This window comes from Buteo buteo, chromosome 17 (assembly GCF_964188355.1).
Source record: "Buteo buteo chromosome 17, bButBut1.hap1.1, whole genome shotgun sequence".
Classification (NCBI taxonomy): Eukaryota; Metazoa; Chordata; class Aves; order Accipitriformes; family Accipitridae; genus Buteo; species Buteo buteo.
In genome coordinates, this window is record NC_134187.1 from 5,333,936 (window position 1) to 5,441,010 (window position 107,075).

The following is a 107,075-nucleotide window of genomic DNA, read 5'->3' on the forward strand; positions in this document are numbered from 1 at the left end:
GCTATATTAGCTAGGGAAATTGAAGCTAACACATCTTTTCATTGAGGAATATTCCCTAACCACCCTCTTTGACTCTTCATGCATGCATTGCAATTATTGCGGCAAACTTAGCATTATGTCGCTCACTTAAGATTTCTGTACCAATTGTGTACTCTGCAAGATTTAGTGGAGAGAGAAGTACTTAACCTTCTCAATAGGAGGGCACGGCGAAGTGGAAGAGATGGGAACAGACCCTTTTGCTGAAACAGAAAGCGTGCCAATTTTCCTGTAGTCATCACTCCGGTGATGTGGCCTTTCCTTACAGCAAATGGAGCAGACAGGACCTTTGCAGGAATAGCACAGTATTGTACTGAGCAAGATTGTAACTGTAAAATACCGTCAGAGGCAAAAACCCCAAAGATTTATTAAGCTGAAAAGGGTTTATCTAGTTTTCAGCAAACAGGTAAATGGAAATCACACCCAATATTTACAGGTAATGGAATAGACACCTTAAAACTCAGAAACACAGAAAACTGGTAAAAAAACTTGCTATGAGGAACAAAAGTACCTAGGCGACAAGCCAGGGATTGTAAATCAACTTGTCACAGACAAGGCAAAGAGATGAATACACTTACCGTTGCAGTTACATCCCCTAATGTCATAGCTTAGAGCCTAGAGTCACTATTTCTCAAAAGCACTTTTTTTGGCCATTATTTCTCACACCGAAACAGATCCCCACCCATGTGCAAACTGAGGCACCTAAGCTGATAATTTAAATTATTAAAGTGGTACATGTGATCCGTGCATAAGCTCAGAAAAATATCTTGTATTTGTCTAGAAAACAGTTTCTACAATGTGCCATTTGGAAGCAAGGGGTGGGGGGGAAAGTCACTACATAAATGAAACTGTTAGGGAAGAAAACAATTGGTAGAGAAAATTCATATTACTTGCTAAGAAGGGTGAAACTAGTAAGGGAAATCAGCATGTTACAAAATCTCTGCAGTTTCACAGATGATCAGGACTTTTACCCAGAGCTGTATGTCCACTTAAGTTTTATTTCAACTGATAGAGGAACACAGAAAGGTTTGCTAGAAACTGTTTTGAAGACTCATTTGTGCATAACGTGATCATCAGGTAAAAGGTAATTCAGAAGAATACATAACTTCCTCGACACTGGAAAACAACCCTCCAAATTCCATGCTGCCAGTAAGTCTATAGCTAGCACAGCTAAGAAACCCTGTAAACAACATTGAAAAATAATTATTTTTAGGTGCATCTTTCCAGTTTTCTTTTTTAACAGCATCCCCACTACCGAGCTTCTACCAAAGCCTTTGCTTGGATAGAATAAAGCTTTCTGTTTCTATTTAAATCTTGTCCTCTGTTTTGGGAAATTTTTGTTTTGATTCATATGAATGTTAAGAAGAACACATCGAAGGCAACAGATCTAAATCAAGTGATATTCTAGGGTGTCTGCAACCCAAGAGAAACTCGGAGATCGCTCAGATTGATGTGCACTTGCATTTGCTTGTGCCAGTAAGGAAAGCTGTATCATGAAAGGTCAGTGAGAAACAAAAGACTTCTCCTCAATTTCCCTGGCAAGTGCCCTTTCCTAGTGCTCTTCTGGCAAGGTGCAGAGAGTAGAGTGAACACAAATACAGGTGCGTTCACAGCTCCAGACTGGATTTTGAAACCTAGAGACAGTCCTCAGTAAGGAAGGACAGCTGAGATGATACATTGCCATGTCTGAAGTCATCTCCTTGTGCTTTTTTGGAAGCTTAATACCTGCTTGCCTTTAGAGTGAGACTTAAGGAAGGGACTTCACACTGGCAGGAACAGCATCTCTGTGAGAGCCACCTCAAGTACCCAGACACAATTAAGCACAGAGGACTGATGTGGAGCAAGAGAAACACTTAACACAAGAAAGGACAATAGACATACCTGATTTATCGCTAACACCTTTTGCAAGTAGCACTCGAGACTTAAAGCATTCATCTCATTTATACTATTTCTTACTGCTTGCTCAGGATTATAGGTAGAGCTTTAAGGTGTATGTAAAGCAGCCATCTTCCCTGCGGTAGTTCCTTTTTTATCACAAAAGCTGTACAAACTGGCCCTTGTGTAAGGGAGAATGAACCCCGTTATCTCTTGTAAACAGCTTTCCTGCAACTTTGGGATACACCTCAACCAAAAGCTTCTGCTTCTGCATTTTATTCCTTCTTTGCAACGCTCATGCAATAAAAGCAGAACATGAAAGAGTGAAGTTTTTAAGCTCACCATGCTCCTCTTCAACAAGGTACACTTTAGCCAAACACAGCTTAACTGGATGTAATTCTCTGGTCTATTTTATTTAGAGGGGAGAACAAAACCACTAATTCCTTCTAGTCTCAACCTCTATCAGTTCTTTGTGTACTGGAGAGAGGAAAAGCGTTGTCTAGTAATCAAACAAGGTCTTCCAGAGAGAATAAAGTCTGTGTGATTTAAAATGGAAAAGTAAAACACAGTTACTTCAGCAAGAGACCCTGTAATAATGAGGTAAACTAACGCATCATCTATCTATTAAGCTGTGACTGCTATTTGTCCGTTGTGTTTCCTCTCTCTTCTGAGAGAGGACATCTTAGTGTTCCCTGTAATAAATTTTTGAGTGGTGCATTAGTGACCTTATTTTCCCCGCATTTGTAAGAAATCAGGCAAGAGGCTGGTGGGGGTGATACGGATCCAGTCAAGACAATCTTATTGTTGCTATCCAGAGAGTCAGAAAACACACTTACTGCTACTTCCCTCTTCAAGGTAAAGGAGGCTAAGGACAGCATGGACAAACCACATTTATTTGGCTGAGCTTTCAACTTGAGGTGAGGTAGGTGTCTGCTGACTTAAGGCATTAAAGTTAATGTTTAATGAAAAAACTCCTCTACCATGACACCACAGAAATGGGATAAATGTCAATGTTCTCAAAAAAACTTATTCGGCTCAAAGTTCAGGAGAATCTAAGAAATATTTCTGTCGCAGCGTGCAGGCAAGCTGCACCTTATCCTACATTTCTGGTCTCTGTAGCTGTGTCCCCAGTAAGAGCACAGACCAAGAAGTAGCTTAAAGATTGGCATGTACACAAGTCATGCTCCATAAATCCACATCACTGGCTAAGGGATACTCATAGCTCAGACTTCAATGAACTGAATTCAGAGTTTTAAGTAACATCAGTCTCTTCATCAGACCACATTGGTTCCCTTCTGGGAGGCATCCTGAAGTTGATTTGAGCCTGTGTCAGCCAAGCAGCATGAGCAAAAGGGCATTGTGTGTCAGGTCCTTGTATTCACCTGGCCTGTTTATTTTAGGTATCTTCCTTTCAGATGAAAACAAGTGCTCTTGGAAGTTTCTGTTTCTCTCTTCTGACTTAAAAGGCAAGTGTTACTGGTTAGATCAGATGCAGAGATGTATAGCATATGTCTGGTCAGGTGAATGCCATTCCTAATGATGCTTGAGGGTATTCTGTAAAAAGATTATTAAAAGCAGCTTCTTTCTCATCTTTAGGTAAGGATACTGCTCAAACTACCCCTTTATCTCTTTTTTTTTTTAATCTGGAAGCTTGAAAGTCTACCATAACTTTTCAAATTTATTTACATAAAGGCTGTGATAACTCACCAAGATCATATTTTTCCATCAGATGGAAAGGTAGAAGGAAAAACCCAATGGCCATTCAAAAGACAAATACCCAAAGTTAGTTAGTAGATTCAGGTGTGCACCAATATTTTCAAAGAACACTCTCATTTCTTCCATTGTATTTATAGTCATCATGGTTGTGCTGAAGCTAAGGAGGAGACACAATAGAATTTCCTAGACACTAAAGACAGGCAGCTCAAGATGTGTGTGTTTTTGATTGCCCTATGCAGCAGTTGGATGGACATGTAAAGACTGCTGGCCTTTGAAATGAGATGTTGCAGGTGGCTGTTCCCCATCATCTGGCAAGCTCGTGTCAGAAACGAGACAACCAGGAAAAAAAATGGAAATGACAGACAGCCATTGACATTTCCTGAAGCAGTCCTCAGCCCCAAACACAATACAAGCCAAAACCCATCTCAATGGGCACAAAGTGAGGCAGGCCAAACTGGGTTTTCCCAAAAAGTCCAGTGAGCAAAGTAGCCCACCTCCACCCTCTGGATAAAGCATCTTCTTCTTGGCAGTCAGTGTTGTCAGTCATTTTTGCTTCAAGTTGGTAATACCTGAAGTTAAATGTTGACAGATTAAACCTCGTTAATGGTGAGAGAGAAGTATTCCATTTATTTAGAAGAGCAAATATTGAAGTACATGAATATTGGAATATAATTTCTTCAGAGTCCCTATTTGCATGTAAATCACCTGTACATGTATAAAGGGCATTAATCTGTGGCTGCTGGACGTTAGGTCACCTCACTGGGAAAACAGCTAAGTTGCTCTTTCTGGCAAAAAAAAAAAAAAAAAAAAAAAAAGATAAAAGAAAAAGTGTGGACAGGAGGAGGGAAAGCTAGGCATTGGGCAGTCTGCTAAGAAGGCAATGTGAGGTTTGCTAAATGTAATACTTAAGGACTGTGTATTCCAGTTACACTGGTACGTCAGCTTTCTAGCCCATATGTGCTGGAGCACAGCTTTTGTTTGTACTCTCAGGTAACAGATCCCCATCTCACGCACTGCACAGGCCAGATGACTTACAGCAGAGCAAATGACCACATTTGGCAAGTCCTTGAAAATCTCAGGTGAAAAGCCCAGGTCTGGTCCTGAGTCAAGTTTCTAGGGTTTTGATGCTTAAATCTGAACTACTCACCAAAGGTTTGCAATATAATCAATGAAGGGAAATGAGAATCTCTAAAACATTACGCACTTTTTCCTAAGACAACTGTTTAAGAGAGTTAAGACTAATAATTTTCTTGAGATGCACATAATTTTGTATTAACTACAAAGGCAGTACAACATGACCGACAAAGACATGCAAGAATACTATTTCAATATAGATTGTGTGTCTGTGTCTGTATGTGTTTATGTACCTGCATGCAATTTAAATAATAAAGTAATAATCTCAGAGAAAGTCCTAACTGAACGAACTTGACTTGACCCATTTAAAATTTAAACATTTATTGAAAGGCACTTTCCCGAATCAGATTTTAACAAGGAGCCTTTTCCACACCCCTGAAGGGACTTACTATAAGGATTGCACATATGTCATGAGATATTCACTAGGGAAAACATTCTGTAATGAATAACACAAGTTATTCACGGTTGAGCTATGGGTAAAAAACAATGAACTTTACTTGTGATTTTGTTCTTTTTTAATCACTTCCTGTGCAAATGAAAGAGCTCCAGGTCCTTACAATAAAACACTGCCGCCTGTCTTATCCTGTGGTACAGCAAAGATGAGCAATAGCATTTTAACAAAGCTCTGCTTCCTCTCTTTGAGCTGTCCAGATGAAATACAGTCGCTACAAAGAAAAAATACGGATGTGCTTATTTTAACTTTACCACTTGCAAGTTTGACTCTGCGACAGACTGGTATGTTCTTCTTGCTCAATAATTTGGTTTCCATTCCAAATCTACAGGCCCATTTTCAATGAGAAAAAGCTGAGGTCATTTTAAACTTAGTTTGGACAATGGTTTAATTGTAATCTTTATACTAGAAAGCTGAACAGTGCCTGGGCTTTTATCCTCCTTAAGATTACAACAGCAGCATCAAGCAGATTTAATGCAGGAGTTACTGTGAGCAGGGGACATTTCTAAAAAGTGTCGTGTCAGCCACCCTGCTTGGCAAGCTAAAGATTGACAGATCTGTAAATTGGCCTCAGGACTGGAGAAAAGGCCATGGCACTGCCTGGTACACCAGTATAGATGGACCCAAAAAAACCCCCGAGTTCTTTAAATCCCATAGCGTGTGAGCAGTTTTCCAACACTAGTCTCACCAGGGCAGCAGCCCAATGTAGCATCACCTCCCAGCATCTATAGTTTATACCGATTTTTATACCCATGGACTGACAGCATTTTATTGCTGTATCCTAGCACTACTACTTCACAACCAATTAGTCTACTACTGCAATATCATCCTTTTTTTTTTTCATAGATACAATTTTTCGTGAAATAAAGGCTCCTACGATACAATTTTGGCCTATCTTCTGAATACTGGATTAACAGAGGCCAAGTTACTCAGTACCACATCAATAAAATATTTTATCCACAAAACTTTTAAGAGCCAAGACAAATTTTGATAAGCAGTGTGAATCTCAAGAACAAGTGATCGTCCAACAGTAATCTAAATGGAATTTAATTTGCTCCTTCATAAGAAAGTTTACAAACTGAGCTTTTTAAAGACCATTTAAGAAATTTGGTCTCTGACCTATTTCCATTGTCTGAGCTAAGGGAAATGCAAAAAGCAATAATTAAAATTGAAAAATTGAGCTGTTTTTTCAAACTCCTCTTTTTAATAATCCACAGCTTTATTGTTTAACAGCAAGGAATATCCTTTTTTCTTATGAAGAACTATAATTATTTTCTTTTTAAGTGAGTTCACAATGAGAACTTGTGCTCTGGGTGCTTCAATCACTGTGAAATAAGAACAAGTACTTCTTCAGACTGCTGAAAGAGCTTCTCTTTGCTTATCATATCCTATATGAAGAGATAGGAAATTATCCATGTTTCATATAAGATGAAAAATTATTTACCTTTTAAAACAAAAGCTATAACTTCAAGAAATTATTGACTACAGGAAACACAACTGACTGTCACTGTGTTCCTTACTATGTGCAGCAAACCAGGCTCTGCGAGATTTTCTTTTAGCCTACTTCCTTTCTAAAATATGTATAAGACAGCGAGAAGGATATCTGTGGCTAAATGAGCTGATTTGCATTACAAATTGAAAAAAAAAATAAGCCAGCATTTCATGCACAGAAATAGCATGGGAAATAGAAATTGCTATATAGACCCACACTATTTCCCATTTCCCTCCCATAGTGGGTGTGACGGTGTGTTTGCCTGTCTCTCTGTTTCTTTTTTTTCTTTTTTTTTTGCTATATCACCCAGATCCACTGAATTAGGCAGCTCCACTGAAGGCAAGCGTACTTTATCAAGCTCTCACAGCCGCCTGCTCTCCTGCAATACCTTCAGCCCTTGACACCAACATGAGGTTCAAGTTCTCGATCCTGGCTCTTCTTCTGGAAGTGTCCATCATTGTTTTGTTTGGGATATTTGTGGAATATAACGAGCATAGTGCCTCTGAAACTTTATACCCAGGTAAGTGTTGCTATCTAAGATTCATAGAAGTTAGAATTTCTTTAAACTAATCCTAAGCAAAATTTCTGAATAACTTGTGAGACCTACCAATATAGCTAGAAAAGAAAGGCATGGTTTGGGGCAGACAAACTTTTTCTGAGGTGTAAAAGCAGCAGGCTTCAAAGCTTCAAATTCAAGTTGAGCACATATAAAATTCTGAAAGTAGCTAACTGCTGACAAGTTAGGTGTTCTGGGAGAGAAGAGTTCTGAAAATAGTTCTAGTGCTTGGATAGCAGGTTAAAACTTGGAGAAATATGAATTGTTTTGAACAATTCTAGCATTTTTCAGAGGTGGATGGTAGTGCTTCTTGACGGACCTTCTATCCTGATTACTGCATCAAATAATGAAAATGAACAGAACATTTCATTATTATTATCCACGATTCAAAAAGTTATCTTATGAGAACATGGAAATCGGGCAGCATATTCATCATCATTACAAAATATGTTTGCAGAAACTGGACTCCATAAAGGGCAATAGTTTTTGTCACAAGGTGAATAACCCCCTTCCTATTTTTCAAAGCAGTGACTCAGCTGTAGACAGCAATGGTTCAGCTGGTAAACGTTTCCGTTGATCTGTTGTTCTGCAAATGCTTGATCAAGTTTAGAGAGGAAGATTTTAGCCTGAGAAGTAGTTGCTTACTTCTCCCACCCTCCTTCTCCTCCTTATGCAAAGATCAGACTGTTGTAAATAAATAGAAAAATAAGTCTGCAGAGGAACAGCCTGTGTCTTGATGGCCGTATTGAAGGTTTGTTGTTCATTTTCTTGGCTCTGATGTCTTAACAACTTGTAACCCTGATTGCAAACCTCTTAATGATGATCATAACAGTACAGAACTCCTTGCCTGTTATGTAGTACCCATGTAATTTTGAACGTAACCCTCTTTTTGTCTCATTCCGACTGGTCTTTCAGTGACTGTTACAGGGGAATGTGATCTCAGGGTCTCTTCACTCCCTAGTAGTCTTGTGTTGTGTATTCTCACACAGAGCATTGGCCAGTTGAGAGAACAGTGAATGCACGGCATTATTCAGCTCCAGATGCAAGTCAGGTGATGAACATCAGGGGCTAATTATTCAAAATTGGGTTAACTCCACTGAGAAGGGGCAGTATCCCTAGGAGATAGTAACTTAGGCTATGCCAGAGCCCATTCTCTTTCTGAGACACAACTTGGCCATGTCCATGATATTTAACTATCCCAGTTCCGAAATTAGGTGGCCTTATAGAGACACTATATTGGGAATGACCGTTGGTCCGCTATCACCCATGAAGTAATAGTTGGCCTAGGTAAAAACTATGCCAGAAACCACACGAATAATTTGACAGCACAAATAATTCTGCTCTGGCACTGTTATTTTATTAACATAGCTATGGCCTAAAACCCCTGTCCACCTACCTCTTCTCTGACTCTACCCCAAAACAACACAACAACAACAGATACAGCCACAGAACAATAGTGTTTTGGGCATCGTTGTACAATTTGGTAAGCCAGAAGGATGTTGTCTAGGACATGGGTCCTTCAGACTCAGATTAAGGTCTTTTTGCCCTGCAAAACCAGAGAAAATTACCTTCTCCAGTCTGAATATCGTACCTGCTGGCTCTGGTACTAAACTGGCCTGCATTTTCTTGGAGTTGCCCTTACCAAGGAAAATGAAGAAAGGTGCATGGGATCCTCGTGCTTATGCCAGTAATTTAATAGTCTTCAGTGGCCTCTTACAGTACTGTGGTGCATTTCTTAGTAAACCTTGAGTTTTCTGGATGGAGATTGCCTGTGCCACACACATCACCATGGGTACTGTGCTCCCTGGTTAGCTCCTGGGGTAGACTGTTCTTGCACTTAACAAAACCCTCTCCCAGCCCTTGCGTGGAGCCCTGTTTTCTAATTTAATATCTCCATTTTAAAAAGGTGTCAGAGAGAGGGCAGGAACCTCATCAACATCATAAAGAAAAGAATTCTTCTCACCAGATGCTAACACTACAAGATAGGCCTTTAAATGTAATCTATCCAGTTAGGGATCACCTATAGTTATTTCTTCCCTAATTCCTGTGTCTAAAGTATGTGGGAGAAATTGCCTGCTGTCTCCCATGCCTTCGTGCACAGACAGTGTATGACTACGTGATACCTGCACCCCATCCACACTACTGAACTGCTAGCAAGCTTCTGGCGTGGTTTTTGCTCATGCAAGCCAGCACCTTGATGTCCTCCTCCATATGGCTTTAGGCATAGCGTAGATAAGGGACTACTCTCAATTAGTACAGGTGTGAACAGTGTTTGGGAGCGAAGAGCATGTAACTGTACAGATGCGTCAGCCTGTGCCATTCGCCTTTTGGTTAGGCTGTTCAGTTTACCAGTAGAGACATAAACTAAGCAAATGCCGCAGATGTAATGTTGGACTTTTAGATGCTGACCTACGAGTTGATGGATCTCATTCACAATAACAAAGTGGAATAAAAACAGGGTTTCCTAATACCTGTATTTTCACTTTTGGGCCCTCTTCCTCTCAAACTTCCCTGTCTACAAAGTACACACAAGAGCACAGTTTGCCTGAAGACCTGGCAGAAAGTTAATGCTATGGTTGTTTAGATGTTTTAGGACATATCCTGAGCAAGGACTTCCCCTGAGTTCACAAAAAGATGGGTTCAAACAGCTTCCCATGCTGTCTCCAGGGATGCTAACCCACCTCATAGATTTAGTTGTTTCATGCAGGGGACAATTCATATTCTCAGAACTGCAGTGCAGGGCCTGCTTTTATATGCCTTAAATACCTCAGCACAATGAATCCAAGCTGTTTCAGTATTTTTGGATGGAAGAAAGATGAAAATAATAATTGAGGATTACCATAGTTTTGTACTCAGGTAAGGGGGGGGCTGAGCTGAGATCATTCCCAAAGCATAGCTTTGCATTACATCTATTTCTGGTGGATGCAAGTACAGGCATGGTGAATTGGCTGGACAACTTCACGTGTGCCGTGCCACTAGAAAGGGAGGACAAAGGCGTGTGATGGTTTTGCAAGCACTCCTGGAGGATTTCTTTAGTACTGGTATCCTGTATGTAATATCCTGTGATTGATCCATGACTCATGGCTTAGGAAAACTTACGTGCCCCTTTTGTTCAGGGTTCTACGGTTTACTCCTTTAGGCAGAGCAAAATCACAGTTTTAGTAATAAACCCAGATGCCACAATCAACTTTGTGTTGAGACTGACCACCATGCGGAAACCTTGCAGTGGAACTAATCTGTTGGTCTCAGGCAGCCTTGCAGAATCACATACAGTGGTTTTGTTCAGGATCTGCTGGAGCATTTTTTCCAATCTTTATTTTCCTGTCTCACAGACAGAGGTACTACGTTTTGTTAAACACAACTAGTTACTGAAACAGTTTATTTCAAATCATGCTGTTTTCTCCATCGTTTTAAATCATTCCAGACCTACTCTTCTTTAAAAGGATGTGTAAGAGGTAGTTAAAGCACAAGGTATAGGCTAGACTAGTTGAGATTTGTCCTCAACATCCATGAATTCACCTAGTTTTAACCAGGACTCTTAATCTTTTTTTGTAAATAAGTCCAGACAGCTTTAAAACATTTATATGAATCCTGGCTAGCCCTCGGGAGGACCCAGGATTACATGCCAACCAGCTGCTTGTTTCAAACAGAATTGCTTTTAATCTTCAGGGCTGGGGTAAGATTTCTAAAAGCACTTTTCAAAAGAGACCTGAGCATGCAGAAGCCCTATTGATGGGCACTGAGAATTAAATTCCTAAGTCATCAACGTGTTTTTCAAACCTGTTCTGTTGCTTACACATAGAGTCAGGTTACTTAAGCAGTAAAGGATCTTTTACTAACCTAGACATGACTTACTGGGATGTTGTATACATCAAAGGGATTGTTCTGATGAGAACAATTTACTTGCTTTGTCTGCAATGATTTAACCAGGAGATTGCAAACAAGAGCAGGTAATATGCTGAATGCTAACAAACCATAATCTCCTCTGGGAGACTGGAAAAATTTTGTTACCTGGAGCTGACTAGCCTGAATGGGCAAAACTAAAACTTTATTGGAAAGTTCAGGGCATAGACTGATTAAATAATAAAAAGAGCAGAAGTAGGTCATTTTCAAACGTACCCCTCATTTTGTGCATGAAACTCAAGTATAATATAAACTGAAAGCTGTTGAAGTCGTATATCATTTTGACTTGTCATGCTAAGCTTTTATTAAATACATTTCCATTTTCTTCTGCTAAAGTCAAACAAAAAGGCTACTTTTGTAGATGTTGCTGTGCAGCTTTTATGGATTTGCCCTCGAGTTCTGTATTTTTTTGGTAACATTAACAAGTTTTTAATAAAGTGGTTACATAAGAGTCAGACACATAGCCTTGGCCACTTCTCAAATGCAAAGGTGCTGATCCCACAGGCTACTGGGTGAATGGTCACTCACAGAAAATTATTTTTTAAAGGGGAGAAAAAGGCTTGTTCAGCATCCAGTTTCCATTTATTCTCAAAAAAAGAAGGAAAGAGATCTTGCATTACTCCTTCCCTTATTTGAGAACAGCTGTCTGATATTTTTATTCCACTTTAAAAAAAAAGGTGGGTGATCACCTGTATCTGAGATCATCAGGATGGTGTTAGAGGAATGCTGGGAAGGCCATCCGTTCTCATTCCTACCGGTCCTAACCACTGCTACGTGTTTTCCAAGACATTTGAAGGAGACTTGCTCTAGATGTGCAATCCACCACCCCAGCCAAGCCAGGTATGAAGGCACAGCTCTGTGTTCCTGCGGCACAGGCTGCTGCAAGCTGGGAGGGTGCACAGACAGATGTACCTGTCAAATGATCTTGGATTTTAATATCCTTTTCCTAAACACCCCCCACTGACCCCGGAATTTGGGCCAATTAAGCTGTGGTTTGGGTTCTGCATCTACTAAAACACTAAAGACTTTGCTGCTGGTAGAATCAGGAGGGTTGTATTAGCATGGTTTGGGTTGTCCCCAGCCATATCTTTTTCATGTCTTGCCAGGTCCTCTGAAGCAAGGGAATATGTTGAGCTCTAAGCAAGACAGTTATTTTCACACACTACTGCAATACAGTTATTTTCACACAGCACTGCAATACAAAATATGCATGTATATCAAAGGCAGAAGCCCAAATGGGGAAGTTAAGTTGATTATGTATCTTTTAAAATAAGTAGTAAGCACAACACAAGAGTTTGGATAATAGCTCTAGAAACTGAGTAACATGGAGGAAAACGGGTAGCTTCCAAAGGACTGCGGGGGCCTCAGAAATCCCATCACTGGCCATTACCGAAGTCGGGAAATAAACGTGAAAAAGTCCAGCCTAAAGAGGAAGCAGAAGAGTTGGGGATGTCTGCGAGCCACCTGCATTTCTATGCTGTTTCTTAGATGCATGTAGCCCAACGTAAAGGATCTTACTACATGTGTGTATGTATTTCAGTGCTAGGTCAGGGCTGGAATGTGGCAGTACAAATATAATAGACTTTATTAGGAATCTCCAGCAGCTTATACTTTTGGGCCCTCTCTTGGCTAAACATGGTAATGCATAAAGCAAAAGTAGGAATGCTGAAAGTGTGTCTCTGGGAAATGTAACTTCAAGCCAAATATTAACTTAACCAGGTCAATGTCTCAAGCTTTTCCCATGTATTTGCATGTAGGGTGCAATGAAGTAGAAATGAAAATAAATAGTTTATCTATACTGAGGTTCTTACTAACAATAAAAATCAGAGAAAAAGCTTTAATTACGGGACTCAAACCTGTTTGGTGTAGAGTCAATTAAACCACATTAAACACTTCAGAGTAACAAAATATTTTAAAATATAAAATATCCATGTTATGATGATAAACTCAGCTTGTATTAAAAAGCCTAAAAAAGGAAATTAAAAGAACTTCCAAAAAAAAAGTAGAAAAAGAACTAACCATATTTTAATAAAATTCATGTTTGAAAAAAAAAAAAGCATGTTTAAAGGATGGCTAAGTATATGCTGATTAGCAATGTTAATTTACTAGTTTAGACATTACCTTAAATATCTTTTTCTTTTACACAGGTAAAGAAATCAATCTCTTGTACAGTAATTTTTAGGGATCACAAGTATCCCTTTCACTGGGCCAACTAGCATTCTATCAAAAAAATCCCATGTACAATTTTGGAGTGAGCTAGAACATGCTGGATGTGACAACCTTTGTTTGAGGGGGAAGAGAACTTTCCTGTAAGGACATGAAGCTGTGTTGTTCCAGGTAGCTTCACATGCAAAGAACCATTCCAGACCCATTAAATTTCCTAGTATAGAGACCTGGAGTTATTTCCATAATTATATAGCAAGGAATAAAATCAATAATTGGGTCTTGCATTTTCCAGAGACTCAATCTTCAACTAGTAGGCTGGTCAAAGTGGGGAAGGATGGTTCACATTGATGATATGAGTTTGGAACTCTTCTGTTAAATCCTCATTTGTCCCTAACTTTCCTCCCTTCATAGTCACTACACAGACATGTTTTCCCTTCAGTCTTTCAGGATGTCCATGTGATGATATTTGTTGGATTTGGTTTCCTGATGACCTTTCTGAAGAAATATGGATTCAGCAGTGTTGGTATCAACATGCTCATTGCTGCCCTCGGTCTCCAGTGGGGAACCCTGATTCAAGGATTTTTGCACAGAAAAGGAGAGAAAATTCATGTTGATATCAAAAGGTACCTGTGATTTTACCAAAATTGACATTTCTATCCCTTAAGATCTCAGGAGGAGCCGTAAACTACCACACCTGTGGGATCAGACTTGTAAGTTCTCTGAAATTTGATTGAGCCTTACTGTCCACCTCCAACATTCCTCTGCCTTTCACCTCTAAATGGGCAACGTCTTGTGCCCTGAGCCAAGGGAACCAAAGGGTGGGATGAAACTGAGGTGCTATGTTACACGTGCACCATAGGTGATGGAGAGACTCTGCTTTGGATCTCTGGAGCTGTGGAAGCTGGAAGACCTCCAGCAGTAGCACAGCACCTCCTGCATCCAGCAGGCATGAAAGGATCTGTCCTTCCATGACACATGGGGTCACAGAAGAAAGGCTGGAACAGTGTGTTTGTCCTTTCATGAGGTTTTCTCCTGCTCCTCAAGGAATGATCTACATGAGCACCATACTGCAGTAGGTTTTGGACCCCAATCATAGAATAAGAGTCCTCAAGAGCAATGTCTCTAGATACTTTTAATCCCCCTCCCATTCATCTGTCCTGCTTCTACCAAGGTCTCAGAATGTTTTCCACATCTATAGTTCCATTTTCTGAGAAAACTTGTAGACAATTTTGAAAGGAACAGCATCCAAATGTTACTGAGGGACAAGCAGAAATAATATAAGTAGTTCCTTAATGCTTACAGACAGGCATTTGCAGAGGGACCCATAAGTTAGTGCCCCTCTGCGCTGCAAGTTTTTGACCAATTTGTGGTTTTATTTATCTTTGCCATTCCCCATAACCTGTTAACACTGGTCCTTCCTGACAGCTAGTGCAAACATGATGCACAGGGATAGAAAGGCATGCAAGGCTTTTGGAATGAGATAAACCATGTGACCAAAGCTAAGAGCTCCCTGTCATCTTTGGAGGTCAAAGGACAGTCAGAGCTGGAAATATCCCTGCATATCCACACTACACATCTCATCTGACTTTTCACTACAATTTCAACCAGCTAAGCATATATATGGTATAAGAAGGAGGTAACCTTCCCACACTTTTCCCTCAGTAGCTGGTAAGATCCCTACAAAACCCATCTGGAAAGGTTTGATTTAATTTTCAACCACAAAGATGATCTTGATAATTCTGCATCTGAAGAGTTAAAGCTCTATCATTTTAATAAGGCAGGTTTGATATTATAGCCTCATTTCAGGTCTCTTTAAACGGATTTTCTTTTTTCCTGTGGTGGTTTGTTTTGGTTTTTTTTTGCTTTATTTTGTTTTTATTCGTTTTCTTAACTTCAGCATGATAAATGCAGACTTCAGTACAGCAGCTGCCTTGATTTCATTTGGAGCAGTCCTGGGGAAAACAAGTCCTCTTCAGATGCTGATCTTGACAGTTGTGGAGGTCACAGTCTTTGCAAGCAATGAATATCTAGTTACAGAAATACTTCAGGTACAACTATTTAGTAAAAACTGTTTTCTGTTTATAACAAATGCTTTCACTTTGTAATACTTCAGTCTACATATACTAGGTTCTAGTTTCTACCATAGAAAATAAACCATTAAAATCATCCAAACTTCTCTTTCATCAAATCCTCATCTTCATGCTGTATAAAATCTGTGGCATTATTCTGGGTCCTTATTACAGGCCACAGATGTTGGAGCCTCAATGACTATCCATGCTTTTGGAGCTTATTTTGGTTTGGCTGTGACCCTAGTCCTGTATCGTCCTGGTTTGAAAAATAAACATGAAAATGAAGAATCTACCTATCATTCTGACATATTTGCCATGATTGGTAAGTGAAGTAATAGTGAGTGCTAATCTGTTGTTCATCCTTCTTTCATCCTTATGTTTTCATGATTGCTTATTATTATGCTGCATCCATTTTCTTAAGTACACTCCTAGAGGCATATTCTTTTTTGTCTGATGCATTCACAAAGTTTTCAGTGACACACATATTTTTACAGTTTTTCCTTGGTTAAAAAAAAAGGAGAGATCAAATTAAAGATGCATTTTCACTTTGCTTTAGTGGTGACTCTCTTTTTGTTAAATCTTCTCTTATAAGCAGCATTTGCATAGAAATTGGCCATCATTAGAAGTATTGATCTGTTCCTGTCCCACTAATGAATGTTAGCAACCATACATCTGTTTGTCCTCCAGATCTACTCATAGATCAATTCACCAGCTAAAACTATCAGTTATATCAATAGATGATAAAGGATTTGCATGTGAACTGTCTTGCTAATGCATCCTATTATGGTATGGTTTTCACAGTGGTGGTGAGCTCTGGCAGCGAGTGGGGCATGACAAGGGGTTCTTACTCATCATCTTCCTCATTTCTTGTAGCTAGTTCTGTTGTGTTGGATCTTTCACGTTGAAATACCCCTTGTGACTGAATAGTCTTTGTTTCGTTTCGGCTTATATTCATCCAGGTACCCTGTTCCTTTGGCTTTTTTGGCCCAGTTTTAACTCTGCCATTGCATCTGAACCAATTTACCAGCTTAAAGCAATTGTCAACACTTACTATTCCTTGGCTGCGTGTACTGTCGTAACATTTGCCCTCTCCAGCCTGGTGGATCAAAGAGGCAAATTCAGTATGGTAAGAATCACATCGCAACCCCTGTTAAATTGAGTCACCCATCTATAACAAGGATGATTAGGCAGATTCCCAATGTCCGTGAGCTATCTGGAGCCTTTGGTCATAGTGTGGGCAAAATTAGAGCTATTATGCTTCTAAAAGCTATAATGTAAGATTGAGCCCTGAGGCAACCCACCCTGCTTTAGTGATGTGGTGATTCCTCAGTGAGACCACTCCATCTGCAGAGTGATGGTCCTGCTCCCTTGTTCTCTTTTGTCCGTGGAACCTGCTGGACCATAGACGCATCAGTCCAACGTTCAGGTGGACTTTTGGGTCTTGCTCCAAAGAAGATCCTATGTGAATCAACAGTGTTGCAATAGCCAAAATAGGTTTCTCAAGGCAACAACCTGTTCCCTGGCAATCTCACAGTGCACAACAGGCAAAGCCAAACTAGGCTGGGGCTGTCAACTTTCATCTCCTACCTAAAATCCAGCCCTGTGTTTCCACCCACTTTTTTCCAGTAGTTGCAGTGTTTACCTAAGCCCAGCGTGAGCAGGCACAGTTCAATGAGCTTGCAGAATTTGTTGTTGTTGTAGAGGGCAGTTCTCACTGGCTCAGCCTGGCTTCTCGAGAGGTCAGATGAGTTCTAGTGACTTTGCAAAAGTTGAATGTCATTAACCTGGCCCGAGTTAAACTGGCTTAGAGCAGCTTTGAACCAACACTTTGAACATGTGACAGGGAACCCTGTTTTAAATTCCTGTTCAATCTTCATTGGAAAAATCCCGCCTGAAGAAAAGGTAAACTTCTGTATGGAAAAAAGCCTTCAAAGCCACTCAGCCCTGAAACAAGCCTCTGTTCCCCATATCTCATCTCCACCTCTGTATACTCTTTGCAGGTTCTCATTCAAAATGCCACCCTGGCAGGAGGAGTGGCAGTGGGTACCTGTGCTGACATGCCCATCCACCCTTTTGTTGCCATGTGCATTGGGAGCATGGCTGGAATCATCTCTGTCCTTGGGTTCCACTTCCTGACTGTAAGTATTGAGGACCCACCTCTTGCTTCACTGGCTTTGCTGGAGCTCCCTTTGTTTGCTAGAAAGGGAGTTTTAGGCTGATACAGTATAGAGAGTAAGCTCTAGCTAAAGTTATTTTTAAATCACTGTGATTTAAATATATGCTTGTGAGCTAACTTCAGTCCCTCAACTAGCTAGAAAGAGAGAAGGATCATGAACATATTAAAATTCATTGACATTGGGATTTCTGTTCAAGAGGCTGACAGAATTTTGCTCCAAACCCATGTTTCAGTGAAATAGGACTAATTACATTTCACTCTTTTGAAATTTCTAAATAGATCTGTAATCAAAAAATACTTTCAAAGTATAAAATGGAATTGTTTCATGTGCAAATTGTAGAGACAAAATATTCTGAGTAAAACTGTTTAAACTGTAATTTCCTGATGGAGAAAATACCTGACTAGCAGACTCAGAACAGGTGTGTATGTGCTAGTTAGCCACCTCTTTCAACCTTTGCTGCAGCGACAGAAAAGATTAGAAATATCAATGGACTGTCATATCTTTTGTACCATTATATTTATGGTGGTAGCTTGGACATTTGTACCATTATACATACATACTTGGTCTTCTCTGCATAGAAACAATTTCACAGTGAAGGGAAAGATAGCAGGTTTTATAGCTAAACTTTGTGTACATAAAATAAGTTATTGTTTCTTGTACTTCTGCACTACTTTCTTTTGCATATCATTCTCTAGATAATGGAAGACAATAAACCCACTATAAACTTCATATTTCCCCTCATTTCAGCCTTTCTTGGCATCCAAGCTGAACATTCAAGACACTTGTGGAGTTCATAATTTACATGGTTTACCTGGAATACTGGGAGGTATCGCTGGCATCGTAGTAACTGCGATAAAAGATGAAGCTAGGTGAGTTATAGAGAGAAGAGAGAAAGGATCTTCTTGATTTTTGAAGATCTATCCTAATTTTCCACCTTCCTTGGATCTAATTATGATATTTTTTTTTTTTTTTTTTTTTTTCAAAAAATGCATCTTTGGTTTGATGTCAGACATCATGTTTTGGTTTAAATAGGACTCTTCTTGATATCCTGCCTTTAACATACTCTTTATATGCCAACCTTGTTCCAAATTAAAAGCTCAAGTAAAAATAAATAAATTAAAAACATCGTACAAAACAGCATACAGAACCATTCGAATGTAGAAGAATCTTTATTACAATTCTACAATTACACTGCTCGTAACAGTAAGATTTCCAAGAAAATTGGCAAGATGTGCTATTTCTCTATCTGAAATGACTGTAAGAAGATGAAATGCTGGTCTTTTTGACAAAGGGGAGCATTCTCTAAAGGCTTACAAGATACTAATAGTCCTTTCAAAGAACTTTTCATCTGTAGTCCAAAAAAACCCCAGAATAAAATAATGATTTCTGTCTTGTACACAGCAATGGCAGGATGTTTTCCTGTGAGCCATCTTGTCCAGCAGACAGCAAATACAATGTTGTAAGACCACTTATCAGTCTTAAAGTGTAACATTTTTTTAATTGCGAATGGTTTGGTTTTCTGCCCTTTTCAGGCAAGGTGACCGCTTTAGTCCTGGCATGCAGGCTGCTGCCCTGGGCAGCACACTTGGAATTGCACTGGTTGGCGGAGCCTTGACAGGTCAGTATGATGCATAGAGCAACCGAAATATATGTGAATTTAGAGGTTTGCCCATGGAGAACCTCAGCGTATCAACAATTTCATGTGAATAATACAAAATAAAAAAATAGAAATAATGTGTGATGGCAGAAACTTAAATATAAAAAAAGCAGTTTTCCAACAATTTTGTCTTCAAATTCAGTCTCAATACCTTATTGAATACATGCTTCAAAGATACGGGGTTGTATATATAGGAATAGTAAGATGTTGTTCTGAATGGAATTCTTCTCCAGATTCAGACACTTAAAACTCTGAACAGAAACTAGTTTGAGATTAAGACATATTCATTTAGGTGTCACATGTTTCCACATGATTATGGATACTTTCCAAACAAAAATTCAGGCTGAAATAGAAAATTCCAGTCTGAAACCTGGGAAAGGTTTGAGCAATTAAAAACAAGCTTTTATTCATGTCAACATGAAGAAACCTGCATCTCTCACAATGAGAGACCTGATGTCCCAAGATGGTTGGGTATTTCCGTAGACTGGGAAATGAGTCAGAAAACTTAGATGACTCCCCAGGGCACATCTGAGGAACATTTATTTGGGCATTTTGTCCATTTTCTAACCTCTGATGCTGTTTTTCCTGCAGGTGGTATTCTAAAGCTGCCCTTCCTGGGACAAGCATCTGACCAGAACTGCTTTGATGACTCTGTTTATTGGGAGGTAAGATACAACCTCCCTTTATTTTCATTATGTTCAAAGATGTACAGCACATTGCAGTCCTGTTCTCCTGGGTCTGTGGTTTGCACACATAAGTCAGCTTTCAAAAATATTGCTCTGCCTCAGGCTGTGAATTTATCAAGGCCACCTTCAGGATCTTTTTTGGACTTGCTAGCTAGTATGCCATTTACATTGGACTAACCTTGAACAAAAAGCAGGAATAGAGCCAATAAATTGAGACCTCGGTGGAGCTCTTTATGTCTCGCTGTGTCAGGTATCCTCTTCCTTCTTGTAGTTTAGACACATGATATTTGCATTTTTGGCTAAATGTTGCTACTTTTCTAGTGTCATCTAGAATTTCATACTGAATGAAATTTAGACCACTTCAGTATTTGTAGGGTGAGTCTCCCTTAGGCTGAGCAGAAGCTCTTCTGCATCCTGGTTGAATGATCTGACCACTGAGGTTATCAGAAGAAGATGGGCCTCATGGCATTAATGTTTTATGCATGAAGACACAAAAAATGGGGCAGAGAAATGAGTACATCTGAAATAGCCCTGCCAAGCTCCCTTTGCGCTCAATGAAGAACTGGCTCTAGATTGCAGTTCTTTTGAATCCTTTCAGATCTATGTTAGGTTACATGAATTAAAACCTTGAAAGTCTCTATATTCCCCACTGATAACGAAAGACCTTTCATTGCTTATGTCAAACATAGAGCTCTGTACTGTAGAGACCTAGATTTGATCAGCTTAGTCCCACACACATCTCTGAGTTGGATGCCTTCGGTCAAGTGCAGAGCAGAAACTCAGACATACTTTTCCTCTTCGCTAACTTGAGAAGCTCCCTGTACTGTTTGTAGACTTTCTGCATCTCCCTTCATTAGAGACTGATGACAGATTCTTAATTTAGGCAATCAGAATTTTATCCTTTATGCCAGGACAAACTAAAGAAGGCAAGACAAGAAGAAATACATGATATACATTCCTTGTAAATAAAATGTTGTGAACCCAAAAGGAGATTTTATTAGTTTTTTAATGAATTAAATGCCAGTATGAACCATACAATTTAGCTTTTGGTGAGAGAAAGTTTGCAGTCAAAGGGGCACTTTTGAGCCAAAAGATCAGCTGTAGCAATAACAATCATAAAAAACCACTTTTAATGACAGCTCTGCAAGTCATTCACTGTTTGACCTCGGGAAAGTCAAAGCACCGGTTTTTGGCAAGACCTGAAATAGGCTGTCATACGTAAATGATAAAAAATGTCAGGAAAATAAAAATTTTAAAGTGTGGCAGAAGAATTCACAGCCTGTGTTGACTAGTGATAACAATACAACCCTGCTCAATTGAAAGTCCTGTAGAATCAGAAGAACGGCTCAGAAATATTCTGAGTGAGCTTTATCAGGTAATGGGAAGGGACATTGATATTTGGTATACAACATCATTTACATTTCATTAGAGATGGTCACCTTGTTTCTTTAGAGCTCTTTGAAAATCTCAGATATTAATTTTTCACTTTTGTAGCTAACATCAGTGTTAAGATATTCTACTATTAAGAAAACCCTGAATTCATCCCTTAGAATTCACAACTGGTGCTTCATGTCAGGCTGGGTCAACGTTAATAAAAAGACACATAATATCTACAAACAGAATTACATTCTCAGTGCACTTTAGTCTCCTTTTGTGGAAAAAGGAAGTCTATATCTCATCAACTGAACTCTTCTCTGATTTTCATGGCAGGTTCCAGAAGAGGAGAAACTACAGGAAATTCACGCTAACAACTATGACGGGCCCAGCAGATTTGAAGCCACAATGTAGAAAAATAATTCATCTGTAATATTTGTCCTGCTGATGTTCTTTTCAGTCTCTAATGCTAAAAAAAAACCATCCGAGTATTGTCCTAATCACATTAGGTTTTCAAGAAGGGGTGGTAGATAACTACATTTTTGTAATATAAAACAAGCTTGATTTTAGAATACATAGTCACTATGCTGAGCTCAAGTGAATTAATTAGATCCTTCCAATATATTTGCTCATCAGAAAACCCATCCCAAACTGCTCTACAAAATTATCTGTATTTTACCTTTTGTCATCACTGAGTCAATATAGCCATTGAGCAACCTTTGTGTTTCAAGCCTATTAGAGGATACCATATTTAACTGCAAGATTTCTGAGTTAGAATCACACCCTTCAATTGCGTAAGGGTAATCAAGAAGAAATTGATTGATATTGTTTGTTTGGATTCTAACAAGCTTTCCAGCAGAGCATCTCAGATTAACTTTTTAAGAAAGTGTGTTGTCCTATTTTTGGATGGGGAAGACAATGTGCTGCATTTTGAAGACTGGTTATGACAGGAAACAAAATGTTGAAATAATTTTCATGGCAAAGCACAGAATATAGTGATTGATAAGGTATACTAAGTGGCAAGATGAGTGGCAAGATTCTTTGTTAATATGTTTATTGAAAGGGAGAAGAAAGTGAAATGGTAAAAAATATCATTATTGGCATAGATTTATTTAGACTGTTTCAAGGACACAATAAGGGAATTGAGTAGGAGTTATGAAACCAGGTAATTACATAATATGTCTTATTAGGTCCAACAGTAATAAGTGGATAGTAGCACCATTAATGTCAATAGATATAAAACGAACTAAATGCTAGCTCCAAGAAAAAATGTCAGTTATTAGGAACTGATCGGAAAGCAACTATGTTCAACCTACAGAAGACTCAGTGGAGAACTTCTGCGTGGTGAGTCGCTACCTTTGAAGTCACTGCCTCCTAAAACAAGATAAAGCAGAAAGAAGAAATTTGAGGCTAAATTAAGATAAATTAACTCCACCTGAGAAGTGATGATAATGGCTGCTCATTTAAGAGATACAAAAATTGAGGCATCTGAAGGAACTCTGTGAGATGGCAGTAGCTGGAAGCAGAGTCACACATTTGTTCCTACCTACATGGGATAATCCATTGGGAGGCAATGGATGGGAGATGAAAATCTAACAGAAGGATCACAGTGCCTCTAGGCATTATTCAGACACAGAAACTACTACTGATGTCTCAGAAGGACAAGCTACCATGGATGAACATTCAAGACTTTTTTATATTAGCATCTCATTTCAAGTCTTACTTATCAGATTTAAGGGGAAAACTCTTCTTGTATGAAATAGCACAGATATTTTCGGTTCTGCTGATGTATTTTTCCTTGAAAAACTTTAGAAATATACTAGGCAGGGCTGTCCCATATGTTATATCAGCTGTATACTGCTATATATGTCAGATTTCTATCTATGAATGAAAATACATTTGTTGTAACACACTTTAGTCCAGATATGCTCTTTTGCAGATGTGCAACGACTGACTCTTTTCTACCTCATTGGCTAGAAGACATCTTTTGTCCTTTCAAAGCTTTCACACAATCATTTTTGTAAAAACTGAGAAGGCATTTAACAATGTAAATATTGCATATGTAACCATTTTAGAAGTATCTTGTGCATAATTTACAAGCACGAAGTATTGAAGTACTTGAAAAAGATTCCATATGTAGACAGACTGTAAAAATCTTATCCTCAATACATAAAGCTCAGCCCTGAAAATCCTACTGGGGGATTCAAAGGGTCTTTCATTCACCTACAGCTGTAAGGTAATTATTTCACTGATTGTGAGTGTTGACCACAAAGAAATACCTGAGGGAAGAAGTACCACTCACTGTGAGTAAATCTTTCAGAATGATGTCCTCAATACCTACCTTTAGTTCTGGATGAACAGACAGTGAGGTGGATTGAAAACTTGCTGAAAAGCCAAGCCCAGAGGCTGGTGATCAGCGGTGTGAAGGGCAGTAACTAGTGGGGTACCCCAGGGGTCAGTACAGGGTCCAGTCCCGTTTAATGGCTTCATTAATGATCTAGATGATGGGGCAGAGCGTACCCTCAGCACGTTTGCTGATGACACCAAACTGGGAGGGATGGCTGATACACCAGAAGGTTGCGCCACCACCTAGAGGCACCTGGATAGGCTGGAGAAATGGACTGACAGGAACCTCATGAAGTTCAACTGGGAGAAGTGCAAAGTCCTGCTCCTGGGAGGAACCACCTCAGGCACCAGGACATGCTGGGGGCCACCCGCGTGGAAAGCAGCTTGACAGAAAAAGACCTGGGGGTCCTGGTGGGCACCGAGTTGAACATGAGGCAACAAGGTGCCATTGCCGCAAAGAAGACTATTGGTAATCCTGGACTGCATTAGGAGGAGTGTTGCCAGCAGGTCAAGGGAGGTTATCCTTCCCCTCGACTCAGCACTGGGGAGGCCACACCTGGAGTGCTGGGATCCCCAGTACAAAAGAGATATAGACATACTGGAGAGAGTCCAGCAAAGGGTCACAAAGATGCTGAAGGAACCGGAGCATCTCTTATATGGGGAAACACTGACACAGCTGGGTCTGTTTAGAGGAGAGAAGGCCCAGGGGGATCTTATCAGTGTGTATAAACACCTGGAGGAAGGGTACAAAGAAGACAGAGCCAGGCTCTTTTCAGTGGCATCCAGTGACAGGACAAGAGGGAAAGGCCACAAACTGAAACAGGTTCCCTCTGAACATCAGGAAACACTTTCTTACTGTGAGAGTGACCAAGCACCAGCACAGGTTGCCCAGGGAGGTTGTGGAGTCTCCATCCTTGGAGATACCCAAAAGCTGTCTAGACATAGTCTAGGACAACTGGCTCTCGGTGGCCCTGCTTGAGCAGGGGGGTTGGACCAGACGACTTCCACAGTTCCCTTCTGACCTCAGGCATTCTGTGATTCTGTGATTTGAAATTCCCAATGAATTCAATGGAAGCAAAGTTACACCAACTCCTAAGCACTTTAAAAAAAAAAAATCTCTGTGTACTAATCTCTTGGGCATTGGCATTCTGATTTCAGTTCTCAGGGTATCAAGGCTATGCCTGTACAAATGACGAAAATATAACTAATCAGTAACCTGAAGAAAATGCAGAGTTTATAACTTTTATACAAAACACAAGGTTGATGACCGGTGGTTCTCCATGTTCTTGGAATTTCATGCTTGGACAGTGAGCTACACGCTCACCCGGGCACGCACACTTGGCTAGCAAACATTTATCTGCCTCTGTACTCTACTGAGGATTCATTAGCAAGCACTGGGGAAGAGAACAAAACCAGTCACCAGCTGAAAGAAAAACATACCCTTCACTGGGAAAGAGGTTTATGGACTAGTACAAGCGTCTCTGACAAGAAATTTTTGCAGAAGGACAGAGATCCAGAGTCCACATTTTCTCTTTTCGCTTCTGTAGCAAATACTTGGCTAAATAGAGATGGAGTGGAGCAGCTGCACTTCCATTGGTTTGGTGTTCATCCTGACTTTTCTATCCATTTTGAAAATGAGAGCTTTCTGGAATAACCACCGGGGAAAGAATTTTCCCCCAGGACCAAGAGCATTACCTATCATTGGAAATCTGCACCTCTTTGATTTGAAAAGACCCTACAGGACTTATCTACAGGTAGTCATTATCTTTTCTATTCGCCCCATAATTGCACATATAACCAAGCCCCATAGTCCAAGGTGTCAGAGAGTTTCTCCTATTGCACTCAACCTGTTGCATCCACAGATGATCCTTAGCAAGGAACAGGAGACTGTTATTTGAGCAGAAAACTTTGAATGTAGCAAGATTTGTTCTTTACTGTAATACTTTCTCTGTGCAACTTCATGCATTAGGTTTCAGCCTTCAACAGCTCTTAAACTAATAATAAGGGCTCTCCTAATTTCTGTGGTAATTTTGAGGAAAAGGTAACTGAATAAGGAGTGATTTTGCTATGTGATCTAACTCCCTCCACCTTCCACTGATTGATGTGACTGCAGCTTCCTGCCTTCACTGATTTAGCAACGCTTCTCATCTCCCTTTCCTCCTTTCTTCCCCAAAAGCTGAAGATAACTATATACTTTTAATATTCAGGGCCAACAGTTGCCAGAATATACAGCAAAGATCTAAGCAAATCAAAGTAATAAATCTTCCGGTTTTCCTCTAGTGCTTTCTTTACCTAGTTTATTGTAGGACTTTCCTGATTTTGAGTCGAAGACTTCTATGAGCCTGCTCCTTAGAGTTTTTTCTACTTAGGCATTGAAATTGCACATCCTCATTGCTGATGATTTTTAAAAGGGGTATTTGCACCTACATATCTGTAAGTATGTTACATCCACAAATCAAAAGACTGCTCAGATGGAATGTCTGGAAAATCACCTTAGCTATCCAATTCAGCCTAATTGTGTTGCCAAAAGCAAGCTCCATCTCTTTTCAGGCCAACAGAAGCAACGTGTCTCTGCTGTAATTCAGTGATTCCGTTCTAATGGAGGAGGTTGGTTCTCTGGCTCGAGCTTAGTTCAATAGTCACACATACTTAGTGTGTAAATGCAACTGGAGACCATTTGCTCATCCTGAGCATCACAATTGCAAGCACTGGAGAGTCCTGACTGGAGAACACCCTTTGAAAGATCATATTCTGCCACAGCTACAGCAGCCTGGGATAACAGCATCACCATCAAAGCAGCTACTCTTAATTCAGATGCATGTCGCTGCTGTGTTATTTCATATAGTTGGCTGGACTTGCTTACCAGTTGCTGAACATTTTGCATAATGATGCTAAATAGTTGCCTTCTGTTTCTTTGTGCAAACACACTAGAAAATAAGTGCAGTCAGGAAAACCCCTTCCTACTGTCAGAAGAATCAAGAACACTGAGATATATGAAAATAAGTCTGCCTGTACAAGCTAAAAAGGTACCAGCTCAGGCCAAAGATTGTCTCTGAGAGAGACTCATGTTGGATGTAGTCATACATAAAAACTGAGAATTTACCTAATGCTAGATCCAGACCCAGAAACTCACTTGGTGTTTTATACAATAACGGTAGCAAAGGTTTAAACAGATTTAGCCTGTAGACAAAAGAAACACAATAACATAGAGATCAGTGTGAAAACATGAGTCAAAAATAGAATTTACAGGGATTCCTGAGGGAAGGCAGAGCTGTCAGCACAATCCTTGACTGACTTGGGGTTTCAGCTGTTAACACTTCTGCTCGGTTTAACGCAACGGGACTCCACTCCTGACTGTGCCATTTAGTCATTAGCCATCATAATGTCTGGCAGGTTCATGTTATTTAAATCAATTCTCTTTCTCTATACTTAGGAAAACATTTAACATTTTAGTAACTTAGAGGCAGGACAGGAAAATAAGCAGCACTGAAAGGGTGGTGAATTTCTTTGTAAGCTATAAAAGCTGTGAACCACTGTTATCTTCTTCTGACAGCTGTCAAAATTATATGGTCCAGTCTTCAGTGTTCAGATGGGGCTAAGGAAAATCGTAGTGCTTTCTGGGTATGAGACAGTGAAGGAAGCTCTCGTAAACCAGGCGGATGCGTTTGCAGAAAGACCTAAGATCCCAATCTTTCAAGATTTGACTAGAGGATATGGTAAGTTTGTTTTATTTCTCCTTATCAGCTATTCAGAAAGCTTTTTCCTACAGGCAGAGCAGAAGCTGGCACATCATTTGGAATCAGAGACCTGTCATGGCTTAACCCCAGCCAGCAACTAAGCACCACGCAGCCGCTCACTCACCATCACCCACTGGGATGGGGGAGAAAATCGGAAAAAAGTAGAACTCTTGGGTTGAGATAAGAACAGTTTAATAGAACAGAAAGGAAGAAACTAATAATGATAGTAATAGCAATAATACCATGACAGTAATACATTATTGTCATATACAATTGGAATTACAAAACAAGTGATGCACAATGCAATTGCTCACCACTTGCTCATCGATGCCCAGTTAGTTCCTGAGCAGTGATCCCTCCCAGCTCCACTCCCCCCAGTTTATATACTGGGCATGACGTCCCATGGTCTGGAATACCCCTTTGGCCAGTCTGGGTCAGCTGCCCTGGCTGTGTCCGCTCCCAACCTCTTGTGCCCCTCCAGCCTTCTTGCTGGCTGGGCATCAGTAGCTGAAAAATCCTTGACTTAGTATAAATACTACTTAGCAACAACTGAAAACATCAGTGTGTTATCAACATTCTTCTCATACTGAATCCAAAACATAACACTATACCAGCTACTAGGAAGAAAATTAACTCTGTCCCAGCTGAAACCAGGACAGACCATACAAGGCATTGGAAATAGGAAGCAATTTCATTGATTTCAGTGCATTTATTCAAATTTGAAAGTACTGACAGTGACAACAAAACAACCGTAACTCTAACAATAACAACAGCAACAGATAACAGATAGTGTCACATTTTCAGGCTCTAGAACAGGGCCATGTATGCCAGGGAAGGCATTTCTAGCTCCTGTGGTATGGTTCTGGACTTCTGGTGTTTTGAGCTTATCACAGAACCTCCTTTTCCTGAAATGACTATTATACCCATGCTTCTCATTTCAAGTGGTGAATACTGCTTTTAAAATCTGAATGTGACAATGGAATGGAACACATACAGAATTGGGCATTTATTTTAATAAGGGAAATACTGTATACTGAGCTGGGTTCCAAATGAGAGTTTCACACCCAAACTTCATTCATGAAACTCATGAAAGTTTCATATTTACATCTCCAAAGACCCTTGGACAAATTCAGCAATAATTCTGTGAACATTTTAACAGTTGCATCTTTTGATCACATTATTGCCTGTAAACTTTCTTTACGTCTTATTTTTTCTCCTTGAAAAGAATATAACTGAAGTCTTTAGTTACATGGTGTAACAATTTCAGTGAAAAACCGATTGAGGAGGTTTTAAGATGCTACCTAAATTTTAAGGATATTTGTGCCCAGTCAGGTTTCTCCTGCAATCATCAGAGACTTGAGATCTCAGTTCAATTCCACTTCCAAAGTACGATGATCAGCGGTTTGAATTTCCAATGCCCTTTCTTTCAGTGACAAGTGTCTCTCAGAGACATATATTCTTCTTAAGATTTGATTAAATACCTCTTAAATAGTTTACACTCCTTTTTTTTGTGTGTGCAATAAACCTATTGGTGAGGCATGAAAATACTTAAGGGAAAGTCATTTTTTTTCCCCAGCCAGATGTAATTTAGCTTGTTTTAAAAGTGACTGCTACTAAATATTTACATTATTTGCCTACAAATTAGTTACTTAAAATCTTCTGCCACCTTGAAATGCTCTCTGTGTGTCAGGGATTGTTTTTGCTCATGGTGAAAACTGGAAGGTGATGCGAAGATTTACTCTCACAACCTTACGAGACTTTGGAATGGGAAAAAGGGACATTGAGGACCGCATTGTGGAGGAGTACGGGTATCTGGCAGACAGCATCGTGGCACAAGAAGGTGGGTGGATGATTCATTCTTCAAACCTCTAAGGATTTGTTCAAGTACCCAGACGCTTGCCAGTAACCTTCTCACGTTCAGATCTTTTCAAGAAATGTACTTCAGGCTGAATCGATTTGATCAATTTGGCTCCTCTGGCATTTTTGTGTCTTGGCATGGTATTTAACATTGAATAATAATCAATAATAGCAATCAATCATAACAAATAAATAGCAATAATTAGTATTAAATTTACATTTCCAAATTACATCTTTTGCCACAATGTAATATATTTTTTTTGTTCCTTGTATAGGAAAGCCCTTTGATGGTAGTAAAATGATTAATGCAGCAGTTGCTAACATAATTGTGACAATAATACTTGGAAAACGATTTGATTGCAAAGACTCAAGATTTATGAGACTTATAGATTTGATCAAAGAAAATGTGAGGCTTGCTGGGAAACCTTTGGTTACGGTAATGATAAACATTTTTATGTTGCTGTTCTACTGCATGCTATAGGAACATAGTAATACTGGTAGTCAATTGTTTCTATTAAAGAGAAAAATCTGAGACTCTGAGATCTAATAGGTTTACAAGCACTTTCTGGGACAAAACAAAGCTTGAGAGGCAGTCTGGGAATCTTGAAGCTAACAATCAAACTCCCAGTCTTTCAAAAACATACTTAAGCTATAGCTTGAAGAGTGCTAAATCTGGACTGGAAAAAAATCAGATCATGTAGTGCTCAGCATTCCCCCCCAAAATGGTTCACACACATAAAGTGACCTGGCATAACAGAACACTCTCAGAACACAGGGCAGGGAGAAGCTATAGAGTATATGGTCTACCTGTACAAGGAGCTCTAATACGAAATCTATTTTCCCACACTTCTAGTACACTGAAATATCCCAATGAGTAATAAATACTCTCTGATCCTTGCATGCAATGCTGCGGCACAGCAGATTCACTTCTGTTCCTTTAGGCTTTGAAACAGAAAAAAAACCCCCAAAACTTAGTGGAAGAGCTGGCTGAAACAATAAAAGAAGTTGCTGGCCAACATTTCCATCTCCCTGGTGGCAAGTTGCAGGTGTTTCAGTCTGACATCTACACTACTCCTGCAAAATAGTAACTTGGGGCTGAGAGTTTTCCATGTATTCAGTGGTCTTTGATGGATTTTCTACCATGAATTCATCCAGTCACTTTTTCATATTCTAAAGAAAAAAATATTAATGTCAAGTCTTTGCCTTTACGTCTGCAAAATGGGCACAATATTATTAATTTGTTTCTGTAGTGTTTTCAGACCTCTGGCTAGTAAATTCTCTCTAATCCACTCTTGTAGATATACAACATCTTCCCACAACTTGGATCCCTCCTAAGGGCTAACAAGATTCTTCTCCAACACAGAGATGAATTCCAAGCGTATCTAGAAGCTACTTTTGTAGAATGTCTCAAAACCCTGGACAAAAATGATCAAAGAAATTTTATTGATGCTTTCCTGGTTAAACAGCAGGAGGTAACTGAATCATTTCTTATTTATTCCAACTTTTATGGTTATGTGAAGAAATTTACAATCTGCTTTCAGTCCATATAATTATAGCTATATTTCTTTAGGGAATCTATCTTTGACAAAACACAAATAACGAACTGGTAGAGTTGAACAGATATTTCACTCTGTTGCAGTTCCAACCCCTTTTAATTGGCAAACATTTATCCTTATTTATGCTTTTCTTCAGACTGTATCAATATATTATTAACAGAGGCTGCATCTTTTTATCTGCTCGCTCTGTTGTCCTAGCCCTTCTGGCTCTTTCAAAACCATAATGCATTACAGAACAAAAGCGCTACCTGGGCTTTACTGGGATCCTTATTCGGGGTCTCTGAAATATCTGAGTTACCTTCTTCACAGAGAAAACAGCTCTCTTTGCAGCTGGCCCCAGTAAACGCAGAGATCATGCAAAACATAAAACCTATGCCAACACTGTTCTCCAGGTACAAGCCCAAAGCTGCTCTTTGTCTCTCACACTTTTGTAAAATATAGGATTTATTGCTTAGTAAATGTTTAGCTACGTAAATTGCATTTTCACATGGAAAGCTTTATGTTTTCATCCTCTTTTCTCAACCACTTCTTTCAGGAGAAATCCACTACCAATGGCTATTTCCATAATGACAACTTGCTAAGCTTGATAAGCAATTTGTTTACTGCTGGTATTGAGACAATTTCCACCACACTAAACTGGGGCTTTCTGCTGATGCTAAAGTACCCTGAAATTCAGAGTAAGTGGTTTTATGACAGATGCTGTTACACTCTGTGCATTAGGAACTGAACAGGAGCCTGGAGGGTCAACATATCTGTTAATACACTAAGTTACAAAAAGCCAAGATTTCCAACTAATTGTTGTCTAGGTATCGCTGTGCCCTGTGGTTCAGGCCCAATGAGGGGTACACTAGTCAGCCTACCAGTAGATTATAAAGAGAGTTCATAGGGGCCAGGCCCTTTGCTCAGTAAAATCTCATTAATTAGAGAGAGCTGTCCTGCGTTGGCCGATGAAAATGTTCCAGGTTTCCCTCAGAAACAGGCTGTTGATAAACCAAAGGCCTGTGCAGATGGTAAATGGACTGTACTGAGGCTTTAAATACCTGAGAAGATTCAGGGAATTGCTCTTTGTCTGACATCTCCATTCCAATTTATGGCACAGCGTTGTTAGGAGTCAAGTGGGGTTTTTGAGAAACCTTTTGGTCAGAGCGAGAAACTTTAGGCAGAAGAGAGGGCAGAAAAATATAAGTCTTTAGGTTTCTTGTTGGTAAAGAAATAAACAGTGTAGTTCTGTCCACCTCCTATTATTTCTGAAAGGAAAAAGAGATTTTGGGAGAATTTATGGTTTTCACTCAAGGTCTTTTATACTTTACATCAGTAAAGGACAGTATGTCTCAGGGATGAGTGAGTCCTTGTCCCTTTCTTATAGTTGATTCTTTCCTCAGGAAAGGTCCAAGAAGAGATAGAGCGAGTGATAGGGTCAAACCCCCCACGGATCAAGCACCGAACTCAGATGCCATATACGGATGCTGTCATCCATGAAATTCAGAGGTTCGCTAATATCCTGCCATTGAATTTGCCTCATGAGACTGTTGCAGATGTCACTCTCAAAGGCTATTTCATTCCCAAGGTGAGATGCCTACAGGATTGTTTCTTTTAACATTTCTTTTTTCTCAGACCTGGTTAATGTGATAAACGTGAACTCCCTAATGAAGTCCCATAACCGCAGTCAGAATAATCTCTTCCTCCAGGCTGACAATCTTGAAGTCTTATTGCCATTACTGCCACCACAATATTTGTCCATGGATTAATTCTAGTCTTACTTTGCAGGGAACCTACATCATCCCTTTATTGGCCTCTGTCCTGCAAGACAAATCGCAATGGGAGAAACCAGACATGTTCTATCCTGAGCACTTCCTTGACGCCAACGGAAAATTTGTGAAGAAAGATGCTTTCATGCCATTTTCAGCAGGTGCCTTCCCTTTTCCATGTACTGCTGTTGCAAGTACAGATCTTAGACAAGAACTACTTGTACCAGTGGTTTTTTGTTACAGAAGCCTGCCTTCCACTCTGTCTTTTTCATGAGACCATTTCACAATCCATAGTTCACAGATTTCTCATCACCTCTGATAAGAGAGAGTACTCACAAATGTCTGCTAATTCTTCCAGCCTCTGGATGTTATTGGTTTCTCAGCATTCAATGATGATAAACAAGAATTTGCAGTGCCTTCTTAAATATGAGGGAGGTTTTCAGCAAATTCCGTGACAACACATTTCTGCATTACAATCTGTAGCCCACAACTGTTCTATGGCCTGGGCTGCTTTGTCTGTGACTCTTGCCATACCCAGCTGCGTTGACTATGACCACACACAAAGCACACAGGAAAGGGCTTCTGTGTCTTTCCTGGGGAACTACGCTTCATTTTTGCATGTCCCTTCTAAAAAGTCACAAATAATGTTGGTTGGGATCAAGACTTCATCTACTGTGCCAACAAAGAGGAGTCACCTTATATAAAAACCCAAATTCTGTGTAAAATCCAAGGACAGAAAGGGGTTCCCTTTTAAGTCTTCCACAGAGCGTGATTTTCACCTAAGCTTACACACCTGGACTGTTTGCCATTGCTCAATTAAGTTCCTATACATCAGTCTCTGGCTAACTTGTCTACCATATCCATAACACCACATTTTTTATAGACCTTATTTGTGTATTTTTAATTCTGCATGATATTTGACACTCACCATCCGACATATGGAAAGCCATTCTTTTTTCATAGAAGGACTTACGATACTTCCAATTCACAGGCCTTCTTTTTCAGATTTAAGTCTAGATGTCCTAGCTGAAAGCATATCCAGGGGGTGTCAGGTCTGGGCATTCCCTGGAGGGCTTATTTCATAGCACAGACATGCAATAGCTCTTCATTTCCCACTTCTGTCATACAAGGGAGTGAAAATCAAATCTTAGTTGAGGTTTTTGTTAGTTCTGGCCTTGAATCATCATGCTCTGATTAAGGCAGATTATAAGATGCTGGATTTGACCAGGACTGAGAAAAAATTATATTCACAGCACTTTTGAAGAAAGGCTTATATTAGGGGCTCCACAGAATATATCCACCACCTTCCTCCTCAGTCCCACTCTACCCAGCATTTGTGAGTCTCCAAGGTCTTTTCTGACAAATTTTAATATAAAAAATTGCATGCGACTAGACTAATAGAGCCAAAGTCTAGACTAAATCAGCCAAAGTTTGTCTGGGACCCAAAAATTGAACCAAGTAGAGGAAAAATCTGAAGAAAAATACTAATTTTATTGACAACTGAAATTCAGAAATTCAGATTGCATTTCCATACATTTCTCCCCAAATGCATGCATTTAGACAAAGGAAAAGAAAAAAATTACCAGGTGGCTTTGTTATCATACCTCTGAAGACCAAGTATGCTCTTTCTCAGATGATTCTTGTACTCAATAGACTTTTAAGAGCTACTGTATTCTTTATTTATAGCTAGGATGTGACATTTCAAATGTTCTGGATTCCCACTGATCTTCCTCAGAATAAGAGCTGCTCAGAGATTTTTATTTCTTCCAACTATTGAAGAAGCAGCTCCCACTGACTCTTTATGGCATTTCTGCATTTTGTTTCAGGGCGGAGGATCTGCGCTGGTGAGACTCTTGCGAAAATGGAGCTCTTCCTCTTCTTCACCCGTCTCCTGCAGAAGTTCACCTTCCACCCTCCCCCTGGAGTTTCTACCTCAGACCTGGACCTCAGCCCTGCTATTTCATTTAACATCAGCCCCAAACCCTATAAAATGTGTGCTGTAACACGTTCTTAGGGCTCTAATCAGCACCAGTTTGTTTTAAAAAAAAAATGTTTAAATTCCTTTTTCATGATATCTGCCACCTTAATTCATTGTCCAAAATGATTCACAACTTCACATCTTAATGAAGGTTTCCAGTACTTCTAAACCAAAATGGTGTTCTTTTTTTATTTATTTATTGGGAGAGGGCAGAAGTGGACCAGAAGTGTGGACTAATTGATGATTCATGGATCAATCTGGGCTAAAGAATACAGACCCTCATCTTTCATATTTTTACTTCAGTTTTCAAAAGCATATCCCCCAGAAATGCTCTCGGGTCCAGGTTTCTCCAAAGAGACAAAGCTGTGCTTAGCTTGTAGTATCCTGCTTAAAGATAAGCCCTGCAGAGCCTCTGTAGGGATGTTCAGAGCTTCAGGTCTTCGGAACAGAAGGGCTGTTTGGTCTTGGCAGGCAGATGGGTTCGAAGTTGGGTTGGATATACCAATGTTCCCCCATACCTCACTGAGGTTTCTCCCCTTGGCTCTTCTCCCTAATTCTTCTGCTCTTGAGGAGCATTCAGTCCCTGCCTCTGCCTGGGCAGTAATCAGTACTGACCGCCTGTGGTGTGCCTTAAAGCTCAGCTTTTCTTAGGTTGGCTATTTTACTTGGCACTGGAAGGACAATATTCCCTGCTCTGCCATTTCTCCTGAGAGTAGGGCTTGAAGCAAGACACTCATTCCTTCTCCTTGAAGGAGACACTCCTCTGAACATTCCCTTTCATTTGACCTCATTCCCTTGGTTTGGGGGGGTTTCATATCAACACTTCTCCATGTGCTTTTGTCTCCTTACCCAAACAAGATTCTGATCATTAGGCTGTGAACAATTCAATAATTATGAAAAGATTCAATCCACTTTAAAGTTGATATACCGAGCACAGTTCTATTGCTTTATCCCCAAGTCTCTAGAACCATTTTAGATCCCCTCAGATCTTTTGCTTGGCCTTCAGCTGCCAGCCTGGGGGGCAGATCCTGTGCCATATAAGCCCTGTGTGCATGTTTCAGGTAATGCAGATACTTCAAACATCTATGAGTGTTCAAATGTAGACTACGAGATAGAGACAAATGATTAAAGACTCAAAAGTGAAAATATATGAGAATCCAAAAACTGCAGGAGTGGTTGCATCATTTTTATTTTCAGGAGAACATTTGGCCTCTTCTTTAATTCTTCTAATGTGATAATTTCTTTTTAATTTTAAGGAAAATTTTTACAAAGAAGTAGTAAACTTCTCATTTAGATCTGTTTATTTTAGTTTCTGGATTCACAAAGGCTGAGGGTTTTATTTGTTTCCAAATTTCAGGAAGCAAAACAAATTTTTAAACTCGTGTCTCTCCTACTTTCCAATCCAGGTTGCAGAGCAGGTGCAGGTGAAAACCTTGCCAATGTGGAGCTCTTCCTGTTCTTTACAAGATTCCTGCAAAAAGTTCATGGTTTTTTTCCTGCCCCTGGAGTATCCATTTCAGGTCTGACCACAGTAAGGTGCACTAGCCTTTGAGTAGACATTTTAGGATCTGGACTATGATTTGATAGTCTTTTTTTGCTAATACATAAATCCACAGACTCCTGTGACCACAGGATTATACAGGTGTGATGGCAGCAGGAGTCTATTTTTTCTCCACTTTTTGTGAGCGTTTACAGATGTCTCCAAAGCCATCCTTCAGCCTGGCCATTTTAAACAACACACAGTTGTCTCCACTCTGGTAGAGGACAGACCAGAAAAGCAATGCAGAAGAATGGTCAAACTTACTAGATACAATAAGAGAATACTCCTTCATATCTCATGGTGCTTATTGAGCTGTATATCCTCATATTGTTCTCCTCTCTGAAGCGCCAACTGTGCTAACCGTACATCCTCATTATTGGGTACCATTTTGCATCTCAAGGGGAACATCTTTAGAAAATCAGAGCTGCTGCACTGGAAGTTGTAGTCCTCCAGATCCTCACAGCCTCTGTTGTTATTTAGTCCAGGGTTCCTGTGAGAAAAACTAATGTAACTTACAGGACATTTCCATTGCAATCTTATGTGTGTCTGTCTTCTGAGCTATGTTTGCACTTGGAGAAGGTGATGTTTTTCATCAGTTAGCTGATATCTGTGAAAAATTACAATTTAATTGGCTTTACCAGGAATAAAAATATTTTTTCCATTCTCTGCCCCTGAATTTTAAATGTTATAAACACTTAGGAAAATATGGGGGAGTTCCACTGAAGACAAGGTTTGAATAAGGGAATCACTGTAGAAAAGGTATTGGAAGCTGGTGATCACACTTCATTTTCTGAAGCTGTTCTTTCTCATATCATCAAAGTACTCAAAACAAATCAGATGTTTGCATTTCTTGCTCCTATTAACCTTTAATCAAATCGCATTTATCCCAGTAATGTCAGAAATCTAATGTAACACGAAGTCTTGCATTTGTCTTACAAAAAAAGACTCTGAAGCCATAGAAAGAACGTGATAACTGAAAGCATGATCACAGTGCAGGATTGCACTGTGTTTTCCTGAGAGAGTTTCTGTTTGTATGAAACAGCTAATCTTATCTAACCACCTTTGTACATATTGATTTATGTGACCTCCATTAACCTACTATCTGCGGCTTTTTCAAGTATTTATCTTCAAAGATAGAACCAGATTAAAATGGATTTTTTAGTCTCTTTCCAGTTCTAACATTTCAGGAAAAAAACACTCAATTTAAACACTGCTTTTCACTTGAAGGTTTGGAGACAGAATTATGGGAAGAAATTATTTTTTCATGAGCAAAATAGGCCCCTGTTATTTTCACTACTTCTTGCCAGCAGTTGCCACCAGCCCTGGAGAGGCTAAACCTCCGTTTCTAGGTCTTTACTAATTCAGAAGAGGGTGGACGTCATCTGCAAGAGAGCAATGCCAGATTGTGCATGAGTTATAGCACCGTTGCTCGATGTTTGCAAGAGCACCAGGATGAAAATCATCACGGAGGCTGTAACTCCTCCAGGTGAGACCCACACACTTCAGAAGGCAGAACCCACTTGTACTAGAAACAGGACATTCATTCACATCTAATATTCGCCAAAAAGGCCCGCAGTTATAATCACAAGAGTACTTTGTTGGTCTGCCCAGTTGCCTTGGACAGTTTGGGTACACTGCTGTCAGACACGCCAGCTGACTGACTGCAGGTCACCCTGAGAAGAAACAGAAACTCTCCCTCCACCACATGACACTTGCATCTTTAGAGTGGCAATTTCTTCTTTAATTGTTATTTCTCTCTCATTTCCCTGCTATTTTCTGTTGACCTTCTTCCAGTGATGGAATGCTACAAGTCAAACAGCCCTGAAAATTTATTTCACAAATATGGATGTATCTGCCACAGCCTATCATATGCAAAGAAATAGCACTTGTGTACTTGTTACAGCAGATCTCTTCTCAGAAAAACCTGAAGCCAAGTCGACCTGAGTCCAGAGGGTCATTAGGATTTTTCCTGAATATTCCATAACTGGATACCCTCAGTAAACAAAGCATGCACTCTGTAGGCTCGGTTCTCTAAGGTCCTTGCCCTGAAGCTCGTGGCTCATTTTCTCAAGTAGAGAGACTGACCTAACCTTGTTTCTCCAACAGGCTAGCCCCTCAAATCTTCTTTCCCTTCTCCCCATGGCTTGCCTCTCTCTTTCTCTCTTTTGCTCTGTTGCTCAGACAAATTTAGGAATGACATGGAAAGAGACACCTGGTTTAAGTGGTGAACATGAAAATGAAAAAAACCCTGTACATTTGATAAATTATTCAATTTCCTGCCATGAAGGTTTTTTATTAAAAAATGATATGAAAGTTGGAACAGGGGATTTGCAACTGAGCATTAGATAATCATGTTTTTACTACATGTTTCAGGTTTAAACAGGATTTAACTCCAAAACAGAAGTTAGTCTGCTAAGAGATACTACCTTCAGCGATTTACAGATGTGATATACAAGTGCAAATATAATGGACTAGGTTGCTTTAGTCCATCAAAATGCCCAAATAAACTCAGGATCCATTTCCCTCTCTTCTCCTAAGAGAGTGTATATCATCATTAGAAGTCATCACAGGTCCAAAACCCACCTCACAAAAAACTTTGCTTGATCACTTAAATCACTGAAGTCTCAGAAAGCACCTACAGACTTATATACCAATATACATAGAAAATGTTTTAACAGAAATTCAGCAGTCACGACAGTAAAGCCATTAGGAGGAAAACACTGTTTCCATGATTGGCATTCTGCTGCTCTACATTAACACAGAGTGCTGGCCTAGGTTATCTTCTGCAAAGGAGACTCCATATATTTCGGTTTCTCAAAGGAAGTCCACCTTCTCATAGGTCTTTTCAATGAGGGTTAACATGTTCTTCAAGGCAGCTGACTGCTGAATAGTGTTCATATCCTTTAAAAGACCTTTCTGATTTTTAATCTTCAAAATTTCTTCCTAAAGAAAAAAAGAATAATAGACAACAAATAAAAATCAGCTTTCATTAAGTCCAACAGAATTTTCACTTTCATGCAGCCTAGCTGTACCTAAATACAGCTCAAACAAAAAAAGATTTAAAGACACAGAATGAGACAGTCTTCCTTCCATCAGTTAGAGAGAGATATATTTCAGGAATTATTACAGGTTCCCTAGGACCATAAGGTTCCTAGGAAAAGACATGTGATCCTTTAAATAGCAGTTTTTCTGGGGTTTTGTTCTGCTTTTAAAACATATGCATATAGTTCTCAAGAAGAAAAAAAAAAAAAAAAGAGAGAAAACTTTCAGTTATTTCAGAATTGCCCCCTCTGGCAGAGGTTAAGTGATAAAAGCACATTCTGTTGCTTTCCTTCTCATAGCCAAGGTGTCTCTAAAAATATATTCTCTGCTCACCTGCAAAGTAGGTGCCTGTAAACTGCGCCTGGGGAGCTCTGGAAGGCAGAGTGCTCCACTGCCATTTTCCTGGAATACCTAGAAAGGGAAAAAGAGAAATTAAAAATAATCCAAAAACAAACATCAGGCACACATGTAGGAAAATAAACTGGTTGTCATTATCCAACTTCTGAAAACTAAACTTCCTGATTTTGCAACTGAAGTTGGAAAGATTGAAAAGATATATTCCTGAAGGCAAATAAGTCCTTCCTTACATGACACTCTCTGCAGAAACAGCTTGTATTGTATAGTTCCGGAAGCTAGCCGATTCCTCTAGGTTAGAGGAGTGCAGCAACATCTATTGGAAATACCTTCCTGGCCTTTTTTTCATCTTCCTCTAACTGGTTCTTGAGCACCTGGATTTTGTTCTGCAGCTGCTGTATAGTTTCTTCAATGCGTTCTGCTGATTGCTCAGCTTCATTTATTTCTTCCTAAGACAAAACAGACACAAAACTAGAACAAAATTTACTTTAGAGATGGTGGGCCTTTTGTGTATAAGATACTGCTAATCAGCATCAGCTGAGTCACTGAAAAACCATCCAAAAAGATACATTGCTTTGTAGCGAAAGTGGATGATAAACATGAACAGTGGACAACTCGTCCACAACAGCACAGGCATAGCCAGCAGCCCATCTACTAAAAAGTTACCTGTCTGCTGCTGCTCAGTGTGTTGTAAGATATTTTCTTCCCTTCCTTGCCTTGCATACCTGCAATTGTACCAAAGACTCTTCATTTGTCTCAAGCATTTGTTTCTCTGCCATTTGAAGGCTCGGGATATTCTTCAGGTTGCCCAGCTTCCCCGGAGGCACTTTTAAAGTCTTGAAAAATCTCAGCACCCTTTATTACAGAAAAAGGAAAGCATGACTTGTTTGGAGTTCTTTGCAAAACAAAAAGAAAACTGACTAATGACTTCTTTGGGAAAAACTAAACTCAGTTTAGCCCAATTGCTGCCAGTGAAGTAAAACGATCCAGACAGGAAGAAAAGCTGTCTTGAATTGTTTTCCAAAATCATGTGGAACAGCTGTCTAAAGAAGGAACCAGGAACAAGAAATCCCACCATTCTAACCTTTGCTATTACACTGACACTGTGTGGTTTTTATCCCACTGACCTCTACACTCCATGACTGTAAACTGATGTGAACTAATATTTTCCCAGTTCTGACCTTTCTGTTTTTCAAAGTAAAAGTAAGTTCTAAATGCAGCATTTTTAACTGCTTCCAAACAAAGGTCATTTTAGTAAAATCTGTAAATGCTTTTGTGAAACATGATATATAGTTTTATGCCAGAGGAAGAGTTTTAGCTTGGTCTCAAAAGTCCTTCTGATTCTGAGGAAGACTTGAATTCTTCTAAGTTGTATCTGTCCGTTAGATACACCAAACCACCACAATTTCCACGCATCTCAGATGAGATTACAGAAGTTTGGTAACTCAGAAATTAAAATTGTCACAAACTAAACATTAAAAAAAAAAACAAACAAACAAACCCAAACATTTATGAAAAACCTGCTCCTCATATTTGAATCTTGAAGTACTGTAAGAATGAAGAAGCAACACATAGGCTCAAGCTCTATGCTGATAAGAGCTTGGTATACCGACACACACACACACACAAAAATTCGCAGACACTCAAGCATACATAATTATTCCCACAATGACATAAAAAGGCTACAAGTTACACCTCAACACAAAATTTCAATTCTCTTCGAAGTAACTTCAGCAGTCAGAAAATGAATTAGCATTTAAGAAAATTTAGCTATAACTGCTCCTGCCACTATCATAAAATGATAGCAAAATAAATAGCTGCCCACAAATTTAAACCCCATATAAAAATACAAAGCTGATTCAAGGACCTCTGAAGAATACCTCCTAGGTTCTGTTACTCATATAGAAATAGTTGAAGTGAGTCTTTCAACAGCTCTTGCTTGTCCATTTCAAGCAACATATCGTTGAGGTACTTCCCTCCTTGATTTTGCATCAACTCTCCCTTCCAAGATTTCCTAAATGAGATTGCTCGCAGAAGCAGTTCTGTAAGCATGGTACAAAACAACTGGGTAAACTAAATCCCTTCTCTCCCTCTTTTTTTTTTTTTTTTAATTATAATTTCTTACCTTTCTTTCAGTAAATTGAGGTGCCTCTGAACATCATCTTTTCTTTCAATTCGTTGGCACAAAACAGATCTGGAAAGAAAATAAAGGCAGAATTTTCATCACGAACCCTGCAAGCACAGAGAACACATCAAGTGAAGTGAACATAGTCAGAACTTCTCTAGCTAAAAATTTCCAACTTCAGATAGAAAGTTTACATTATACTGGACAAAATTAACACAGCCAGCCATGCTGCCCAAAAAAGCTCCAAAGCTTTTCCAGTTCAAGCAATGTTATGATTTTTACTTTATTCCTTGTGGAAACCAAGAACCACCACCAGGATATTTGGCACTTACAGTATTGTTGAATCCATAACAGTTTCCAGAAACTGCCTACTGCTCTCTGAGAGAGTCTGCCAAGATCCTGTTTTAGCACTGGTTAGCTTCACCTTTTTTGAAGAACCTTTTTCTCCTGTTTACACAAAGGAAAAAAAGGAAAAAATATGATTTGTCAAACCTGGATAGAAAGCTTCATGACTTAATTCAGTCAGATCGTAGTCAAAGGTGTAGCAGTTAAGATTTTTCCATGTCACAAAACTATCAGGTCAAATCTATCCACACTAGGTGGTACTTCTTATTTGTAAGTCACAAGTTGTTCAAAAAGCACAAAATAGAAAAGGTTCTTTCTTACAGCAATTTCATTCTAAACAGATACTTTCCTAAAAATCATTGGCAATACAAGTGAGAAAACCCAGAATGAAATAAACAAAAGAGCGGGAATATACATAAGAAGAAACTCAGTTCAGCAGGGGCCTCATCTCATCTGTATGTTCAACACAACACATGCCAGTCTTAAGACCAAAGGTTAACAGAGAAGACATTGACCTGACCTGTGAAGAGAAAGTTAAAATGTTCTGGGTGCTTGTGGTGGAATTTTACAAGAGAATAACACTACTTGCAAACAAAAGCATATGATTAATACATGCATATATAACACATATAATATTAACATACACCGGCTAAGACTGTACTGTGAATACTCAGTTACTGTTCAGAGAGAAAACTTTGAAACTTATTTCAGTGACATTTCAGACAGCTATGATTTCAACATAGCAGTTACTACTTTTACTTTCAGTGTTTTTTCAAAACACTGAATTTGCACGAGACAAACATAAGGAAAGAATACAATCCTACCTGCAGGGGAATAGTCCCGTTGTTCCTTAGCTTTCCTTTTGACTGTCTGAGTGACCTGAAAGGAAAGCAATTCACTCTTCTTAATTCCTCCCATTCCAAGAATGAGGTCATGAAATAAGAAACACACAAGAAGTTTGGCTATCCAGCCACATCTTGAGATCATGCCATTCCTAAGTTCAGTGTTTAAGTGAGCCATTTCCAACAGAAAGCTGTCTAGGCCAATCCTGAGACATGCAGAGAATATTTTCCAGAACTGAATAAACATCACCTGAGCTGAATGAACTCTATCACTCTGGTCAAACAGATGCCATGCAGCTCTTCAAAACTGCACACCCAGCTTGCCTTTCTATTAATGATCAGGCAATGCTTCCCTCTACTTGTCACAGGCACAGTAGCACGCAACTAGAAATTCTGGAAACTTGGGAGCAGCTAAGTCAGTGGGTCTCAAAAGAGCTGTTCACACTGGACATTTTCTCAAGAGGACTACAATTAGTTAATGAAATATTCTGCATAAATTCCAGTAAAAAAATGGACAAAAAAGCCCCTTTTTTTTCCCCTTTGGTTACTTTTGATCCAAAATAATTATTACCTTTCTTTTTTGACCTTGTTTTCCTCCTTCTGCATCTGTTCCCTTTTTTTTGCTGGAAGGCCCTTGCTGATTTTCTGATTGAAATGGTTTTCTTGCTGATCCTCCACCAGCGGTCTTCCCCATTTTACTGGAAGATGTGTGGTGGCGTTTCATTACCTGTAAACCAAATGAAACAAGAGGAAACAAAACCAAAATTAAAATCCAGCACTTATAATCTATACAGTACAAACCACACATTAACAAGCAAAATGACAGAAATATCCAGTGCTACACACAAATTTTGGCATATTGGCTACAAAGCCTAAATCTTCCACATTTATTTATCTAAGTGCAGGACTACTAAAAAAGCATCCCCATTTGCCTTTTAGACAAGTGTTATGGTTTAACCCCAGCCAGCAACTAAGCACCACGCAGCCGCTCACTCACTTCCCCCCCACCCAGCGGGATGGGGGAGAGAATGAGGGAAAAAAGAAAAAAAGGTAAAACTCATGGGCTGAAATAAGAACAGTCTAACAGAACAGAAATTAAGAAAATAATGATAACAATAATAAAGTGACAACTATAATAATAAAAAAATTCAAATATACAAAACAAGTGATACACAATGTAATTGCGCACCACTTGCCGACCGATGCCCAGTTAGTTCCCGAGCAGTAATCCCTCCCCCAGCCCCACTCCCCCCAGTTTTTATACTGGACATGACGTCCCATGGTCTGGAATACCCCTTTGGCCAGTTTGGGTCAGCTGCCCTGGCTGTGTCCCCTCCCAACTTCTTGTGCCCCTCCAGCCTTCTTGCTGGCTGGGCATGAGAAGCTGAAAAATCCTTGACTTTAGACTAAACACTACTGAGCAACAACTGAAAACACCAGTGTGTTATCAACATTCTTCTCATACTGAACCCAAACCACCATACCAGCTACTAGGAAGAAAATTAACTCTATCCCAGCCAAACCCAGGACAACAAGTCTTTGCGTATTCCACATCTCTAAGCTTAAAAGCCAGCATGCCTGTATGCCAAAGAGCAGCAACAGCAATGCACTGGTAACTGCACTAAGAACAGCCTGGTTTGTCCTTAAAGGCCTCCAACAATAGACATGCTTTATCTTTCTAAAGCAGTTCAGCGCAGTGATCCTACTACCAGAACTTTTTACCCTGGTACCTAACCGTGACGTTCCTTGCTACAGTCTGCGGTTTCTTCTCTTACTCACTCTAGAGATGGAGGAAGAAGAAGTCACACAGAAGGGAGTAACCGTTAGACCCCACCAGCCCGCTCTTTACTGAGCACAACGACTCAGGTGTATTCAGATGCTCTTTAATCCCCTCAGGCCACTTCTTCCCTCACGCACAGGCCCCATCCCGGCTCGCCAGGCGACAGTCGCGACAGACACCAGGCAAGCCAGCCCTGCCTCTCCCCCGCCTCCCGGAACGGCGAATTTTGTGGGACAGCAGTTGCAGCGTCCCTCAGGCTGCTCGGCGCGGACTACAACTCCCGGCATGCAACGCTGCCCGCCGCCGCCGCGCCACAGGCCCACCGAGCGAAAGGCATGCTGGGAGTTGTAGTCTTCACCACTCACACCCCCCCGTACCCCCCCAAACTCCTGCTCCCCGTTTGCTACCGGATAACACCGCGGGAACCTCCACAAAACCTCGCACCGGCTCATCCCGCCCCGAGAACTCACCGCCTCACCTCCTACTCCTCCTCCTCAACTCTCCCGCCGGTTCCGCCGAGCCCTTCGCAAACCGTTTTCCCTCCCTCTCCGCTCACCCCACGGCGCATGCGCGCTGCTCGTTCCCGCCGGCTGCGACAGGAAGGCGGGGCGCTGGGGGCGGCACTCTGCGCATGCGCTCTGCCGCTCCGGGCGCATGCGCACTGCTGCGAGGGTGTTAAGTAGCGGCGGGCGGGGGGCGACCGGGCCGCGGGTTCGGGTCCGTCCTCAGCTCGATTCGTGTCCCCGGGCCACTCGGGCGGGTAGGGCCGCGACCCACCGGGGTAGCCCCCATACCGGTCCCCGGTGCCTGTTGGCTACCGAGGGGGCCGTGTTGGGGCCGGGCTGTGGCGGTTGGGGCGGTTGGGGGGTGCTGGGCCCTGGGCGCTGCGTCCAGGCGGGCCTGTCAGGGCGGTGTGGGGCGGTGAACGGTGGGTTTTTTGGTCTCTGCCCCGCTCGGGATGTGGGTGCTGTGGAGGGGGGGGGGGGGGTGTGGAGGAGGGTGGCAGGGCAGATTTGTGGTTCTTTTGGGGTACGGGGCTGGGGGGGTCGCGTTGGGACCCGTGCAGCAGCGGGGGCAGAGGTTGCCGTCCACCCTGGTTGCAGGGTCACGTCTCTGCGGGGAACCCAGTGCTCCTCTGGAGCTCCCTTGTGCTCACCAGATTATCTGGATACCACATATAGCATCTATATTGTTAAAGCACTTGTGTGGAGCATGTTGCAGCAGCACCATAAGAGTGATAGAGGCACTTTCCAGTTTTACACAGACTTTCTCATAAAGGTGTCAGGGAAGTGTGTTTCCAGGCGGTTGTGAAGGAGATGAGGCGTAGAGGAGGCGACTGGCCCTTGGAGCCAAACTGTAAAGGTTTTGGCTTGGGGAGGAAGTGCAGGGGTAGGGTACGGAGAGGAGAAGCAGAGGAGCTTACAGCTTTCAGGAATTACTGAACTTATCCACCATCTTAGTCTCACGCATGGTGAGACAAGCTCTGCAACTTGTATTATCCCTGTGTTCTTGCATACTGCATTTTTTTGCTCCTTTCTTAGTATAGCTTGGATTTTCATCCAGCCCAAGCCACCTATTCCAAAGTGTACGACATGTTAGCAGTTTTCTGACAGTCTGCTTCCTTCGGAGTGTCTCTTTGATGGTGAAGGTGCCTCTTTGACATAAAGGAATTCATAGATGAGAAAGAGATGGGAAGGTGAGAAGGTAGCTAGGCATGCCATCTTCATATGTAACACTGATTTTTCAGTGACGGATAAATGGTGGTGCTGCTTAGGGACTGAAAAAAAGTTATACATTTTATATGTGGATGTAGATGAGTTGTAGGAATGTTTTCCTAAGCTAGAGAAAAATGTAGGATTTTTCCTGAACTATGTTTTATGCATTGTCTGGTTGAAAAGCAAGGGGAGGGCGTGTTTATTAAATGAGTAAGTACACTTAGTTTTTTCCTGACTAATTGTTCTGGCTTTAGCAAACTGCTTGACGTCTCCACACTCGCTTCTCCCATGTCAGATTTATATGATAATGCAAATTAGGTGTTTTTATTTTCTTCAGCTTACACCATACTCGCCAACCCGTGGTACAGACATGCTGAGAGCCAAGGATGCTCTCCTGCGCCTGTGGCCCCACCACTGCACGTGTCTGGCACAACTTCCAGCCTGCCGGTTCGCATGGCGTTCGCTGCACAGGCAGCCGCTGCACCCTGAGTGGGCTGCCCTTGCCGAAAAGCAGCTGAAAGGCAAGAATCCAAAGGATTTAATTTGGCACACCCCGGAGGGGATCGACATCAAGCCTTTATACTCCAAAAGGGACACGAAAGACCTCCCTGAGGAGCTGCCAGGGGTAAAACCTTTCACTCGAGGACCCTACCCAACCATGTACACATACAGGCCGTGGACTATCCGCCAATATGCTGGCTTCAGTACAGTGGAAGAGAGCAATAAGTTCTACAAGGACAACATTAAAGGTAAGACCGCTGATTTGGGAAACAACGTTGCCTTGCAAAGCAATGGGGAACATTCATATGGTGAATTACATGGCAAATGTGATTATTCCACCTTGTGAGTTTTGTTTTCTGATAGGATCTTCCCAGTGGCACTGTATTTCTTTATTATTGGGAAATTGGATCATTTCTGAAACTGCCTTTGCTTCATTTTGCTATGGAGATGGAAAAATGAATGTGTTAAATGCTACTTTTAGTTATTTTGCCTTAACACTTTTAGAGGCATAATTTGGCTGCATGCCAGGGTCCAACCAGCAGAGATCATGAGCACTTTAGGCTTGTTTTGTGACCATGAGAGAAGATTTTAGTGGAAAAAAAATGTTGAACTTTTTCACTTAGCTAAACTTCTGGTGTTAGTGCATTCTGGCATTTTAGGTTTCCATCTTATATTATACATTTTAAATGAACTCATAAATTCATATGAATAGTGTAATTCGTGGTGTATTAGTAAAGCCAGCTTCCTAAAAGTATGGGTATTTTCCTTATTTGAGAGCAGTTGTCCCAATATTTGTGCAGATTATTGTGCTTTGCAGCAATTTGTTTAGCTCATAGACGGAGCGTCATCATGATACACTATTGAGCTAGGCATTGTAAAACCACTACTAAAAAGTTGCTTTTGATAGACTGAAGCATTAGTTCTACACCAGCCATGCATCTCAGCAATTATTTGAAACTAGTTATAACCTTAACAGTCAAAACAACACACCACTGAAAGTTATCTTCTGAGTAATACATCTGTGACACTTTTATTTCCCACTTTACAGTCCCTCCTACTCAAAACATAACTGTTTAGGCTAGGGGGGAGGAGTTGTTTGGGGATTTTTACCTGTGCAATATCATGGTTAGCTAATATGAAGCAGTATCAGCTGCTGCAGTTTCCTTGCAAGTATTCTTGATTCTTTCCATTTATAAAATTCTCAGTAAGTTAAGAAATTATAAATACAGGTTATTAGAGGTTTGCAAATAAACATTTCAATAGAAAGATTGTTCTCAATATACTCTGTCTTACTGCTGAACGTTGCTGTGGAAGCAAGAGTGCTAACACTTGGGTTACCTGGTGGCACAGCTCAGTTACTCAAGAATGTTTGCTGCCAGGAATTTTTCATCTTTATTCAAGTTTTGACATTGTGATGCTGTAATTTTATCTTGTTGTGTTAATGGTTGTATTAATATTGAATTATTTAGCATAGTTCCTGAATCTGACCTAGTTATTTGTAAAGCATTTTTAATAATTCAATTAAAATCTCTCTGTAATTAGAAAAATGTTGGAAAAAAAAATTATTAGTTTTCTTGAAATTTCTATTGCTTGAAACTAGGCAGAAATTTAAATTTTTGTCATTGTGCTTCAGAGCTAATACCTAGCTTTTCAGATCAAAGATGATAGCTGGTATCTGACAAGTGCTACTGTTGTTGAGAAGTGTATTTGCAAATGCAGTAGATAGAGTTACTTCAGGAATAGCAGTGCTGGTCAGAGGGTGAATGCCTGGAGGTAGCAGGGTTTCAGGTACTGCTTTCAGGTTGCAGCAACAAATCTACAAAGAGTTCTAACTGTCCTGTTCCTTGCTTTATATGAATGATTTTCTCCTACTGTAGATTTAGTAACAGATCACTTTGCTTTATGAAGAAACAACGTGTGTCACTAGAGCCAGGGTAACAACCTGTGTGCTTGTGTTTAATTTGTGATAAAGTAATGTGACATAGTTTATCACACTTTCGTTTCCAGCTAAGCTAAGTAGAATTTCTGTATATAAGCCCTGATACCCTCTAGCTATGCACATTTATAACTTGTGGCTAAACTGTTATTCAGTAATTTGTTAAGCACAGTAAGCTGGTTTTGTGGCTGAGCTAGAAGGACTGCATTTTTTTTTTCCTCAATTAAAAGCTTTTTTCATTTAAAGTCCAAGACTAGAAGACCTTGGACAAGTTTGGGTAGGGGACAGTGTTTAACATCAAAAATCGGTTTGTCGTCCAAGCCTGGATCATGTAAAATAAAATTAATAAATTTAGATACAGTTCTAATGCAAGTCTGTTCAACACTTCTGAATCTCTCTCTATTGTTTTTTGTTGAGTTTTTGTTGTTTTTTTTTTTTCTTTTTTCTTTAGCTGGCCAGCAGGGGTTATCTGTTGCTTTTGATTTAGCCACTCACCGTGGTTATGATTCAGACAATCCACGAGTTCGAGGAGATGTTGGAATGGCTGGAGTTGCCATTGATACAGTGGAAGACACCAAAATCCTTTTTGATGGAATTCCTTTAGAGAAAATGTCAGTTTCTATGACAATGAACGGGGCAGTCATTCCTGTGTTGGCAACATTCATTGTAACTGGAGAAGAACAGGGAGTGCCTCAGGCCAAGCTGACAGGGACAATCCAAAATGACATCTTGAAGGAGTTCATGGTCCGAAATACGTACATTTTCCCCCCGGAACCATCGATGCGGATTATTGCTGACATCTTCCAGTACACCTCAAAGGTATTCATTGTTTAAATGTACTTACTTCTGTTATTACATCTAGTAAACTATTTATGAGGCACTTTGGAGACCAAAACAGAAGATGGGAAGACCTGTCATAGTGAAGAATGATGTGGTTGTGGAAAGGGCCAGGAGGAGAAGTTAAGATTCCAAATCGCTTACAGCATAAATGTTAAGATTTTTAAGTCAGTCCAAATCAAAGTCAGATTAAGATGAGCCTAAGCCTGAAAGAATGGCAGGAACCTTGGAGACGAGGAACAGACAGGCTGTTCTTTACATAGAAAATAAGAAGCGCCACAGTTAGAAGCATTATACAGCTGTAAGTAGGAGCGAAGAGGTGGGAAATCTTGAAGGACTTCTGCTGCAAAATTAAGCACGAGAAAGAGGTAATGAAAGGAGTGAAGTCCTGAACTGAAGACTGGTAGTTAAGTAGTATCAGTCGTTTTCTTAGTTGCATTTTCATTGGAGAGGTAGCACACAGCCTGTAATTGAGAACATGTTGGGTGATAGTTTAAGCACAATAAATAGTGCAAAAAGGTAAAAGCGTGTGAAGTAAGCATCTGCAAACATCACTTAATAGAGATGGGTTGTATTCACAGTCTACAAAGAATAGATTATTTGTGAACATTGATAGAACAATTATCAGATCCCTTCTTCTGCTGTTGTACCCTGTTGTCTTTTATTTTTACAGTATATGCCAAAATTTAATTCCATTTCAATCAGTGGGTACCATATGCAAGAGGCAGGCGCTGATGCCATTCTGGAATTAGCTTATACTATAGCAGATGGCTTGGAGTACTGCAGAACTGGACTTAAAGCTGGCCTTACCATTGATGAATTTGCACCAAGGTGAGCTAAAGAAATTTGCAAGTATAAAAACTCACTTTTGGTAAAACCTCTATAGAGTTTAATATCAAATTCAGTATTTTTACACATACAAGCATTATTGGCAATGCTCACATTGCAGATAGGTTTTATTTTCATTTTGTTACACAGTTTCAGAGGTAGGAAAATAGATCTGGTCCAACAGACACTTAGACTACATCTACGCTAATAAACTGAATAAAATGCATGCACAAGCCCAAGCATTGTCAAGGTCTGTTGTGACAGTTGGTCTTTTGGTCAGAAAGAGGATCTCTAAGCTGTTATATCTAATACAGTTGTAGGTTTGGGACTGCAGAACACAGCAAGAGCTCTTGCAGTTCTTTTATGCTGTAGTGTTAATGAATTTTTTTCATTAGTATTATTTTGAAATATTTGGGAAAAATGCCTAACAAGGGGAAGTTCAGGTAGTTCAACTTACAGTTGCAGATTTCCTACAAATAAAATTTAATGTTAAGCAAAATATTGTATTTTTGTATAGTTAACTGCCAAACTAAGCAGAATCACAGTTTCAGTGGTCTAGTTGATTTACAGATTCTCTAACTATACAGTGAGTCTAAAAAACAAAAGGCATGGTTCATGTAGCCTGTTGCACATTCAAACTATAGGAGTCAGCTGAAGTAACCTGTTTCTGAGATCTGTGGCAAAATCAAAGTGGATTATGTAGAAAAAGATACAGCCTTATTTTCCGATTTTCTAGTGATGGAGAATCTGTAAGAGCTTTTGGCAAATTGTTTCAGTAGCTAATTCACTGGTAAAATGTGCATCTTCAGTATGATGAGTTTTATTGGCTTTAACTATGCATGTTTACATTTAGGAAGCATAGAAGCTGTAAGTAGGAAAAAGTAGATCAATTAGTCTGTTCCTTGATATGCTATCCAGTATGATGTTCAACATTAAACATCAACATCAAGCTGATCTTTGATTTGGATTTTGATTCAAATCATCAGGAAAAGGATGAAAGCATGCTTACAATATGTAATGTATTCTCATTATAAGTAGTTTGTGAACGTAACTACGCTAGTAGATTGTGTCCAGCATCACTCCCTGTCACTAGAGTGTCACTGTCTGTATTAGTGACTTGCTGGAACACCTTGACCTAGGGCTCCCCCAAAACAGTCCCCGGGTATAGTTCAGTTCCAGGGACCATCGTTGCTGGGAGTTTGACTGCAGTCACCTTGTTTGGAGGCTAAGTCAGTTTACTGGCATAAATGTGTATCATTCTGTAGCAAGTGGCATCAGTGTCCAGGAAAATTCCCATCATCTTATGTCTGGGGTATATCTGTAAAAGTAAATTAATCGGAGGCCTTGCTGTAGTACTGCTCCTTTACTGAAACAGAGTTACTAGAATGGTTTAATGTTTCATCCTGTTCATATGCTCTTATTACAGGCTCTCCTTCTTTTGGGGAATTGGCATGAATTTCTATATGGAAATAGCTAAGCTGAGAGCTGGAAGGCGGCTGTGGGCTCACTTGGTAGAGAAAATGTTTAAGCCCAAGGATCCCAAATCTCTTCTGCTGAGAGCGCATTGTCAAACTTCGGGCTGGTCACTCACTGAGCAGGTTAGAAATTGGACTTTCATCAACTTCCTCATTATATCTTCTCATGATGTATATCTTAAAGGAGGCTGCAGGTTTTACCCATAAAGGTGCAGCTTTCAGAAGGAGACAATCTGTCTTACTCTGTCTGACAAATGCACATACTAGCATTGGATACATCTTTTTGCTTATGTAGCACAAAAAGTCTTGTTGAGTGCCAGCAGCGTTTCTTCCCAAAATGCTGGTTTATGAAACACCTCAGTATTCTGGACTGCCCTGTAGTGCTCAGGTAAAAGGGCAGAAACTAAAGACTTGTGACTGTATTTACAAAAGGGGTTCCAGTATGGTGATAGGTAGAGTCTCAGTGCCGAACTTTTCATTCCCTGGCTTCCATTTTCATTCTGGAGTCATTGTCTTAAGCATGTGTGCTCCCTGTCTAGTGGATACTGAACTGAGTGCAGAGAGGTGCTTATGTTAGTTCAGGACTAGGAGGATGAAGCTCTCTCTTGGATTTGTCCTGTAAGTTGCCTTTCAAAACATAGCTGAATGAGGAAGTAGAGGCACCTTTTTCTCAGGATCACTGGCTTGAGAATCCATTTGAGCAGCAAAGTCAGTCATTCATGTCCCCGATTCTCACTGCTGAAGAGTAAAGTAATGGTTACATCTGGTCTTTTCTTTGGGTGCACTGTCGGCTCTTCCTGTTGAGTTACATCACAACAAGAAAATAAATCATTGGAACTAAACTAAACCCAAGGGAGGTCAGAGCTGGGTTCTAGCTCTTATTCCAAGGCCTGCTTCTCTATCAAAGTCACGCAATATGAGTTATTTTTAGGTTGTGATAGCAGCCATTGTTATTTGACTTCTGTGCCTTGGTTTTATTCTTTTTTTTCAAAGCAAATATAAAGTTTACTTACGTTACAGGAACACAGTAAACTAAAACAATGGAATTTTCTGAACAGTAGTCTTTGCAGGTCCACCAATTAAAGTTTGTATTAAAAGCATGGTATTATTAATATGACCAAAAATATGTTCAACGGTCTTCCCGTGTCCAGTGTAAATATATTTCTGGCTGGATCATAAGCCTTTTTTCCTCTCTAAACGTTGTTTATCTTAATATACCTCTTCAGTGCCCAGTGTTTACTCCTTACAGGTTTCAGAGGGCAAATATATTTTCCTTTGGCCTGCCTTTAGATAGGTATCCACTCATAGATTAGGTTTTACATTCTTGCTCACCCAAATCACATTTTTCTGTACTTGAACCAGAAATCTACTCTAGTGTAGGTAGAATTACTGCGTCCCTGTAAAATAGTGATTTTAATTCCATTTCTTTAGGGAAAATAATGTAATTCACAGATCTCATGATTCACTTTGCCTTCTTCAAGGTCCTATTATATTGGTAGCTCTTAATTATTTTGGATACATTTCATCCCAACTAAGCATGTCAAGAATTAGGTATGCAATCTGAGCTACTGTTGAATTTTCTCAATAATCACAGTGTGTGATTCTTCACTCCATCTCAGAAGATAAGTCACCCCCTGGAGATCATGATAACTCCTCTTTGACTGTAAAGGCACATATATACAACTAAAATGTCTAGGTGTCTGAAAAGAGCAGGTAAAAATTTTGACCTAAAGGCTGAGATTATATTCTGTGATACTGACTCTATTTCTGTATCTTGTACTTCAGATTATCCATTTGTTTTGGATAATATCCCAGTTCTCTCATAGATATCTTCCAATTTTATAGCACCAGCAAATGTCATTAATGAAAATACTAAGCACATTTAGTTCCAAAACAGATCTTGACTCGTAACTTGACAGATGTGCTATTCACTGCTCTGAGAATTCTGGAATCTGAGAATGGAGGACATCAGGTCTACCTGTTGCATCCTCTCCAACTTGGATTCATTAAATTCTTTGAAACACCACTAAATATAAGTTAGGCTTTGCTTTGTTATCATGACCAGTGTACTCATACACTGATAATTTTGGCTTTCTTTATGGATTAATCTCTTTGTCCGAGATATTGATAAGTGATGCATCAGTTTGGTTGGATGTTTATTATTGACTGTTTTCTTTTTCAGCTTTTGTTATGATTACAGTGTTTCAATGGGGAATCTTGCATTCCTTTCGTTGTGGTAATATATGTGTGACTAATCTGCCTCAGCCCCGTGGCAGAACTGTTGAGCTTCAGAGCTCTCGTTTTCCTTCCAGGATCCCTTTAACAATGTTATCCGTACTACAATTGAAGCTATGGCTGCGGTGTTTGGAGGTACACAGTCTTTGCATACGAATTCATTTGATGAAGCCTTGGGTTTGCCTACAGTGAAGAGTGCTCGCATTGCTCGGAACACGCAGATCATAATTCAGGAGGAGTCAGGTATTCCTAAAGTGGCGGACCCCTGGGGTGGATCTTACCTCATGGAGTGTCTCACCAACGATGTCTATGAAGCTGCTTTAAAGGTCAGTTTACACAACCTTTTATGTTTTGTGGGAAAATTTTGGGTATAGGAGTTTTGAGAGATGTCCTTTAAGGGACTATTTGATAAGTTGGTAAATTCTAAAGAGGGAATTATTTTACACTTATGCTTCAGTGATTTCTTTGTAAATTAACTTTATGAATATACAGTGTATATTTAGAGAAAGAGAGACTTCAGCCTTCTAGTAGACTACATTCAAAAGGGAAATATCCCAGAATGGAACAAGTAACCAAGCCCTGCAAAGTCCCTTGGACACTGAAGACTCCCAATTTGCTGGGTTCTCATGTTTTATGTGTAAGAAAAAAAAGCATTCAACAGAAGAAAGAGTCAGACCAACCTACTTAGTTACATGCCTACTCATGCTTGTGGTGATCTGCTTGAGACTTTAAAACTAGGGACTACTGAAAGCAAAGTTTTATAGCCAGTCATGTAGGCAGACAATTGTCTGGCCACACTTGAGTATTATGCAGAATTTAAGAGAAATTTTTCTGTTGGATCACCATATTTTTTTGTAATAATGTTTTTAACTGCCAGTTATTACTTGCACGTGAAAAGTACTATGCAGGAGTAGTCTTACTGGTGGCAATCCTGCATAAAGATATAGGCCTACATGTCTAGCCTACAGCTAAACCCAGTGGTTCTCCTCTTGAGCGAATTACTGCTCTTATGTAAAGTCCCAAATCAGTAAGCTAATGCAGCCCAAACACTAGCCTGGGACTGTACAGACACTGTTAGCACATTGTCTGACGTGTGGTTTAGGTCTTTGTCAACTAGGATACTTCTAGACAGTACCAGGCAAGGTCTGATGGCCATTTTCAGTAGGAAGTTTGAATGTGGTCAGCATGTTTTGGAGCTGAATAGGCTTCTGCTGTGTAAGAGCTGAACCGTGCCATGCCACTTGTCTTCAGGATCAGAGAACTGACCCTGGGTTTTTTCAATTTATTTGTGTTTGTATACATGTAACCATAAGAGCTGCTTGGCAGGCAGAAGTCAGTGCAGAGTCAAGGTCTCAAATTTTAAGCCTTTTCGTCCATGGGTGTTGCTGATTGAACAATATGCCGTTCACTGTTATTGAATTAATGGAGTTTTGGTAATAAAAATGCTCTTTTGTTTGAGATGTCTCTTAATTTATACCAAGACCTGTAGTCAGAGACATGGGGATAGGAAACACACTTTTAGAGCACAGGATTGTATATATAGATATAATAAAAATTTGGATGGCAGTACAAGGGCAAAGCTCATGTTGTGAACCTTGCTACTACTCATTTTCTCAATCCTTTTCATTTTGCAGCTTATTGAGGAGATTGAAGAAATGGGTGGCATGGCCAAAGCTGTTGCTGAGGGGATTCCCAAACTTCGTATAGAAGAGTGTGCAGCCCGAAGACAAGCCAGGATTGACTCTGGTAGGGAGCAGGGAGATGAAAGAAGGGAAAACTTCCAGTAGAATACCTTTGTATAAAGGTTTTTTACACACATTTTCATCGTTGTTTTTTTTTCTTCTTAGTTTAGGAGTAGCAGATTGTGAGTGATAAAATGGTAATATTTTAGTTTTATGTCAGTGAAAGCTTCTGGAAAGAGGTAACAGTATGTATGAAATACAGTACCAGTGTGAAAACAGTCTTGCTTGACATATTTAAGACTAGATTAGACAAAGCACTAAAAAGACTCTTTTACAGGAGTATGTTGGGTCTTCAACAGTTAATCGCTTAAATTCCGTGAGTCTTAAATCATGACTGCCAGCAGATGGCAATATTGAATGTATCTGGCCAAATTCCTCGTTTTGCTTGGGAGCTGCACATTTTTCCTGAAGACCAGAAAAAATGCAGTCATCTCAGATTAGAGGACAATGCAGCTCTTTGTGAGATACATATATGTATATGCATATGTACGCATATAGTAAGTATATGTGGAGATGTGTATATGTGTGCTTATAGCTCTATTCTGCTTTTTATATTCTGCATTCCAGTAGCAGTCCAGTAAGAGAAACTAGGGATAACTCAAACATAAAAGAAGTTATATGAACTTTATTGTTTGGAGGATAAATTTGAAGCAGGTCTTTAATTAAGACCAATAAAGAGTAAGCAATAAAGTTCTGTGTTCTCTCTCCCAAGGTAAATTACTTAATGTTGCTTTGAAGAGTGTAGTAATGTTATCAGGCACTGCAAATAAAAATGGTTGTCAAGTCCATACTGAAAGCTAAAATACAGTTTTCCAACATGAAAAATTAATTTTTATTCATGTGGAGTAGTTTTAGGTAGGAACTTCACTTTCTTATTTATCTGGTGAATCAGAAATGTAAATGCAGAGCAGTGCAGGAGACCAGCACTTCTGCTTAATTCTGTAAGATTCAGTTATGTAAACTTAAAGAGAAAAATAGCTAATGTATATTAGTGAGTCATTAAATCAGTTTGTAAGATAAATATTGTTCTATTTCAAATCTTTTTTCTGGCCCAGTATTCACTGAGTTGAATGTTCATGCATCTAATCATGTCTCATCATAAAATATGGAAAATACAGACTTAAGCCCTTCCTATAAGAACAAATTTTAAGTATTTGAAATATATATAGTTATAAAGAAAAGTGCTGCATTATATTGCTCAAAATTTTCTTGTCCTATTAATATTGTGTCTTTTCACAGTAGTTTGCAAATGTATTCTGAGTTTCTGGTGTTTTCACTGGAAATAGGGTCTGAAGTAATTGTTGGAGTAAACAAGCATCAGCTGGAAAAAGAGGAGACAGTGGAAGTTCTGGCTATTGATAATACCTCAGTCCGTAGCAAGCAGATCGAGAAGATCAATAAGGTGGGAACTACCTTCTTAAAAATGAAAGTTCTTGTAATTGCAAATAGAACTTGAGTAATACTAAGGAAAGGTGGCTTTCCAGAAACTTGACCCTCAAATTTCTGAGAATCTGCTCTAGTCTTTAAGCAGCTGGATTTCTGTTCTACTTCAGTGCAAGCTGGTGGAAAATCTCAAGAAACACAGTATTAGAATCCAAACAAAAATGTTTTTGTTACATTCATTTGGTTTTAGTCATTGTATTTTGGATAGTCTTGTGAATACGTCTAACCTTTCAAAACTGAGAACTTTACATATTCTGAAAATAAGATAGAAAATAGCTGTGCGATGTTTTGCTCTAAAAGCATGTAGCATTACTTAATCATTCAGACTCTGGTGCAGCTTGTCAAGTGCTATTAAGGGACAGGGTTATGGAACCAGCAGTCAACATCCACTTTCATAATTAGTAGAAATGTAGATAGAATGGTTTAAGAGTTATTTAATGGATTTGTACACGTTTTAAGGTCTGAAGCACCTTTTCTAATCTTTTTGACAATTCCATGCCTCCAGAAGTAATATTTGAAATCAGAAAGTCTTACACACTCGACTTCCCAGTTTACCTTGTAGTTTGTTTGAATTTAGTATTTTTCTCCTCCACTTTAGGTGAAGGCTAGTAGAGATCAAGCAGCAGCCCAGCAATGTCTTGCTGCTCTAACGCAGTGTGCTGCTACTGGGGAAGGCAACTTACTTGCACTTGCAGTGGAAGCAGCACGTTCAAGGTATGGGGGTGGGGGTGAATATCCAACTGCTGTCTAAAAATGAATGGTTCATTTTTATCTTTCAACTGATCTTGGGTTTGGCATCAGTGAGGTTGGTGTCTTGAGATGTTTTGGGTCTTTTTTTCCAAGGTGGAAGTAAAAGATGGCTGTAGTTTGGCATTGTAAGATAGGCTATTACATTTTACAGTCTCTTAAGGCTGTGCTTTAATTTCTCACAAAGAATATGGATACAAAGAATCTCGTATGAAATTATGTTGTTCATACACGTTGTGTTGTTTACAACTCAGACTTACCAGTTTCAGGACGTAACTAGGTTTCTCTGTCACCCTGCTTATTCATAGGTCAGGGAGCTTAAGAAGTGTCTGAGATGTGAAAATGGATATTCACAGTCTTCTTATGGTCTGTTGCTTCATCCTTCCTTGCACCACAGATTGGTGTGAAAACATTTTTTGATTGAAAGAGAAACAAGTTTACTTACCCAGGCAAAGAATAAAAGACGCCCTTCAGTAGAGCAGTGAGGCATCCTTTAGAGTCCAGTGGAACATTTACTTTTTTCACCTAGGGTGCTTTTAAGACTGTTTTATTCCTGCTTCAAAGTAAGTGTCAGTCTCTAGAATAAATCACATCTGTCTGTTCCTTAATTAACTAGATGCCCCAGAAATGATCAAACCAAATTCACCCCTTATTGGGGCACTGTCCTATTTTTACTGTGATATCTTAAATTCCTTCTTTCCCTTTCCTTGGACACTTAACAGCCAAATTTTGGGCACATCTTCTCCCGCAGAGAGCTTGTCACAGTTCTGCTAGCAGCATGTCTTTGAACTGTAAAGGTCACAGGAGGGTAGACCTTTAGGTTAGATTTAGAGGGATTAGAGTTAGATTTTAGGTTAGGTTAGAGGGTTAGATTTACCAGGGATTCATATCTTCTGTACCAAAATTGACCAGTTAACTGCTAGTTTCTCTCCTTGGTGACCTTGTTTTTATTATTTGTAAAATAATAAAATGGACTGCAGATCCATTTTGAAATTTGCAAACACAAAACTTAACTCTGCCCCAAAACTATATATGGGATGTGGCCACAGAAAGAAGTTGTTATGGCACCTGATAAAGAGTGTTTGAAGGAGGATTGTGAGCTCTGTGACTGTTTCTGGGGAGCCCTTCTGTTAGGGGCAACATGGGAAAAGATTTTTCAAGTAAGCACATTCATCCTTCACAAATAGTAGACAAGTAGGCCAGTATGACCAGCATATTAGTGACAGATGCCTGTCTCCTACTGAATGGAAAATGATGGGGTTCGATCCTGAAGACAAGTAATGTAATTCAATTGAAATAAAAGGAGTGGCACAGAATTTTCAGCGTTGAACTATGGAAAAGACTCCATGGACTAATACGGAGATTTCAGTGCTGACAAGCAGAAGTAGATAAGTGATTTTATTATTGTAACCAAAGTAATAAGGCAGGCCAAAGGTGGTAGGGAATAGGGGGCAGTACTGCCTCCCTTCTGTGCCTCATTTCTCATGAGAAGCCACATCACAGGAAAATGGGTGTAGTTAGGTAGAGCTATGAGACAGATCATGCTGAGTTCTTTCTCATCTCTTTCATCTGCGGTGCTGTTTTTCTGTCCCTCTCCAGACTTGCATTTGCTGCAGAGCCAGCCATCAGTGGTGGAAGAGGAAGTCATGAAGTGTAATGTAGCATGTAGTGCTGCTTTTTTGTCTGCCTGGTCTGTGTCTTCATGGTACTTTGTCACCTGATGACACAGTGCTACCTCTCATTACTGGTGAAATGCAGTGAGGCAGTGGCAGTGGTGTGAGACTGAACAGACAGAAGGTGACAGTCCTACAAGGCACATTATGGTCATTGACTTTCTTCAGATTTGTATTTGTGCAGCATAGCCTCTAGAGCTGGTTGTGAACCAGTGGGAGAGAGTCACAGCACATATTGCTAAAGGAGATAGATCCTGTGCCTGACAGAACACACTGAATTGAACAATATCCTCTGTGGCCATCACAGTTGTGGTTGTATTTCATCCCATTGACCTTGTTCAGTTGGCCAAAATCTTAGCGAAGAGCCAAGCTCCTCTTATTTGGAAACACCCTGCTTTTGAGGAAGCTCAGGGAATCTCGGAACAGTTGAGGGCTCTGCTATAGCACAGTTGGTCAACAGTAATTCTGAGCAGTGCAGAAGTTCATAGGATGCAGGCTACAGTTTATGTACAAACATGCTGTCCTTGCCACAAGACACATCGTAAGGACTATAGGCTAATAAAATGCAAAACGGAGAATATAGCTATCTTTTGGTCTCCACTTCAAAATTTTAACATGCAGTTCCGCACAAGGCAAATGTGAATGACAGTCATATGAAGGAAACCCAAATGTATACAATGAAGGCAAAGTGACTTCTGTTCCATCAATTTTGCCTAATTGTCTAGTAGGTTTTTATCAGCATGCATTGAAAAAACTGTAAATTAATAATAATAATTGTTGCTTATGCTACTTAAGTTTTATAATAGTGAGATGAAAACAGTTGTCTCCAGGACAAAACTTTGCTGTAAAGATAAACAGAAATGGGAGGGATTTTATACATCCAGATTATAAAGAACCCGTCCAGTGTAACGGCTAGCTGATTAAAGGAAAGCGTAATTGTCATTAAAAGTATGCTTTTCCTCTCCTGTTAAGGAAAGAGGCTGTATTCCTGGCTCCAGACAGAGCTATTCCACTGTGGATGCATAGATGGCAGCCACTGATGCAGCAGGACTAAAAACTAAGCAGAGATTTGAAAAAATTGTTTATTGGTAAATAGTAGGAAAGCATTCATGAGTAGTTTAAAAGCAAAACTCCTATTATTACTTAGATTTAAAGCACTGCAGAGACTTGGGGCAGGATTTTCAAAATATTCTAAAGGGATTTCAGAAGCAGTATTTACAGAAGAAAGAAATGTATTTCATTTTTGTGCAGTACACAAAACCCCTTCATCCCAGCCACCAGATTATACTTCAATAAAATTGATAGTCCAAGACATTTATTTTTCACTTGTTACATGAAACTTCCATTCACACTTTTACATAGGAAGAACAGAAAAGCACAGCACAACTATATATGTGCTGTGCTTTAATTTAATACTGACATTATACTCAGATGCTGCTTCTGCAAAAGAGAAGGAAGAGAAAGATTTATCTAAGCTTACAGTTTTCTCTAGAAGAAAAGACACGTGTTATGTCACTGTAAGCCTTCACTAAACTGCCAGTGTTTACACAGGAGTAAGTCGTCAGTGTTTATGCATGGGGTGTATCTATATCAAGCTGCAATCTGTGATGTCTGGCACTCTGAGAGGGAGTCCGTATTTCTAGATAATATTTTTAAGTCTGCTGCAAACTTGCTTTTTAACCTCGAGGAAGTCACTTAATCTAGCACTTACGCAGTTTACTTTTCAATTTTTTGTTATTAATATCAGAGAGCAGTAATATTAATAAGATTATTTAGATGTCCTGAAAAACAAAAACTGATGATATAAGTGAGTAAGGTCTGAGAACTATTGTAACTCAGGTAGTGCTTGCTAAGCTTTCTGAGATGCTACAGATGCTGTAAAAATGAAGCGTATTACATGTTGTTGTCAGTGGGTTCTGATGCAATCGTGAACAGGTTGCTTTATAACTAATGCTTTTTAAATCATTACTAATAAATAAATTCAAAGACTAAGTTGTATTCACACATAGCCATAAATTTGGTATTAGTTTGCATTAGCTGCTTTTCTAGACTATGATCCTCCTGATTCCAAATATGAAGTCCTTAATGCGTTGAGGAAGAAAACGGATAAAAGCAAAGGACTTTACAAATATAATTCCAGAAAGCCAGGGGGAGGGGAGATGGCAAAAAGTGGTCAAGACTGTGTCAATAACATGAGTTAAAAATGTGTGTTCCAGCATGATACTGTCCTCTAGACAAAGCAGGCCAACCGTGAACAGTGATACCTAGAGATAAGAGGCCAGCTTCAGGCATATGCATTATACAGATCTTGCCTATGTGTTCAAGATGGAACTTCTGCCATTTTACATGAGCGTAGTTACAGTTTATAACTATGGTTAAGTTTGCTGAGTATAAAAAACATGAGTAGCAAAAGCTAGGGGGGTCACAGGATGTAAAATGTCTTTCAAATTTACGGAAGGATTTAGTTAATACAGCAGAAGTCCATCTTCTGTTACACTGGATGCATGGCAGATTGCACAAGGTAGGAATCGGATAATAGCTACTGAAACTGCAAACAGCAGAAGGAAAACTGAGTACAATTAATTTGGCTATCCCCTTCCAAAAGTATGTAGACAAGTAGTTGCATCTTGTCCAAACATCCTTCGAGCATTTTATATGAAAGCTTTAGAGGATGCTTAACCTAATATTGCCTCAGAGTAGGTTATAATTAAATGCAGTATGACAGGAGAAAATGTGGATTGCAGGGGTTTGTAACATGCTTAGCAGTAGCTGAATGGACGGGGTTTGGTCTCTATATTTGTAAGCATACTTTTAAAGTGTTTTGTAACAGTAGTATTTTTTCTTTCTTTCCTTTGATGAAGTTTGCAGCAAGTCGTATTCATTCCTTAATATACACAGATTGTTAGTCTTTTTCTGTTCAAGTATAAGCTAAAATATATTCATCAAAATATTTTTGATGAAAGATTTCATTAAGAGCTCAGTAGCGTACCTTCAAAATCATTACACAGTACTGACTCCCAGGTAATTTCATACCAGAAGTAAGAAGCTTGCTGTGATGGAGCTACTAGCTGAACTGCTCTTGTCTTTTTTGGTACAGTCTGCATTACAGATTTTACACAAAAAGGTAGAATCCATTAAGCATGAGATTTTTAAATGTTTTGGGACAGAGGCTGTTATTTCTGATGTTTGTACAAGACAACAGCACAGCGTACTTGGCTTCTAGCACTTGTGCTACAGCAGTAAAATGTGTATTATTTCTAACATGCACAGTGTCTCTAGTAGCAAACAATGCTTGTAACTTGCATGTAGATGGATTTCCCAGATTATTCTGCATCTCAGTGGATAAAGGAGCTATGTGAGGAGTAGAGAAGAAGAAATACTAAAATATAAACATCAAGGGAAAGGCAAACAAATTCCAGTTAAAAAGTTAGGCTTCAGTCTTTTCTGTGTGTTCTTCCTTTTTTTTTTCTCTTGATTTATATTTTGAATATTTTGAATGCAAGATCCTGCAGTCTGAGCCCAAAAAAATTCCCAGTTGAGAAAATTTGATTTAATTTCCTGAAATATTTTGTCATGCAATGGTCCCTATTGCCTTGTCACTTGTAAAATTGCTTCTCACATCAGCAAAACAGTATTTTCTTAAAAACACTTTTGCACGTTTTATTAGTGGATGACAGTGGGGTGAGTCAGATGTTCAGAGTTGTAGCACCAAAGGGGAAACAAGTGTAATTGAATTTGTCCTGCAGCGAGGCAGATAGTTGGGCCTCTGCCAGTGATTTCTGTATTCTGTTTTCATATAAGCCTCCTGATAGCATTAATACTTTGTTTCTGTATCTTAGATGCACCGTTGGAGAAATAACAGATGCAATGAAGAAGGTGTTTGGGGAGCATAAAGCCAGTGACCGAATGGTGAGCGGAGCTTATCGCCAGGAGTTTGGAGAGAGTGATGAAATTCTTCATGCCATCAATAGGTGAGAATAGCTTCCCAGGAAGCCAAACACAGCCTCACATTTAATCCATTAAATATATGTGCTGCTTGCTGTGCCCTAAAAAAGCATTCCCCAAACCTGAATGTCATTTCCAGAACAAAACAAAGACCTGCACAGTCATTCTCATGCCTGTAAGCAGAATGAGAAGAAATAGGTGCAATAAGAGAATGGTTGAAACTTAATAGAACTTGTATTTGCTTGCAGACAAAACCCACTGAGGTGATGTTATGATTTGAGGATTTTGTTCAAATGGACTAGGCAGCCATAGGATTAAGAAGCTGAGAAACATTGCCTGAAGTCCCTACACATTGGATTGCTTCTTTTGGAGACTCTGTAATAGTAATCTCTACAAATATTTCTAGCAATTCATATTTGCAAAACCTGGTCTTGGTCTGCCCATAAGGTGTCCCTGCAACTTCATTCTTACTGTTCCTAAAATTGTAAGGCTAAAATCTGTCTGAATTTCCACACACAACTTCCAGTCTACAGGTGTTACTTACTTGTATCACAAGGGAGAAAACATCAGAAGATGGTAGTATGTGTGAAAACAGTGCCCATTTGTGCCTTTTGTCAGCTTCTGCCTTTGCTGCTGTCCTCCTGGGTAAAGAGACTGAACTGCTGTAGTGGGTGGTGATGTAATATTAATTGATGCTCATAAGTCCCTGCTGTGTTGGACCTTACACATTAAAGAGTGGCAGAATCTCTTAAAAGGGAATTACTTGTTGGCTTCACAATAGTGATGTTTAGCCTGACTTGAAAGTAGTTGTGCTGGGGGATGTCACCATCATTTTTTACTTTAAATATTTATTTTAAGTTTAAGTATTTGTAATTATGCATTTACATGAAAAGGAACTGATGCCTTGAGAATCAAGATGTAGCTCCCTTTCTTACATACCTGCCTTTATGTCCAAGGTCATATGTACCAGTTAGTAAACATGGTAACAAAACTGGATTTACTACGTGTCACCTTTGCATAGGCCCTCCAAAGTGTGATTTCTCACTTGCCCCACACTTAAACCAAGCCCTGGGTTGCAGTGACTCAGGTGGTTTTAGCCTGGCAGGCTTGGAGCACCTAGAGCTGTTCTTGTTAGGAGGGAGCCTGTGGGTGGGGAACTAAGAAAACAAAAATTTGGAAACAGAAAACAATACAGAGAAAATGATTTAAAGATATCACAAATCAATTCTGGTACTTAGTTCATGGATATTCTCAGCAGTCCTTAGGAATAGAGAAGGCAGGCCCAACTCCTATACATCCTCAAGCAGAAGCTTTGTCAGTCTGCTTCTTCAGGCTGTCTTGACATAATTCCTTTTTAAGCTGTCAGAGTTCTTATTTTTTCCCCTCTTACATAATGCATATTCCTGTCCTGGAATCATCTCCTGAGGCTGTTCAATTCTGTGCTGATAAATGCTTTATCTAGAGCATTCTTTTCCCCAAACTAAGCCACTGGAGTCATAGCGTGATCATCCCAGCCAGGTCAGCATATGGTTTCAAGGTGCACCAAATCCATACGACTCCATCATTGGCAGAATGCTCAGAACAGTACAATATTAAAAAAAAACCACCCCACCCCCCCCAAAAAAAACCTCAAATCCCCAAACTTTTATTTCTGAGAAGTGGTAATCTTAGTGTCCCAGTCAAAGACAGATACTGGCAGTACGTGGAAAATGAGCAGTAAGATGAAAGATTAATATCTGAGACTGTGGTTACACAGTCACTTTAATACAACAGAAATATGAAGTGCCACTAACCAGAAAAAGAGAGGCACTGGAATGAGTGCACAGAATGGGGGATACAGTAATCATTTTCTGGACAGACTTGTTCCCAGTTGAATGATGATGATGCACAGTATGATGTCTAGGACCCATCTCTATAGCCTGTGTGCCATGCAAGTACTTTTGAAATAATTGGTCATATTATTCTTAAAATCTAAAAATTGTGTTTAATTAGTTGTAATTCAGCTCATTAAGCCCTCAGAGAATTCAGTATTTTGTCCGTTAGAAAGCAGAAAAGTATTGGAGTGGTTATCTGTAAAAAAGAATATTTTATTGTTGAGGCTAGTAAATACAAGAAATCAGTTAGTAATCATATAACGTGGATATTAACATAGTATGCGGACTATACAGTCAAACTATGACTTAGAAGATCTTTTTATTTGATGTACAGAAATGATGATACAGTTGCATCCAGTGCTTTTTTTTTATTTGTGGAAATACTTCTAATGATTCTCAGTGACTTACAATGATACAATATGTGTTTTCAATCAGAGTTAACAAGTTCATGGATCGTGAGGGGCGCAGGCCTCGTATACTTGTTGCAAAGATGGGTCAAGATGGTCATGACAGAGGAGCTAAAGTTATTGCTACGGGATTCGCAGACATTGGCTTTGACGTGGACATAGGTCCCCTCTTCCAGGTATGACTGATTGAGCAATATCCAATGTATTTCAAATGCACCGATTTTCCCTCTAATGCTTGTTCAGCAGCCTGGCTGGGGCTATAACTTCTCACATAATCCTCTTTCTATATAGACCCCTCGAGAAGTGGCCCAGCAGGCGGTTGATGCAGATGTGCACTGTGTTGGTGTGAGCACACTTGCAGCAGGTCATAAAACTCTTGTGCCTGAACTCATCAAAGAACTCAACGCCCTTGGCCGGCCAGACATTCTCGTCATATGTGGAGGTGTCATCCCACCTCAGGTATGGGTCAACATCATTTCCATCAAGACTAGGAGACTGCTTTATTTCTGTCTGTGCTGTTTTTAGCTATTTCCTACATTCTGTTAATGTCAGAGGTGATTTACAGCGCTGAAGGCTACTGCGTACAATCACCAGGGTCAACACAGATCTGTAAGGTGGTTGCAGAGTGCTGTCAGGTCTCATTGATCTGGTTTTCTGTACACCATGTCCTGGTTTAACTTACACTGTTTGTTGGATGGAATATTAAGTTGTGTTATGAAAAGATTAGCCTCAGGGAGATGTTCCTTATGCTCTGTTATTTCCGATTACCATTACCTTGTGTATTACTGATAAAGGCTAGCTCCTGTCTTAAGAGACTTTATGACTTCCAGTAACAATTCAGAAGAGGGACAGCAAATGACTAAGACACCTGGCAGGTCCTAACAACTATAGGCTACACATCTCATTCACTGTTTAGCCTCTCCTCATGTTCCCCTTCATCAGGCCTCAGTGTTGCCTCTCATTCCCTCTGCTTTCTCCTGAACTGTTGAACAGTTTGTTGGATTCCCTTGCAGTCAGATCTGTGCTTTTGTTTTAAAATTTTCCTTATCCACGGTTTTCCCTGCTGTATCACCTTTAGGGTCGTCTTCTGTCTAGAGAGATTCAAATTGATTTTGCATATAAATCTCCTGTTGCTCCCTTTTCCCAGACTTCTTCCTTTTCTAGCCAATTAGGTAAGTGTTCAGGAATGACAGGCTTTCAAATCAAATAAACAAAACTCAGTAGTATTTTTCTAGGAGGCAAACTATGTTCTGTTCAGTCTCTCAATGGGATGCTACTAGCTTGTGGATGGAAAAGGTATAATATATCCTATACAGAAGTAAGAGAGACTACAAAACTGCTTCCCAGGTCTTTCTGAAATTTCAGGATAATCATAAAATTAGAGTAACTTCGATTGCAAGAGACCACTGGCAGTTACCTGGTCCAAGCCCTAGTTTAAAGCAGTATTTGCAAAATTAGAAGTTAGTTCAAAATTAGATTAGGTTAGTCAGGGTCACATCCAGTTGACTTTTGAATATTTTCCAAGGATCTGACATTAGTCTGATTCTAAACAAATAAAACCTTTCCTGTGGATTTTTTAAAATATTTCTTTTTTACCTTCGAACCACCATATTTCTCCCATTTCCTTTGATGCTGTGCTGCCTCTCCCTGAGAATTGTTGCATATGCTTTCTCAGGCCCAGCATACAGGATAGAGCATATACCAATTATAAATCAATTATCAATTTTCTGTTGCACTGTTAATTATGGATCTTAAATTTCTTTCTGAACAGGATTACAACTTCCTGTATGAAGCCGGCATTACCAGTGTGTTTGGTCCAGGGACTCGTATTCCAAAAGCAGCAGTCCAGGTGTTGGATGATATTGAGAAGTGTCTGGAGAAGAGGCAGCAGTCTATGTAATGCTGAAATGTCACACAACGCAACCAGCCTTATACTAATCGCTTACAGAATGTAATCATCAGCAAGGGATGGCCAGCCACATACCTTTGGTTCCACTGCCCCGCGGCCTGGTGTTTTGTGCTTTCTAAGAAAGTTGTAAATTCTCTGCTTGTTCTATTTGAGGATTATTTATATCTGTACCCACAAGAAAATTTTATCTCTAGAACTATGACTTCAGGGAAAGAAGGGAATTGAGTAGGTGGGTTTGGTTTTTTTTCCAGATATACTGATAAATAAAATATCCATTCCAGCTCTTTGGTTGATCTCTTTTGCATGCAGGGAATTTCTTTTGAATTTTTTGGCAGGCATTGTAGACCTAGAAGTCTTCAGGCAAAATCACTAAAGTTCAGCAGAGATGTGATTGAATCCAGCAGCACTTTGATGTTAATCTGACTTAACTCTCTTTAGAAACATATAAGTAGATAAACTGTAATTTTTCAGAGTTCATGGTTTGTTTAATAAGATACAAATCCAGTAGTTGGCAGTAACCCGTATAGGAGCAGCTGTGCACTTCCACTCTGTCTGCATCACTGCCCTTCCCCAGTACTTCATTATTTCTCAAATGAAGTTCATTTCAGTGCTCATTCTCCCTTACTTAGTTCTGTATTTTTGTCCCATATTGTTCTTGCTATCCCTGTCTATTTAGCAGTTGGACTTTCTTGAGGTAAATTGATCCTAAATTCTTACCATTTTTGTCTCCCCTCCAGAAGGAATTTGCTTTATACGTGTGAGAATTCCTTTGTGGAATCCATACAAGGCAAATGGGGTGTGAGAGTCTTTTGAGGGGCAGTCCCTGGCATTATGGCCCTGTCCCGCTTCACTTCATTTTGCCTTGTTGCTCATTCCATCCTGTCATAAAATGAGACTGCAGCCTCCCTGGGATAATGCTTGTATCTGCCTTATGGTGGAAGAGGCTGTAGCACACTGCTACGATGCTCAGCACCATCATACCTTATTCAAAATGAGATTGATGCAGTTGGCTAGAAATTGCAGATCCAATTAATAGCATGGTATCCTCACTTCAAAGATTGCAGTTGAACAGATCTTTACTTAAAGTAAGCTTGTTTAATGGGGCACTCGCCAGTAGTCTCACTGCTCAGAAACAAGAAGGTTGAGTGCCTGGCTGTTTTCTTCTCTCTGTCTTTCTAATTAAGGTTTAAATTACTGGCCAAAATTACAAACCAGACCTTTGCCTTGAGAACTCTTTGGGCGTTTATCCTCAACTATTTATAAGTATCTAATTCCCTCCAAGAAATACTGGTGTGGTTCAAACTAGGATATATGGAAAGTGACAACAATTAAAATACTCCTTTCTGTCTTTTCACAAGCCGTCTTGCTTGATGACTGGAAAAATACATAGTCAAAGTGTCAGTGACCTCTAAACTTTGTAATGACAATCATTTCATTCATTTCTTTCTGTCTGTGGTTTCTCTGCTCTTTGATAATAATATATCATCTACCTGTGTTGCCTTACAGATTCTGCTTTTTTTTTAACTCTAATGATCTTTAAAATCTGCATCTTGTTCCCTTGAATTCAATAAAAAAATCCCCACCAACTTCAGTTGGAATCACTCCAGGCCTTCAGTGCTTACAGGAGGGCCCTTTAAAGCTCTAGGCTGGGACTGACTAATGTACATTCATTCTCTCTTGTACCAAGGCTGGAAAATAAAATGGTGAGTCTAGGGTAAGAATAGTTTTCCCACCTGGCACACAGTGTTTGTATTAGGCCCTTTAAGGAAAAAAAAATATTCAAGTGAACAGACTTTTCCTTCAAGCGAGTCATCGGTTCACTGCCTAAGTAGAGATTCCTTATGGGATGACAAGCTAAGATGGAACATGCTTTCCCCATATGTTCTGTGCTGCCGGAGCAGCATAGCAATGAACGTAGTGCGTACTGACAAGTTGATGTCAGATTGTCAGCCCTCATTGATAATGGTGAATGGTTACCAGTTAAAATCTTGAATGCTGCACACACTTCTCATTAATGTGGCTGCTTGAAATCTGCACTGCTGTATGGGCTAGTGAGAATTTGGGTTACTGCAAAAACAACTAGATACTCTGCAAATATACTGAAACCTTTTGTTTCCATGTGTGTACTTTTGGGATATTGCAGGACAAAATGATAACTATAAACTGTGGGACTAGGCACTCAGATCTTTCCAATAGGAATGAGCATGGTAGCAGCAGGTTACTGCAGGCTAAGTAATTTCCCTTAGGAAGTTCCAAAATAGTAGATTTTTTTTTTTATCTGTAAGGCAGTTCCTGTTTTGCAAAGATGTAAGAAATATAGGTAGGACGAAGGGCTGGAGATGTGGAGATCCTAAGTTACACACAGGAATTGACTTACTGCAATGCATTCTCTGTCATGAAAGAAGCTTTGATAAAGCAGGAACTTGAGCATGGCACCAAGTCCCAGGCCAGTGCCTTAGCTGTGAAACAAACCTTCCACTTGATTTTCAATCGTGAAGTAACCTCCTGAGCATGGTAGATGGATCCTACAGAGGACAGATTTTGGTAAGGGAGTGGCAATCCATTTTTCATTCTTAGTGTTTCACAGCCTTCAGGATTGGTGCTTTTGCACTTGTATTAGGCTGTTCATCAAACAGTCGGTGCTTTACAATGATGAGCAGCAAGACCGTGTCTACTGTGTGGCTAAAAGAACGCAAGACAAAGTTTAAGTGATTTCCCCAAAGTTGCACAGTGTTACTGGCAAAGTAATGGGGAGGAACCCAAGACTCCGCAGTGTTAGCCTCATGCTTTAACTGCTAGAACAATGACCTCCCTCAAATAATTGATCTTTGTTCTGAAGTGAGTCGCATTTAATTTTGCGGATGGGAAAATCAACCCTTAACAGAAGTGATCTAGTTCTTTAAGTTATTCCTATGCCTAGATAGAGACTGCCCAGAAGGGTTTTTCAGAGTAAGGCACTGAATTCCAATTTATTTTAATGCAAATCAGAGTGTTAGTTGTGTTATTTAAGTTTATATGTCATCATCTGAGTAGGGAGCTCCATTTATCCTCAATAAAAAGAAAGGAGATGAAGGCAGCTTGCTCAGATGTGGATGTCTGCGCTGTGAACTTCCACAGTTTAGTGAGATAACTCCTAGTATGTGAGTTATGAGTTAGATGCTGTTGGAGTTTTTACCTTAAATATTTGTTTGTATTGGGATGACTGCACTGGTGACTGCAAACATAAGATGCCCAGATTTGCTCCTGAGGTGAGTGCTTGCATTCTGCTTCAATGCCTTAGAAGATCACTTAGTTGACAGCACAGTCTAGGGCTGGGCAGGGAACACCAGGAAATTAGAGTTATTATTTGACCATAAATCAACTTCATGAAACTTAAGAAAAAACAACTAGTCCCCTATATAGTATGCTATACTTCCTTTCTCTGGTCAAAGGCAGCCCTGCTTTTTAAGTTTTCTGTATGTAACATAAAACCATCTAAAATTCAGAGTCTCTGCTGGGGAAGTTTTGATTTGCTTCTCACTGAGTATGAAAAATGAAAAAGAGATTTGAGCCATATTTGATACACAAACGCCTGGACTTCGATTTTTAAAAATGAAGTACATAAACAGGTAATAAATCAGGCTATTAAAGCATTATGCTCAAACATTAACAATATACGGATCTTCCGGTTTTACAGAGATTTTGTCTGTATTGTAGAGTGGCATATTTTTCATATTACATACATTTTAAAAGCTTTTACAAGTGGATATGGACCTGTTCTGCTCCTAAATTTTTCACAGAGGAAGCTCATTTTACATTACATTATTGATGTGCATGTCATTGGTCCATTCACAAATCTGCAATTAGCAGATGGGAATATATATTTTGCTGTTTATTTCAAACATGAAGCAACTGAGCAAGTAAAAGCAAAAACTCTGAGGTGGTTATTAAAATACAGTTTCATTTTCCTTTCAGGTTATTTTTTAAAGCTGAAAAAGTGCTGATAATTGACATTTACCAAAACAAATCCCTTTCCACCATGTTAACTATTGTCCGTTTTGCATTTCCCTCTGCCATCTCCTCGCCCTCCCCACAAACACACTTGCCTAACGCTCTCCTGCCTCTTCCCAAATATTTTCCTTCAGCTTTCACATGCTCCCCTCTCAGTAACAGGTGTTTTCTCCTGCTCCCCCCATTTCTCTTCCCTTTTCCCATTTCCCTGTGCCATGGGCTGTCGGAGGTGACTGTTTCCCAGAGGATGCTTCACCTCATCGTATTTGGGAGAGAAGACTGAACCCTGTCTCATTCCTTAGGGAGCGTCTGTGAGTGACAACCCAGGACAAGATAATGTCACCCTGGAGGCCAACTTAAATTAGGAATTTTTTACAAATAAACCTACTTTAATCTAGTGGAATATTTATTGAGAGTTGGCAACACTGCCAGTGGCAGGAGTTCAGCGGAAGACAAGCTCCTTAATATTTCCTAACACCTGACTTAGTAATTAATTTGTGCCTTAGTATATGTTACAGCTTGTGTCTAATTCTGTTTGTTCTTTTGTAATCCATACTCCACAGTAACAGAAATTCTGATAGCCATGGAAGTGTTTAAGCCTATCTTTTAACCCTGTCTTGGCCTTAGCCATAGTTTATAAAATGAAACTAATTGTTAGGGTTTGAGTGTGGTAGAAGTTTTCAAGAACTCAAAGGCCATTCACTGTTGTTTTAGATTGTTGCTTAAAATCTGTGCCAAATCTGCCCGTGATTTAACTCTTCTTGTCTTCACCGAACCTAATGGAAAGATAGATGTGGTCAGCTGAACAAGCAAGGGAAGCGAGAACTGCTGCAGCTATCAAGCCATACTTTGTACATTTCAAACCCTAAAGATGTGTTTATGTCCTTTAAAATCACAAACTGTAAGTCAGAGAGAGATTTAAACTGTAGGAGCTCATTTCCACCTCAGAATCTTTTTTGTCAAAACTGGCTAGCAGGATGATGTCATGGCTGTACGTAATGCTTTAAACTGAATCAGCAGACTCTGCTCTCAGGGGCAGTTGTGTCAGTGCCCCAGCCAGGGGGGGGCAATTCTGTATTTGAGGAGCTCCCAGTGAAGCAATGAGAGCCAGGACTGCATCTGCAGGATTACTTACTGCCGGGCAGGTTATCCCGGGGATGTCTTTTGGCGTACTATACAGAGTGCTCCTCCAGAAAACAAATGCTCCAACAGCTTTCATGGCAAAAGAGCTGTTACACCTCAGCAAGCAGCAGCGTTAAGTGCACAGTTCCTTTTGCTAAGAGATTCCTTCACTGCTCATTGTGCTATCTGTGGTTCACAGAAGGCATCCTTCGCTGACTGCCACATTCCCACCCAACCTCTTCAGACTAAGGCTGCTCTACTCCTTTTCAAGCTCATGTTTTCAGGATTTGGAACTATACCTCTGACAGATCAAGGAACTGTAGATCTCTATAAGACATTTTGCTAGCAGCCACTTGATCATCTTTTCCTGGCAGTGAACATTTCTTGCTACCCATATGGTCTTCTGTCTGTCTTCTAGCTGGAAAGCTACACTCTCAGCTGTATTTATTTGCTAACACTTTGTGTTCAACCTACGGTTTTCTCTGATGGCTGGTTTACTGATAGAGCCAAGAGTCTGCAGATAGATTGCATTGAAAAGTCAAAAGTGTAAGAAAAAAAACCAGAAATAATACATCCTCTTTTAATTATAGCTGTTTCCCTGAAAATAAGTTTAGTTTACATGGTTTTATGTTTAGTATATAAATCTATCTATTTCCTCTAAAGTGGAAATTCTTGAAAAAAATAGCGGGTTTTTTTGCTGTGTACCTTAAAGACAATATTTGAGAGTTGCTTAAAAATATATACTTAAACCTCTGTATTTGACATAAGATATGCAGGGGCAACCCTGCGTGCTGCATTCCTACTCATTTGGACCCATGAGTGAGCCCAAGTCTCAACCTACGTTGTGAAACCGTCGCTGCATTTCAGCGAGTTGCAGCTCCCTGGTTCTCCACCTTTGCAGCTGAAGAGAGACGTACGTTGTCTCTCCCACTCCACATCATCGACACAGGATTTTCAGCAGAGTTGTCGGTGCTGAAGAAGTGAACTCGCCAGCCACAGCAACACTGCAACTGTTTAATTTCACGACGGAAAGTTTTGCTGAAGATGTAATAAACAAAAGGGTTATACGCTGTTGAAGATTTGGCAAACAGACAGGGCAGCAGCGTCGCAATAGGCTGTAGGGAATCGCTGGAGTTAAATATGGACCAGAAGCTGGCTGCTGCATACGGTGTCCAGGAGCTCAGGAACCCGACCGAGATGAGCACAGCCATCTGAAAGGGAAACAGGGCTTCAGTCCTCAGCTTGCACTGACAGCGTCTGATACTCGGGCACGTGGTGTGTGGACGAAACCACACCTGAACCAGCTGAAATACCTGAAACTGTACGCTTGCTATGTTGTGACATGAGCACAGGTAACACTGGACAGGGCATATATGCTGTTATTGCCCCCTAGCAGATCTATGCTGTGGGTTTCTTATAAGGCAGTTGTTTTCATCTCCTTCCCTGACTCTGGCTGCGATATGTCATGGGAGACACAGCCCAGCCAGACAGCATAGCCTATCAGTACACTGGCTTCTAGAAAGCTTGGGTCAATTCTGCTTTTCCACAAGAAATGAGCAACTGAAGTGCTTATTTGAAAAAAGGTTAAATTAAAAAATCCTGTTTCCATACAGAATTTCTGTGTAGCTCTCACTCAGACTAGCCACTCAGTCAATTAAAAATATTTAGGATGACAGAACAAGACCTCCACCCCAGCTACAACATGAAAGGATTCAACAGCTATGCCAGCATGACTGGAAATCTATATGTCCATGAAAATCTGGGATGCAACTGCCTAAAGATTTAACAAGCTGCATTGTACCTACGATATATTATCCAGATCAAGCTACTGAAATGACAAATATTCCAGGAGCCCCCTGCTCCTCTGAGGAGGGCAGAGCATAGGTGAGACTCAAACCACAACTCCATCTTTGGTCAATATTAGACAAAAGCAATGAAGGGTCATCATGAGCCATGCATGAGCAGAGCCAGTTCTCTGCAAGCTCCTGATTACTGCAGACTCTTCTCATCGCTAGGATAACTCACCAATGTCAGCTTCTTCTCCAGTTTAGCTGCGTTAGGGATCCTGTCAATATTCTGGATCTCTTGGTACGCTTTATGAACCTTCCAGGCGATTCCCAAGTAACAGGCAACGATGGTCAGTGCAGGCAGGACCGTGCACAGAAGGAACATGCTCAGGATGAACGAAAAGCCATTGGAGGAGTTGTGGAACTTGCTCCAGGCTATCGTACAAGAGATGCCAAATGGCTCAGGGCCGTAGTAACCCCAGCCTACCAAGGGCAGAATGGCCCAGAGCAAGGAGTAGAGCCAGATGAAAGTAATCAAGATGCGAACAGTGTTCTTGGGGATTTTGTTACCTGCAAGAAAGAGGAAGAGCAAGCATATATGGATCTCATCTCAGCCACATGGTTTTTACCATAACTTCTTCTCTAACAGAAGGATGGTGGCTACAAACATGCCTGGGCTGCTGATGCAGTTTGCTAACCTTTAGTCTCCTTGAAAAACATAACAGAGAGTGTCCGTGGATTGGGTGAGACCTGAATGGAGCCCTCAGTGCTGATCTAAATTTTAGGAAGTCAGGGAGCTTTAGAAGGTCAAGCTGACCCCAAATGTACCATGCTTCCAGTCCGGGAATGCCAGGAGAATACTCCTTCCTCTCAAATTCCAGTGTGTCTGCTTGCACATAAATAGGAAGAAAAGACAGTCTGGTCCAGCAAAACAGCTCTCCACTCTCAGGTATTTTCACTTGGTATTACTGAGAAGTGAGAAACCTCATTGTTTAATAAGGAATTTAATCAGATCCTTCTAGGAACATTAGGGTTTGATATTGGACTAAAAGCTGAGTCTTATTCCTACAGTTACTGAACTGATACTCCACGCCCTATTCAGCAAAGTACCTCTCTGAACATAATAGCCCAAATGCACCACTATAAGGTTACCAGAAATGTAATTACTTACTGTTAGACTTGGATGAATTGGTAACAAGGAATCGAATCACAGCCATGGCACACAGGGTCATCATGCTGCAGACACCAAAAAGGAAACCCATCAGGGCATAATATATGCAGGATGCATCTCCTCCCAGCCAAGCGTGGTTCCAGGCAGATGCAATGGCCAGCGGATACATGCTGAGTGCCATTCCAATGTCTGCTACTGCCAAGTTGACTGTAAGCAGCTCCGGTGACTTCAGGAGGGAAAAGCGTTTCACAGCTGTAGCAAGGACGGCTGAATTTCCAAGGATTGTCAGGATGGCTGAAAGAGAAGAATCAGCACAGACGTTAATATCCCCTGGTCAGCACACCTGTGAAATGCTTATCTATACAAAGGATGTGAAAAATGCTGGTCGTTAGCCTGGGACTAAAGTCTAGAAGACAGGACAGACTGGGAGACGTGCCAGTGTTCAGCACCTCCCAGGCCAACACAGTGCTGGGCTGATGCTTTGAAAACACGCGGGCATGTATCTGCCACGCTCTGCTGCGAAACCTTGTTCTTCAGCTCGTGGCGAGGAAATGTGTTCTCTTAGATAGCAGATAGGAAATGCCACCTGGATGGCATTTCTGAGAGCTGCTACACAGCTCAGCATCCTCACCACAGCATCCACTCTTTTGCTTCAGCCAGCTTTTGGGTTTCAATTCCTGCCTCCCTGCTAGACAGGGATTTCCCAGTCAGGCTGTGTTTCCACTATGGACCCGCTAGAGCAAAGAGCACGTCAGTTTTCTGTTCACAGCCTCCTGTAGTGCTGGCCTGCCTTACCGACTGGGGGAAATGTTGTCATATGAATAGTAGACCATATCTTGCCCCTTCATATCACCACACTATAGCTCTTCATTTCCATGTCACACCCCCCCTCTCCATGCACTATATCCCACCTATTCCCTTGTGGCTCGTATCTCATGTGAACAGCTCCACTCTTTTACGGTATCTTGCACAACACACTATCAAATAAAATGGACCTATCCACCTTCATTTTTCCCTGGTAATATCCCTGCATACTTCTCCTTCCTGCTGAAGAACTCCAGCTGTCCTGTCTGCTTGTCCCCTCCTCCCATCTGATGCCCCCCACATCCCAAAACTGTCCCTCTTTGCAACGTATCTTCCACTGGAGCCCCAGCAAAAGCCTCCTGGACTCTGAGCTGCCTTGACAGTCAACATGTGCTGGCTGGGCAGCTCAGGGTCCTTGCTGGTCAAGCAGCTGAGAATGACTATGTGCCGCAGTTCAGACACCCACACTGTTCTGGTGGTCTCTGAGCACAGTGAGACAGACCATAGAAATTGTTTAGCCAGAGGCATGCAACAGACCAGAGATTACTTTGCAAAAAAACCTGTCAGATATACATTATTCAGATATGCCATAGGGCTTCAAAGCGATCATGACAACGGTGTCAAAAGTACATGTGGCAAACAACTCGTTTTCTTTTTTCTTTCAAGTGAACATTGTGCTGGAGCTACATTCTGATCAAAGGTTTTCCTGAGAAGGTGTCCTCTAAAGTCAGAAGTGAAATAAGGAAACAGAAAAAGACTCTGTCATGTTCCCTTGTTGCTGTGAATGCAGGAAGGCTGCATTTGCTCGCAGATACCCTGTAATAAAGTGCCCACAGAGGAATTAATAAAGGCACATGCAACAAATTGACATAAAAACAGTAGCATAAATCCAAGAATAGGCAGAGGTGTCAGGAGAAAGCCTTAAATGAAACAGAGGTACAAATCTGAGACCCCACATCCCTCATTCATTGACTTTTTAACCACATGCATTCACTTGGCACCTCTGGATACGTCTGAAGAGTTCCCTGAGCTCTCAAGCGTTGTGTGTCTGCACACAGAGATGCCCACGGTGGCTTGGCACAGGACCGCTTGCTGACAGAGAGCAACCTGTGGCTTGGTGGGAAGAACACTCTCCTGCCAAATGACAGACACAGGCTGGGACGTCCTCGGGCTTCAGGAGGAAAATGAACCCGGTTCACTTTCTTGGTTCACTTTCTTCTGAGGGAGCCCTAAGCACTACACAAGAGGTAGGGAAGTTTAGTCTTACCATCAGCAGTGGACATCCAGGCTCACCCTCTCTTTTCCTTGGAGAGATGCTATTCCCCTCCATCCCACCGCCTGTGGCCGGCACGGGACAAAACTGTGCAAGAGTGGGCTAGTAGTCAGCTAGCAGAGAGGTTTGTGGTGAGTGGTGCAGCCCGTGCCCTGGCCTTGTTTTTTCCTAATGAAAACATAATTTCAGGGGACAAATAGGCCTTGCCACAGCCCCCAGTGGGGTGGCAAAGCTACGGATAAATACAACAAGGTTTCCAGTTAAGCTCACTGCTTCATATATGGGATGTTTCTGAGACTCCCTACCCGAAGTAGTGAGCCTGGCTGACACAGGAGGCTCTTGATCCAGTGCTGGAAGCTATGCCTGAAGCTTAGGTTCCTAAAAGCCCTTTAGGAGAGGTGTGAGACTGTAGCATGGTGGCACAAGAGCAGTATCAGCAAGGGTAGCTCCAGCCTCCAGCCCTTTGTTGCTGCCCCGTCCCATTACCTGAACTGTATCTACGTATTTACATTTGTACGAGAGAGGAGCTGGCATCCTGACTTGGATTAAAAGAAAAACCCTTCGTTGTTTTGCAGATAGTGATTTTTCTCACCCTGAGTTGTACTCTCTGCTGTCAGCACAGCTGAGGGGACAGCACAGTGCAGCGCAGGGAAAAGTGTGAAGGAGCAGGGGTGAGATGTGAAATGCTAAAGCCCAGCATTGCTGCCCAAAGCTTCTCTATTAAAGCACATAAAAATATATGCTTGTCTTTCTTAAATGCATCTCAGCCAGGGTTTTCGAATGAGCTGAAGGGAAGAAGGTACTTGCATCGCAGCAAAATTCAGTTGGACTGCACGCCTAAACCAGTTCAGCTCCTCTCCAAATCTGATAGTAAACAAATAGTAAACACTGATAGTAAACAAATCACCTGGGTACATGCAACAAACAGACAAGGAAGAAAACGCTTAGCTAAAGCTGAGCTGGAGCAGACTTGTATTTCATTGTAAATCTGCCTTCAGCAAGGCAAACAGGCCATTATAAAACCCAAAAGTGCTATTCGGAAACCCTTTGCTGTTTCATACCAGTTTATCCTACCAAGACACAGCTGCTTTTCATGCATAATGAACATCCCCCACGCAAGGAGCAGCCCAAAGTTGCTCTCCCCGATCAGTCTCATGAAACGGGCTGCCTCATCTCTCAAAATTCACAGGGCTGAGATGCCAGGATAAGCGGTGGACAACTCATTTTGGATACTTGTGATGCCGCAGAGGCAAACTTATGCTGGCAAATCTTCAGCATCGATATGAAAGATTGCAAATCTGAGAGCAGAGATTAATCCTGGCATCCAACCAAATCGAAGGCAATAAGCAGGAACCTGTGCGGAAACAGATTTTCTACAATTTCCCTCCAGCTTCCACTGGAGCTGCCGGTGCCGACCACAGCACAGAGAGGGAAGCCCCAGTGCGTCCGCTCCTGGGCTTGAAGCAAACAAGCAGGCTGTGAAGGCAGGACTCACCTATGATCAGAAGAAAGACTCCAGCTCCATAATCCACTACCGGGTGGAGTTTGGAAATGTATTGCTCCTCCATTGTCCCTTCTGGAAGCGGGTGAAAGTTTTAAAGCAAAGGCGAAGTGACTGTAGGGGCAAAGAGACTCTTCCTCATGGTTTGCCTGCTGCGGATGCGAGCTGGACAGTTGGGTGCTGCCGGCGTGAAGGGACCCTTCTGCTTTCTCCTCTCGCCGTCCCTCTCGTGTGGCGGGGGAGAAGCCTGGAGTGAGAGAAAGGCTCCCTCCCTGGGGATTCAGAGTGAAAGCTCGGCAGAGCCACTGCCGGAGCGATCCCGCCTGCCTGGCTGGCAGAGCATCTCTCCACCCACCCCCTCCTCTCACACCGCTCCGCTCCTTTGGCTTGTCAAGGAACTTCACAATGCAAATCCCCTCAGACTGCCATCGCTGAGCACAAACTATTGTCATTCAACCATCAGCAGCCTTGGGAAATAAATCCAGGCTGAGGGATCAGGCACGGGAAGGAAGGTCGGGAGTTTCGTTTTCCAGCTTTATGGCTGTGTATGGGAAATACGAGGTTGGGGTAGGGGGATCTCTATGTTGAAGTATGAGAGGAAAGCTGTTTGCTGGAGGGGTTCAGAAGGGTCAAAGTCACACCACTGAAGGCAGGACTTTCAGAGCTGCTCCAGGGCAGAACTGGAGGATGCTCAGTCCGGTGTGCACAGCTGCAGAGCACCACAGCAGGACCAAGCTCTCAGTTCACCCTACTGACACTCCAGTGTTTTTATTTGGCAAGCAACCAGAGCAATGCCTCACATCCAAGTTTACCTTCTCCTTGTAATATCTGAGCCTAAAATCATCATCATGCTCTCCAAGTCTTTATAAACAATGCTAAGTTTTGCTCTAGTCTCCAAATATGTGTTACATCTAGCGATTTACATAGGCTCATCTAGCGATTTACATACACAGGTCTTGATTTTGGTGCATGCAATTTACAACTCTGTAGTTGCAATTAGCCCAGGCAGCACCCAGCCAGCACACTGAAGAGCTGATCTATCCTAAATTATTTAATTCTGGTACCTGGATATGCTAAGTTGCATTAGCATCATTCTCTGCTTGGCCTATTTTACTCTGTTCAGACATCGGGAATTTTAAGATCCTCAAGAGCACATAGGCATCTCATGTCCAATCTAGGTGGAATTTAGGTGCTTAAGTATAGCAGTAACAGCCTAAATTCTGAAATCCTTAGGAATCTGAGAGACTTTAAAAGCTTTGAGTTTCACCAGAAAGCAAAACTGGCCATGCACAGAGATGCTGCCACCTCAGCTTTGCTGCATGTCTCTGTGCTTGTTCCTGCTGAAGCTGTCTGGAATTTATACACCAGGGATCCCTGCACTGGAGTCTTTGAGGGGTTTAATTCAGCAACAAAGTACATGCAACACACCACATATAGCACAGGGCTCAGGAGCACTCACAGCCCTCTCAGGGCACATTTTTCCTAAAAGCTTAGCCATCCTCCCTAAAATGGAGAAACCAGTTCCCTCCTCTGGTTTCAGAGACTTGAATACATGTTTTTCCCGCAAGAGTGTTTTATTCTGCAGTTTATGGATGCCTTGGGGTGAGGAAAATGCCATAACAGAAAGGTGCTTTCCTCTCCACTTGAAGCTTGATTGCTCCACAGCTAAGTCACAAGATTGGAGGGAGAGAAAACAAATGGTATCTGACTCTCTATGATGCTGAAATGAGCCCTTGCTCCACAAGTTGTTAATATATTTTACAATGAACAGCTATGACATAAATAAACATGCAGGGGTAATAATGGTAGTTCAGTACTGGCCACTAGCTGTAGCTTCAAAGTGAAACAATCTCACAGAGGTGCTGGGCAGGGTATCGTTGTCACTTCAGAGAAACAAAATCCCTGTATCTGGGACCATGGCCCCACGTCAGGATTCCCCACTGCCAGCACGCTGGGTGTTAGGAGTTTTGTTCTTACTAAATCTGCCTCCAGCACTGAATAGAGAACAAAATTCAGCACTTATTCTGCTGTCAGAGACACAAATCTTATTTTCAGAGGAGACTGAGCACTACTAAGAGTTAGGTAGTTTCATTAGCCCACAGCAGTGCTCTAGTTCCCAAGTCCTGCTGCCAGGAACTAAATGTAGGCAAGATATCGCAGAGAGAGCAGAGAAGGAATGTTGATTTTTCCACCAGAGAACAGACACTGTAGCTCATAGTATTATCAGAATGGAGATTTCAAGAGATGCTACAACCTAATGATCCCCATCCTCAGAAAGCCCTTCCTTGTGCTAAGCCACTTCTTGACTGAGGCTGGCTTATGTGTAGTCAGCTCAAGTGTTTCTGAAAAATTCCCCCAACCCATTCCATGTTGCTCCAAAATCAGTAGAAGCACAACGGAGTCTGCACGTACTCATGGCATAGATAAGTACTAGGAGATGGAACAGTCCACAGCTCTTCTCCAGTCAGATACGTGCAAACGCACGTAGTATGGGGAATAAAGAAGAGGAGTTAGAGATGTGCGCACGCCTGCAGGGCTATGATCTTATTGGCATCACGGAGACGTGGTGGGATGGGTCCTATGACTGGCATGTTGGAATGGAAGGATACAGGCTCTTTAGGAAGGACAGGCAGGGGAGACAAGGAGAGGGTGTCGCCCTCTATGTCAATGACCAGGCAGAGCACATGGAGCTTTGCCTGGGGATGGATGAGGAGCTGACGGAGAGGTTATGGGTCAGGATTCAAGGGAGGGCAGGGACAGGTGACTTTATAGTGGGGGGCTACTACAGGCCACCCAACCAGGAAGACCGAGTGGGTGAGACCCTCTATAGACAGAGAGGAGCAGCTCACGTTCACAAGCCCTGGTCCTCATGGGGGACTTCAGTCACCCCAATATCTGTTGGAGGGACAACATGGCAGGGCATAAGCAATCCAGGAGGTTCCTGGAATGTGTTGATGATAAATTCCTTCTCCAAGTGATGGACGAGCCAAGGAGAGGTGCTATGCTGGACCTTGTTCTCACCAATAAGGAGGGGCTGGTGGGGAATGTGAAGCTCAAGGGCAGCCTTGGCTACAGTGACCATGAAACAGTGGAGTTCAAGATCCTTAGGGTAGCAAGGAGGGTGCACAGCAAGCTCGCTACCCTGGACTTCAGGAGAGCAGACTTTGGCCTCTTCAGGGATCTGCTTGGTAGAGTACCATGGGATAAAGCCCTGGACCAAAGAGGGGCCCAAGAAAGCTGGTTAATATTCAAGGAATATTGCCCAAACTTAGGAGCAATGCATCCCAACACTAGAGGAAGCCAAAACGCCAGGAGGCCTGCGTGGATGAACAAGGAGCTCCTGGACAAACTCAAACACAAAAAGGAAGCTCACAGAGGGTGGAAGCAAGGTCAGGTAACCTGGGAGGAATACAGAGAAATTGTCCGAGCAGCCAGGGATCAGGTGAGGAAAGCTAAAGCCCTGATAGAATTAAATCTGGCCAGGGACATCAAAGGCAACAAGAAAAGCTTCTATAGATATGTCAGTGATAAAAGGAAGACTAGGGAAAATGTGGGCCCTCTCTGGAAGGAAACAGGAGACCTGGTTACCCAGGATATGGAGAAGGTTGAGGTACTCAACAACTTTTTGCCTCACTCTTCACCAGCAAGTGCTCCAGCCACACCACCCAAGTCACAGAAGGCAAAGGCAGGGACTGGGAGAATGAAGAACTGCCCACTGTAGGAGAAGATCAGGTTCAAGTCCATCTAAGGAACCTGAAGGTGCACAAGTCCATGGGACCTGATGAGATGCATCTGCAGGTCCTGAGGGAACTGGCAGATAAAGTGGGTAAGCCACTATCCATCATATTTGAGAAGTCAGTCATGGCAGTCCAGGGAAGTTTCCACTGACTGGAAAAGAGAAAACATAACCCTCATTTTTAAAAAGGGGAAAAAATACCTGGGGAACTACAGGGCAGTCAGTCTCACCTCTGTGCCTGGCTAGATCATGGAGCGGATACTCCTGGAAACTATGCTAGGGCACATGGAAAATAAAGAAGTAATTGGTGACAGCCAACATGGCTTTAAGTGCAAATGGTGCCTGACAAATTTGGTGGCCTTCTACAATGGGGTTACAGCATTGGTGGATAAGGAAAGAGCAACAGACGTCATCTACCTGGACTTGTGCAAAGCATTGGACGCTGTCCCGCACAACATCCTTGTCTCTAAATTGGAGAGACATGGATTTGATGGATAGACCACTTGGTAGACAAGGAATTGTCTGGATGGTTGCACTGAAAGAGTTATGGTCGACAGCTCAATGTCTGAGTGGTGACCAGTGACAAGTGGTGTTTCTGAGGGGTCAGTATTGGGACTGGCGCTGTTTAACATCTTTGTTGGCAACACGGGCAGTGGCATTGAGTGCATCCTCAGCAAGTTTGCTGATGACACCAAGCTGTGTGGTGCAGTCGACACACTGGAGGGAAGGGATGCCGTCCAGAGCGACCTTGACAGGCTTGAGATGTGGGCCTGTGAGAACCTCATGAAGTTCAACAAGGCCAAGTGCAAGGTCCAGCACATGGGTCTGGGCAATCCCAAGCACAAATAAAGGCTGGGTGATGAAGAGATTGAGAGCAGCCCTGAGGAAAAGGACTTGGGGCTGTCAGTTGACAAGAAGCAAAACATGACCTGGCAATGTGCCTTTGGAGACCAGAAAGCCAACCGTGTCCTGGACATCAAAAGAAGCATGACCAGCAGGTCAAGGGAGGGGATTCTCCCCCTCTACTCCACTCGTGTGAGACCCCACCTGGAGTTCTGTGTTCAGCTCTGGGGCCTTCCAGCATAAGAAGGACATGGACCTGTTGGAGCAAGTCCAGGGGAGGTCCATGAAGATGATCAGAGGACTGGAACACCTCTCCTATAAGGACAGGCTGAGAGAGTTGCAGTTGTTCAGTCTGGAGAAGAGAAGGCTCCAGAAAGACTTTATAGCAGCCTTCCAGTACCTAAAGGGGGCCTACAAGAAAGCTGGAAAGGGACTTTTTACAAGGGCCTGTAGTGATAGGACAAGGGGTATTGGCTTTAAACTGAAAGAGGGTAAATTTAGATTAGATATAAGGAAGAAGCTCTTCACTGTGAGGGTGGTGAGGCAGTGGAACAGGTTGCCCAGAGAGGTTGTGGCTGCCCCATCCCTGGCAGTGTTCAAGGCCAGGTTGGATGGGGCTTTGAGCAACCTGGTCTAGTAGAAGGTGTCCCTGCCCATGGCAGGGGGGTTGGAATTAGATGACCTTTAAAGGTCCCTTCCAATCCAAACCATTCTATGATTCTATGATTCCAGAGCTTATAACTCTAATTCAATGACAGAAATTGCTGGCCTGAAAAATCTGAGCAGATAAGACAAAAAGGAAGTTCTTCTATCAGAAAAGGCTAAAAAAGGACAGATACGATGTCTCAAAAACATGCCTAGTAATGAGAGTCTTAAATAGCTTGATCAAATCAGTCTGGTCTGGTCAAGAAAGAGAGGTTACCATTTGATCCCAATTTGGGGCAGAAACATGTGCTAGAGTCAGCAAAAGACACAGTAAATCTTGTGACAGAAAGTAGAAGATTGCTGCATTCTGACAATCCAGTATAGTGCACACAAAACCATAATATTGGTAAATTAAACAATGCCAGATAACCACAAAGATCCTGCAATTCAACTGTTCACCTTGTTAAATTCCCAGAACAGTTGCCAGCACTGCTTTGGTCTGGGCCAACTACCACTGTCGTAGGTCATTCCCAGGCACAGGTCAGCTAGCATGGGCTCAGGACCATTCCCAGTAGGCAATAAGGTCATCAGTTTTGAAGACAAAGTGACACTGTTCAGTTCCCTGGCATAGACGTTACCCATGGATTTTGCTCTCACCCTGGGTGCAAACATTTAGCCGAGAAATAGATTCTCCAGGTGCAGTCATTAGATGAGAAGTGACTGTTTTAAAGGCTTGTTAGTGCTCAAATAGAGCTCATAATTCTGACTAAGGAAAATTCTTTGTAAAGTTTCCTGGCCTATGCTACGTAGTCAGCTCACCAAATGTTTCTTTTTGGCCTTTCTTTGTGAAAACATGACAGAGGGCTCAGTTCAAGGTGCCTGATGTCACCCAATCCAAGCCAGATCTCCTGCTTTCCCACTTGTTGCATGGTCCATCCTCTCACTACTGAAATAAGATACTAAATTTCTTCAGGCAAGCAAAGAGAAACCAGAGGCAAGATTAAAACATTTTGCTGAGAATTTAATTATTCCCTGGAGACCCCATTGACTACATCAGGAGCCTACTCCTCTTCCAACTTTTGTGGGCACCTTAGATTACACTGTGTGGATATTTCATGCTGGTTTAGATGGCATTTCATTTATTGTGAAACCCTGAACTTAGCATTCACATGGGGTAGGATTACATCAACAGTTCAGTTGTGAAACAGAAGAAAAGAAAATAAATGATTGAAACCAGAAGAGTTGACTGATCCCATATCCAGTGCATTATTCATGTGTCGTTTAACAATAGCAAGTTGTACCCAGCATTATCTTTCTGCACGTCAGATCAATCTAGATTATCTGTTTACAACCAAAACACAAATTTTATATATCTTAACAGACTCAATTTTGGGGGATCATATTTCAGAATTGTTTTGTGAAATTTCCCTTCTATTTAAGAAAGCTCTCTTTAAATTAGGCAGATGGAAGAATAAAGTTGCTACCTACTCACTTCTGAAATGTTAAGTGAAACTTCGAACAAAAAATGAACTCACCATGAAACCATATATACATATTTGATGTAAATATATATACATACATATAAAACAAGTTCCTATTGTTGACATAAACCAGGATATGGGTTTAGTAATTACTTGATGCTACCAAGTTAGAATGCCCTACAACTTTATTCTTCCTTTCCACAAAAAAAAAAACCAACAAAAAAAACCCCAAACAAACACCACCCAGAGTATGCTGATTCTGCAGGAACAAGAGAATTGTCTGAATTATGAATTTGCCAGTATGTGGTAGTTCACTTTGCATAGATAAACTGCCTCAATGTTTGGAGCTGTTTGGGCCAAGAATATTGGGTTTGGTTTGGTACTATATATCAATATCATTGATATCTCCTGATATCTGGAGAGGGCTATGTCCATATCTGCACAGAATTCATGTCTATCAAAAATAGTCATGTATCATTTAGAAAGAGGAGCATGGCTTTGCTATTCCTGTTTATCTCTCGCTGCTCTGTCCAGATCCTCTCTTCTGCGAAGTCTCCGAGATTTCAAGCTGAGCAAAGTACTGCAAACAGTCTATTTGGACAGTCCCTTTTGGGTGCCTTCTCCTTGCTTCAAAATAAGTCTGCTGTGATGCACACTCAAGCTTTCTCATTAACAAATGCCACCTTTTTCAAACTCCTTGGAGGAGATGACTTCATATTCTCCAGGAATTCCTACAACTTCCATTTAACTATTAGGCTACTCTGCTGTCTTACTTTTAAAAGTTCATCTTTGAGCTGAGACCTCTAGCTGAGCTTCTAGCTTTCACCTCCATTTATGAAAACCAGAATCAGCATTTAAGTTGAATTCTCAGAGTCTGCTCATGAAGTTGTATGTTTTCAACAACTGAATCTTGTTTAAGCTGGTATTTGCAACCTCAAGCATACTAATTTGTAAATTGTTTTCTTCTGGATGTCTGCACTGACTTGCATGTTATTGCCTGAGGGGTTATTTACAAAGTCTAAATTTGGTCTAGGGACACTAACCTCCTTAGCTTCCCTCTACAGTAACTGAAGGTAGCTGCCGCCTTGAAGAATCCAGTTTGGATCAATAAATTTTGCTCTTTCACTAAAACCATTTTTACATATAATATTTGGCTGTTGTTTAACCCAGTCAAAGTGAGCACAGCTCTCCACCATAGCAGTTAGAGACTCACCAGGAGGACCTGAGTTGGAGCTGTCATTCCAGTGAGTGTTTCACCCCAGAGCAGAAAATGGACTCCAAACCCCAGACCATCTTGTACACACAGGACTGAAAGATGATTTTAAGAATTTTGCATCGCTTTTATTCTTCACTTTTAAGAGTTGTTCAAACTGGCAGTTTGAGGTGAGAGTAAATAGCAGTTTAAGACTAACTGAATGACCCATGACTGAGATATGAGGAAACAAAAACTTCCACACTAGGACTAGTAAGTATATCATGGAACTAAAGCCAGAAGCTCACATTTATTAAACAACAATGTCGTCATTTGTTTGTAGCTGGTAGCCATTGATACTCTTTCTGCATTTCTGAAAAGGAGAGGACAAGATGTGAGGAAAGGCACACATGGAGTAAAGATGTGTCGCGTCCCTGACATGACAAACCAGCTCTTTTCAACTGGGCAATAGGCTGCCCTCTCAGGGACAGGTTTTTTTTAAATTTTTTTTCATAGTTCCCAAATATGAAATGAAAGGCACTAATTTGAGAAGTAATATGAAAACAAGACAAAGCAGAAACATAGCATGAGGTGGGAAGGGAAAGATGGTAATGAGATATGAAAAGGTTAATTCAACATGCAAATATGAAGCATATTATAACTATTTCTTTCAAAGGTGTGAGAAGACAGACACTAATACACTGTGAGTGGAAAGGAAATGGCACCAAAGGTGCTAACATAAAATGAAAACTACTATTATGCCAGGAAAAGAGAAGAATAAAATATATTGTCCATGGTGTGGAACTCGATAATGCAAACCTGCTCATATTTAATACAGTGACAGTGTTCCCAGACCTCAGTTTAATAATAGTATGAACAGCACCAATCCTCTCACTTTCAAGGTTTCAAAGACAAATTAATGTCCTGTTATGCTGGATATTGCGCAAATGATCATGAGGGGTCACTTGCTTGCAGCTTAAGAAATTTTTCAACCATTTATTGACAGTACGTTTTAGTAGCAAGCTCCACTGAATTTTCCTTTTCATTTTGGTCCTGTTCTCCATTTATTCACATTTCCTCTGTGTCATTCCCACCATGGGAAAAAGTCATACAATCTGTAGAATGGACCACTCAGAATTCTACCACCACAAGAATATTCCTGTGCAGTAGCTCTGTACCATCATCCTCTGCACATCTCTAGGCAAACTGCATGCAGGAGCATGGCTAAAGAGAAGGATGAACTGGGCAGCAATGCATTGCAGCCACTGTACACACCAAAAGCTGGTGAACAGACTGAATCACTTAAGACTCTCTAGTTCTGTGTAACTGTAGCATGGTGGCAACAAAGATTTGACTGCCTGTGATCCGAAGCTCAGAAGTGTCCTGGAAGCAGGAAAATAGGAATCATGCCACTGGGAGTCAGACATCAGAAAGGGATCACAGTGTGTAGGGTTGGGACCATACCTGTCCAGATCCCTCTAGCAGCACTCGGAGCAGGAAGGCCAGCTCTTCAGGAGTCTCCCCAGCTTTAAGACTAGTCCCAGCTCTTCTCCTTCTTTGTCTCTTTTTCATATGACCTAGTGCTGTTTTGGACTCACTCCTTCCTCTTTTGAATGACAAAACTCAATTCTCTCCACTTTGTTGGGAAATCCGGAACCATGCTGAGAGGTAGCATCACCCCAACAGCACAGGTGAAAACTGGTCCTTCTCTTTGTTTCTTAACTTTGGTAGCAGGACTAGGATCTGGCAGAATTCAGACAGGATAAAACAGGCTGTGGCGGTGATAGCCGCAAATGGGGTTGTTTGGCATGCACGGTCATATGGAATGGCAAACATTAAAGGGCCCTTTTGAACATAGGCATGAGGACAATAAAACCCACCTAGTGCTGCCTCTGGTCAATTCCATTGATTGCTTTCTTGCTTGTGTTGCTGTTGCATGCTTCACTGAAGGAGGGAAAGGGGGATTTGTTTTGAAGGGAGCTTGTTAAGATTTATTTAAGGGTAGTCAGAGGAAAGGTTACCAGAGTGGGAGACAAGAGATCAAGGTATTTTTACTATCTTTGAGGACAGAGCTGAAGTATATACTGATATTCTTTACCCAAATGGTGCAAGCTAGTTGTGTTGACAGCATGGAGTCTCTAGACACTGTTTGGGTTTACAAACACTATCTGCAGGACTGAAGCTCCAAGGTGCACCCGCCCTTATTCCCTCTTCCAGTTTCTCCGCAAAGGCAGGAATACAGCAGACCAGGGGTGCGATACCAAAGCAAGCATGGCTTGTGTAGACAGACAGTGGAGTAGGGTTCAAGGGTGCAATCCTATGGCACTACAGATGAACCCTATGGTACTGCTCTGGCCCTGCTGTTGCCTACTGCGTGACAGTCATCAAGTCACTTACTTCCTCTTTCTGCCTCTGATTTATCCACTGAGATTGTACATTTTTCAAGGTCCGACTGATCTACTATTTCTTCTCGGTGTCTGGTAACAATGCAGTGCCATTATTGGCTTGTGCCTCTCAGCACCATTGTGATACAACAACAATAGTTTTAAGAAGGAGGCCAATTTTCTTTCATATTAGGATTTGGCTAATTTTACTCTTACTAATTTCTAAATGGACCCACGCTGAGAATTCAGAAATGCCAGGATTACAACTTATTATTTAGAGAGACTTGGAAGAGAAAAATAGATGAGAGACTGAATCTTGTAAAAATATAGTGGAAAATATGAGTGGAAGTTCATGAAGATGCTTCTCTTGGATAGAAAAGAAGAGGTTTCCTTGTTCAATCTGGAACACAATGTGTAATGGAGAAAGAAGACAGAAAGATTGGGGAACAAAGGTGCAACATAGACTTGATGGTAACAAATCTGTTATTAGGTAGAACTTGGAAGACAAAACTTCTGCTCTACAATAAGCTGTGGTGGCACCAACAGTACTTTTAAAATGACCCTGTTAAGGACAGCATTCAGCATAGCTGCCTGCCCGGCAACTACTAATGCAACAACCCACTGCTAAGGCAACTTCCCTGGATCTTAACTTCATGTGAAAGGTATTGCTTGGCTGAGTGAGTTTAAGGGTCCTGAGCAGCAGGCATGGCACCAGAAGCCTCACTTCAAGATCCTCTGTCACTTTCAAGGTCTTTATCAAATTTGTGAAATCATGTTCAGGTCTCCTTTTCAGCCTTCAGATTACATTTATGTGAGTGAGAGAAGTCACAGCTATTCTGCCTTGACTTCCTTTCCACAGCCTTTTGACCCTTTAAGCCAAGTAGTGTTTAATCCCCGCTATACAAAACTGCCAAGCTTCAAACTGGCTGTAAATATGGCACAGAATAGGATTGTGAGGCAAAGAAACTACTGTACTACTTTCTTGATATTATTAGATATTAGGCACTAGCTTTTTAATTGCTTGAGTTTTCCAAGTTAACTGAGCTGCAGCTACATGTTGCTTTCAGAAAGCATATCCCACACCTCTGTGTTGGAAAGTGCTTTAGGGTTTACTTGCTGGCACTTCACTCCCACTTTGCAGTGGTGTGAAATGCCCTTTGCAGGGATGTAAGAGATCATCTAAGTTGAGAAAAATAATTCCCACAAGTGTTATTGACTTGCAGTCAGGTGCTCTGCCTATTGCTCTTGATACTTGACAGGAAAAAAGTGGGATCAGGAGGGAAGTTAAATATTTAGTGGATATTCCCTGTATTTGCACAGAAAAACCTTCAGCGATTTCCTCCATGTTTAAACAGTGCTTAGCTATGCTTTGCTAATATTGAGTTATCCCTCTGATTACCTTCCAAGGGCCACTTTACAGTGAAAATCTAGTAAGAACACAAAAGGCCTCAGAAAACCTATGCATCACTGCAGCCTTCTCCATCTCTAGGTAGGTATGACACAAATTCCTCTGCTGCTTCGGTAATCTTCTGTATGTTGGAAAAATATTGTCTCTCTTTTAAGACACTGGTTCAGATTAATCTGTAATAGACCATGTTTAAAAACAGCAACAGCAACTGCGAATACTTTCTGCACTCAATTACACTGAAAAAACAGAGATGAACCTAGCCTTGAAAAAAAAAACCACCAGTCTTGTGGCAAGGGCCCTGGGGAGTGCTGGGTTCAGTTCCTTGCCTTGCAACAGTCTTTCTGTCTGCTTTTCGGCAAGTGATTAAATCTTTCTGTGCCTTAATGCCCAAAAAATGAAACTATGGATGTCAACAAAGCTTTCTTCTCCTTTATATTCTTTAAACCACCAGCACACTTCGTGGCAGTGCAAACTGGCATTCTCCCAGGCAATGTCTGGACACGATTCAAAGGGTACCAGTGTGCCAGGGACCATTCCTGCTGGGCAGTTTCCCTCCTGTGTTGGGAGGGAAGAAGGTTCAGGCAGGTAGATCCGAGCTGTGCTATGCCACCTGCCCGACTGCTCAGAGCACAGCTGATGGCTTGTTTTCCTCACATAAGCACAGAGCTTGGGGGCAAAAGGGGCTTGTTGTTGGGGGCTTGTTGAACTCACATCAGCACATGGGGGCAAAGGTTCCCATGGCACACTTTGTCTTATCTGGAAGTAGAGATGCTTGTCACTTGGTGAATCCTTCCGCAAGAGCATTTTCTATTGAGTCTGTGTTGCAAACATGTTTGTTTGTTTGTTTGTAGACTCCATTTCCTCATTAGGAGAGAATCTCTGTATTCATTCAGAAGGGAAAATTCTAGGCCATCTTTATCCATTACGGTTATTTAGAAAACTCTGACAGCATGAAATCAACAGGCACAAAAACCATGAGGTAAATAAAGAACCATAATTACGATGCTTTTTTCACTCATCGTTTCTGTGATACTGACTTGTGACCACTTTAATGCGTGGAGTTGACAGGACAATATTAATCTATTTTTGCCTGTAACTGAATATATTAAAATATTTGTCTGTCACATGTACTTAAATGGATTTTATGACCCTAGCATTAGAAGCAAAACTTATTTATTGGCTTGTAACTGAATATATTAAAATCTGTCTGTCACGTGTACTCAAATGGATTTTATAACCCTAACATTGGAACAGAATTCATTTCAGCTAAATTAAACCATTTAAAAGTTTGAGATCTAGTTTAAACTGGTCATCCAGACTTCTAGAGTCAATGGTGAAAGACAGGCACTCTTGGTGGAGAAATACGCACCTTAACTGAATGAGATCAGTTGCCATTTGGAATTGCCTGTTGACATTACAGGGGGCCCAGAGAGTTGTCTTAAACAAGCCACCTGGTTTGAGGTGGCTAGATTTGGTTGAGCTGAATCCTGTCCTGACAGACTTATTCTAGGCAACACAAGAAACCTATAGGAAAGGATAAACTGGAACCTAGGTGTCTTGAATCTTGAGTTAAGGCTTTAAACTTTGTGTCTATTCTCCTTGTTTCTTTTACTACTAAAATCTGAAATTCTGCAGACCATGCAACAGCCATGAATCCTGCCTGCTATTTAAAATTAAAAAGTCTGTTAGCCATCCAACTTTAGTATTATTTTCTCAAAGGTTTTACATTACCAGTTTCTTCCTGTAGAAACACAATTAGGACAACGATGTTGTTAGTATTTGAATGATCCCAGTTTGACTGTGAAAGTCATATCACACTGACCTGGACAACAGGTGGAACATGGGTCTGCCACTTTGTTGTTGCAGAAAATTCTTGGTACCTGTAAGGCTCTGCTAGTAAGACAATAGCATGTTCTCTGAGGCATTCTCCAGGCACAAAAGAGTAATCTTTCCCAGAAACTGAAACGGAAGATTGGAGCAGTGGCATGAGTAAAAGTATAACTATTGCAAAAGCACCCACAATGCCACAAAAGTAAGACAAATGTTTAAACCCTCATATTTTGTCTCCAAAGTATTCACTTGCCCCAAAAGCTACAACATCCTTTCATGTTACTTATTGTTAATGAATGAAGTTTCCAGCTTCAGTAATACAGTTCAATAACGTATTATCATTTCTCCCTCATACAAGCAACATCTCTGCCTGTTTGGCAGAGAGGAAGAACATGCAGTTTTATCCCAAAAGTTTTGTCTACCATGAATTCTTATCAAAGGTACTTTCAGTCCCCTCATCACCAGAGGTAGTTTGTTTAATCCACCAGTTACTACTGAGATGTAGGCTTCAGGATGGTCAAATGATGAAAGGATAAAGATTGTATGTCAGGGAAACAGTTATTGATGGATTCATATTCTGTTTACAGCTCTGTAAATGTTAGTGCCCACAGGCACCCCTTAGAGCACAGTCAGAGACAGGGACGCTCCATATGAAACATCACCCCACCTCCCTTCAGCTGGAGGTGACCTGCCCTTCACAGATCCTAACAAGAACCTATGTAATCAGTTTAAAATAGACTCCCTAACTTACTCCTGTCTCTGGTGAGCCAGCTCACCAGACTGCTGGGGCTTTTTGAGGAAGATGGTTAACACTCAGATTGGATGGGGAAATAATTGTTCTTCGTAAACCACAAACCAGTGGCAACCTTGGATTAGATGGACAAAGGGATTAAGTATTGATTGCTGTGATAATGAAGGCTGTGGACTGTATCGACCAAATCAGAGGAGACTCAGGTTCTAAGGGAAGGGATTGTTGTGGTAATGTATACTAACAGGGTAGCAAATACACAGCCTTGACGACCGAGTGAGCCCCCATATTAGTCTATGACTCACTTTGTTCTTCCAGCTCTGCTGCAAGAGCAGTGACCTTTGGCAAAACATTAATAATAAAAAACAGAAGAATGATTTTATCTTAAATTGTGGCACCCAGCTGCTAAATTAATGTATGCTGAAACCCCAGGGTTTGCAAAGCCCACTTAAGCCAGTGGAAAGATTCCCGTTGACCTCAGTGGGCTGTGAATCATTCTCGAATAGAAGTTGAGCTCCAATTCCAGTGGCTGTTCTCATCCACACACAGATTAATCTTGGGACAGATCCCATATCAGCCATGGTGTTTGTTGGGTGATAAAGCTATTTGCTGCTGATAAGGCGAAGCATGCCCTCATTGTACTCTGAAGTGGGGATGGGATGAATTCATCTAATCCTATTAGACATCTACATCTAAGCTAATCACCCTCTGCTTCTCTGGTACTCAATGGAGAGAAGTCAGCATTTCATCTGCAACTCATCACTCCAAAATGGACATCTAAAATAGGTCAATGACTCACACTCTAAATGCCTGTTTCTTCCCATTGACAATAGAGGGAGCCTGAGGTAATTTTCTCAGATTCAGACATTGACATGTGGTCAGAAGAATTTCACTCCAAGCATCTTCATTAGACAAGCTTCAAAAATGTTGTGTTTTTATATCTGATTGCTAAATCAAACAGCTAAGTCAATACAAGATCCTAGTGGAAACAGGTTCAGTAAACCCAGTCAGCTTTGAGTTGTCTTGCATGAATTATAGAGCTTTGCCTCAGTAGGATTTTATATTAACAGCTTAAAAACACACCAAGGTTTTTAAGTGACAAGCTAGCCTTTGATGTACCCTGCTCTGGTTACATGTTCTGGATGACAGGTCCAAAATGGTCTCAGGTATATTCCAAAGACAATAATATTAAAATTATTCAAATTATTGCCATTACTTTGTTCTCAGAGAGCTCTCATGCCACTGGTGAACAGTATAGGGTGAAATTCAGCACCAAATGCAAATCTGAATGTACATGTCTACAACAGAGTCTAGGCTCCCGTTATACTTACTGGAGAACTAGTCAATACAGGCAATAGAGACTGGAAAGCAATTCACCTACCTAAATGTAGGTATCTACTGTAGACTGACTTGGACTACACTCAAGGTTCTGTTGACTGTAGAAAATCCCTCTCCAAACTGGGAATTTGCCCACCAGTTCCAATGTAGTCACTACACAAAGAAGATACCTAAAATTAGGTAATTGTAGTTGAATCCCATCCACTGGAAACTGCCCACTTGGTTGCCCAGTAATAACGTCCTTACCTGGACCATATCCTGACAGGATACAGTGTGAAGAGGTGTGCCATATCCTGGACCACTAGAACTGTTATGTCAGGAGATAATGAACTAATACAGAGATAAAAAGAGCCCAAAATAAGCTTTGAAGTAACAATTTCATTTAAAAGTAAAGTTGTCTGTGTATATATATATATGGGGTTTTAAAGCAACATTTTTCTAAATGGGCAGGAAAGTTTTTATACTTGTGGTTTTGTTCATACTGAGAATGAAAATATACTGTGAAACTTTGACATTTGCCATGAAATGGAAATGCTGAGTTTCAGACAGCTCAAGCAAGTTCGGTAAAGCCCTGCAAAGATGAAGTATACAACATCTTTAGCACAACCAAAACCATAAACTGGCTCCACAAGGGGACATGTAAGTATGACTGCCAGTCTTTGTTGTGTCAGTCTGATCCCCTTCCACCAGATGTTTCTCAGATGATAATCCAGACACACGAACATAAAGCTTCTCACAAAATTACCCAAAACATAATAGAGTCCTTGCGTGTTTGAAAAGCTCTATTCAGAAACACAGCTTCTAACTTGGCACTTTTCCTTAAAATATTCATGATTGTCAGCAGCTATTAAAAACAAGAATAACAATGGCTATTTCCATAATAGCTGTATTTTGAAATCTCAGAGCACTTTGTGAACTTAACAGACTTATCTGAGATGTACGGACTCATATCATCTATTAGGGAATGCAGCTCCCTCTGGGGCAAGAACCGGACTGTTCTCAAAAATTCTGTAAAGAAATACAGATAAGGCATGAATACAGATTTCTGAAAATTGAGACCTATTTGGATTTTCAGGTAGGCTGAATATGAGTTTTGCTATCAGAAGGTGCATAGAAACTATACTTAACCTTTGAAAGAATGGAATGATTTCTTTTTTAATGGGTGGCAGTAAGTAGGATTTCTCTCTTTTGCACTAGAGAGATGGCATAAGGTTTCAAAGTACTGCAATATCAGGCAGGGGAACCAGTGCAAGGAGATAGCATGGGCTGCAGAATTGTCAGTGCAATAAACAATATTAATTGCTGTTTGTTCTCCCATTGATACAGCACTGAGCTGGCACCTGGGACTGTGTTCCGGTTTTCTGTTTAGGCAAGAGAGTCCGTGTTTTCTTTTCTCCATCTCTAAAATGAGCTCTCTCCTTTGTAATATCTTTGGTGAAAAGCCTGTCTAATAGAAATACAGTTTGGTTTGTTTCTGAGGGAACCACAGCTACTCCAAGTAACTTCAGCTAGGGAGAAGTCTGTCAGTGTGAACTTTGCTGCTTCTGGAATATGTGCTAAATGCAGGCGCAGCAAGTGACCCCCAGGAAAAAACCCAAGTGCTGGTTTTGTCTGCCAGGGAAAGAATGAAGTGTCTTCCTATAGCATGTCACAGGTTGGTCTTTGGGGAAGCACGACAAGCTAGTGGCTTGGGACAGTTCAGACAAATCACGTGTGCCAGATAACTTTCTTCCTAGTCCCTTTCCTTGGAAAGCTCCTTCAATTCAGCATTATGTGAACTGTATTTTTCAGAGCAATGCTTGCTTGTGGATCTCATCTGTGCTTAATTACCACATAGCCATTGCAAATATAATGCCTTTTGACTGATAAGTCACCCTAGTAATCATCCTACTCTAATGAGAAGTCCATACCGCTCGGCGAAAGCCTCAATCACTTCTAACATGCTGTGTAACTGTCACTTATGCAAGACAAAATGATGGAAAATAAGAGTATTTTGTACTTGCATTAATAGAATTTGCTTGAAGCCAGACTTGGTACTCTGCAATATGCAGGGGAAAATCAATTCTGGAGAGAATTTTTCTATTACATAAAATGCCCCTCATGTGTTTTTCCATTATTAAAAGTATAACCTAAACTCTTTTAGGATGGAATAATCTAAGCTGGAAGGAAAATATAAAAATAGGCTAGGAGGGACCTGACATGTTTAGCTAGGGAAAAGGTTGCAAACACGAAAAGCTCTGGCTTCTCCTTTTCCATAATCTTCCATCATTTTCAATCTTGTCAGCATCAATAATATAGTTGATTTTTGCTATGATTATGAAGCAGCTGCAGAATACATAACAAAGTTGAAAAACAGTTGAAAAACCATTTATCTATTTTGTTTTCAATTGAGACACTCCTCCCAACTGCAGAAAAGTAACCAAACTGACTAGAATTCCATAAGCCACATCTGATCAGGATATAGTTCATGTTTTGGAGGGATTTTTTAAGAAATGTTTTGAAACAAAGCAAAACAAAAAGTTACTTATATGTTATAGTCAGGCAAAATATCTTTATATGTAGTCAAACAAAATACCCTTTTAGCAGCCCAGAACAGAAGTCCTAACTAAGATTTCTTGTGCTGCATGTACCCATTTAGTCTCTCTTGCTGAAGACTTTAGGCATTAGTGGAGTAAGTTTGCAGATAGAAGCATCTCAGGAAATTACAGAGGTACATTTGGATGGGAGTCATCTAAGCTCGTCTAGATTCGCTTTACATACTAAAACAGGTACTTCCAGGTGAAAGACTCCTTTTAATATAGACATCCAAAGGTCAGATGGATCGCATGCTAGAGGTGCCTATTTCTCTTTTATCCATAAGCAGGGCCTTAGGTGTCTAGTTTAAAGGAAGTCTTACAGAAGGGTAGATAGGTGAGGTAATACATTATTCTAAGAACTGGCAAAAGAGGAGAAAAGAAGGTGGATTCAGTTCTGATAGGCCCAGTTTTATTTTATTTTGTAGCAACTGTGTTTCTAGATGAGTTCACTGGTGCTAGGGGTTTTCACCTGATTTAGTAAAGAAATTAATTTTCTCTGGTCACTCTTTCTGTTTGTTTCTCTGTCTTGCTCTCTGTCCTGGGAAATCGTCTCTGGCCCATGCTAACTCCTAAACTGCACCTGGAAAGTGCTTAGGAGAGTTTTAGTTTGCCTGGACCCAAGCCAGGCCAGTACTTTGTCAACACTACAGATGGATTGAGTTCTACTGCCTTGTGCAGGTGTCTGTCACTGTTTAATTTGTTGGTGTAGCCTGGCAGGGACAGAGAGGTGGATGGATAATTTCCAAATGGCAACTGGAATCTAGTCACTCAGTGTTGGAGGGTAAGAGAAATTCACAATAGGACATGAGGAGATTACACCAAAAGGCCTCCAACCAGCAAAAAAGCCCTGCCACATGCAAAAACCATGTCAAGAACCAGCTAAACAATCAAATAATATCCAGTCAAAAGCAAGCAGAACATCCTCCATTTTGAGTGAGGCGCGTTAGTCATTAAGTTCTTTTTATCATGTTTTCAAGTTGGTCTTCAGTCCTTGTACCTGTGAAGAAACTTTTCCATAAATAAATCATGTGTAGTTTATTTTATCTGGTGTGGATGCTTTATTTTAAATTAAGTCCATTAGGGATACATCAAAACTAAATAAAGGAACTTTTTGTTGTTATTCATGTTCAACCAATTTAATTGAGCCTGAAGCCAATGTTATCAATGGAGTCTAGAGAGGGATTAGCTGACCAAATGTAGCAGGTAGACTGCATTGCCTAAATAAAAGTGTTGAGCCGTTTGAGATGCCCTGATTTATCTTGCCTGGTCCACAGATGCTTTTCCAGAAGGGCTCATTTTGACATTGTATCTGTCATATCTGCCAGTCCACACAGATGTCTCACGTGCCCTATGGCACTTCAGTGGTACTAGACACCCACGTTTAGGCAACTGAACAATGTCTGGAGTGGCTGATGAGCTTAATTACTCCCTAGGGTCTACCCTCTCTAAGGGGAGCTTAGACATCTGCTGCACCTGTAGGCACATGTGGTGCAGGTCTGTTAATCTGCAGCTCAATCTCATTTTAAGGACTTGAGTCAGTTCATAGATGGACTTCCAGCACCACTTTAAATCTTCTGTGATATGGGAGACGCTCACAGGGCTGGCCAATATGACACAATTAGGATACCTGCTCCTTCTAGACCAGCAGCAGCAAGAACCAGTAGGGTAGCCTAGGGCTTCTCAACCAGCCCAAGGCATCTACCTATGTGCAAGGTAACTGGACTGAGCCTCATGTCTTCATTATAACCTGAACTCCACCAGCAAAGCTGGTTGCTTCCTGTCTGTAAAACACATATTTTAGTCTTACACGCTCCACTGAAGAAAACTTCACACAGATGGTAAATCATTAAATTCCTTCCCTTAAGCAAATATACTTTGCTTCAGCTGTGGGTTACCCGGCAACAGAAATTTGGCAGCAATACACTTATTTTTATGATTAACCTTGTCAATCCACAGGCACTTGCTTTCCCAAACAGCTGACCTTTTCCTACAATATTATTTTTGACAAGTGATGGCTCATTACTCTCTGTTAAACTGTCAGTATTTTAATGTTCAGTTTTCAAATTATTATCGAAGGCAAAGGCACCAATTTCCTATATTAAGATTTCTTCATGCTTTCCACAATGAAGTCTTCCTATACTGGAACTTTCAAGCAGAAATTTCCTTTGTCACATTTGTTTCACACTGACATTTTTTCAGAAAGGTTCAACAAAAAAAATAAGTCATTACCAAGACCAATGTTAAGAAATACTTTGTGTATGTAAAATAACAAAAAAATACAATCAGTTGTACGCTATTGCTGAAAAGCTCTAGCATTTCTGTGCTTTGAAGCAGGAACTTGAAATCGAGCCACACATGTAACCCTGGGGACAGTGTTGTGTCTTCGGCTGTGTTATGTTCTCCCAAACATGACACAGCTCTGAACCCCTGGAAAAATCAGTTTATACATGCTCAGGAGAGACTTAAAAGTTTGACAGCTATATTGTCCAGTGTGCTGGCACTGAGCTTCTCCCAGCACAGCTCCTTTTCCCACCATCCCTTGGATCATTAGGCACATCCACCCTGGGATCACTGGGGCTGAGCAAGGCCTTCCCTGTAAAGATTTCTCCAAGAAGCTGCAGGTCACCAAAGTGCTGGTCAGTGATACAGAGAGCAGAAGGAATTGCTGGAGCCCCTACCATGCAAAGAAAGGGGTGAACTGAGTAAAATGAAGATTTCTGAAAAATTAGGATAAGACTGGGAGTTAAAATGTTTAGGAGAGAAAGAACAGGGAAAGAGAGCAGAAGGAGAGATGAGAATCTGGGGAATGAAGAAAGAAAACTGGCAGGTAGGAAAAAGGGACAGAAAACTGTAAAAGAATAGAAATAAGAACAGAGGGAAGAGCAGATTCTGCAATGTTTCTTGCAGATCATGGGCAAGAGATGAAGAGAAGTGCACGGCTTATGCATTTTATCATGTATTTAAGACACAGGACCCTCTCCCTTCTAGGGAAACAGCTGCGACCAGGACTGCATGACAGAAATATCTGGTATCATCTCTTGCTCCTCTCTCAAACTGCAACAAACCCCACAATCCAGAATTTTTGGCTAATTGTTCAGATCAAAACAGAAAACAACATTTAGTTTTTAGTATGTTACTAGTTCTTTCTGCATACCTGCAAGAATGGCAACTTTGGTATCTAAGTGGGGCATTAGAAAACGCAATCCTTTGATTCAGAAGTTCTCAGATTGGTGTACTTGCTGGCAGAGATTCTCTGTCTTTCACATCGGAAAGGCACAAGAGAACTGCAGGGAGAGAGAAAGAGCAAATTCAGTAGAATGGACCATGGTCAATTTACCAGAGAAAGGGCTGTGTATTTCCAGGTTTTCCTGAGTTCTACCTTGGATATATTTGTCTCCTGATTTAGAGAAATGCTGTGAATGGCAATAAATCAAACTCTGTTTCCAATTACCAAGAGCTGCAAACACTTACATAACAGCACTGCACTGTTCGCTTAAATCAGTGTGAAGAACTTGAAACGCTTTGCAAACAATAGTGCTCTATGCAAACCTGCACAAAAATCAGGAGTGGAAATCAAACATCTGGGCTCCTATGCCCTAACCATAACACTGAATTTCTTCCCCAGTCTTACAGTTTCAACATTCAAGGTGAACTTAATGACAAGGAAATCAGATTGGGGCAGGAAGTATTGAAAAGAGGAGTGCGCTGGGGACTTTGTGTGACTCTCTCAATCCCCAGCTGCACCTCTCCGTGGGCGTTAGGTGTTAGAAGGCTCTGTCCCTAAGTGTTGCTCAGCTCTTTGTCAATGACTAGCTCTTCACTGATGTGTTTTCTTCTCTTCCCTCTGGAACAGCCTTTAGCGAAGCTGTTTGGAAAAAAAAATAAAAAATAGAAGAGTCAGTGGGAGTGTGAAAAAGAGAAAAACAACAACCCAGCAGGTTTTACAATAAAAGAAACCATTTACTTACTAAGTCTTGGTTAGTTATTGCAACATTCTGGCTCTTAAAATGCTGTCAGTCATTGTAGCTCACAGTTCTAATGCCACTGATATTATGCTGACCAACCCTTCCAGAGATATTTTCCCTCTTTGCATTAGCTGATAGATTAATGGTTTCATTTTCAACTCATTCAGACTGCTTCTACGCTTTTCCAGCTGGATTTGTACTCAGCTGCCACTTTTCCTGCTCCAACTGCCAGACCATAACTGCTCTTACATTATTTCCCTAGGAACAATTCTCTGACTCTCCCTGGTCTAAAAGTGACATTATCTTTTATTCCTGGGGTGTCAGGCTTTTTGCTCAACTAAGATATCTCCAGCTTGATTTTTTGGTTACGTGCCAAACCCCCAAACATTTAGCTGAAATTACTAGGGGCAGTGGATGTCTATGGCCAGATGACAATCTCAAGGCGTCTACAGATGACCATATTTGTCTTGAGGTTTTAAACAGCACATTGTAATGCCTAGGAAAGGACTTGTATTGCCATCTGCCAGCATTTAAAAATGACAGGTTCTGCTGGTATCTGGGTGAGTGATAATGACACACAGCCACTAATAGAAACGGAATCAGGAGCATGAAATACAAAGTGGTGTGTGCAAGTGCTGCAAGAACAGTATTTATACAGCAGCAGCACTTAGGGCTGTAATCAGACTATGCTCCACTAAGCAAGGTACTATGCAAAGAGATACAAAGGCAGAGGGCTACAAATACTCTGCCTCATTTTAGTCTTCTAGGCAAAGCTTGCATATTAGGAGTGTAATTTCTGTAGGTTCTTCCATAATCAAGAAAGACACACTCTAAAAGGTGATTCAGCCTAGCTGATCTCTGGAAGAGTACCTCACCTCTGCTCTCACTGGGCAGCAATGGTTTTCAACCTTCTTCAGCTTGCAGAAGTCTGAAAGTTCCCTCTGGGAGGTACAGAGCCCCTTCTGGTAAACTGAAGCATACTGATGTTATATCCTTATGAAATTACTGTCACAGGCCCTTCCAACACACAGCAGTAGATGCATGTGGATAAAAAAACTGCTCTAGAAGCAGCCTAGGGTGACTGCAATCTCAAGTTATGCATTTCAGGTCAATACCTTATCTTAGTTGAGTAAATCTAGGCCACCATTCTGGCCCCAGAGATGTCAAAAATCCACACTTCAAATAATTAGATTTTAGTGGGGATACTTCAATTTCTCATAGTGTCCAATATTTTCCATATTGTTTTTCAAAATTCATTATCTTCCATAAATACAAGATACATATTTGACTGTTAATCAGTGCAGACAAAGTTTTAGTACAAATCAATGCCCGGTTTTTATCTTGCAGACAGAAAGCTGTAGGTTGCTGGGCTGTTTTTTGTCAAAGTACATTTTTCAAAAATTTAATATCTCATATGCATTTTCCTGTTTCTGTCACTGCTGTCTAGGAAATCAAAAGAACAATCATTGTCCAAGACACACACATGCCCAGATAATCATAATCGAAGCTCATAAATAAAGATCTCTGTCTATTCATAACTAGTGGCAACTTCTCCTCCAGTTAACAGTGGATCTGAAGATGCCCTCTTTCTCTCAGATTTGTCACAGAGTTAGAAGGCAGAGATGCAGGAAACACAGAGATTCCTTACAAGATACTTTCTGCAACTCTATTTTTTCATGCTGGAGTGTGGGCACAAGCATTGTTGCAGGCAGATTTCTATCACTCCAGTGCAAGCTGAATTTGCAGAACATAGTTTTGTGCAATGGGCTTGTGAAGGCAGCTCCACTGTTCACCAGACTCACTTTCCATAGGCCAGATTTATTCTTCAGCCATCGCATGATCATGTTATTTGCTGGATGATGTCATCAAGGAGAACTAGGCTGAGAGTTATAGTTTGTTCCTTTAAGAAACAGAGTGGAAATAGTCATTTTCAAGGAAAAAGGCTTGTTATTTATAGCTTTGTAAAGTTTGCACAGAGTTTTGCAGGGGTTTTTTGTGGGGGACATTTTTCAAATAAGATTGTTTAAAAGTTTATGCTTTAAAAAAGAAAGAATGGAAAGAGATATTAATCTTTCTTTTCCTCATATTCTGCACTTCCTCAGATGCAGACCCAGGTTACAAGAAACACCAGCTGTTGTGACATCCTTTTCAGCTGTTAGTCCCTGTGCTTTCAAGATGCAAATTTGGAACTAGCTCAGGAAAAAAAAAGATTCAGCAAATGGCTGAGACCCAAATCACTACAAGAAATCAGTGTATACATCACTGAGAATTCAGACATGACTCACAGCCAAAAAAGAAATCCTATTCACAGTGGATTTTTTGCAGTTTAGCTCTAAAACAGCGGGGTTTTGTGCATTTTGAAAGTCACCTATGGAATGGGAACAACAAATGTGTGGGATATTACCTTTCCATTAGCTTTGATGATTACAACTGTAGCCTGATGTACTTTTCCCCCTTAATTTCTACTTGAAATTCAGATCTTACCTGCCACCCCTTCCCACAAGAGGTGTTCCGGACCAGCTGAAGGGGGACAGGATTTTTTTGTGATCTCTCGTGTTTTCAGGTTCTTCCATCGCAGAGCCTTTCTCAGCACCGGTGGAGCAAACCCGTGGCCGCAGAGCCCTCTTGTGGTGCAGATGCAGGCGGTTCTGGAGGGAGGAAACTTTTTTGTTAGGGGTTTTTTGGTTTTTTTTGCTTAGGAGGAACAAGAAATATATCCTATGGATTGCTGTAGCAGGACAAAGTCTAGGCAAGACATACTGCTCACTCCAGCATCTGCTTCACGCAGCTTGGAGTATCAACAAGTCTTGTAACTCTGTAGGAGATTCCCAAATTCCCTGAGAGCTGAAACACAGAAGCCAAGATTCCTCTCATTTTTGCCTAATTTAATACTCACAGTTAGGAGGGGTTTGACAATGCTCTTGCCTAAAGGGTTGCCACTTCTATCTGAAAATATAACTATGCCACCTGAATTTCACAAACTGAACCAATGTTTCTATCTATAATGGCAGGAGAAAGATGGGTATTTCAGTTACTCATTCTAATGGTCCTGTAGTTTCATATTATTTTCTACTAAAAGGGGGCTGCAATCCTGCCTTTAGGAAAAGCTACCTTATTTAAAAAAAAAGGCTTCTAGAACCTCATGAGGTTCAACAAGGCCAAGTGCAAGGACCTGCACATGAGTTGAGGCAATCCCTGGTATCAGTACAGGCTGGGAGATGAAGGGATTGAGAGCAGCCCTTTGGAGAAGGACTTGGGGGTACTGGTGGATGAAAAGCTGGACATGACCTGGCAATGTGCACTCGCAACCCAGAAGGCCAACCATAACCTGGGCTGCATCAAAAGCAGTGTGACCAGCAGGTCGAGGGAGGGGATTCTCCCCCTCTACTCCACTCTCGTGAGAGCCCACCTGGAGTTCTGTGTCCAGCTCTGGGGCCTCCGGTATAAGAAAGACATGGACCATCTGAGTTTATCTGTGTGGCTGACCATGTATGTACATGTATATTTAGATACGTATAGATATATATTTGTGTACTAGGTGTATGAATGCGTGAGTGCCTTTTGGGAGTACACGTTCAGCCTTGCTACCAGCTGGATCAAGGAGCACGGAGCTGCAGCAGTCTACCATCTAGTGGACTGTTGGATTCAGCAAACCCCTAGCACTTTTCTGTCGGGCCTTGCATGAGGGATTCACCGCATCCTCACCTTGTTATAAGGGACTGCAAGGTTTTGGCAGCATCCGAGAGCTCATCAGACCAGCTGAGAACAATCTCTTCAGGGCAAATATGACCAATGATACTCTTATTACTGGTTTACTTTTTATTTCCGTTTACCTTCCTCTGCTGTCTTTTCTCTCAACAGCCACAGAGCACGGATAGTCGAGCACTAAACAAAAAAGCAACAAAATCTCCTATCACTCTTAAGACAGCCATCAGCACCTGCACTGGCTGGGATGGAGTTAACTTTCCTCATAGCAGCTCGCATGGTGCTGCGTTTTAGATTTGCAACTAAACAGTGTTAATAACACACAAGGTAGTCATACGGTATAGAATGACCCTGTAGGTCATCTGGATCAAACTCCTGTGGGGAGTTTGGGTCAGCTGTCCCAGCTGTGTCCCCTCCCAACCTCCTGCCCACCCCCAGCCTGCTCCATGGTGGGGCAAAGAGAGAAACAGTGAAGGCCTTGATGTTGTGCAAACACTGTTCAGGCACAATAGTGGTGCATTACCAAGGCTATTTTGGTCACAAATACAACACACAGCACCACACTGGCTGCTATGAAGAAAATTAACTCTATCGCAGCCAGAGCCAGTACAATAATTTACTTCACTTTCTGTGAAACCGTTTGGGCCAAATGACACAATGACTTTTGTTTTTTCATCAGATTATAAACTGAGTTGGCAAGGACATGGCACAGACGCGCAAGTAAGAGTGGGGCAAAGCAGTCTTTAAGCCCTGAGAAACCATTCACTGACCAAGAAACCCCTCCTTCTGTACATCCTTCAGAAAAGCAGTATACTAATTTCTGAGCTCTGACCCTCCACAACACACTCTGAATTTCACTCCTGTTGCATTAAAGTGTAATGAAGTTTGGCAGAAGATAAACCCCCTTGCACTCCAGCTTGTCCTCAGATGTCAGAGGGGCTGGGGGCAGCTAGGCTTAGATTCTGAGTGATGTCCAATTCAACAATGTAAGTCTGGTTTCATTCAATATATTGAACTATCGCAATTATGCATGCACTAATAGTGCACTGTACTTTCAGTTTAGCCACGTTCAACAAACTATAATGGCCAAACGTAGGGAGTTAGGTTGTGTTCAGTGAACTATCACGGCTAGATTTTAATGAGCAGCACAATTTATTAAAGCAACAGAAGTACAGATTCTTTTGGACTGCCAGTGATAAATACACTGTCTGCAAAGCACGTGCAAATAATAATAATACAGTTGACTACAAACACATTAAATTATGGAAGAAAAGAGCTCCAAAAAATTCTAAGTTTCCCAGGAAGGCACTCTGTACAGCTGAGTGTTCCAATCTCACCCAGTAGGTGTCCCAATGGGGAGGAAGAGAGGTTCAGCCCATTGACTGATCCCAGAAGTCAGTGATGTCCTCCCAACATGTCCACAATGGGAACTTCCCTAACAGTCCCCTTCTCTTCAGGCCTTTTATATTATTTTCCTATTAGGTGGAGCTTGAGTCACTCTAGTCATACGTACCTTTACTACAATTGTTATAAAAACTTCTTGCTTTACTTTTAAAGGTACATGCTAAAAAAAGTTCAGAGCGCATGCTCAGTGAGGGGTGGGCACACCTTGGAGGCAGGTAACTTTTGCGATGGAGGTGTGTTTTGGTATTATAATGAGGTTATAATGACCAAAGTTGACCCAGAGGACATGATGTTGTGTGTCAGTAGCCCAGAACAGGGCACTTCTTAGGATATAAATCAGAAGTCGGGCAGTAGGTCCACATA

General features: G+C 40.9%; 5 protein-coding genes across 9 annotated transcripts; 3 read left to right on the plus strand and 2 right to left on the minus strand.

Moving 5' to 3' along the window:
- Positions 1–7,033: 7,033 nt before the first annotated feature.
- RHAG (Rh associated glycoprotein) lies at positions 7,034–23,078 on the plus strand. Of its 2 annotated transcripts, none has more exons than XM_075048966.1 (10): positions 7,034–7,224; positions 13,769–13,952; positions 15,227–15,377; positions 15,573–15,720; positions 16,358–16,524; positions 17,399–17,536; positions 18,323–18,444; positions 19,108–19,193; positions 19,824–19,897; positions 21,629–23,078. In XM_075048966.1, exons 1-10 carry the CDS (start codon positions 7,113–7,115, stop codon positions 21,704–21,706), a joined length of 1,260 nt encoding a protein of 419 aa, XP_074905067.1. In that variant the 5' UTR covers positions 7,034–7,112; the 3' UTR covers positions 21,707–23,078. The 2 variants fall into 2 exon arrangements, with proteins under 2 accessions (XP_074905067.1, XP_074905066.1); XM_075048965.1 differs by lacking the exon at positions 7,034–7,224 and adding an exon at positions 11,861–12,003 and having other exon boundaries at positions 21,629–23,075.
- A 504-nt stretch (positions 23,079–23,582) lies between these two features.
- LOC142040760 (cytochrome P450 2K1-like) lies at positions 23,583–34,683 on the plus strand. The gene is made up of 9 exons (XM_075048964.1): positions 23,583–25,392; positions 27,192–27,354; positions 29,066–29,215; positions 29,508–29,668; positions 30,531–30,704; positions 31,324–31,465; positions 32,171–32,355; positions 32,556–32,697; positions 34,363–34,683. The coding sequence occupies exons 1-9, from the start codon at positions 25,207–25,209 to the stop codon at positions 34,548–34,550; spliced, it is 1,491 nt and encodes a 496-aa protein (XP_074905065.1). The 5' UTR covers positions 23,583–25,206; the 3' UTR covers positions 34,551–34,683.
- Positions 34,684–36,362: 1,679 nt separating this feature from the next.
- On the minus strand, positions 36,363–45,132 carry CENPQ (centromere protein Q). 4 transcript variants are annotated; one of them, XM_075048967.1, is made up of 9 exons: positions 44,680–44,733; positions 43,334–43,489; positions 42,745–42,799; positions 41,908–42,022; positions 41,576–41,644; positions 40,176–40,305; positions 39,780–39,899; positions 39,430–39,507; positions 36,363–38,997 (listed from the first exon to the last, which is right to left on the minus strand). In XM_075048967.1, the coding sequence occupies exons 1-9, from the start codon at positions 44,686–44,688 to the stop codon at positions 38,869–38,871; spliced, it is 861 nt and encodes a 286-aa protein (XP_074905068.1). In that variant the 5' UTR covers positions 44,689–44,733; the 3' UTR covers positions 36,363–38,868. The 4 variants fall into 4 exon arrangements, with proteins under 4 accessions (XP_074905068.1, XP_074905069.1, XP_074905071.1 ...); XM_075048968.1 differs by lacking the exon at positions 44,680–44,733 and adding an exon at positions 45,013–45,132 and having other exon boundaries at positions 36,364–38,997; XM_075048970.1 differs by lacking the exon at positions 44,680–44,733 and adding an exon at positions 45,021–45,121 and having other exon boundaries at positions 36,364–38,997.
- A 63-nt stretch (positions 45,133–45,195) lies between these two features.
- MMUT (methylmalonyl-CoA mutase) lies at positions 45,196–69,314 on the plus strand. Its single transcript, XM_075048972.1, has 13 exons — positions 45,196–45,302; positions 46,595–47,006; positions 49,146–49,513; positions 50,205–50,362; positions 51,786–51,957; positions 54,147–54,395; positions 55,704–55,815; positions 57,098–57,213; positions 57,853–57,968; positions 63,514–63,645; positions 65,929–66,076; positions 66,192–66,359; positions 67,672–69,314. The coding sequence occupies exons 2-13, from the start codon at positions 46,628–46,630 to the stop codon at positions 67,798–67,800; spliced, it is 2,247 nt and encodes a 748-aa protein (XP_074905073.1). The 5' UTR covers positions 45,196–45,302; positions 46,595–46,627; the 3' UTR covers positions 67,801–69,314.
- Positions 69,315–69,571: 257 nt separating this feature from the next.
- Positions 69,572–79,883, minus strand: LOC142040765 (opsin-5-like). Its single transcript, XM_075048973.1, has 4 exons — positions 79,452–79,883; positions 75,880–76,173; positions 74,947–75,278; positions 69,572–74,132 (listed from the first exon to the last, which is right to left on the minus strand). Exons 1-4 carry the CDS (start codon positions 79,522–79,524, stop codon positions 73,785–73,787), a joined length of 1,047 nt encoding a protein of 348 aa, XP_074905074.1. The 5' UTR covers positions 79,525–79,883; the 3' UTR covers positions 69,572–73,784.
- Positions 79,884–107,075: the final 27,192 nt, after the last annotated feature.

Excerpts from the sequence above, each read along its gene's own strand:
- RHAG (XM_075048966.1), top strand. The coding sequence starts at position 7,113 with ATGAGGTTCAAGTTCTCGATCCTGGCTCTTCTTCTGGAAGTGTCCATC. Across the intron at positions 18,445-19,107 it reads GCGATAAAAGATGAAGCTAG|GCAAGGTGACCGCTTTAGTC; the intron begins GTGAGTTATAGA and ends TGCCCTTTTCAG. Across the intron at positions 19,898-21,628 it reads ATGACTCTGTTTATTGGGAG|GTTCCAGAAGAGGAGAAACT; the intron begins GTAAGATACAAC and ends TTTTCATGGCAG.
- LOC142040760 (XM_075048964.1), top strand. The coding sequence starts at position 25,207 with ATGGAGTGGAGCAGCTGCACTTCCATTGGTTTGGTGTTCATCCTGACT. Across the intron at positions 27,355-29,065 it reads AGATTTGACTAGAGGATATG|GGATTGTTTTTGCTCATGGT; the intron begins GTAAGTTTGTTT and ends TCTGTGTGTCAG. Across the intron at positions 29,669-30,530 it reads CTGGGAAACCTTTGGTTACG|ATATACAACATCTTCCCACA; the intron begins GTAATGATAAAC and ends CCACTCTTGTAG.
- CENPQ (XM_075048967.1), bottom strand. Across the intron at positions 39,900-40,175 it reads AGTCTTTGGTACAATTGCAG|GAAGAAATAAATGAAGCTGA; the intron begins GTATGCAAGGCA and ends GTTTTGTCTTAG. Across the intron at positions 38,998-39,429 it reads TACAGGCACCTACTTTGCAG|GAAGAAATTTTGAAGATTAA; the intron begins GTGAGCAGAGAA and ends TTTTTTCTTTAG.
- MMUT (XM_075048972.1), top strand. The coding sequence starts at position 46,628 with ATGCTGAGAGCCAAGGATGCTCTCCTGCGCCTGTGGCCCCACCACTGC. Across the intron at positions 51,958-54,146 it reads GCTGGTCACTCACTGAGCAG|GATCCCTTTAACAATGTTAT; the intron begins GTTAGAAATTGG and ends TTTTCCTTCCAG. Across the intron at positions 55,816-57,097 it reads ACAAGCCAGGATTGACTCTG|GGTCTGAAGTAATTGTTGGA; the intron begins GTAGGGAGCAGG and ends CACTGGAAATAG.
- LOC142040765 (XM_075048973.1), bottom strand. The coding sequence starts at position 79,524 with ATGGAGGAGCAATACATTTCCAAACTCCACCCGGTAGTGGATTATGGA. Across the intron at positions 76,174-79,451 it reads AGTCTTTCTTCTGATCATAG|CCATCCTGACAATCCTTGGA; the intron begins GTGAGTCCTGCC and ends CTTCTCTTTCAG. Across the intron at positions 74,133-74,946 it reads TGGAGAAGAAGCTGACATTG|ATGGCTGTGCTCATCTCGGT; the intron begins GTGAGTTATCCT and ends TTTCCCTTTCAG.